The 121,896-nt window shown below is 39.2% G+C and overlaps 3 protein-coding genes across 4 annotated transcripts; 1 reads left to right on the top strand and 2 right to left on the bottom strand.

The window, feature by feature from the left end:
* Window positions 1-8,948: 8,948 nt before the first annotated feature.
* ACER2 (alkaline ceramidase 2) lies at window positions 8,949-33,790 on the bottom strand. Its single transcript, XM_084504911.1, has 6 exons — window positions 33,620-33,790; window positions 24,788-24,902; window positions 23,729-23,870; window positions 19,767-19,904; window positions 13,043-13,180; window positions 8,949-12,357 (listed from the first exon to the last, which is right to left on the bottom strand). The coding sequence occupies exons 1-6, from the start codon at window positions 33,725-33,727 to the stop codon at window positions 12,171-12,173; spliced, it is 828 nt and encodes a 275-aa protein (XP_084361037.1). The 5' UTR covers window positions 33,728-33,790; the 3' UTR covers window positions 8,949-12,170.
* Window positions 33,791-35,704: 1,914 nt separating this feature from the next.
* On the top strand, window positions 35,705-40,464 carry RPS6 (ribosomal protein S6). The gene is made up of 6 exons (XM_084504905.1): window positions 35,705-35,818; window positions 36,140-36,271; window positions 36,898-37,108; window positions 37,473-37,619; window positions 39,460-39,617; window positions 40,323-40,464. Exons 1-6 carry the CDS (start codon window positions 35,720-35,722, stop codon window positions 40,416-40,418), a joined length of 843 nt encoding a protein of 280 aa, XP_084361031.1. The 5' UTR covers window positions 35,705-35,719; the 3' UTR covers window positions 40,419-40,464.
* Window positions 40,465-47,531: 7,067 nt separating this feature from the next.
* Window positions 47,532-114,939, bottom strand: DENND4C (DENN domain containing 4C). 2 transcript variants are annotated; one of them, XM_084504904.1, is made up of 33 exons: window positions 114,791-114,939; window positions 93,981-94,308; window positions 87,653-87,905; window positions 86,642-86,711; window positions 85,240-85,409; window positions 83,439-83,680; window positions 82,432-82,498; window positions 81,718-81,776; window positions 80,272-80,416; window positions 79,731-79,906; window positions 76,514-76,614; window positions 74,845-75,063; window positions 73,693-73,838; window positions 72,485-72,520; window positions 72,105-72,235; window positions 71,150-71,282; window positions 70,481-70,687; window positions 69,684-69,812; window positions 68,799-68,943; window positions 68,312-68,458; window positions 65,997-66,122; window positions 65,062-65,202; window positions 62,551-63,702; window positions 61,235-61,411; window positions 59,934-60,043; window positions 58,121-58,296; window positions 57,188-57,370; window positions 55,670-55,859; window positions 54,450-54,695; window positions 53,011-53,128; window positions 51,216-51,369; window positions 50,020-50,084; window positions 47,532-49,317 (listed from the first exon to the last, which is right to left on the bottom strand). In XM_084504904.1, the coding sequence occupies exons 2-33, from the start codon at window positions 94,289-94,291 to the stop codon at window positions 49,181-49,183; spliced, it is 5,862 nt and encodes a 1,953-aa protein (XP_084361030.1). In that variant the 5' UTR covers window positions 94,292-94,308; window positions 114,791-114,939; the 3' UTR covers window positions 47,532-49,180. The 2 variants fall into 2 exon arrangements, with proteins under 2 accessions (XP_084361030.1, XP_084361029.1); XM_084504903.1 differs by lacking the exon at window positions 68,312-68,458 and having other exon boundaries at window positions 114,791-114,916.
* Window positions 114,940-121,896: the final 6,957 nt, after the last annotated feature.

Raw genomic sequence — 121,896 nt, 5'->3', positions numbered from 1 at the left:
TTCATCTTTTCTATCAGCTATCATGCATCCTTTGTACTGTGGTAAATCTAGAAAGCAATGTCTCATCCATTCATTTCTGCTTTGAACTTGTAAAACCTATTAGATCTTTCTGTTTTTAAAACAAGGTCAACCTTTTAAGAAGCCCATTTGTACCATGACAAATAATTCCATACATGCCTACGTTCACCACAGTTTTCTGCTGTGTGAGTCATCCTACTCCTATAACATTTGGAGTCAAAGAAGGGAGGAGCAATGGTAACAGAGTAAAACTTGCAGATTGTTTCAGATTTTTCAATTAAGATGTCAGTCCTTTCCAGATAATGTGGTTATTGCTAGGTACAGCTTAAGCATCAATCATGTATTCCATTATGCCACTTCTGCCTAAAATAAAAAGAACACAGAGACAGCTCTGCACAGGGAGAGCCTGATGCAGGCTCCCACTGAATACTTTACCTGGCATGGTGGTTAATTTCAGAGCAACTTCCACAGTCCAGGGATTTTTTCAGTATTATTTTTCACAGTATCATGATGGTATAACCCACCAATTCAAGGTAAATGATAACAAAAAGTGACAGTTCTTGTTGCATTTCTATCCCCTCCATTTTTTAATCCAGCTAAGGCACTAAATGGGCTGAAATTCCCAAGGTTGCAAATACTTCTGAAGCATGTGTGGGTCCAATAAATAACATAGCTAATGCAGCATGTGGGGCCTTTTCTGTGATACACACATTTGAACTGCCACAAATGCCAGTCAGAGATGCTAGGTGGAAGGGCTTCTGTGATCTTGCCCAGTCTGTCCTCCACTCTGTTACATTTGTCATTGCTGCCTATGCTATAGCTTAGATTACGGCAGTTACCAGTGAGTTACACAGACAATGAATTGCATTGCAAACACCATACCTAAGCTTAGAGAAAGAAATCAACAGATAGTACACATCTCTAGTGCTATATAAGCAAGAAACAAGCAGTGGTTAATTAAAATTGTAAGAATTATTTGTTTATCTAAATGCTCAGTTTTATTAGAAAAAAAGTAATTGAACACCATAGTAAAACCTAGTCCTTGCATCTAATTACTGACCAGCTAAAATATACATTTAAAAATTATGTTAATTACTCTCCTTTATTGTTGGTAATTATCAGCTATAAAGCAACATTTTATAGGGTCTGAGGACAGACAAATTTAGACTTATTACTGATTCCCTTCCCCCTCCCCGCCCCCCCAGTATAAAAATCAAAAGATTTAGCACTCAAAAAAAAAAGGGGGGTGGGGGGTGGGGAGCACCTTTCTCTTTCTGTTTAGGCCCAGGGTGATCATTCCTTGTTGAGAGGTTTTTACATTACAGCTTACAATATAATTTCTAGTGCTTTGTACACTCTGTGCAATGCTCAGGAATAGCCAGCGTGCGCCTCACCCTGCGCTGGGTCTCATTGCCCTGGGCTCTGCAGCACCTCTGTGCTTTACTGCTAATTGCAGTGCCCTGTCAGGCACAGCCCCAGCTCCACTGCAATCACAACTGGTTATTAGGCTATGTAGGTATTACCAGGCCTCTGAGCACTACAGCTACGAACTGCCACCAGTAACAACAGGTTAGAAAGTATCATGTGTATCCTGTCTGTATTAGTTTTCAGTTCCACAGTCACTGTAAAGCAGCCACTGGACACGCAGAGAATTGAAGACTGAATAGCTGCTGCCATAGATACTGCCTTAGAAGCCAGGCCATAGCCATTTTATTTGTGCAGAGAGAAAGAGAGATTGGAAAAGAGAAGTTCAAAGAAATGTTGGATTGGACAACCACATATCAGGGTAACAAGCAAAACAGAATGGCAAGATTGGAGGAAAAATCACTGAAGAGTGAGTCCAAAGGACAAAGCTGCTGGGTCCCACAGCCTCTGTAAATCACAATGAACACTCTCACCAACATCAATTACAATGCTGTCTTCTTTTTAGCTTCCTGTATGTTTTCCTCTGTACTGCTTTTCTCCCTTTGTGCAGACAAGCTAAAAAACATAACCATTCTACTCTGGCGTGCTGGGCTCTTCCACTCCCCGGACTAATTATACCTTTCCCTCAGTGGAAATACATAGTGCTGTCCATCACAATTTGGGAAATGACATGAAATAAACACAGAGCGTGAAGTAAGCACTGAGCATTTGTTTGACAGATGTAAAAGATGTAGCTGCCCCTTTCCTGGGTGCCTTGCTTCATGCCCTGTAAGGCATCGTTCCCTGTCATTATCTCTGTTCCTCTCACTTGTGCCTGTGGAGATGACTGCTGCTTTCCCAGTCTGCTGCTCATGAACTCATCTGAGTAAAGACACCCTGTGGTGGAAACCTGGTGCAGGTTTCCTTATCTCTAAACCTCTGATGTATGCACCTCATTTTGAGAAGGGCACATTCCTGCAGCTCTAAAAGAAGCATGCACTCTCTGGGAATTGATATCATGCTGTAATTTAGAACCAGGAGACAAGAGATGGAAAGGACTTAATTCTGAATAAGTGGAGGGACACTCAAACTCCCTGATGATCTGTCTGAGTTCTGTGCATGGATTGTGGGATCTGGATACATACAACTATCACATGAATATGATATACCAGCCCAGTCCCATTGGTCATTTGTTTTTCAAGGCACTGGAAGCCTCTGCTTCATGCCACCTTTCAAAAGTGGGACTGTACCTTAACATAGCCACACCAAAAAATAAAAATAAAAAAAAAAAATCAACAGCTCCATGAATGCCAGGAAAACCAAAAGTTATGGCATTTAGAGATGGAGAGCTCAGGATGCATTGTACTAGCATTGCAACTTACAAAGCTGAAGACTTCTGACAAAACTCAGAAGTATTAAAGAGCATATATTGAGGGGCAAGGAGTAGGCGAGTAGGCTAGGACAGATTATGGTCTTGTTCATGGGTTTAACATTTCGTTCTTCCAATGCCCCTGATGACTGCCAAGTGTTTACAGAAACCAAGATAAAACATCCTATTTTGTAAAACTGGAAAGGGCATGTTCCAGAAACAGATTGCTTCAGCCCAGGTGATGAAATAATCTATTGTTTGCATTGCTACCTCTTGCGTTGACTTTTTCCAAATACTATAATGAGACTTCAGAGATAGCTGCCATTGCATGCTCCCTTTTTCTGGGTCAGGTTTTATTTGGACAGAAGAAGTGGATTTAGTTAAACTCATGTTATCCCTGCAACTATTTGTTTCTACAGGATGATGTAATAGGCATCACATAATTTAGTGAGTACCTTTGGTGATGTTTTATTTCCTTTTTCTTTCCTCTATTATTATTTTTTATGGTTTAGTTTAGAAGATAAACCTAAGCTGGAATCTTCGCAGACTTTGCCAGACTCATGCCTTTTACTATAGTTTGCACAGGTGGAAAATTAGCTGGCACATTAACCAGGGTGCTTCAGCACTCTTAAAGCTCTGACACAGCCAGAAACGTGAGTGCAGGACCAGCAGAGAGGCCTTCCCCCACTGCAACCTTCTTATTTCTACAATATAAACGTGCTGATAGTGAGACACTTGCAGCCTGCTTGTCCAGTGGTCCTTCTGTTCTGATTGGAACCAAGAGCAGATGTGGGTACTTGGAGCACAGCAAGTTTTGAAGAACAAGCTAGACAGGTGTTTTCCTGGGATACTTTGAAGGGCTGACTCTGCTTTTGAGCTGCTGGTGGTTTAGGTGACTTATGAAGAACCCTCCCGGACCTATTTTCCTATAACTTCTTGAAAGCAGACTTCATACATTGCTGTCTCAGTCAACCATGCTCATTTTAGCAAGCAAGATCAGCAAAGATTTAGCAAAGCAATTAGCAGAGATAGCCCAGGCACCCCAGTCAGCAAGAGAGACTACACCACTCCTCTGCGGAGACACTGTGTGCAGCTGGGACAGTGTGACACTGAATCTGGTTATCTGTTTGCTCAGCACTCTGTGATCACTGCTCAGTGTGCTGCCAGGTAAGCCGACCACGTCCCTGTAGACAGACGCATAATGAGCACATCACTCCAACACACTCGTGTGGAGAATCACAGTGCAGTGCTGGATGGGTTTCTTCAATAAAATAGGTCATGTTCCTTCCCCACAGTCCTTACAATTCCCACTTCTCCTTTGAGTTTTTTCCTTTCACAGTCTGTCTCTAAGCAGCTGTCTGCTTACGACTTTTTCCCTTTTACCTACCAGTAAGGCTGCCATTCACGGCTTGCTTCCCATTTCTCTCATAAGCAGCTTAGTTTCTTATTGTCAGTGGAACAATTCCCTGAGCTCACAGTCATTTCCTCCACAGCCCTCTCTTTTTATTAAAATAATAATAATAATTGAAACTGAAATGTATTTAAATAAATTTATATTTTTTAAAAACTCACAGGGATGTCTTTCAGCTCCTTATGGGCTCTTTAAGGGCTAGGGAGGCTCCTTCTGGCACCCTGCAAAAGAGGCTGTGAAGTTTCTTCTTGCCTGGGCAGCATGCGGGAAGTCCTGAGACAGCCAGAGCTCACCCCACCACAGCTTATGCTACCAGCCATTTGGGACATCAGCATCTGGGAGCTTAGTGAAGAGGAAAACCAGCAGTTAACATGCAGAGTGTCTCCAAAGGCTCTCCCATAGAATAAGAAGACGTTGTGCCAGAACCCAGAACCCAGCTGCACTCAAGCTGGCTGCCCATGCCTCTGAGTCTCTCCTGCTTGTGTCCACTCCTCCTGCCCTTCAGACTGGTGCTTTTGTTTTCTGCACACAGTTTGTTCACAACTTGAACAAACCAGGTGGAAATGACCTCTTTCTATACCCTTGCTAGAAATAATGGAGATCTAGGATCACAGGGCAATTGCAGCATCTAGCAGAGGATGATACAGGACATGAAATTAAATAACAACTGGAGGCATAACAGAATGAGAATTCAATCGTTAGTTCAGCAAAACCATATAGGCAGGCCTTTTATTTTTTTTACAGTTCAGTAATAATCAGGCCAATCAGATACTGGGTAATGCCAGAGACACAAGGTAGGGAAGATAGGACAATGTCTGAAAAACCTGTGAGATGCTATGAGACTAAGCTTTAAACCTCATGTTTAATTACCTTATTGGGTATTACCCTATCCAATTGTCTTACACAGATCAAGATATCTTTATTAATAGTCATTGAAGTAATAAAACAGTTTTTGCACAGATGGCATTCCTCCAGCCTAGAACTTGTGCTTTCCAAATCTCTCAAGTCTGCTCTGTGAGGTTCATCTTTTTTTATAACCTATTCAGACAGAAAATACTGTCTCCCTATCTGCTTTTATCTTTTTATGTCAGTCTATTTTTTTTTCACACATTTGTTTTCATTTTGTACTTAAAACATTTACTGATAATGTATCTTTTATCACAAGAATTTGCCATGCCCTGTCTGCATTGCATTGTTTTATTCTTGACCAAAATGTTTTATGTTTTATCCAGTCCTGTTCAAGTAATTCAAAAAGCACTTCTAGACTTTGGATTCCTTGAATTCTCCAGGTTTCCTGCTCATATGAAGGTTATACAGAACATGAGCACTAAAACAACATTTTTAGAATTTTATTCTTGCTCTTGTGAGTTGCAGATATGTTCCTTCCTTTTTTTTTTTAGCGTGTATTAAGCTGGTTACTTTGTAAGCATAAGAATATGTATCTTATAATTTATGTGATAAACAAATAATACATTTTGCAGGATTAACTGAATTAACAAAATCCATGAAAAAAAAAAATAATAAGGGGACTATACTTTGGCATTGAGGGAGGAATCCTGACATAAACAAATATATTTGGGATAATGTGAAGAGAGACAGAACCATAGTACTTCTCAATATTTTGTGAGATGCTACAGAGAGGACTCAGAGTAACTCCTCTGGCAACTTTTCAAAGTTAATTGAGATTATTTAAGTAGACATTTTCAGACTCTGGTAGAAGTAGGCATAAAAATTAATGAACTCAAAGAATTCTAGTCAAACATATACACAAGAGACATGGTTAGCTACTAAGTTATGTAGGAAAATTGCAGATTTCAGATCTCATTTTAGAATTCTAAAGACAATGCAGAAAAGTAGGTTGTATACTTTAAAAAGGAGTCTGTTTTTTGACACTTTAAAAGCTGACACTGAGGACTTCAGAAAGACAAATGCTGTTGTGTCACAGACTGAACCAATTAACATATGTGATAATGTGACAGATACAATCTAGTTTCTAAGTTGGCAGTCAAGTGTGTCATGGTCAGCAAGAAGTTATGCCATACAGCATGTTTTCTCTCACTTAGTCACTTGGGGCACCCTCTTCCAAATTAAATTGTGATCCAGGGGGGAACACTTGAGACCCCTAAAATAATTACAATGATGAATGGAGGAGTGCATCAGGTCTCCTGCAGTATGGGAAAGTATGTGGACTAAGTTAGGAGAATTCACGCACACAGAGGTCTAGTAGCCATGGCTGTGCTTACAGGAAACGGGCAGAAGCACGGACAATTTACAAAGCCCAGTCTCTCTGGAGAACACATATGCTCTTATTTACAGTTAGTAAGTCTGATTGCCCTGGCAGAGACTAAGTCCTCATCTACATCTCTGTCCACAGCTCATTTTGTGTCCAGCCCGCGTGCATAAGCATAGAAATGAGTGGGAAAACATTTAGTTGTCTCATTCCCTGGGCTGCCACCAACCACCCCTGGGACACTTCTTGTCCCAGGGCAGGATCAGCAGCTATGCCTATGACCTACAAGACTGTTTCTCCAACTGCTCCTTAAACATCTATCTCCATCAAAAGAGAGAAGCTCTGAGCCTCCAGTCACTCTATCCCAATGCCTTCTTCACCTCATTTCTCCTCAGGCCCAGTCTGTACCTTTGCAAGCTCCCTTCTGCAGACTTACAACCCGTAAAGGCCCACCTCACACTGTCTTTTAAGGCTGACTGAGCCTATTTCTCCATATAGGCCAGGTTCCTCCAACTAATTCTCATTGCTATCCTTTTCCAGACACTCTTCAGCCATTTCCTGCTTCCTTTTGAAGTTTGGTGTCCGTGAGTAGTCCAGCTCCCCAGTCACATTGTAAAAAACTAACACCAGGCAGAGGGAAAGGATTTCTGACTGATTGACAGGTCTGATTTTCTCCCAGTGATGTTGTATTTTTTTCCTTTTTAATGCAGTGATGTCACATTGCATTATATTTGGCTTCTGATTTACTAATCCTTCAGTTTCTTGCAAGAACTGTTCCTTCCCTAGTTTTTCTGCAACCAGCATTGTTGATGATGCCTATATATAATCCTTCACTATTACTCAATTTTGATTTATTTTCTACAATCCAGCAAGCTGCATTTGGATTGCAGACCTATTTTTGATGGTGCTCATGGATCTTCCCAGACTTCAGTTTACCAATACCTTCCATGTGGCTATTACTGAACAACTAAAGGCAAGCTGACCAAAAGATCCTGCTGAATGTCACTTGACACCTTTTTCTGGCTTGATAATAGACCGCTGAGAACAGCCCAGAAGCAGCTATCGAAACGATTTCACACTAATCCACAGAATTTTCATCAAACCCAGATTTTCTAGCACTTTTATAATAACATCCTGTCAAACAATGCTAGAAATCTTATCAGTGTCAAAAATCTAACGTAATACCGTTTTCTTCCATAGTCACGGGGACTGCAAATACCCTTTTGCAGAAGAAAACAAAATTAGGCAGACACAATTTGCTCTTGACAAACTCCTACTCACCTCCTTGCTATATGCTGGGAGTTTGCAAACAACATTTTTTTTTTTTTTTCATTGTTCCTGAGTTTGCAGGCACAGAAGGCCTTTATACTTCTGTCTTGCTCAGCTGGCACTGTGTTTAACTGAAAGCCAGAAGGGTGTATGGTGATCTAAGACTTTCGATTGTCCCTTTTTGGGAAGCATCTGAAGATGCTTAAAGATCCTCTTAAGATTGGGGAAAACAGCAGGTTCCTGAATGTTACAAAGAAGTAGTTCTGCCATCTCTGGAACACAAGCCTGTGAAACTCCTTCCTACAGCTCTTTCCCATGTGTAACCAGTTAGGGATGCTGTAAACTGATATGAGCCGCAATTAAAGCCCATCCAGAACCTGAACATCAGTCTGGTTTCCTCCCTGGGTCGGTTTCTGGTTTTTAATAACAAGGTTCATGGGGCAGCTTGTCTCACAGGCCTGGCTTCTCTACCTATTTTTTTACACAGCCCATAGGAAATTATCTCTACAGCTCTTCTCTCTGTCAGATTTGGTCAAAATATGACAGGAGCTCTGAATTTGTCAGAAAAATGCAGTGTTCCCCTTCTTTCCACAAGAAACAACATCAATAGTTTCCAGACAGAGCAGGCTGAGTGACAGAACAATGTATGAGCCAATCCACCAGGTGTTTGTGACACCTTGCCAACTACAAACATCAACCAAGTGTGTAATGTTCTGGAATTACAGCTACACTTTCACAACAGTTTCAAACTCAACAGTCGCTTATGGGGATCCACAAATGTTTCAGAGAAGGTTTTTCTGTGGAGCTGGATGAACTTTGGTAACAGGGAAGCAAGAAGGGAGAAGTAGGTAGAAAGAGAATTGTTTCCCTAAGTTGAGAGCACTATCTTCGGTAATGAATGCTGGAGATTTGCACTTTGTTCTCTCAGACGTACTCATTCAGGCACACTTTTCCAGATTTGTGTTAATACGGTCCACTCATTTTTAGATGTTTCTTGCTACTCATCCCAGTTGCAAGTGCTTGCAAGTGAATCAAGTACTTGTTCTACTCAGTGATTACTTTGCTTGGCAAACCGATTTTTTTTTTATTTTTTATTTTGCCATCTAATGCAGAGTTTCTCCTCCTCTAAACTGTTCTTACCTTTGTGAAAGAGAAGTTACCCTCACTATCGACCATCCTGCTTCGAAGTATTATATTGGCAGCTACATTCCTCTCCACAAACATGATACATGAAAAGGCAAACAGCATTTGTTCTGAATACGATTTAATGTTGCAAAGTATTACATGCTTTCCACAAATATTCAGTATACAGACTTCAACTGAGATGGAAAACAAAACAAAATAAAACAACCCCTTATATACTATTTACTGTATTCTTAGTAACTGTGAATTGGGCAAGTGTTTGCCATTGCTTGAGAGCTAAACATCCTTTCTTAAATACTGTTAAAGCTTAACATTCAAGGAATGATGGATATCACACACCAATATACAGAACCTACATTATGCCCAACACATTACTGCATCCCACTAGTTAAACTAAAATACTAATTGAACCTTTCATCCAGGAACCCAATTGCTTCCCGCCAGCAATGGAAGAAAGAATTCCAGGATTTTAAAAGCTGAGGGTGCAGATACATCACTTCATACTCCAGTATAATATGGCTACTTGTGCACTTCTCTATTCATCTGTATGATCAGGGCAGTGCACAAACCCTTAGTGTGCCAATCACATACTTCTTTGGGTACTGATGTTATCCTGAATTGGAGCCTTAGTCCAAAATATAATCTCTAAAGCTGAGAATCTGGTAAAAACTGCGTGTTTTTTTCTTTTTGGAAATAAAGGTGGCTTTTGCCAGAACATTTAAGTTAATATTAACTTAAGGTAAAGTGCAATAACTGTATCTAAAAATGCTGGACTGCTGTTACAAAAGAAAAACTCCTAATCAGTTCTACAGTGGAGTTCTGCACAACAGATAGAGATGTTTGTTAACAGAATCTCTCTGAACAATATGAAGGTTAGAGATCAGTCAGTAAATATGCAGGAGATGATTCTTGGCCTGTACCTGCATACATTCACTTCTGCAGGAGCTGAATGCACTGCTGCCATTTTTTAAGTTATAAAATCACTTATTTGTGAGCAGTAAGACTCTAAAGGGCAGAAAACAGCAGTTGTTAGGAGGTGGATTAGAACCCTTTAAGTCAGTTTTCCTTCAGATAAAATATTAAGTAGGAAGGCTCCAGTCATTTTGAACAGTACATACATCTGCAGTTACTAATTCCCCAAACAATACTGAAAATAACTTATTTATTGTAACATAATAATTTAATAAACAATATTGCAGAAATCTTACTCAAAGTAGGGCCATGTCAGGCAACCTTAACTGGGTTCCAGCCAGTAAGCCTATCTGTATAAGGTTCTCATCATAAGATTAATACCTGAGAAGTGTTTGAAACTGAGCATTTCATATTTATGGAGAGAGGAAGAAAAAAGGAAAAAAGCAGCTGTCTTTCAATGAGTAGCAACCATTACTGTGTGAATTGTTACAAAGTTTGTTTCATACAAAAAGTGTTCAAAAAACACATTTCTCCCAGACAAATCTACTAGCAAGTGGTATAAATTTTCATTGTTCCAGTGAAGTAAACAGATTTGACTGCTTATGTGATCCATTAATCAATCTGAGAGTAGGCTACTTACCCGCTTTGAAGTTCTCAAGAAGTTATCTTTACTAACAACTTGGGTTTAAGTGTAATAGCATACACCTCAGAAAACATACACTTGTTTTCTGTGCATAAATTTGAATACAAAAGTTATCTGAAAGTTTTCACAATGCTTGAAAGGCTAATTAACCCCAAAGTTCTTGTTAAAAGCCATTTTCCTAAAGATGATACTGTATACAGTATGTTTTCACACTGAGGAAAAGTAAGTATAACATGAGACTTACTAGCAAAGCACAGAGGAAATATTATTTCCTGGTCTAGTACTCAAAAAAGAAATAGCACTTTACTAAAGATGTACATCCAAATCCTTAACCTGCTTACAGTTCTGGTATTTGGAGGAATGTAAGCAGACCCCATGTTCTCCAAGACTGCAGCTGTTACAGCTACAACTCCTAAGATTTAAAAAAAAAAAAAAACAAAACACACCTTCACTTTGCATCATTTTGTTATCAGACCTAGTGTTAATAGCTTGCAAGAACCATAGCAATTCCTGAACCTCAGTCTCAAAGTACAATATTAAAACTGGATCTAAACATCCCTTATCTTTACAAAACAAGCTGAAAACAAACAGAAAACCTGAATCTACTATTCCTTTGTAGGAATGCCAGACTGAATGTCACATTTCATCGATTATTCAAATCTAAATTTTATCTTTGTTTTTAAGAAGTTATCTACATGTCCTGGTTTCAGGAAATTAACTCTGTCCTAACTGAAACCAGGATACTACGTTATCTACTTTTCCCTAAATATAACTAGCAGAGCACTGGACTATTGTTCATGTCACTTTGCAAAACTTTGGTGAGAAGTTAACTCTCGAATTAGACATAGAGCTAGGCACGTAGGAATCTTAATAATTTAACCACACTGTCTGTCAGTCCTTGCTGACCTGTGCTCTGATGGAAGTTAATCCTCACACTTCCGTGTGAGTTTCAATGACAAACTGAAGACCAAATGTGTCTGCAGAGGTAGAAAGGGATTTCCATAACATTCCTGTAAGAAGAAAATATGCAGTATACAAATGTCCACAGATCAGTGGAAATACAGAAACTTTAAAACCCCCTGAATTCCTGTTTAGTTTTAGGGACTGAATCTTCTGTCAGCTATTTTCAGTTTTACACTGCCTAACTGCACTGATCCAGATGCCCAGTGATAATCACTTTGCACAGGTCTCCTGCTGTACTTGGGGAAACAACCACATGCTCTGTGATTCAAGCTGATGCACACACACCCAGCCTCCCCATATTACCCTCCTGGCTGGGAGGAACATGTGCTCTGAGCACACTCTTGTGGTCGTGTGCAAGTACATCCAAATGAGAGCTGAGAAGGACACAAAGATGGCATGTAGGCATCTTTGACAGACTTCTTTTACAAGGAAGGCCTCGAGCCAAGAGTTAACAAAAGTAAATCAAGCACCGGAAGTGACCTACTGCAGAAACATCATTTCTTGACCCTGATATTTGGAAATAACTTTCATCAAGTGAAATGCTACATTAAAAACAAAGTGCAAAATAGAGTCAACCAGAGAAGACCAGAAAGTTGTTACTTTAGTATTCAAGAGCCTCCACCTTCCTGCCGTCTCTCTCATCTCCAGAAAGAGGGGAAAGAACACACTTGCCATGTGTTTCTATGACACCTGGAAGTGCTACATATCTGAAAAAGAGGATAAAATACAACCCTATTCACTTATCATTATTTAGATACTGTCTGTGCTGGAATGTAAGTTGAAAATCCATCCCATTCTGTGGCTAACTTCATGTGATTTTCACAGCTGACTTCTTGTGCGCGCAGAGGAGGGTGACGTAGGGAACGCCGATGAATGCCCATCTCTCACTGGGCCAGAACTTTATGACAGGGCCCTGCTCAGGGATCTCAGAGGCAGCGTCAAAGTAAGCGAAACAGACACAGCCGAGGTACGCCGCAAGGCAAATCAAAATGTGCCTGAAAATAGACACCCCCCCCAGAAAAAAAAGAAAAGTTCAGTAACATGAACAAAACTTCAGTAAAGCTATCAAACACATCATTATTCTTTAAAATCAGTCTGTCCTTCACCTTCTTCCCCAAAACCCCCATAGGGCTGTTGCATACCCTCTGCCTGCAGGCAAAGAATACAGAGAATAAGGAAAACTACAAAACCCTAGCTTATCCTCAGTCTAAACCGTCTGCAGCTTTTTGGTCTCTTTCCACCTTACAGAGTTGGCCACAAATGCTGAGATTCAGCACTTTGGATAAGAGACCACAATTTGCTGGATGATAAAAGAGAAAAGGCATCAAAGCCATTCACTGCTCCCACTTCATACCCAGCTGCTAACAGTGGATGTTTGAGCTTTTATAGTCTCTGCTCCAGCTGAGCAGTGCTGTAGGATTTTTAGCAACCCATACGGCAAGGAATTCAGTTGCAATTAATCAAGTTAGTGCCTGTAGAATCTGATCAGGCCGAAGAGCCTCCTAAATCTGCCACCCTGGATAGCGTGAGACTTGCTCCTGGCTTACAATTTTACCAGTAAATCTGTTTAGCGCTAACCAGAAATAGCCACCAGCAGCCTACGCACTCAGCACAGAATGGTGCAGTGGTGAGGACCTGTCACGTATGAATCAAACTGTGGAGTTTATGTGCAACGCTTACCATACACAATGTAAATAGGGGAAGTTAAACGAGGACCAGATCTCACAAAAAACTTTGTCACTGATCCAGCAGAAAAGTGCTAGCATCCACCAAAGACCTGAAAACAGACCCAGTTTGTACACACGCAGGTTTTCGCACCTGAGGAGAAAAATGCAAAGAAACTGTTGTAAAACAAAACAAAGTTTGCTTCATGCTGTTTGGCTGTATGCATTTCAGAAATGGGATTTATAAAGCCTCACACTCCTTTAAATGGCTCCACTAAAAATGTCCTGAAGAGAGTCACTATATTTGCAATAAATATGACTCTGATACAAGGCACTGGTGAGGTCACAAAAGAAACATTTTAATCAGTAGCTGTGTTTTGGGTGTTGTCTTAAATACTGGGCAAGTGGTGGGCAAACACTGAAGCATTCCCATACTAAGGAGATAATGTAAGAGAACAAGAGATTAGTTACACATTCTGTCTGGTAACAATCAGCCACTCAGCACAGTGCTCAGGTTTGTTCACATTCTGTTTCCCATTGAATTTTTACTATAAAAGATTGGCATTATAAAGGAACTGGATGAACTGTTGTTTTGTTTTGTTGGTGGTGTTTTTTTTTAATTGGTTTGTTGAATTTCCCCCCCCTACTATGCAGCAGTTCCAGAGAACTATGGAATAGGAACCTCTTCCCAGAGGACCCAAACAAGCATGCTTCATCAGGTGGTGCCAGCACCCACAACTCACACAGAATTCCTCACAGTGCCTAAGATGCAGTGCTCTCCTTCCACAAGAAACCACACCCGTTCACACAGAGGTACACTACAGAGACAAAGAGCACGGTCACTTGCTGTGGTCACACACAGCATGGCCTGCCGTTGATCATCACTAAATAAAACAGATGCAAGGCTACCTGCACAGCAGTATCTGTGTGGCAGGTCTACTCAAAAGCTCAGTTTTATTCCCCGATAAGATGCTTTGTTCTTTCCCATGTCTTGGAACTATCCTAAGAAATGCACAGCTTTGCTCAAAGAGTAAAATCAAAGCAGAAGAAAAAAGGTTATAAATATAATCCAGTTCCAGAATGCTATTGAAGTCAATAGTCTGATCTCTACCTACACTTGCTATTTTGAGGTTAGGCCTCTTGGTGCCACTAGATGCAGTTCTGCTGTTACTGAGATATATAATGCAAAGCTAGACTGGGATGTGATGAGCACTATGTGCTCAGCTTCCCTACCTTCTGCAAGAGCAAAGCTATGCTTTGGGTTTTTTTCCCATGCTTTTTGTTTGTTTGGTTGGTTGGTTTTAGTTAATTGTTAAACTCCCAGTGATTTTCCCAGGGATCTGTGATCCTTCCAGTGCTACTAGACAACTCATGCTTCAATGAACTCATGTCAGTGATGTATACAGTAAGCACTCCCAAACCTACTAATCGGATGACAGAGTAATTTGTCTAAAGTTACTTGTCTGAGCTATATATCAAGAGTCAAGCCAATCGGCCAGGCAGAATGATAAGGAAAATTCACTGGGGGTTAGAAGCCCCTGCCTTGTTCTACATCCTAACAGGAAAATAAGTCAATGCCAAGTGCCCCACAATCCCAACCTCTGTCCCAAGGTCCTCAGGAGGGGCTCCTCTAATCTGCACCTGTCTTCTTACACCTCTCCCAAAAAGTTATTGAGAATGTTTCCATGTTCTTCTCCCATGCTGATTTACCTCACATGGGAGATGAGCGAAGCCTGGCAAATTGATCCTATAAAGGAACACCTCACCTTGTGACACTCAGAAGCAATCAAAATGTGTACCTCTGGAGCAGTGGGTAGGAATATGCAAGCACTTCTTTATCCTGTGCAATGCCATGCTATTTATGGTCCCTGATCATCATTATATGCAACTGTCCTTGACATATGAAAAATGCAGTCTTCTCATAGCACAGCACAGCACAAATCAAAATGCTCTTTGGTTCTTCTTTTTCCACACCAAATATTTGGCAGTCTGAAATCTGTTGTTCTAGTTTGATACATTCACAGAGTTTACAAGATTTTTCATTACATCCTTCCTCAGGTGTGAGATGCTCTCTTAATTACTTAGTATCAAGCAGCAACAAGGATACCGACAATGCCTCCTGCCTCTCTGTGGTGGAAAAGCAGAACTGCAACTGCTGCCATGGCTTTGCTAACAGAGTCTAGCTAGGCATTCAGATAAATCAGAAACACACACAAAGTACTCTGTCCAGGAACACTTTGCAGCCAGTGCAGCAGTCTACATGGCTACGATGTATTGCAAGCTAAAAAAATTCTGCAGCTTCTCCCACAAATCTACTGGAAATTTTTCACTCTTGAAATGCTGTTTCAGTTGACATTTTAACAGGCATTAGGGATTAAGAAACTCCCAAGGGTGAGTGGGAGGCTCCTTTTTAGGTAGCGGATTAATAACAAAAAAGCTACCTGCTACTTAGTGATGTTGACAAACTAATTTTCTCCAGAGTCCTTTGCACAAGCTGGCTTTAAGGTCTGGCATTATTTATAGATGGCTTAAGAAGGTAATGACACATTCAAAATTATCGCAGCTCTTTATTTATTAGGATAAAAAAAAAAAAAAAAAAAGCTTCAACTACTGTCTAAACTCTAATCTCCTCCAGAAATAGATATTACAATAGTTGTTTCCATGACAAAGACACCTACATGACTTCCACAAAAAAAAAAAAAAAAAAAAAAAAAAAAAAAAAAAAAGTATTTCACATAGCATATAAACCAAAGTGACTTCTTTCTTGGAACTGAATTTTGCTAACCATTTGACAAACAAAAAACACACCATTAGAGGAGACAGGGCTGGCCCACAATAGCTTCAAGATAGCTTGTGCTGTGTACTGTAAAAAAGGTATCTTTCTTCCTCCTCTGAAATAGTAGTTTTAATCTTTAAAGGCTATAAAGAGCAAGAAGAAAAGGATAAGGAGATTTTTGAGTTGCATATGAAGTTCCAGAGCACAGATACAAGAATTCTTCCTCTTATGAGGCAACCCAGTAAGAAATATACCCACAATCTGGCACAGTTTTATAAGTAAAATTATACTGGTTTACTAATCCTCCTGCCTTTCAAAAAGTAAAACTAGACTGCTACTCAGGGCAATTCTGCATTCTGACAGAGCAAAGGGTATGTGTACTGAGAAGCCTTTTGTGTGTATGTAGCCTTTCCTGGACTTGTCTGAAGGATATAAACAAACATATGCACTTGCATCCCATTTAAGATAAGAGGCTTGACCTCAAAGAGACAGCTCCTTTAGTCAGTGACCATGCCTGCTAACATCTAAGTAGTTTGAATACCAAGAAGAGAGAACAAGTACCCTGCATGGTTCAAAGAGTTCAAGGTTGCAAAGAAAAAATGAAAGCTTATTGAAAGAAACTTTCCTATCACAAGATCAGGTATAGAACTGGTATAGACTGTAATGACAGGTCAGTACCACCATCAGGAATTGCAGTTTATTTTTACAGCCTTAAAACACCAGCAGGGTGTGCTGCAAAACACTATTCTGAGGAAAAAAAAAAAAAAAAAAAAAAAAGTCAATAACAATTAGCTGAGCACAGATTGTTAATCTGTGCAATACTGCTGGGTTTTCTGTGATCACCCATCATAGAGTCTTCAGCTCCTGCTGTAATCATACTTATGTGCTGAGGAAATGCATGTTAACAAGAAAACTGCAAAGCTACATACCTGCCACTGTTTTTACCACAGTGAAGAGAGGCATTGCAAACACTACCTGGACACTGGCAAGACACAAACCAGTCACTTCCTTTACTTCTATATAGACACTGACAGTGATCATTGAAAGAAGCACTGAAATGGAAACTGTCAGCTAGGGGTCTAAAAGTGCTGCTCATCCTGCTGTGCATAGATCTGTGACATGCTCCTACCCTAGCTCAGTCTAGAAGAAGCTAGACCACAAAAGCCTACATTTTCGTTAGCCCCTTTCGCCTACGCAATGTGCGGTGTTCTCTGTTTTAACACAAACAGCTACTATTTAAATACCGGAGCCTCTTCAAACACTGGTGTACCCCAGGCATTTGCTATATGAGGGTCTGTGCTGGTGCACACTTCCAACAGCATTATCTTCCAAAGTCATGACATCCCCAACAAAACATACCAGCTCTTCTTCACACCAGTGCAGTTTCTGGATGTTAACAGCTTGATTTTGACACAGATATCTCCATTTACACCCTAATAAATGTTTTGAACTTTTAACTAATTTAACCTTCTAATTAAGGGAAAAAGATAACTTTGGGCAAGCTGTGACAATGAAGTAGGGTTCCTCCACACCTAGATATCTAGTAGGAGAATCAAATATGAGCAGACAGACTTCAAGGTAGGGTGAGCCTTCACTGCTCAAGATTCAGATGCCAGCTGAGCAACAACACCTTACTGTCTGCTCAGGGAGGTAGTTACACACCTGATGACGACCCACTAAATCACACTAATTTGATGATACTATGATCTCCGTTATTTGTTGGCTTGGACCTGCAAACAACAGGATCCACACCTGCTTTCTCCATGATCTCATCCCCTAAGAGAGCTCAATATTTTTCTATGAAACATATGAAGGGATTTTTTTTTGGACAGAAATAAGAATGAAGTGTTAGAATTTCCTTGGTTTTCAGGAGCAAGTGTGCATTTAACCACCTTTTGCTGTTTTGATCATCTCACATCCACAGTACTTTCAAGCAGGGTGTCAAACCTACTAGTTCTGCATTTAAGAGCACAATGCTCCATAGTTACAGCAGTCTCTCCTCACCAAGGATGAATGAGAGGCAGAAAATTCTCATTTGAAGACAAAGTGCTTTTGATTCACTGAAATTCTGTACCAGATTTACAACAGCCTAGAAAGATAACACCACAACAACATATTAGACCAAAACACCAACTTCAGCAATGAACAGAGGAAACTACTCTGAAGGTTCTTTTCCTTCTTTCCCAAAATAGCTTTCACAGACTAAGATCCACTGTAGTATGCCAGGATTCATATATGTAGCCCCCTACCATCTCTGGTAGTGGAGAATAGGAGAATCACAGGCATTTTACATAACTAATGTTATCTTTTTCTTCTGAGAAGGAGATGAGTCAATCCCTCTGGGTTTACAAGAATTTATCTCATTTAAATTTCTCAGAGAACAGCATGGCTGTTCTCAATCAAATGTATAATTATTTGCCTTTTACATTTAGAAATTCATCAAGAAACATCATAGGTATATTAAATCATCTCGATACACAATTGGCCATATGTCACTCTAGGTCCCTTTGGAATCATGAGTTCAGAAGGTTTCTTTGTGCCCATAATTCTCAAAAAAAAACAGGTAAACTCCACACATTTTAATGACCTTCCACAAGTTCAGTGAGTTTCAACAACAGAGTCTCAAAAAGCAAGTACATGTAGCCATATGAATTCCCAGATATGATATGATCCAATAGCATTTAAATTATAATACACTAACCATTTCTCCTCTCAAGTTACTCAGGAGCTCACGCCTCAAAACCTGGACTGTAGCGAGGTCACATAGATTGCTCACTGACACAATCAGATCTTCTACTGCTCTGTCAGTGGTTTCCTGCTGCTTTCATCAAAATGAGATGCCTCCACTAGCATCTACTGACTTTCTTCTCCACAGCTAACTTCTGTGCTGTTTCCAAAGTTTCTCTGACAACAAAAATAGCTGCTGCTTAGCAAGCCATCTAACAAGAAAAGACTCAAGAACACTTCAAAAAACACATTACTAGCAGAGGCTTCCACTCTATGGGGAAGTAGTGGTAGCACAGGGAAAGGTGGGAAACAGGAAAAATTCCCTGTTCTAACAAAAGCAGTTAGAATGTGGGCATTTTGTCCCACTCGTTTATTTCAATTAACATTTACAGATGCAGTGTGTAAGAGAATATCCCAAGTTGGAAGGGGCCTACAGGAATCATAAGGACCATCAAGTCCAACTCCTTGGTCCACACAGGACCACCCAAAAATCAGACCATATGTCTGAGCATCATCCAAATGCTTCATGAACTCCAACAGGCTCACCTGGAGACCTCCTCCGGGCCACCTTCCCGGAGAGCCTGACTAAGTGTCTGACCACCCTCTTTATGAGCAACCTTTTCCTAACACCCAGCCTGACCCTACCCTGTCCCAGCTCCATGCCATGTCCTCAGGTCTTAAGACCAATTTCAGGTTCTTCTCAATTTGCATCCTGGTTTCATAATGACAGGTAGCTATCCTCTGCAACCTAGTGATTATGTTTATCTTTGTTGGTCTGACACTACCATATCATCTGTGTTAGAAAACAAAGTAGTGAAGACTCACAATAAGCTTTGAGAGCTGGCACATCTTCCATGCATGCTTGAGCCTCAAACCCTGTTCCCTCCACTACCCAGACTGTGATTATCGCACCCCTATGCAGACTTTATGGCAGAAAAGCTGTCACTGAAACAAAACTCTTGCCATGATTCCACAATAAATAAACAAATTCTGGTTAGAACAGGTCGCAGGAAGAGATATGCTGCAAGAAGACAGACAATATCTGACCCAGTATATTCACCTACGGAAAAAAAAAAAAAACCTTGCCAAAAATGTCTGACCTGGCAGAGCAAGCTTATACCAGATCTCTGTGAGGGTGCTCTGCTCTCATAAGCACCGAAGCCAGATCTACTCTATAATCATGTGGTAGTCTAAGGACCTCTGAAGACAAAACTTTAGTCAGGAGAAAAATACTCACCTCTTCAGCTCAGCAATGAGCAAAGCTGTGCAGGGAACACCCAGAGTCATTAGTGAGATGTTGTTGATGGCAGGCTTAATGAAGGCAAGGCAGGTAGTAACTCCAGACAGGACACCCACAGCAGCTTTAAACCTGCTCCTGAAGAGTTTTGGTGGTTTTTTTGGGGGGAGGGTAGGGGTAGGGGAGAAAAAGTGTTTTTAATTCCAAGCTTTTAATTAGTAAAACTAGAAATCTTAGTATGACTCTAACAGTGTAACAAAACTTAAGTTTCTTTAGGCGTGTTCAGAAGGTGCAATGACTGTGCATACGGTGCACGTGGATCCTGCATTGGCTTGTGTACATACAGCGTTAATGATATAGATAAATCTTTTCCAGGCTAGTCTTCTGAAGCAGCCACGTACATGTATACACACACATGCACAAACAGAAACTCACATTAATCACTGGTTTCAAAACACTAAGGTCCCATTCCCATTTTCCTTCTCACGAAAGAAGACAAAAACAAGACAATTTCTGTACCAGCACTGTACTCAAAACAGTTTTGTGTTATCCTTCTTCATGCTTTCAACATTGATTTTTAGGATTGTTTTTTATTATTATTATTATTACTAATGTCCCAGCTTCTAGACCCAGGTTGCAGTCTGTTTGGTATATTCTTCGTATAAACAAAATCAGTTATGCCACGTATAGACAGCCTGACAACTTTGAAATTAAACATATATTAATTGTTTAAAATTCAAATTTGGAATTTAAACAACCCATTTCTAGACTGTGGCAGGACTATGGCAAGTAGAGGTTCATCATGCTGTCCCTGAACTACAGTCCCACAGCTGTATAAAACTAGTTGATGTTGAAGGATGGCTCTTCTCTTCTTAGGTCTAAGTTTCAAGTAGGGTCTCAGCATATTTGTGCAGCGCCATTCCCTGGTCACCAGTGTCATCACCCTCATGTTCACCAAGCTCATTACATGTACATTTGGCTTTAAAGATTTTATTTTTACTGGAAGGCAAAAAGTTACTTAAGTAGGAAGTTTTTATCTGGTGTAAGTGCCTTAATGACTGAGGACACCACAAATCAGTCATGGTAGATGGTAACACTTTCAACATTCAAAATCTGAGTGTGAAAAGGATGAAGAATGTAAAGACCACAACTGAGAACAAAGGGCAGGTATAATTCTACAAGAATGTTAGGCAAAGCAAAACATATAAAAATACATATCACAGAATCACAGAATTGTCTAGATTGGAAGAGACTTCCAAGATCACCTAGTCCAACCCATGACCCAACACTAACCAGTCCTCCACTAAACCATATCCCTAAGCTCTACATCTAAATGTCTTTCAAAGACCTCCAGGGATGGTGACTCCACCACTTCCCTGGGCAGCCCATTCCAATGCTTAACAGCCCTCTTGGTAAAAAAGATCTTCTTAATATCCAACCTAAAACACCCCTGGCACAATTTTAACCCATTCCCCCTCGTCCTGTCACCAGGCACGTGGGAGAACAGACCAACCCCCACCTCACTACAGCCTCCTTTAAGGTATCTGTAGAGTGTGATAAGGTCACCCTTGAGCCTCCTCTTCTCCAGGCTGAACAAGCCCAGCTCCCTCAGCCGCTCCTTGTAGGACTTGTTCTCCAGACCCCTCACCAGCTTCGTCGCCCTTCTCTGGACTCGCTCGAGCACCTCCATGTCCTTCCTGTAGCGAGGGGCCCAAAACTGAACACAGTACTCGAGGTGCAGCCTCACCAGAGCCGAGTACAGGGGGACAATCACTTCCCTAAACCTGCTGGCCACACTGCTTCTTATGTAAACCAGGATGCCGTTGGCCTTCTTGGCCACCTGAGCACACTGCTGGCTCATATTCAGCCGACTATCCACCATCACTCCCAGGTCCTTCTCTGCCTGGCAGCTCTCCAACCACTCATCTCCCAGCCTGTAGCTCTGCTTGGGGTTGTTGCGCCCCAGGTGCAGGACCCGGCACTTGGCCTTGTTGAACTTCATGCAGTTGACCTCAGCCCATCGGTGCAGCCTATCCAGATCCTCCTGCAGAGCTTTCCTACCCTCAAGCAGATCGACACACGCACCTAACTTGGTGTCATCTGCAAACTTACTGAGGGTGCACTCGATGCCTTCGTCCAGATCATCGATGAAGATATTAAAGAGGACCGGCCCCAGTACCAAGCCCTGGGGGATGCCACCAGTGACCGGCCTCCAGCTGGGTTTGATTCCATTCACCACGACTCTTTGGGCCCGGCTATCCAGCCAGTTTTTAACACAGCAAAGCGTACACCAGTCCAAGCCAAGAGCAGCCAGTTTCTTGAGGAGAACACTGTGGGGAACAGTGTCAAAGGCCTTACTGAACTCAAGGTACACCGCATCCACAGCCTTTCCCTCATCCACCCAGAGTATCACTTTGTCATAGAAGGGTCATTTTATCATAGAAGGAAATGCAGAGAAGGAAAATATATGTGCTTGTGTGTAAATCAGACCTGTTCTGGGTTAGGCTTTTTTGCCACCCAGTAAAATCCTTCCTCTGCACACTTCAGAAAGGAATCAAGACCTTAAAAAGTAACCTCCCCGACAGACTCTAGGGAGGAAGTATTCTGAGAAATTTAGGATGAGGGATATCCTTCACCTCATCTCAGTCTTTTTATGGATCTGTTATAACCTGGCAGATTATTATTTACAGTTTTACAACCAAGTTCAAAAGAAACAGGATTTCACCCTAGAAATGCTACTATTCCTTTTAAAAAGAATACAGCTTAACTTTGTGGGCAATTCTACAAATCTACTAAGTAAACTAGCAGAAGGTAGTGATAGATTACATACAAGAATTCCTTTAGGCTTTTGAGGAATAATTTACATGCAGTCTGAAAAAATATTCAAGAGACAGAACTGTCCTTTATTTGAAGTATTTGAAGTAAAAGATATTTTATCTATCTTATAACCCCAGTAAAACCCATTTACCTCTTAAGCTGCGGGGGTCCAGTAATAGCACTGTACACCATTAAAATAGCAATATGCAAAAGTGCTAAATTCACACTAACTTGACAAAAGCATTAGACCACAGTCTGTACACTGTAATTCAACATACACTTTTCTCAGTGCAAGTTATTTTAAAGAATAGTCAATACAGGCACCAACCTTCCCTACAGACCCCTGACCCCAGCAACTTCTAACTGGGTATATGTCAAGGAAAAAGAGAAGGGAAAGAAAAAAAAAAAAAAAAGAAAAAGACAACAATAGTATGAAAATGCTAGAGGTATAAGCCTTAGGCCTTAGCAGTTTTCAGAGAGCAAGAAATTGGTGATGTGATTCAAATGTCTCAGTTACCATTACCTCAATTACTTTATGCATAGAAAAGCAATAAATACAAAGGTTACAGCATACATTTTTGGGGGGAACAAATCTTAAGCAGATTCTTTAAACTGCCTATAAGGCTTTTTATTTTAACTCTGCAATAAAGAAAAATCCCCTTTGCAGCAACAAGAGACTTCTAAACAAACACCATGTGTAGCCTTTACTTAAAAACTACTTTTAATCACTGGCTTAAAACTTAAGATGAAAATTAAGCTGAATTCCATAGGTTTACTCATATGTACACTCTAGACTAGATAAAAGGAAGAGAGAAAGCAGGTTTCTGTTACCTTATTTTAGCTGCAACAAACTAATAGTATAACAAACTAATCATATAAATGTGTCTTTCAAGAATTAACAAGAACAGGCACTTCCAGAGGCACTGAACTCCAGAATCTGAAGGTATATGGCATAAAATACACCACGAAGACTTGTAGACTCAGGACTTCCAAAGAATAAAATGCAATGTAAGCAACTGGAGGAAAGTTGAGTGAGAAAGATAGTGGCAGCAGTGGTAATGTTGGATGATCACTCACTATCATTACACACAGGTTTATGTGAAATGTTTCAAGAGATAGGAATGTGTACCACATCACATGATTACCTGTCATTCCGAAAAACTCTTGGTAGGTATCTCCTAGGGAACCACATGGCAAGAGCACACATCAGCACCCAGAGAATAGCCAGCTCATCCAGCATCTGGCCCAGGAAACTGAGGGTGGCATGAAAGTAAACAGACCCAATTCCTGAAAAAGTCAGGCAAAAATTACAATCAATAGTTAGTGTTTCATTACATAGAATGAAAGCTCACGATCAGGACTGCATAGCAAATGGTTGATACCATTTGGTCAAGAAAAGGAAAAGAAAAGTCACCAGCTTTCCTAGAAAAGCAATCCAAATCATGAGCATCTCATATTAATTAAAAAACAAACACATTACAGAAACAGAAGCTAAAGATGTCATATCCTGCTAGAAAAGTAAATGCAAAAAAAAAAAAAAAAGGTAGTAAAGTTAGATGCAAAAAAAAAAAAAAAAAAAAAAAGAAAAATAATAAATTCAAATGCTTCTTCTGAATTTTCTCAATAGCACAAGAAAGGATAACACAAATGTGTAAAGCAGTATGTGATTATGTGATGACTTCTCTGTGATACAAGTTTACAGGTGGAAACTAGCTCACTTCCCCACAGGGCTTTGAGTATCCCTTTACAAGTTCCGAGTGTTTTTAGGATTGAAAAGGCCTAACAATTTCCCATCTACAAAATGGGTAAACCTTTGGGTCTACTATTAAAATCTCTTGATACACAGCAAAATCTCTTATCCTCTCCAGTTTTGCTGAGCACTCCCAGCAATCTTGTATTCAATAACATCAGAGGATGGAGGGTCAGTGCTGTTCTAGAGTAAGCCTGGATACAAGTAAAAGAAGTTGTTCAAAGGAAAGACCGGAAGGGAAAAGAACTAAGGTCAAAGAACCCTCCAACCTCAAACTGCAAGAAGTGTTTTCCTTTCAGAAACTACATGTGCTCTAACTTCAAGCAAGTACAAGCAAACTCCTCTGCAGACGTCAGTGCTTCTTTGTTTTGCAGCAACAATCATGCGCAAGCAGGAAAAACTAATTTCCTCTCAGTTCGTGCACACACAGACAAACAGAGACTAATCAACTTACCAACCACAACTAGCAGAGTCCATATTAAATATATTCCACTGTTGAAGCAGGTTGCATATTGACGGAATAAGCACATACATATGGGTGGTAAAACAAAAAACAACACGTTGCTTATCTGTGAAAATAAAAAGTACCACAAAGACAGAAAATTAGCAAACATTTAATATCTACAGACTAAGACATCCATAAAAATACCATCATCCAATGATGCCCCAACTCAACAAATTATGGCCCTCAGTTTCTGTCAAAGATTAAATGTTTTTTCAAAGCATCAATACACTTTGTTTAACTTTATTAAACTAATAATAGCATAAAAACCATAAGCAATGTCAAGTGTGGTTAGTCACATCTTTAAATCACCCTTACAGTCTATTTCCTGAGCAATTTTAGTGAGAATATACACATACTTGGACTGTTGTAATTCATGAAGCCTACAACAGCAAACAGGGAAATCTAGCAAGTGAACTCTCCACTCAACAGTTGTCAAATTCAGCATGGAAAAAAGGGGGTAGTCAAGCTTTGTTGAAGTCAAGTCACTGAAAAATAGCTATGGTCTGGCAGGTCTGAAATACAAAGTTAAGCTAACAGAGTTAGAACCATTATTTTGTAGGGTAAAGAAAGCCTGAAGTTGTAAATGTTTTTACACTTCATTTTTTCCTCTTGGTTCTCTATTACATAAACAATCAAATATGACTGAAAAGAAGTTATAGGAAGGCAAAAAGGTAATTCAGACCACTGCTAAGTGTTTTTAAATTTAATACATAAGACTGGAACAAAGACATATTTCCTCTTGCTTACCAACAATATAAAGCACCATTCTTTAGCTAGAAAATGCTTTACCTGTGATTACCAGGAGCTGTCACTGCAGTATTATCTAGTTCTCTCAGTAAGGCACTGCCTGTGCTGAGGGCCAGCTATGGCCCGAGTTTAACCAAGCAGCCATAGAAGACTGCACTGCTGCTTCTCAATGGAACAAGGACAAGGGTGAGCTCCCGGACATTTTCCAATTTTTCTGGACATTTTCCCAGACATTTTCCAATTCAATTTTCCAGACATCTGTTGGGTAAGCAACTTGGCCAGGCACGCGCAGTCCAAATGGTTCCTACAATGCACTGAAGATAATTTTCTGATGCAGGTGGTGGAGGAGCCAACGAGGAGGGGGGTGCTCCTGGACCTTGTCCTTACCAACAGGGATGGGCTTGTTAGGGATGTGAAGGTTGGGGGCAGCTTGGGATGCAGCGACCATGAGATGGTGGAGTTCAAGATAGAACTTGGTGGAAGAACTAAGGCTAAAAGCAGGATTGCTACCCTGGACTTCCGGAGAGCCAACTTCGACCTTTTCCAGGACCTGCTTGGGAGTATCTCATGGGATAGGTTGCTAGAAGGCAAGGGTGCTTGTGGGAGCTGGGCTACATTTAAACAGCATTTCTTCCAAGCTCAGGATCAGTGCATCCCTAAGAGTAGGAAATCGGGGAAGGGGGGCAGGAAACCTGCGTGGATGAGCAAGGAGCTCATCGATAAGATCAAAAGGAAGAGGAAGGTTTATCAAACGTGGAAAAAGGGCCTGTCCTCCCAAAAGGAGCATAGAAGTGTCAGGGCCTGCAGGGACACGACAAGGAAGGCTAAAGCCCACCTAGAGATGAGGCTTGCAAAAGAGATAAAAGATAGTAAGAAGGGTTTTTTTAAGTACGTAAACAGTAAAAGGAAGACTAGGGATAATGTGGGTCCCTTGCTGAATGAGGGGGGTGTCCTGGTAACAGGAGACGCTGAGAAGGCAGAGATACTGAATGCTTTCTTTGCTTCAGTCTTTGCTTCAAGGACTCCCCCCCAGGACTCCTTGACCCTGGAGGGAGGAGAAAGAGTCTGGGAAGTGGAGATCTCCCCCCTTGTTGACAAGAGAGTGGTCTGGGAGTGTCTGAGTGGGCTCAACGCACACAAATGCATGGGTCCTGATGGGATGCATCCACGTGTGCTAAGGGAGTTGGCAGAGGTGATTGTCAAACCACTCTCTATCATCTTTGAAAGGTCCTGGAGAAAAGGAGAGGTGCCTGAAGATTGTAAGATAGCCAATGTCACTCTGGTCTTCAAGAAGGGCAAGAAGGAGGATCCGGGAAACTACAGGCCAGTCAGTCTCACCTCTGTCCCTGGAAAGGTGTTGGAACTTGTTCTGGATGCCATCTCCAAGCAATTGGAAGAGAAGAAGGTTATGAGGAGCAGTCAGCATGGATTCACCAAGGGAAGCCGTGCTCAACCAACCTCGTTGCCTTCTATGATGGCATCACCAGCTGGGTAGATGAGGGGGGAGCAGTGGATGTCATCTACCTTGACTTTAGCAAGGCTTTCAATACTGTCTCTCATGACATCCTGATAGCAAAGCTGAGAAAGTGTGGGATAGAGGAGTGGACAGTAAGGTGGGTTGAGAACTGGCTGACTGGCCGAGCTCAGAGGGTGGTGATCGGCGGCGCAGAGTCCGGCTGGAGGCCTGTGACTAGCGGTGCTCCCCAGGGGTCAGTGCTGGGTCCAGTCTTGTTCAACATCTTCACTGATGACCTTGATGAGAGAATAGTGTGTGCCCTCAGCAAGTACGCCGATGACACAAAGCTGGGAGGAGTGGCTGACATGCCAGAAGGCTGTGCTGCCATTCAGCGAGACCTGGACCGGCTGGAGAGACGGGCAGGAAGAAACCAAATGAGGTTTAATAAGAGCAAGTGTAGAGTCCTGCACCTGGGAAGAAACAACCACATCTATCAGTACAGGCTGGGGGATGACCTGCTGGAGAGGAGCTCCAAGGAGAAGGACCTGGGGGTCCTGGTGGATGACAGATTGACCATGAGCCAGCACTATGCCCTCATGGCCAAGAGGGCGAATGGGATCCTGGCGTGCATTAAAAGGAGCGTGGCCAGCAGGTCAAGGGAGGTGATCCTCCCCTTCTACTCTGTCCTGGTCAGGCCTCATCTGAAGTACTGTGTCCAGTTCTGGGCTCCCCAGTACAAAAAAAAAAAAAAAAAAAAAAAAAAAAAGACAGGGATCTCCTGGAAAGAGTCCAGCAGAGGGCCACAAAGATGATATGGGCCCTGGAGCATCTTCCCTATGAGGAAAGGCTGAGAAACCTGAGTCTGTTCAGCCTGGAGAAGAGAAGACTGAGAGGGGATCTCATCAATGTGTATAAATACCTGAGGGGTGGGGGACAGAAGGATTTGGCCAACCTCTTTTCAGTGGTTTGCAGTGACAGGACAAGGAGTAATGGCCACAAAATGGAGCACAGGAAGTTCCACACCAACATGAGAAAGAACTTCTTCACGGTGACAGTGACAGAGCACTGGAACAGGCTGCCCAGGGAGGTTGTGGAGTCTCCTTCTCTGGAGATATTTAAGGCCTGTCTGGATGTCTACCTAGGCAGCCTGCTCTGAGGAACCTGCTTTGGCAGGGGGGTTGGACCCAATGATCTTTCGAAGTCCTTTACAACCCCTTCAATTCTGTGATTCCCCAGCCTTGGTTTCCTCACAGTCGCCATGCCTATCCCAGGCACAAGACAATTATTGCCAGCAATATTCCCCTAAAATGGACACGTAAAACAACTCTGGGATAACAGCGCTCCTTTGGGACAGATCCCCTTTTCTCAAACACTTACAGACTTTTACTGACATTTACAAAAATCTAATGGAAAAGCATTCATGAATGGCATACAAAGAAGGCATTTGTTCATTCAGCTACTGTCCACCACTCAACACAGTCTCAGCCAGTGTGAGAGTAGAGGCTGCAATGATTAAGACCAACACGTCTCATTTAACATTTGTGAGACTCATCACATCATACTCCTAGCTGGCACTCAAAATGACAATAACTACAGGAGCAGTTTCTCAGCACTGCCTACTTCATGCATCACACCTTCCCTCATACTAAAGACACCTCCTCACAGACAAGCTGCATTTCCTTCAAAATTCTTGGCTAGATTTCATTCAAGTGAAATATGAAATACTTAGAAACATCTATAGTGCTCAGTTTAGAGCTGAAATATCCTACATCTTCTCTATGTAAAATAAAGCTAGAGCAGCCACTAGATAAACAGCAGGGAGAAATTTTCCTGTCAACAGAAACCACCATCTTGTTCTCTTGACATTTTAGCAAGATCACATCCACAGCAGCGTGTGTCCTAATGCTGCATGAAGTGCACAGGTAATTCCACTGCTACAAGCACCTGGTTGCCTGGCAGCTGGTTGCGAGGGCAAGAGAAGGAAGAGGATGGACAGAAAGAGGACAGAAAGATCGTGGCTGCTTTTGTAGACAGCAGGCATGAGGCCTGCCACAAAGAGGAGAAGCCACCACGCTCTCTCCAGGTGGGCCACCAGTCAGCCTGGGAAAACTCCAGCAACCACTGGGCTGCCCTTCTAAACCAGTGAAGGGAAAGGTGAAATCCTTCTGCCAGTTACCATCTCCTACAGCTTGTTTTGTCAGACAGGTCTCCTCACAGACCCACATATTTTCACAAGGGGCATTCACGCTGCTCAGCTTCGGACACCTGGCTTACTCTGCCTGCCTCTCCGACTTCTTTAGCCTGTGGTAAAAGCTGCCCACTGCTGCAGAGAAGGCCAGAGCCCTACCAATTTCTTTCAAGCCCTTTCACAAACTGTCCTCTGATGAATACTCTCTCCTTTTCCGACAGCTGAAGAAGCAGGAAACCAGCCTCACAAACCAGATGGGAAAAAGCCATCGGGGCACGGACTGATGAGCAGCGCCACAGACTGATGAGCACCTCCCCAGCAGCAATAAGAGGACTCCTCTGATGGAAATCCTTCAGCCACCAAGGTGGCAATTTCTGCCTGCATAGTTCATACATTAAAGTGAACAAATTGACAGGTGGGAGGCACCTGGCAATGCCAGAGTGCAGGACACAGAATATCCCTGAGGAGACAAGGTGAAGAGCAAAGAGTTATTTATAGAGAAATGTTCTAAGGCAGATTTTAAGAGGCAGATGAATCTGCTTAAGTCACATAAAACCTACATGTTCAACTGATCAGGCTTAGTCAAAGCACCTTCTATTCGCATAAAAACTACCCGTCTTTGTGCAGCAGAGACCTACAGCAACATCTGGAATACAGTCATAGACCACAATTGTAGTGTTTTACCTGCTTTTACAAGCACGAAGTGGGAGGGCTCTCCTTACCCCCTAAAAAGTAGGAAACACGTACAATGACTGGTAGTAGGGACGATGTAACACGAGCAAGTCCTCTGGGGACCTCAGAGTGCTCTATACATTTTCTGTTTTTAGCCACAGTTAAGTCAATGAGAGGTATCAATGGGGTGAAAAGAATAAAATAAATAAATAGATAGTTACAAACTAAGGAGTGTGAAAGAAACACTTTTCGTTTCTACAGCTCAAACTGACCGGTGAAATAAATCAGATTAGGTAATCACAACATATAAAAGTTAGGCTCGAAAGTCCTTATTCTGCCTAGAAACAAGATAAAGGAAATATGACTACTTGCCACACCTGTAACAATGCAGGTTTATATCACTAAGTAGATAACAAAGGAATGCTTCTGCCCTGCAGCAATGCTCTTCTGGCAATGAACTCCTCCTGTTCATGCTAAAGTAGTGCCTGCAAATCCAAGACCCCGACAACCTGGAATTTGGCCATGATTTATACTCTTTACAGAGGCCACCACAAATATTTCCTATCATTGTAAAAGCCGAAATAATTCTGGAACTGAAATTCTTTCCTATTAAGTTTACAAAAAAAAAAAAAAAAAAAAAAGAAAACACATGATACTCATGTCTCTCTTTCATCCAATAGCTTAGTTCTGTTTCTTATATTCTATACATAGTAACTTCCTCAAGTTATATTCAAATCAGAGCTCTGGAACACTTCCAAAATACATAGCTTAAGTTTTCTTAGATGCAAGTTCAGAACCAAATAGGTCAACATCAGAACTGACCTGCTGGTTTTCATTCCCTGGTATCAGCTCAGCTCCCTACAAGAACCACAATCCTAGATATAATACAACCATTAACACCATCCTTCCCAAGCAAGTGAGGCACTTATCTCTGGTTTCAGAAAGTATTTTGCATATGAAATTTCTGACCTAACACATGATTGGCCTGTATGATTTGATAATCTAAAATAATTTGATTATTTGATAACCTAAGAACAGGAATACTCCAATTTCCTTTGGGATCTGCACAGGGCAGCAATTCAAAATTACAGTTCTGGAAAAAGGGCAAGTAGCCCATCAATAAAAGTCCATCCTCTGGCTTTACACAATTCTGGGCCTTTAGTTTTAATTTCCAGCTATCTACTTGTATGAAAGGAATATAGGACACAGGCCATAGACGGAACGCCAGAGCCCAGCTCAGATCTTGACCACATAACTTTGCTCACATCTGGCCACAGTCCTGACTCGTGATGTTTTCCGCAGTCCTACCAAAGATTAAGTATTATTTACTATTTGGTAAGACTCACAGCCAGCAGCCGCGTCATTCAGCCACTAAGGCAACGTGTAGCACAACCTCTCTGCGAGAAGGAAGCAAAAACAAAGCAACTCTGCAGTGAGATTAGAGGCTTCACATCTTCAGCTTCTCAAGAGCATGCCACTCACAAATGCTGGAAGGCTGCTGTAGTAAAAAAAATTCCTCCAGAACACAAGAATGCTCTTGCATTCCTAAGACAGTCCAGTATTTTTTTGAAAAAACATGTATCTCCTTTCTAGTAGGGAACAGAAGAGGAATAAAAACACTGGCAATTCTCTCTTAAAATGGAAATTTGGCAAGAAATGTGTATAAAATGCACAACTGAATGCAACAAACTGAACTGCAAAGTATGAGCTTCAGTGTTAACAGAATAATGTTACATTTTTCAGGTGTTTAAAAGTAAAACAATACCTTTTTTTTTTAATTTTTATTTTTTTGCAATACCCCCACAAGCAGTAAGTTCTTTTAAGCACATGGAGGCAGTTGTTCATGTTTTAGAGTAGGGTTACATTTCATCACGATTTTTTTTTTCCTAAAATTAATAAAAAGAAAAAGCTGGTCTTCCTATAACAACTCTTTTGCATTATGAAATATCTCATGGTCTCTTCACTTAGAGTGTGTAACATAAAATCCCATCACACTAATGTATGTTTTCAAAAATTGGTATGATCAATTTGTACAAAACCTCCGAACAGCTATTCTCCCACTGATTTAATCCTGGTGAGCACTTTAATTTGCTTTTTAACTACATCATGTTAAATTTATGCAAAATGTTAAGACTGGGACACAGAAGAATAATTAAAATGATCTTTCTAAATACATTTCAGATAAGCTGTTCCAGTCCTGTGCTTACTTGTATACTGTGTGAGACCACAACTACAACTCTGACCTTAGCTGTGCCAATTTAAAATGCAGATTAGCAAGGTTTTAATCTACAGCTTGAAGACACAGATACCAGATTCAGGTCTGCGGTGGAGTCCATCCTGAAACTTAAAAAGGTTTTGAATCAGAACTGAGGCATCTCAGAAGGAATAACATTCAGCCTCCCTTTTTTGGTGCCTGTCAGAGCAGGAGAAATCTTCCCTACTGCCCTGTCAGCATCTGTCTTTTTAGGATGCTGTCACACAAGCCCATCAATACACTATGAATCCAACAGCCTTAATGTTCAGAATCTGCAAAGACAGAAGTCACATGATAACTTCACTACTGAAGAAAGGTGAAATACATCTACCCTCAACACAGCCTCTCTTCCACACCCCTTTGGTGTACAGCAAGCTGGTTTGTACATAGCTGCTTCAATACCAGGGGCAAACTTTTCAGTATGTGTCTCAGTGCTAATCTGTCTGGAAGCTCACTTATTCACCTGGACGTGCCTGCAGCTCCTAGCATTTTGCAAGTTTCTTTGCCACAGCTAATCAGCTCCGCACAGTCAGAAGGATATCCATCCCCCTGCATAGCCGGCTCCGAAATGCGTCACTTTCTTCAAGAAACTTCTTGTTTACCCTGACCTTTTTCCTCCCTTTGTTTTTGGTTCTTGCATGGTGACATCAAGAAATAAAGAAAGCAGGCAGTTTCCCCCCACACCCTCCAACCCCTCCAGCAGCACAGACCAGACGCCATCGGTGACGGTGGCACCGAAGTATGAGAAGCAACAACAGGTTAGCGCTGTGCACCGTGGGCAGGGCAGTCACTTGCTCTGAACACACACACACACACACACACAGCACTCCCCATGAGCCGCACTCCAGGCATCTTTTTCTTTCCTTCGCTGTAGCGCAGCGCTACCATCTGATGCACGTGGCCAGGGAAACAGCTTGAAAGGGAAGGAGAGCTGAGACAAAGATGAGATTTGGAAAAAAAATAAAAAAAAATAAAATAAAATAAAATAAATCAAAGGCTGTTGTGATATAAAACACGGACAAAGCAGCTGCTGCCCCAGCTCTCTGTTTGTGCGCCCACCCGCCACCACAGCACAGCAACCCCGGAGCAGCCGTGCCGGGAGGTCACTCGCAGGGCTCCCTCCTGTTGATCGGCCCTTCACGGGCAGACAGGCTGCCAGAAAGCCGGGTGCATGATCTCACTGCCTGGCGGAGCCGCCTGCCAAACTCCCGGGTACACAAACAAGGCGCACCCCCCTCCAGGATGCTGGCCGCCGGGCAGCCCGGCTCTGCTGCGGCTGGCAGCTCCCGGGCTGGCAGGAGGGGGCTCGGGGGTGCACGGCGGCTCGTTAGAAGTAGCGCTAATTACCCCACCGCCCCCGACCCGCCACTGCCCAGCGACCCACACCCGTGCAAAGGCCGGCACCCGGGGTGTGTGACCGGGGTGTGAGGCGGTCCCGCACGCTGCCCCCCGGCCCCCTCGCACCGTGTTGTAGAACTCGGCGATGGCGGGCACGATGGTGTAGTTGTCCTCGCACCAGTCCACCTCCGAGCTGCCGGCCCGCAGCTGGTCCCACCACAGCAGCGTGCCCATGGCTCCCCGCCGCGGCACGGCACGGCACGGCGAGGCGGCTGCTGCTGCTCTTCCTGCTGCTGCTCTTCCTCCTGCTGCTGCTGCTGCTGCTGCTGCTGCTTTATCGCCTCCTCCTGCTGCTCTATCGCCGCCCCCTCCTGCTTTATCGCCGCCTCCTCCTCCTTCTCCTCTCGCCCCGCGGCCTTTTGGGGCCGGCGGCGCCCCGGGCTTGCGTGAGGCTTGGCCGGGGCCGTGCTGCCTGCCCCCGCAGCCGGCTCCTCTGTGCAGCCCGCCCGGCCGCCTTCCTGCCTGCCCTCACCCCTCCTTCCTTCGTCTGCACTGAAAATGGGTTCCAAAGCAGCTGGCAGCTCCTCGTCTTCCCCTGTGCTGTGTTCACTCTGCACGGGTACTGACTTTTACACGGTCTACAGACAGGTGTACTGGAGAGGCAGCCAGCTGGGTGCGCATTTCATCCTCCGTGAAACATAAAGGCTTAGATATAAAAGCTCAGATTATATTTTTACTTCACTAATTGCCTTCTTGAGAAAGGTCACTTCCAGGTAACCTGCCTTCTTTCCTTACGCAGGAGGTGAGACACCTCACACACACACACACACAGAGGTGGCTGATGGAGGCACGCTTCCAGCCAGCTGTCTGTCCGTCCCCCTGTTCACCCAGCAGTTTTGGACATAACAGCAGAAGAGATCAATCAAGCTTCTGCTACCAGCTGCTGCCATCGAAAGCCCGGAGTTCCACCATGCAAGAGCTCCCGGAACCAGGGCAACATTTACCAAGAGTTCTGCAAGGTTGTCATTCGAGGAAAGTTTACCTGATTGGAAGCTACTCGATTTGTAGAAACACAGAAACACCTGCTCTTCTCCTCCGGAGCTGTGAAACAACACAAGTGCAAACAGTAGTGCCACTTTGTGCTTCAACAATGTCAACTGTTGCCACGTTCAGTTCTAGCATGGATGTTGTGGTGGTTTAACCCGGCCGGCAGCTCAACACCACACAGCCGTTCACTCACCCTCCTTCTCTGGGATGGGGGAGAGAAATGGGAAAGTGAAGCCTGTGAGTTGAGATAAAGACAGTTTATTAAGACAGGAAAATAATAATAACAATAATAATAATGATGATGATAATAGTACTAAGAATAATAATGTGTACGAAACAAGTGATGCACAATGCAATTGCTCACCACCCATTGACTGATGCCCAGCCTATCCCTGAGCAGCTGGCCCTCCCACCCCGGCTAGCCACCCCTGTGTATTGTTCAGCATGACCCCAGATGGTATGGAATACCCCTTTGGCCAGTTTGGGTCAGCTGTGCTGGGTCTGTCCCCTCCCAGCTCGTGCTGCACCCCCAGCCTGCCCACTGGCAGGACAGAGCAAGAAGCTGAAACATCCTTGGCTTGGTGTAAGCACTGCTCTGCAACAATTAAAACATCGGGGTGTTATCAGCACTCTTCTCATCCTAAGCCAAACGTAGCATCCTACTAGGAGGAAAATTAACTCTGTCCTAACTGAAACCAGGACAGTTGTTTAGCCTGGAGTCTCTACAACTCCATTGTTTGTCTTTAAGTGAAAGAGGCATTTTTTTTTCTTCAAGTAAAACTGGAGGGAGCAGCCATACTAAAGAGTCAGCGCAGAGCTTTTGAGCAAGTTTGCGCAAAATTTAACCCCGAACCCCCCCCCTACGACACAGACACAGGCAGGGTTTTCCTCTGGCCATTTATTAGCACACTCGCACAGCGTGTGAGGGGAGCTGGGGGCCGGCCTCTCCTGGCAGGTAACTGGTGGTAAGGACTGGGGAATGGCCTCGGGCTGGGCCAGGGCAGGCTCAGGCTGGCAACGGGAGACTTTTCTGTCGCCCATATTGGCCCCGGCCCAGTACCACCGAGCGTGGGTCCGCCAAGAGGGACAGGCAGGGCCGGAAGCCATCTCCTCCGCTGCCAGCTCCTCTTTGCCCCGCCCCCTTGCGGGCAAACCGCCGCTCGCCATTGGCTCCCCGCCATGGCGCGCGGCGCTCTCGCGAGGCTTGGCGGGTTATGTGCGGGCGGCGGGCGGAAGTGCGGCCTTTTCTGTCGGCGTCGCGGCGAGGGCAGGATGAAGGCAAGGCCGCGCGGCGGGGCCGGGCGGGCCCGCGCGGGGCCCGCGCCGCAGACGGGCCCGGCGCCTGCTGGCGGGGCGCGGGCACCCCCCGGGGGGGCGCGGGGCGCTGCGGGGGGCTGCGGGGGGCCGGATGGCGGCGGATCCCCGGCAGGGCCGCCATGGGGACGGCCGCCGCCATGGGGGCAGGCTGGCGGCTAGGCCTGCGGCTGGGGGCCGGCAGGGAGCCGGGGGGGGGGGGAGCTTGTGTGAAGGGCTGAGCTTGTGTGCAACGCGCGTTGTGAGGGCTTGAAGCTGACCGGCGCTCGCTGTTTGTCCGGTTAGCTCAACATCTCCTTCCCAGCCACCGGCTGCCAGAAGCTGATCGAAGTGGACGATGAGCGCAAGCTGAGGACGTTCTATGAGAAGCGGATGGCCACCGAGGTCGCGGCTGATTCTCTTGGTGAGGAGTGGAAGGTAAGGATCCGAAGGGCGTGCCAGCCACAGCCAAGCTGCTTAAGGTACAAAGCCATTTCCAGGGTGTAGCTGCAGCATTTTAGGGTATTTGCATGGTGCTGGTTTGAAAGCTTCTCTTAAAGTACATACTGAATGCATTCTTCTTAATAAGTTAATTTCTGCTGGTGCTGTCTCCTCAGAAAAGAAAATAAAAGCTATTTTTCTCATTTTACATGTGTATTCATAACCCAGACTTTTATGTTGAATGCATATTTCTGGTTCGTGATGCTTATAGGCTTTGGTTAGGCTTAACGTTAAGGAGAAGAAAATACAAGGATGGATACCATTTAGTTTGATGGATCTTGCACAAAATTTGTAATGGTTAAGAATTTTATTTTTGGATATGCGTTTTTAAAGAAGTAGAGTAAATGTAGATCATATCTTTGCGTGCTGTGTTTCATGTCTGTGTTAAACAAAAATCTTGAACTGTTGGCGTGGTGTTGCTTCAAGAAGCTCTTCATGTCTGCAGTAGTAGTGACTTCTGAACCACTGGCACAGCAGCTGTTCCAGACAGTGTGTTGTGATCTCTCCATGTCTGGGAGTAATAGAGATACGAGCAACTAAAATGTGTGTTTCTGTTTTCTCAGGGCTATGTTGTCCGAATCAGCGGTGGCAATGACAAGCAAGGCTTCCCCATGAAGCAAGGTGTCCTCACTCATGGACGTGTCCGCCTTCTGCTCAGCAAGGGCCACTCCTGCTACCGCCCCAGGAGAACTGGAGAAAGAAAACGCAAATCTGTCCGGGGCTGCATTGTTGATGCCAACTTGAGCGTTCTGAACTTGGTCATTGTGAAAAAGGGTAAGAGCCTGGGTGAAGCAGTCAAAATGTAGAGATAGGCACCAGGGAAGAGCCTGTTTGCCAGAGTTCTGCAGAATGGGAACCTCACAGTCTTAGAGTGAAAATGTATCTTGAAATCCCTCTTGAGTGTTATATTGTAACTTGAAAACTGGTCACTGGTTTCTGAAATGTTTTCATTGCTGCCAGTGGTACCATTGCATTAAATCATCAAAGCGTAGTCAGGGTTGTCGATACTGGCAGGTGTACCCCAAGGATTACCTAGTATTTGTTTTTTATGTATTTTAAATTCAGGACTGTTGATGAATTGAACAGGTGGTTAATAGATGCAGGATTTTTTACCATGTTTAAACTCATTCTCTCAAAGGTGAAAAGGATATTCCTGGGCTGACAGACACAACTGTGCCTCGTCGTCTTGGTCCCAAGAGGGCTAGCAGAATCCGCAAGCTGTTCAATCTCTCTAAGGAGGATGATGTCCGCCAGTATGTTGTGAGGAAACCTCTGAACAAGGAGGGTAAGAACTGAGACTTCCTAACTTTTGCCTTGCTTTCAGGTACTTTTCAGCAGAGAGGTGTCAAGTTTTCTGCATTTGTGGATGAGAAGTTGACACTAATGTGTTTTCCACTTTTCCATCCTCCATTTCACTCTCAATCTCTTGGCACGATTTATTTTTAAATATTTTATATACTCTGATGTTATTGGTGGTTCTAAGAAAATTTGAAAAATAATTTTAATAGAGTGAGGATAAATCAGGGATAGAATGATAGAATGTTTTTGAAATGTTTCGTAGATTCATAGTACCATCAAGGTTGGAAAAGACCTCCAAGATCACCTGGTCCAACTATCCCCCTACCACCAGTATCACCCGTTAAACCATGCCCCTAAGCTCCACGTCCAGCCTTTCCTTGAACACCCCCAGGGACAGTGATGCCACCACCTCTCTGGTCAACCTGTTCCAATGCCTGACAGCTCCTTCTGAGAAGAAATGTCTCCTCATTTCCAACCTGAACCTCCTCTGGCACAACTTGAGGCCATTCCCTCTAGTCCTATCACTAGTTACTTGTGCGAAGAAGCTGAACCCTTGACTTCCTTTCAGGTAGTTGTAGGGAGGAATGAGGTCTCCCCTGAGCCTCCTGTTCTCCAGACTGAAAGATTCATATCAGGTGGACATAGAAAACAAAATATAGAGCAGGTATTGGTAACACTTTTCCCCCATGCTTTTATGACAGCCTGCAAAACGAGCTGTTCTTGGGAGGTCAGTGTTCTGCTGTCTATCTGTCTCTTCTTGCAGTGTTTAATGTCTGGTGCTGTTGCATTTGATCAAAACATGAATGGTGAGGATTTTTAGAAAGAAAGACTGCGGTGAAGTGCAGGCACTAAGGGAAGTTACTGGGTAAAAGGCTGCGAAGCGAATTTTTTTCCATCATAGGAACCATACTGTCTGCTAAAGAACGCAGTCCTGGTCGACTGGTGCAGACAGTTGCTTGTCACTTGAGTAGTGAAATTATACAGATGTTTGCATTCCTGTTTGATTGTTACAGAGTTGTGGATTTGTTTTCTGGGGATGAAACTTGAAAGTCTACGTAGAACTCTGAAGAGCTTTTTAAATCTGAAAATGCAGTAGCTTGGTCTGAAAGCTAAGTGATGGCTTTCCACATTCATTAAATATTTTAGGACTATGGGAAATGATTTAAGACAGACTTGCTGAGAAGCAAGGAATTTTCACAGAACTGGAGGGAGTTAAAAATGCATTGCAGTTGTGTAGCATTAACAAAACACAGTTTTAATGTCTGACAGTAACTGAATCACTTCTTGAAAAACCTGTTCCTGCTGAACCCTGTTTAAGTATGTAGTATGCTAAGTTAAGTTCCGCTTGCTGTTATGGTGATGTTCTCTTTCAAAGTAGTTAGGGGAGGAGGCTTAAGGTCTCTTTGGAAGAAATTTTGTCATTTCTGCCTTTCTACTGAAAGACCTCAGTGTGGCCTTTCAATATTTAAAGGGGGAATATAAAAAGGATGAGTAAATACTATTTTTATTTTTTTTTCAGACATATGGGGTAATGGTTTTGAACTAAAAGAGAGGGGAGATGTAGGCTAGATGGTAGGAGTAAATTCTTCATTGTGAGGGTGGTGAGGCACTGGCACAGGCTGCCCAGAGCAGCTGTGGATGCCCCATTCCTGGAGGTGAGGTGCTCAAGGCCAGGCTGGATGGGGCTTTGGGCAGCCTGGTCTGGTGGGAGGTGTCCCTGCAGGGGGGTGGAACTGGGTGGGCTTTGGGGTTCCATCCAACTGGATGATCTTTGGGTTCCAACCTGGGCCATTCTGTGATTCTACTGACTCATAAGTCTATTCTAGGCAAGAAACCCAGGACCAAGGCTCCTAAGATCCAGCGACTGGTGACTCCCCGAGTTCTGCAACATAAGCGCAGACGTATTGCGCTGAAGAAGCAGCGCACTCAGAAGAACAAGGAGGAAGCAGCAGAATACGCCAAGCTCTTGGCAAAGAGGATGAAGGTACGTGCACCCCTCGTAACATGGCTGTTCAGAGTATCTTGCACTCTAGAAACAAAGGGATTTGATAAACCTGACTGTACACCTAAAATGGTACTGTAGTTAGCTGATTCTGACTAGCAATACCTGAATGTGAGCGTTCATTTTTGCCAGTCCTGGAAGAGTTGAATTAATAGGTCTGGTCTGTTTGTGAGAGCTGATTTTGAAGAAAGTAATGGACAGTTACAGCCTGTGACAATGATAACATTTTTGTGGTAGCAATTTTAGTTTAATTCTAGGTTAACTAGGGTGTGCGAGCGTGTGAGTGATTGTGTAGAGGAATTGCATCCAGTAGCTGGCCTGGATGGAAGGTAACTGGAAGGTAACTTGGCAAGAAGTTGTCTTGAACCTAAAGCAGTAGTGACTGCAGAAGCAATACTGTTACAATGTTTAGCATGGTACTCCAATGTTTTGAGACTCGTGGACTGTAATGGAATGTAGACAGAACTCCAGTATGTTCTGAGCTTGCATCAGTATTTTTTTCACTGCAGTTTTGGACACTGATGATCTGGATTGGTTAGAGATGTGTGTCTCTGTGGGTTTGGGTACTGGTAGCATTTCTTTGGTCTGGGAAGAAGGGAAGCTGGATTCTGCTTTAATGAGTGAAGGACTAAGAGCTTGATAGCATCTGACACAAGATTGCTCATTTCATGCTCTTTTGCTTTTCAGGAGGCCAAGGAAAAGCGCCAGGAGCAGATTGCTAAGAGGCGCCGGCTTTCTTCATTGAGAGCTTCTACATCTAAGTCTGAGTCAAGTCAGAAGTAAAGATGTATGTGAAAGTAAAATAAACCCTTTTTGTGGTTGAATTTAACTGAGAGTCATGTGCGTGTTGTTCCCAGCTTTATCTTAGAAGGAAGAGCAGCCCAGACTAACTGCATCACCCAGACCTAAATGGATCCACAATCCTTGGTCTTGAATCTGTTCTCTTGAGAACTTGCAATGCATGTTCATGCTTTTTGTGAGAAGTTCCAGTTTGTAGTAACTGTACATACATCCTGATTCTTAGAAGCAGAATTTACCTGCAACAGCAAAATCTTGTATTGTGGTTATGTAGTGGTTTAATATTTTTTTGGTCTTAAGTACAGGACAGTGTTTCCAGATGAGGAAGGAACACACTTGGCTTGGTACTGAGCATGTGATGGTAAAAATCTAAAGTCTGGGGATTCATAGAGTTAAGTGCAAGTATTTTGCCATTGTGCTTTTGAAGTTAATACTGAATACAGAGAATGAGTAAGCGGTCTACTAAAATGTTTGCTGTAGCAGTTTCACTCAAGGATAAATGCTAATAACCTGCATGTATTTAGAACCCGTTTTGTGGAGATTTATTAGGCTGGTGGGAATTCTATGATTTAGGAATATATAAAGTATTGGCGATGGATTAAGCTGTGTCTAAATAGATTCTTAGGTGCTCTTAAAATAGTAATCAGGATACACCCCAGTTCTTTGTTCAGATAAGTTTGTGCTTCTATTGCCAATACAGAAGTTAAGAAACTTTAATTTTCTTGTGTGCGTAGCGAGGATATTTAAGCTAGGACTTCACCTGACTGGAAACAATTTTTGAATATCTTGAATGTGGAATCTGAACTCTGTGAAATGGGAGTTGCTGATCTTGGATGAGGGTAAAATTTGCAATGAAACAGGTGCATGTGGCTGAAGTCTCAGACGAAGAAAATTGCACAAAGCAGTTAATCCCAGCTGCCAGTCAAACTTCTATGACAGCTTGACTGCTCAGGTGGAAGAATTGTATGGACTATAATTGATTTGTAATTGGAAAAATGTAAGTAGAAAGTGCAAAGTAAATTGGGTTAACAATAGTATTTAAAGCACAAGTTAAATAAGAATGTTGGCTAGTTTCATAAAGTGAAGTATCTAGATTTTAGCATTTTACATAAAAACCAAGCTGATAATTACAGTGTGTGTTTTTTTTTATGGAGGCCATGTTGGAAGGGTCACTTACTTCTTGGTCTTCCAAACCAGAGCAGCTGGTGCCAAAGTTGTGTTAGTGGCTGAAAAAAGGTGGTGGGATGCTGGCTGTCTTTGTCAAACTGTCCTTGAGAACGCATAGCCCTGTCAGAGCCAGGAAATTCAATTCTTGTAATGCAGAAGCAGAGGCATTGTTATTTAGGCCATCAACAGCTCAGAGGTTAATGAGATACAGAACGCTGTCTGCGTGCACTTGACAGCTTTGCCACAGTAGGATCTGCACTAAAACTCTGCAAGGCCAGCTGCTGTGGGGGTCTTCTAACATCATAGTATGGAGGAGGGGATCCAGTGCACCCTCAGTAAGTTTGCAGACAACACCAAGCTAGGTGCGTGTGTCAATCTGCTCGAGGGTAGGAAGGCTCTGCAGGAGGATCTGGATAGGCTGCACCGATGGGCTGAGGTCAACTGCACAAAGTTCAACAAGGCCAAGTGCCGGGTCCTACACCTGGGGTGCAATAACCCCAAGCAGAGCTACAGGCTGGGAGAGGAATGGTTGGAGAGCTGCCAGGCAGAGAAGGACCTGGGAGTGATGGTGGATAGTCGGCTGAATATGAGCCAGCAGTGTGCTCAGGTGGCCAAGGCCAACGGCATCCTGGCTTGTATCAGAAACAGTGTGGCCAGCAGGGCTAGGGAAGTGATCATCCCCCTGTACTCAGCTCTGGTGAGGCCGCACCTCGAGTACTGTGTTCAGTTTTGGGCCCCTCGCTACAAGAAGGACATGGAGGTGCTCGAGAGAGTCCAGAGAAGGGCGACGAAGCTGGTGAGGGGCCTGGAGAACAAGTCCTACGAGGAGCGGCTGAGGGAGCTGGGCTTGTTCAGCCTGGAGAAGAGGAGGCTCAGGGGCGACCTTATCGCTCTCTATAGGTACCTTAAAGGAGGCTGTAGCAAGGTGGGGATTGGACTATTCTCCCACGTGCCTGGCAAAAGGATGAGGGGGAATGGGTTAAAGTTGCGCCAGGGGAGGTTTAGGTTGGATATTAAGAAGAGCTTCTTTACCAAGAGGGCTGTTAGGCATTGGAACAGGCTGCCCAGGGAAGTGGTGGAGTCACCATCCCTGGAAGTCTTCAAAAGACGTTTAGATGTAGAGCTTAGGGATATGGTTTAGTGGGGACTGTTAGTGTTAGGTCAGGGGTTGGACTAGGTGATCTTGGAGGTCTCTTCCAACCTAGAAATACTGTGATTTCCACAAGCCACTTCTGTTATACAGCTATTTCTTCAAACAGAAAGGTCTTTAGGGGTCTAGTATTATTTTTACTAGGAGATTAGTGAAGTAATTGCCATAGAGGAGGGAGTCTGAAAGATCCTCAATTGTGAAAGAAGGCCTGAAGCACTTGGCCAGTCAACTGGCAATTTCTACTGCTTAAATTTCATTTCCACCTGAAATGTATTTACTTTCATTTTGAACCTAACCCCACAACTATGATTTGAGGCAGGAGGTGCACCAGCATCTCTTGCAATCTGCAAGAGTCCATCACTGTGAAAGCACAACTCTACTTCCTCTACTGCAAAGTCACTGAAACAAAAACAGAATTCCCAGCAGGTTTTAAGCGACATACAGCTGCACACTTGCTCCCACCCACCTGGTCAGGGATGGATGCTTCTCCTGGCCAGCAGAGAGCAGCAGCTCTATCAATAGGAAGCCAGGATCCTTGACTTCCCTTCAGACAAGGTTTCTGCCTGTGGTGGTTTTACTGTGCTAGGCAGTTAAACACCACAACTGGTCTCTCACTCCTCGTCCTTAGATGAGGAGGGGAAGAAGTAAAAGTAAAGAATGACTCACTGGTTGAGATAAGGATAATTTAACTAAAGGGAAAATAATTACTGAAGAAAGATTATTATTAACTAAACAATTTAAAGGGGGAAAAAAAGGAAAGGGAAAAATAAACAAAACAAATGAAGGCTATGTGGAAGTGCAGAGGAAAGAAATTACTCTCTACTTCCCACAAATGAGCGATGATTGACCACGTCCTTGAAGCAAGGCCTCAACGCACGCAGCCGGTGTTCGAGAGGAGGACCGACGTCTTCTCAACGAGAGCCCACCCCTCCCCTCTTCTTCCTGTTTCCACCTTTTATTGCTGAGTGTGACACCACATGGTATGGAATATCCCTTTGGTTGGTTTAGGTCAGCTGCCCTGGTGATGTTTCTCTTCTCACTTTTTGCCCACCCCCTAGGAGGGTTAAAGAGAGTCCTGATGCTGTGCCAGCACTGCTCCGTGGCAGACACAACACTGGTGTGATAACACTGCTGTTCCAGCTACAAGTGCAGAGCACAGCACTGTGTGGACTGCTGCAGGGAAAGTTAACATCCCAGCCAAACCCAGTACGCTGCTTCCAGCAGCCCGTTTTTCATTTTTTTCTGCCTTTATTGGTCTTGCTATGTGTGTATGGCTCACTTGTTGTGCCTTGGAGCCATCCTCTCTCATGAATGAAATCTGCCCAGGACCGTCCTGTTTTTTGTCTTCCCTCTGCCCCGCCTCGACTGCTCCAGCTCTTTCCCACCATTACAAATTTACTGAGATACTCTGCAAAACAATTCAATGAGGCAGTTGAAAGTCTCTGGTTTTGCCCAACTACAAGCTGAATTTGCATTTAAGATTAAATTCTATCAAGCAGGTACGGTCCAATGGTAAAAGAAGCTGAACAAGTGAAATTTCACAAAGGATTTGTACATACTTTATTTTGTGAAATACAATAAAAAATGTTTATTCCTCTAGAATATCTATACAAAATTCAGAATATGCAGAGTGCCCTTTTAATCTCAAGCAACATTTGTCACATGTACAAAACATCATAGAAACACTCATTAATCAAAGCACAGTAAATGGATGCCATTTTTCAACAACTCAAAACAGCCTCTAAACCAGTGCAAATTTTATTGCATTATAGAAAATTCCCCAACTCCATAAATTCATAATTTATTCACACCACATCCTCTCATCCTCATGACAGTTTATTTTAAACTCCTCCTAGGAGTTTAAAATATGTGCTTCTATAAACATCAAACAATCCCTTTAATTTGCACCACTGATTGATGCAGACTGAAAAAAAGGTAAAACAATCCTTTTCTTTCACCATATGCACAATGATATACAGCAGAGTAGGAAACAGAACTACAGTCCAATTCAAAAGTTGAGTTTTAAGATTTAGAAGTTACAAGGGTGTTTCATTTATTTCTTTTAAAGGTCTATGAAGAAAAGCTGAAACATAGAAGGCACTGTGAAGTTTTTATTAGTTAAAAGAAGAAAAAAAAAGGTATAGTTCTGCAAGGTGTCCAGCTTACCATTTAATGAAATGAAGTTACCTGCACTGAAGTAACTTCGAAAAGAGAATGAGTGGATTCTTCAGTTACTTGTATTTAATAATTTGTTTAAAAAATATAATTTCTATGATCTAATTTGATATACACTTTGAAAATGTGCACCTATGTTGCAGTTATTCAAGGGAAGCAGTAAATTCAAAGGAAGGTGTATTATTCTAACTGCAGCAATACAAAAAGCCATTAATTCACAGTTACAGTGGAATAAAAGTACTCATTAACATAAGTGCAATGTAGCTTGAGCTTAACCGATGTGAAATTCCACTAGTACTAAGACAAAGTTGTTTGCAAAACAAACTGAGTTTAAAACACACATGCTGATTTCAATACTTTCTATCAAACTTCTGTTTTCTAAGCTTGAATTATATAGAATGTGAAGACAAGATATGACTATAAGTAACATACAGATGTTTCTATTAACATGTGAAAGCTGGTACCTTTTACTGTGCCAATACTGCAGCCATATCAGTCCTCTATGCACACCGGGGTTTCAAAGTTATTATAGGTTGGCAATGTGCCAGAATATATTCACAATAAAAAATCTTTCAGAATCCTGATTTTAAAACCTTAAAGACTCCTATTTCTTTGTTGTTTTAATTCTTAAAAAAAAAAAAAAAAAAAAACAGGCAGTTTGACACGCAAGTTGTATCTAGCTTTCATAGCTAGGGGAAAGGTGCAAGATAATATCTTCTCAGCACGACTAACAAATCGAATGTTCTTAGGGCAACAATTCAAGGAAGCTTCTCTGTGATATTAGTTATTCCAATACAAACTTTCTGACTTCTTGGGCTTACTTGAAAGTTCATTAAGAGTTTGCTCCCACATATGTACACAGTTTGGTTTGTACCCTTATTTTGTGCAAACATCACAGGTTTTGAATGGAATATTGATCTATGACCATTTTCTTCAAGTTTATAAAACATGTTCAAAAACCCAGCTTCTCCTTGAGCGCTAGCTGCTAAGTAGCTGTCAGACTATACAGAATATTTAGAGGCAAGGATGCTACTTTTTCTGCTTCAATTAAGAGGAAAACAGAATCAAGACCAAGTTTATCCACCTCCCTCCTCCCCAGTACCCTTGTCCAACTCATTTATGCATTATGGATTCGAATAACCAAGATTTGGATTACCAGGAACAGGAACATTTGTAGGCAACTAAATTATTCCTACAAAGCCCAAGTAGTTTATGCTGTTACTAACTGCAGATAACAATGTCTTAGGCCTTTACTGTCCCATGTTCAGAAAGACAGGTGTTTGAAATGAACTCATACGAAGCTTTTGGAGACTTTTCCCCTCTTTAGTTTTAAACAGATTCTAGAGTGTATGGGTATTGAGCCACGATAAGCACTTTTCTTCAGCACGATTGTAGTGCTTTTAGAATTTGAATTAGAGAAGTCTGCATCTCACAAATCTATCTAGGAACACCTGCAGCCTCCACCTGGTTGTAGGAGACCTAATAGTCAGACGGAGGAACAGGAACTGCCACCATGCACTTGCAAGGAGAGAAAGCAACTTAACAAGTAAACAGTTGATTCCCATTCCTTTCAAATTTTTGTGAACGTGTCTTGTTTGTGGTGTTTTGCTTTCTTAAAAAGAATCTCCTTATCATCTGAAAGGTAACTAAATATTTTCAGAATTCTCCTTTTTAATTTTAATTATGGATTTCACTTGAGAGCCAGCTGAGTAACAGGCTATTGAAAACTATGCATTAGCAATCAAAATTAAAAATATTAAGTGCTCACCTTTGCCTTTACGTCTATATTAAAAGAGTTAGTATCAGTAGGCATTTAATGATTTCAAATAATTCCATGCAGAACTTCTACCACTCTAAAACTGAGTTACATACAACAGGAATAGAAACTAATTTGTAGTGTTCAGAAACATCAATACACAGGAGTGTAAAGCAAGTTCAGCCATCTTCAAAGATGACCTGAAATCATGCAGGCATCCTTTTTCCTCAGGTAATATTGTTTTCTTTCCTAGTTTCCGTATGTATGTACTGTAAAGCCTGACATTTAGCACTAGATGTAGTAGACACACTCTACCCTGACTGTTTCTACTATACTATTTCCCAATTAATCAGTATTTTCATCACCAAGTAAGAAGGTTGTTTTAAAATTAAGCTTTATTACTATTATTTATTTCTGTATTACTTACCATGGTGTAAAAACAGTCTGAATATCACCAGTTATGTAGAACAGGACTTACTGGACATATTTTTCTTTTTAATGAGCTGGGAGAATTAAGGATCACTAAAACTTCATTCCTTGTAAGTTGAGTCACAATCATATGGTTGTTTATCCATTCAATACTCAAAATTATTCGTGTATGGCTGTACATTTAATGTCAGTATACAGTTTTAGAGTGAAATTTGCCCCTTTTTCTATGTAGAGGAATTAAATAGGAAGAATGCTTCAGAGAAACATTTTGTTTAAAAGGATGTAACTGTGCATGTAAATTATATAAAAGAAGAAAAAGATTAAGTATGAAGAATCAGGCTCAACTCTTCCATTGTGATATAGGTCTGATATCAGCAAGCAACTGTTCATAAACCCCAAAGAATAAAGAACAAAAAAAGAAGTCATTGTGTTCTTCACTTTTAATTGTTGAGACAGCACAATATTTTCATCAGGAAAGAATCTGTCCAGGCAATATCCCCAGTATTAACTTAGGATCAGCACTTTTAGACAAATGCAAGGAATCAGTCTATTATGCAAACATATTTTGTCACAAATAGTGCAAATCCTTTGTTTCATTGTTATAAAAAAATGCTTTTGATGTTTTAGCTGGAAGTGGTTTCAGACAGATTTTCATCCCTCATCATTTTCAAGAATAAAAATCTTTAAGAAAGGCTAGTATGAAGTAAATACATTCATACTCAGATGGGATTATAGTTTGAGCTATGCTCCTTTACCATGCTACCAATCTTTCTCTTCTTTCTCCAAGAATCATTCCATTAGAAAAGCCACTCAGTTAAATTTCAGCAAAAACAAAAAAATGGAATAAATCTTGTCATATTTCTCAAGTAACAGAAACATTTAAACTGTAGACCCATGTCCAGGCTCTTCTTGCCAAGGATACGATTACTGTTGTACACTAAATATGTGAGGTGAGAAAGCATCTAGTTTACAAGATGCAAGCTAACGATGGATTTATCATCTCTTCAGATCATTCATTCAAGCACTTCATTTGTGTGAAGTCACACCTTGACGACCACAATTATAAATACGTTTTAACTGAAATATTAAATTTGGACTAATCAGTGCAAAACAATTAACCCACAGGCTAGCATGAAATCATGGGGGAGGGCAATAAAGAGATCAAGGAAAATACATTTTCAAAGCATACATGCATACAGTATAGAGCATAATGTTTTCAGACAGCATCTGTTTGACAAACTTTCTCTGAATACTAATGTCTAAGTTTCCTGTGTAACTTGTAGAAAGCCATTCATTTCCAAGCAGCTAATTGGAGAAACCTATAATTCTCTTGCAGAAAACATCAGTATGTTCACAGGATCTTCAATTTGTCAGGATAGAGTATATAGGAAATATGAATGCAAGTTTCTAGATTTTATGACTATAGACATACATTACGAAAAAGTGAAGTCAAAGATCATTTTGAATACTGAGTGGGACAAGGATCAGGACAATGGTAGAAATTTTAGGTGCTGTGATCTGAAAAAGGCAACTTCATTGCAATTTCCAAAACAAGGACTCAAATATTTACATTCATACATATATACTGCACAACAATGCAAAAGGTCATTTTAAAGAAGTACTGAAGTACCGAAAGAACCTAAGCATTATGCAGCAGGAAAGGTCTTTCACATTAAAATACACAAATATTGAAGGCCCTTAAGAAAGTCACCAACTATAGGCTCCTGTTTAATTATTGCCTTTCTGAACAGCTTGAGATTCTGGGGAAAGATTTGAGGAAAGAAAAGAACAAATACATGCAGGAAAGAAATTGCAGATAAATCACTGAAACCAACTCACCCTATTAATATATTTTAAAAACATTTTAAAATCCTTTACACTCTCTCATGAGATGAAAGACAAGGTTATATGCTGTAGATCAATGAAATCACTGACAAATTGCTCAGTTATCACCTTCTAGGATTCAAAAGTATATGTGTATATATATATATATATATATATATCCCCATACTCCTGGTTTGTTCACCTACTTTTGTCTTGCAGAAGTTTAGTTCTGTGCTTTCCTCTTTTTTATATAAAAGGTGCTCCAAAGTACTTCCTACAATACTCAACTCTGCTGCTTGGTGGAGCATCTATTTTCTGCATCTTTTCAAGATCATCCTTTGGTAGATTTTTATGTGCAAGTCTGTATTCACTATCAAAGACCTCTGAAATAGAAAGAGCATTGTTGAAGTCATTTAAGAAACCATGTACAGAGAACAATACTGTTACTACTAAAATGCTTTTGGTCATTTTTATATAATAAAAAAATGATTATCTCAAGTTAACTGAACTAGGTACTCATTTGTTTTGCTTTTTTTCCCCCAAAAAATACCACCTCTCAGAAAACTCGAAAAGCATTTTCAGGCTGTAATGTCAAAAAGCATTGCAGTGGAGGCCCAAACTGCACTGTGTGGCTCCAGAATATTTCCTATCAGATGCCACAAGGGAAGGGAGTCTCCCTTGTTTGCATAGTGCTAAATAAATGCTAGAGTAGGGGTCAGCAGGAAACATTGGCAAGCAGGTGTCTAGAAGACACAGAACAACACTACAGGGTACGTGGGTCAGAGAAGATAGGCAAGAGTGGGAGCAAGTTTTCAGACATAAGGCAAAGCTTTAAGGTAATAACCTTTGTTTAAAGTAATTACTTATTTTATTCAAAGTGGAAATTAACATCCCCATCTGGACTAGATTTTCAGAAAAGGAACACCTATGACAGCAAGGACCTTTTCTCTAAAAATGCAGTAATTGAACAGTTACTCATCGATCAAATGCTGAATTTCTTCACTAGTTTTCATACAAAGTGTACACATATTTTGTACACATACCACATTATTATTGTTATTATTATTACTACTACTACTACTTACCGATGTCAATGTTCTCTCTTCCAAGAGACACCAGAGAGAGGAAAAGGATTTCTCTGTAAAAACTCCTAGGAAATATTGTGAAGGATAAATCAGTGGAAAAATAACTATTCACAGTTTAGAAAGTCACTGTTCAAGAAGTTAATCTTCCATTATGCTCTTTCTGTAACTGTACTGTTATCTTGCTTGTGGAGAAAGCAATTGATCTACATGATCAGTAGCTTAAAGTTTTTTCATGCCTGAATATTTTCCGTAACATGGGAAGTTATATTAACCACAACTCCCAGCAGTTACAATGCCTATAAAATCTCCCTGCCAAATACACCACAGAAAGCCTCCAGAAAAACAAGAAACGTAAAATACAGCACTAGTTATTTATTAACTAATTCCTGTCTGAGGATTAAGGACAGAGAACAGGCTTATTTCAGAGATCAGCCATACTTTGTTACTTGTTTCAGAAAGCCATGATCTATCTCAGAACTGGTACTACTAAATAAATGGATATTAAACCTTTCCTTGTGGAACTGATAAAGATTCTTCTTTACGCAGATTAGTTCTTTTGTTTGTTTGTTTTTAGTACTTACAAACCACAGGAGCAAAGATTAACTTTACATGATTGACTCTTGAACAAACCTTGCATCTACAGTAATTTACTCCAGACTACATGCTTTTGCATGAAAACCTTTTTGAATTACCGTGCAGATTGCAAGATGTACAGCATTATTTACAAATCCCAACTTTGCTTGTGGATCCACTTTTATTAGCTAGTACTCCAGATTGGTATAATTTCCATAGCTGTATTTAGGTTGTTTGGAGAACATTCCAGGTACTGCAACAGGATGCTGTGCACTTGGACTTAATCTTCTAGGTGTGGAAACAACACCCAAGTCTATGTAATCAGTACCCATGGTTTGTTTGTTTATTTGTTTTCTTTTTCTCTTTTTAATTAATTTTAAAATGCTCACTTTGATTAAATAATCATATTTATCCATTTGATTTGGATGAATTTTGCATCTGGCAACAGAATACATTTTTTTTGTAAACATGGGGAGTAACAAATATTTACAAATAAACACAGCATTTGGTAGACGCAGAAGATACTGAATATTCCTCAGAAATCCTTATGGAATTATCATTTTGAAGTGATTATGGTCTGATCTTACTTGAGTGGGAAGCAAGAAAAAAGATAGTCCCTTTACCTTTGTCGTTTCACATCTGGCTTAACATTCTGTAGAAGGAGGTGGATTGGTTTAACAACATTGTTGTGTTGAATGCTTAGTTTGATGTTCTCCAATAAGGTGTTCACTGCCTGCTGATCTTCTGCCACTGTGGACAGTCTCTTTTCAGAAGAATCTGGTAAACGTAGAATGGTAGATTTTCAAATTAGCAAGCACAAATTCACTTCAAAAATGAAATATATATAGAACCTCTATTCAATCTACAGAAATGTGTTACCTTTGTCTGCTTTCCTTCACTACAGAAGTGACAGAATGCATCAAGTATTCCCATATAACAGAGAAGTACAAGAGACTGAAGAGACTCTAGCTTTGGATGTTACCTGTCATAGTTATTAGCTCAAATAAAAAAAAAACTGTACTTAGCCTTCTTAGAATGAACTTTTTATTTATTTATATGCAAAGTAGAAAAGAAAAAGCAAACACTTGCTTTTCAAACATTTCTTATCAAAGCCTTTCCTGAAAGACACTTGCAAATTCATTGATGATAACTTTGGGTTACACATTGAAATAAAGTACAGTTGCACCAAATGAGAAAGAAAGTGATCAAGTCATTTACCATCATGATTTGTTGTTCGCATTCCTAGTTCTAGAATAATAGTATTATTTTTTACAAAATGGCTCATGAAGATATAAATTCCATTTACTGGCAAAAAAAAAAAGCTACAGATTAGGCAGTAAGCACATGATGCGTAAATGAAATGTAGACTTAGCCAGGAGCCTAACCATGTTGACTTGAGAGTTTCATAAAATTGTCATTCATTATGGTTTTCCAAATACTTTCTGTAGAGCTGCTCTGCAATACAACTGCAGTTTTTTTTTCCCCCAGCACAACATTTAAAACAGGCCTATGTATATAAATGCATGTATTTATGCATTTTCAAGTCTAAGTGCTTTGGGTCAGCTTTTCATATATTATACTCAAATTAATATGCTTCTATAGAAGTTGAGGAAAATACATCTTATTCTGTGCTCTTGAGTAATTTTCTGATCGGCCTGCTTAGTTTTAGGACACTTTGGACAACCTGTTTTTAATTCCTTAGAGCAAGAGCTAACTTTTAGCCTGGACTTTAAAAGTCAAAATGCAGACAGAGAAATTAGGTCAAAGGTTGTTTTTTTTGTTTTTTTTTTTTTTTTTTTTTTTTTTTCCCATTCGTGTGTTTTGTTTTGTTTTTGTTTTTGTTTTTGTTTTTTTTTTAACCGATAGAAGTAAAGGTATCTTAAAGTTCTCAGGAGTTCTCAGAACCAGTCTGCCACATGATGCTTTTTCATCCTTCCAAACCAAACTACACTAGGCAAAGGCTTTCTTGGATATTATTTTATGACAGCCAAGTAGGCTGTCAAATGTACTTATTAATTGGACTTGCAACCTTTCATTCATTTATAAAAGTACAAGGTACTCTTCTGTAGTACAGTCTTTTTCTTTCTGTCTGTACAGATACATTCAGGTATTGCAGTGAACAATCAAACTGAGTGAAGATTTTTTTTTAAACAACGAATCTAGAACAAATGCTTCCATCCTGTTTGTAAGCATATGGCATATAAAGAACAGGTTACGTATCTTTTCACACAGTTCGGGAAAATATCATAACAAATAATTGGACGTTGAAACAATGTTAAGTACCTAAGAGACTGTAGATGCTTCACACACTAAAAAGCTTTCCAGCTAGGTGGGTGGTATACCTTCAGACACTACAAAAAAGCAGTTTCTTTCTATAAGCTCTTTACTCTGTTTACTCATATCATTTATTTTACTTACTGAGATTTCTCCAAGATATATACAGAGGCTCCCCAGGCTCTTGGTGGAGGTTGATGTTGTCCCACAGAAGTTGTATGTATACTAGCTTGCTATCTTGAGCGAGAGATGTCAAAGGAAGCTAAAAACATGAGGAAAGACAAAAAGTTTTAAGAACATATGTGCACACTTATTGCTCAAAAAACTGTTCTTATGCTCATTTTGCAAACAAAAAAATAGATTTACTTCACTTATATGGAATAAAACAAATAAGAACAACTGATGTCTGCATTTTCAGGAGCAGAGTCACATACATTGCAACATTTAACAGCCTCTTCCAGTCTAGCTTGACATATGAAGATTGCTCAGTTTTCTATGTGTATCTGCAAAAAGTATTTGGTTATGTATCCTGAACTACTTTTTGTGAACTAAACATATTTCTCATTTTGTACTACTTATTACAGTCTTAGATTTGAGTGAGTCTTGATATGCGTAAATATGTGCTCATCTGTCCAGCAGTTAAAACAGAAACTGTATTTTCATACTAATATGAACCATTATTTCCATCATAAAACACCTGTCACTCAAAACAATAGCTCAATTTTTACAAAATATTAAAAAAAATATAAAATTAAGTGCCACTGGAATCACTAATACAATAAGAATCAGTGGACAAGTATAATAAGCCAGTAGTGTATGAATTTAAAGTAGTAATCACAATTTCATGTCCCATCTTGTGATTTTCTCTGCTAATGCATTTTATTTTTCCATATGCTTTAGATTTTATCAGTATTAGTGTTCAGCCACATTTCTTAGAAAATTCTATGGCACACTCCACAGTAGGTTTTTTTTTTAATACGTATTAGTTTTGTAAGTTTATAAGCAGACAGCAAATTATTTATCACGTGAGACAAATACAAATAGTCAAGGAATTTGGCATTTACATACACAATTCGTATAGGTATATGAAAAACATCTGTTCCTTAAAATAGGGAAGACAAAATATTGAAAAGATAGCATTAATTATTTTATTCTATTTATATAGCAGTGAAACTCACTGAAGTGTGAATAGCAGAAAAGAACAAAGAATCTTGCCCAAGAACTTGAAAATTTTATGTACCAAATTATGGCAGTCCACAACATGTATTACAATACGTTGTAATCTGTTAAATCTCCACAAACATATCTTGTTTCCTTCAATGAATCTACTCTGGCTTTTTTTTTTTTTTCTTTTTAAAAAAAGAATAGCTTGACTAGAATGAGTGATGTTTTCACTCTCTATCTTTCAAGATTCTTTTTGGAAAACAAGCTTATCTGCTAGTAATATATTAAAAAAGACAGTAACACATTATTTAATCCCAGCTACTCAGAAGGCACTTACCTATTTATTTATTTATTTTTAACTAAACCCTCAAATTTAGAAGTGAACATATTACAGTAAACTAACACAAAATGTCACTAACCTGCACTCCATCATTACAATGTTCAGATGTTAGAATGAGTCCAGGTAAGTTGCTAGGTAGGTCCAACCGTCGGAAATACCAAACTAGGTTCCAGAAAATTATGGGATGCTGATTAATGAATTTGGATGTATGGATTACTTGCTCTCCCTCATTTTCCAATAGTGATTCAAGCTCCTTACGCAGTACCAAAGGGCTCAAGTAGGGTACAGATACAGGGAGAGGGTTAGGTCTTTTTATTAAAGGATCCTAAAAAAAAATACATTGAATATTATGTAGTATTAATATATGATATATAATATATATAATATAAAATATAACATTAATCTATGGTACATGGTATTAATATATAATATTGAATAATTTCCAAAATCAAATAATTTTTCTTGAAAATGCCCCATTGCACTATCTGTTTGAAATTTGGAAGAAGCCTCTGGAAATACTGAATACACATTAATTTTAACAGCATCAGTAGCTTTGACTGCTGAGGTGTTTCTTAACTTTACAGAACAATCACTTAAGCTCACCTAACACTGTCTTAGGTGAAAAAGAGAAAAAGAAAATGCAACTTGTCCCTGACTACACAGTTTGAAGCTACCTAACCCTGTACTAAGCCAGTGGCAATAGATACAGCAAAAAAGCATCCAATTACATTATCTATGAACTGAATCACACATACATGATATATTGAGAGAGTCTCTTGCGAATAAAAAGCTCTACGAAAAACGAGGACCTCCGTTTTACTTGCACGAATAACACAATATTCTCAATATGTCCTCTTACTTTCTCCCATCCAACCCAGCAGGTAAACCTTTTAGAATATAGATGAGAACTAGAAGTAAACATGTGAAAAAGGAACAACCTTTCACTCATTGGACCAGTCTGTTGTCTGCACTATTTGGTGTTTAGCCTGCTGTAGAACTTGCGTTATTTTTAAAACAAACTTCCAATTTAGAAAAAGACAAAGAATAGCTCAGTTCTGCCACAGAGAATGCTTAAGATTAAGCAGCTATGTTTGTACCACGTACTAAAGAAGCAGACCTTGGAACTCTTTTAGACAAAAGTAAGCCAGAAGACACCAAGATTTCTTTGTTATAAGTATCTGAAAATTAGGCTTGACCATTTCTGTCCCCAGAATATTGGACAAAGCCAGTAGAAGAACTTTATTCATTGTAAGTTCATTGTATTCAATATTTTGCTGTCAACTGAGTGTACAAACTTACCACAACTTCTTGCAAACTATTTGGAAGACTAACTGTTGAAATGCCATGAGATGGTCTCTGGGAAAGATCAATGTTCTGCAGTGGACCTCCAACACTGTGGCTCCGAGTTAAAGACACTCCCCTTTTTGGTGGATTACTGGTAGATGTCTTCATTGTTCTGGGATCTTTGCTCTGTTCTTCAGCCACATCACTATTTGGATTTTAGAAAAGAATATGCTAATATGAAACTATTCAGCATTCCTTCAGCAACAGGAAGGAAGCAGACAATGGCTGCCAAATAACAACACCAAAGCAGGTTTCTCTATCAACAAGGAATAGTATTTGCTCAGTTAGCTCCACAGTTTAGGGAAAACAAAACAAAATGCCTTTCAGATCAACATGGCCCTCACACCAAAAAAAGCAGCTTAGTGTACTAAGGTTACTAAGACTTCCGTCTGAAAAATCTGCAGGAATATATATAGGCACCATTTCTCTGCTACAGCCTGTGCTTAGAAAAATACCTATGTAGATTTTGTTAACAGACAAATATCATCCTGTTTTGACTGTGTTTACTTCATTCTTTCCTTCATGTTTATTTTCTCTGAACGTTACTAACAGAGCAAAGATGCTATAGGGTCTCCTGGATTGCTTGAAGTTAGTCTGTTTTTTTGTTTAAAAATAAATAAATAGATAGATAGATATACAATATATATCTATATAAATATATCTATATATGACACCAGAGTTAAGATGTTAACATATGGCAAGTTTACCTTTCACTTAAGAGCATTAAAATTTAGAGCATTAAAATTAATTGAAGTTTTAATAGCCTAACAAAGGCCTTACCTAGAGATACTCAAGACTTCCACACTGAACAACGATGAAAAGAACCTATTCCAAGAAAATGTCAGCAAGTCCCAGCAAAAGCTTCACAATTCACGGCAGCAATATTTCAGTTCCTTTCCAACAAAACACCTTCTCCTCAATGCTTCTTTCCTTAAACTGTTCCAAAATACATGCTGTTTTTCTGAATTTTAGTTCTTTATCAATATTATTTGCCATAGAACTTGCACAATTCAAGTGTTGATCGCTCCAAAGGCTGTCTCTCAGAGACAAGTGTTGCAACAAATGTACTTATTTTCCCTATTATGCAGTGTCTTGTGTTAGATTCTAAACACAAAAGGAGGAGGAGTAATGCTGGAATTTCTGCATGTCTTTTAAAGGTGAAGGTGTTCTAACAGCACCGAGTAGAAGTTTTACCTATTAATAGCAGGCTGATACGAAAATTCAAGATCTTTATTTCTGCAGATAGTTCTATCCTTAAAATGTACTCACAGGAAATGTACTCAACTTACATGAAATTGATAATAGCATGACTACATGGGCAAAAAAATAAGCAAGGAAACAGACAATCATCAAGTTACAATTGGATTTCTCCAACATATTTAGTGCTTAAGCCAACCATCACTCTAGACTAGAGCAGAAGTATTAAAACTGTTGATACATTTCTGACAGAATTAACAATCCTGTTTTACCTACCTCTGCTCAGCTGCAGGGCTGGTTTCTTCAGCTATGGCATGGCTGGACTCTGGGTGATCAGAAAAACTGATCAAGTCAGCAACAGCTGGACTGGACAACAATTTCTGTTCCAGAGGATCCGTGGTTAATGGAGTATTACCACTCTGTAAACTATCTCCTGAGGTACTTTGCTTCAGGAAAAAGCTAAGTTACAACATGAATGGGAGAGGAGGGGAAATAGGTTAAGATGTAAGCATAGATCCAATTAAGTTAGTATTTTCCACAGTTACTTTCAAAAAGCAGAAAAAAAATAAAGAAACACAGCATTTAAAAGATTGAAAACAGAACACAAACTTCATCATATTCTCTCCATGACAACCTACGTAGGGACAGTAAATGAACACATACAGAGATTGGTTCCACAAAATAAGAATGCCTGCTTTGGAGGTATGTAGTTACAAGGGAACTTAGATTGTAATAGCTCCCATCAGTAACAATATATCAATATTAATATTGTAACATAGAGACTAAAAACTATTACTGACACAAAAACCAGGAACATAACTTGTTTTGCAAGTTTTTTGTTTGTTTGTTTTTACTTAAGTACACACACTACTGATGTTCTGTTTCAGCATTAAAGAAACAAAGAGAAAACAGACTTAATACCTTCTGTGCAGTAATGCTTAAAGAAAATACAAAAAGAGTGGTAAGAAAATGCAACCACTGTTGTCTTTTGGCTCTTTTATTATGAAACTCAACAGTTTACCTAATTTATAATTTCCTTCAGCGCAATCACAAGTGTTGCACAGTTACAATTTTAAGAACATCCAGACAAAAATACTGTGAGATATAGCTAAGAATACAGAAAAGACTGTACTGCTGTGAAATTGTTGAAAGAATACAACCATGTACAAATGCAAAGGTTGAGAAAGAAGATCTGTAAAACACACTAACCTTGCAGAGCCACGTAGGTCTTTAAATTCAACATTAAGTAAAGGTAGGAAGGTACTTTTACAAAAAGGACAGGTAGTGTTCAAGTTTGAATCATCTGGTGTCCATCCAGCCATGATTTCTTCATCATAAACCAAAGCACCACAAGCTCTACATTGAGAGCAGCTTGACATCAATACCTAAAAACAGCAAACAATGAATGCTATCAGTCTTGTTTTAGGATTCCTTTAAAACTGGCTTTATCGGCTTAATATCTACAGGAGTTTAAAAGGTTAAGTATCAGAATGCCAGTCTGGTGATGTGAATTTATCACTGCTTACTCATCATACTCAAGAGTTACCTTTTGCTCATAACTTTCACTGTGAAAGGCTAACACTAATCTTTTTTGGTTAGATGTTCTGAAAGCTGAAAGAAGTGTTACAGAAATTGTTTGAGTAAATAACTGTCTACTTTTCTGCAAAAGAAGTTAAAAAGAAAGCTTTATAGTGGAAAAGAGGGAAAGGTAGTTCTTACCTAGTAAAAGTCTCATCACTAAACTAGCTTAAGAACTAGAGAAATGGCACTCTGAAAAAATACTGTAGTAGCTGAGAAATGGTTTATTATCTATCTTTCAACTTTCTTTTACTTTATTGTTTCATTTCCATAGGAAAAAATAAAAAGCACCACAAAAACCACAATGACAATGTTTTAGACCAACAGCAACATTGCTTTTACAATCCAGTATCCCTTATGTAAGGTAGTGCAGAAGTTTGACAAGTCTAAATCTGACAATCAAACATAAAATAAAATGACATGGGACATAACAAAAATAACACTACTGAAAGTGATTAAAGCAAATTAAGTAACCATCCCCTATGTTTTGTTTGTTATTGTTTTTTTTTTTTGTTTTTTTTTTTCAAAGTTTGAAAGCATTTGCAAGCAACAACTGAAATAGAGTCATTATTCTAACACCGAGTACTGTGCTTGACTGCTTTTTCATAGCAGCCTTTATGGTACTGTTTTAGATTGGTGAGCAACACAATGTTTTTAATGCAACAACATTTTAGCTGTTGCTGACCAGTGCTCACACAACACCAAGGCCTTCCCCCCACCTTAACTCTGCCACCCCAGCAAGCAGGCTGGAGACGGGGAAGAGGTTGGGAGGGGACAGAGCAGAAGACTTTCCATCCTGTATAATGTCATGCTCACCAAAGAAAACTGGACGGGATGGGGTGGGTAGTTTTTCCAGGCAGCTGTAGCCTAGCGAGTGCTGGTCTGCTGGTGGTGAGTAACTGAGTTTGTATCACTTGCTTTTTGTTTTATTTTTCTTTTTTCCTCTCCTCTATTCATTTGAGAAATAATATTACTTATTAAATTATCTTCATCTTGACCCTCAAGCTTTTTTTCTTGCCTCTGCCCTTCCATTTCTCCCCTCTAGCCTGGTAAGGTGGAATGAGTGAATGACAGGGTGGGGAACTTATCTAGTATGTGGGGGTCAATCTACCAAGTTATCTAGTAACAATATATGATTTTCCAAAGGGGGAAAAAAAAACTTGAAAGGAGAAAAAACGTGTTTTCTCCTCAGCTTCTACTGCACTTTAAGTTTTAAGTTTTTCCTGAATTGGCTCATCTCTCTGAGACACATAAAAACATTTGAAATGCTCTTTTTCTTTACAGCTACTGTCACACCTTCAGATAAAAGTATCAAGCCTCTCTACAGCAGAAAAATGCAAAAATTTTATTATGGAAAATCAAACTACAGCCCAACTAAACATAGTTACTCCATGCAGACAAATCAAGTAATTATATCTTTCACTTATGAATTTATTAATCTTACCTCCATTGCATAGTTCTGGAAAATGCTGGATAAACTAGTATTATGAGAAGAGCTGAGCTCTGACTTCTCAGAATCTGGAACTTTCGTACTTCTTGGGAATGAAGCTTCACCTGTACAGAAAAGAGTAGTTTGAGTCTTCATTCAAGGAAAGAACATTCCAAAAGAAAAGCAAAATAGCAGATTTTTAATTTTTTTTTTTTTAAATCAAGACAAAGCAGTAACAGATCTCAAGAGACATATGTAGCTATTTAAATTCATTGATATTACATAATGTAAAGATATAATTTTTGTGATTAACATTCTAAATCTATTTTTGTCTAAAGAATGCAACAGACCGGTAAAAGTGAATAAAATCTGAAAACACAAAGAAAGAACAAAGAACAGCAAAGAGCAGTAAGATTGCTCAATATATATACACTCAAGAAAAGCTGTTCAATATTTCTTAAGTTATGTATCCATATGTACATAACAAACAAAAATAACACTGACAGAGACACACAGTACCACATACACCATTACTGTGATTAAGTATTCTCTGGCTTATGTTGACATAAAATAAACAACCTATCTTTGGTAAGTCTGGTATTAACGGTTATGAGTTTCACACAGGAGAAGGGGAAAAACAGTTTGAATACCAGAAGGAAATGGTTGGATTCTGTTTCAGGAAGCAAAACTATCAACATTACTTCTGACAATCACAGTTAAACTTTCATTTTCAAACTCACTGACAGAGTCCTCCTGTCATGAAGAAAGTTCTTTTGCTTCTTCATGATAGTTCTATCATTAGATTGCTACAAAGACAGTTAAACCAAACCGCAAGCTGTCCTGCAACACATTTTCCTCAAATTACGGATCAAATTTGACTGGAAATGATAGATCTGCTTCAACCAGTTTTAGTGCTGGGAACATAGATGGCGGTTTGGCATATATTCAGCATTTGTTTACCTTTATCAATTCAAATCAAGTATGCATCCAGTAACTCCTATTCCACATTAATGTGGATGTGCTGTTTTTGGAGTTTTGGTTCTACCTCCATTACTAGGCAACTATTTGCAGTTCTTGAACACAGAGGAAGTATTTTACAGTTCAATGCCTGTAGTTTTTATCAACTTTTTATACATTGAAAGAATGGATGCATTAGCTATTTGCTACTGCAAGAGAAAAGTACTTATAAAATACAAATAAAAATAAAGTAATTTCACATTATCACGCCTTCCACTGTATTAAATATATTTTTCAGACATAACAATTTTACCTGTTTGTTACATTATAAACTAAAAACAAAGGTAAAAAAATCTCACCTGCACTGTAATGCTGTCTTCCTGCATCTCCACTGCTGCTGCTGCTGCCAAGACTAGTAGTGCTTTGTGCAAGCTCATTCGCAATTAGTCCTGGGACTCCAGATCTTGATGACAGATTATCCCCTAAAATATTATCTTCAAAACCAGCAGGGAAGTTAAAGTCTGGTCGACTGTTTTCTTCCTTTAACACAAGAAGAAAAATAGCATTTTTTTTTGTTTAGTACTTCTAGATCTATTGTTTTACTTCCATCTTTACTCTAAAAATTAAATAATTAAAGTAGCAGACTAAGACAAAATCTTGATGTAAAGATTTTTTTTTTTAATTATTATTATTTTTTACATGTAAGATACATTTAGGCAATCGCCCCTGAAAGAGCAGATATTGGACAAAACAGAAGGATATTGGAAAAATATCCTTGACAGTTAGAATACTCAGCTGATGATCAAATTCAGAGACAAATATATTTTCTTCATGACAGGAGAAACAAGGGAATTATGCATAAATTGTGATATGGAAGACTGGCACTTCACAAAAGAAGAGGAATTATCAGGAAAAGAAAAAAGGTCTGAGTTCAATTCTGAGGAAAGATCTTAAGATAGAAATGAAATATACCAGTAGATCCAACAGTGACACAGTCACTAAGACACACAGGAAGCTATAAAATAAAACAATAAAGATATTAAAAAAACCAGGAAGTTGTGGATATGGGTAAGAAAGAAAAAATAAATAAATAAAAGTTAAAAATAAATTAAGGGGATTATGATGTGCCCTTAACAAAAATTCTAAGGAACAGATCAATATAACAAAGATACTCAGGAAAACCTAGCTCATGGGGAAAAAAAAAAAGTACACCAGTTGAGTTTTCATTGTCACAGGCCAAAAAAGTAAAGAAAAATCTTTTCTACATTTAATAGAAAAGATAGTAACATCAGTTACATCTGTTTAAAGTAGAAATAAAGCTGAACAGCTGTTTCCTCTCTTCTCATCTCTTATGGAGATAGGGAAAAGAGGAAGAATTTGAAAAAGGAAACAAGAAGCTGTCTAAACAGCCTGAAGAGAGAAGACAAATGCTTAGAGAGCAAAACACCAGATAAAGGGGTTTATCAGATCAAAACAGACACATCAGATTTAATCAGATTAAAACACACACACGCACACACCAAGCGCGCTTACATAGGAACTGCAACATTTTCTTTCCAAATACATGAAGACCAGATCCAGAACTCATGCTGTCCTTTACTTCTTTCAGCTTTAATACTATTTAGGAAGTAGCACTCTAACTTTGTCTACCTTAATTTTTCATACTGAAAAATACTTGCCTCATCATCTGAGTAGTTATACACCGAAGTTACAACTCCCCACATCTTACTGGCCACATTAGCAGCCTGTTTCATGCCTGATTTCAGAACATCCATTTTTGGTCCAGACAGTATATTGTCTAACTTCAGATTGGATAAAGTCGTTACAACTGATCCTAAGGAGCCATGTGGAGAAGAACGACCCAGTCCTGTCAAAGATGAAGAGCGCTCCTTTTGAACCCGTGGATGCATTTGTTGTTTTGGTCGCCCAGTAAATGTCTTGGATCTGGAGACAGAAGGACTTCTGCGATTTTCATAGGATTCAGACGATGGTGGTATGGAATCCAAAGGCAGGCTTGACCTCCGCTCCTGGGAGTGACCAGGTGTACCAGGGGCTTCTACTTCCCTAGCTGGCTTGTGCAGTTCCATGCTGGGAAACTTACTGCCTAGCGGGTTCTTGAGATTCATATAGCTTTCTATTTCATCTGCCAAATTGCGTGCTGCAACTGGTGACACCAGCTTTTCCTCTGGTTCAGGGAGTCTTGGTTGGATGCTGTCAGTAGCCAGCAAAGATAAAGGATCCAAGCCTACTTCAACATCTTCCCTTTCAACAGGCTTAACCACTCCATAAAAGCTATTCCTTTTAGGAGTTGCATCTTTGGATTCTGTTTTCTGTTTTTTGGACTCAGCTAACTGTTCAGTGTTCACTTCTTCCACACTGGATGCATTTTCATCTCTTCCGTTCTCAAAATGCTCCTGCCCTTCCCCAGGTTCTTCCAGCACTGGTGAAGTTCTGTGCTCTAATTCCCAATCACTATCAGTCACACGACTCCAAGAGCCACCTTTGCCAGACACCTGCTGGTCAACAGCACTATCAAAACTGTGGGATTTATTCATATGACAAGGTGAAGTTTTGGCTCCAGACAAAGCTGCTGTTAAAATCTTGGCATCTGCTCCCATCATTATCGCTATTTCTCTAGAATGCAAGTCCAAGCTCCCTTTTTTCAGCAGCATTCCTGCCCTGCTTTCACTGCTGAAACTGCAGCTTCTCTCTGAAAACAGCTTCTGCCTCTTCTGTCCTTTTTCACTTATTTTCTTTGTAGAAACATCACCAAAGACTACATCTTCAATTGAATCCTGAGTTATGAATAGCGGGCTTGAAGCAGTTTCTAGAAGAGAAAAGGCATTACATATGGTATACGTAGCCATCAAGACTGTTTCTTTCCTGAAGTTATGTGGCCTCCTTATCACTGAGAAGACTGGGGGTGCCACAAATCTCAAAGTATCAATTAAAAAGTTTAACACTGATACTATTAAGTTATTTTACTGGCTGCAAAGGCATTCAGCAGATGAAAAATCCTCTACTCTTTTTGACTCTCTGAATGAAAAGTTTTCTGGCTTCTACCTCCCTTCCACATGCCACCTCAGAGCAGAAAGTAGGTACTACATCCATGAATGAAGAGAAATTATAATTAAAGATATACTTTATTTTTTTCTCTCTCCCAGAGCTACGTTCACAGATGTATACATCAAACTTCATAGTTCATTCAGGTTCTGAATATAAGTACCCTGTGTGTGCACGACACAGAAGCATACTTTTGCTTATGACATATACATATGTGAAAGAACATAATATCTTACATATACTGAATTTAACTAATCCAGTAAATGTTCCCATTTACCCAGGGCAATATATGCCTAGAAAGCTGTGTTACCCAGGCAAAAAGGCTGACCTTAATTATCTCTGTAAGGAGGGTATTTCTATGAGGATGCCAACAGAGGACCAGATGCACCATATCCACTGCTTGAGAATGCTTGAATCTGATATTGATGCTGCTTCTTGACAACTCATTAGTTTTCATAATGGTCAGAAAGGTTCTGAGTAAGTTCTTGTCTGAGACTTACTGCTCTGCTATCAAACTACATGCCAACTGCCCTCTTAAAAGTCTCTGCTGTTTTGTCACTAATCACTGAAGCTGAACTACATTACCTTAGTTAAGGACAGGCACAAAGGTAGGGAAAAAAAAATATGTGCCCCAATATTTGGATCTCATATATCCTTGTCTTCCTCATCATAAAGATCCAGAGATGTAAATAAATTTTATATGTCACAAAGAAGATGTGTACTGTTCCCAGATTATACATTGGCAGCAAGCGCCACTGGATATATAATAGAATCATAGCCATACATGACTTGTCCAAGATCAGTGAGGTTTAGGTGACCAAAAGTCAAGAGTAGAGACCCTAATTCTCCTGTTTTTCTAGTATATTACCAAAATACACTCAGTATGGTACAAGAAAAATCTTGATTTCAATCTACTCAACCGTAATAATTTTCAACCTTAGAGTCCACAGGTACTTTTTAAGGCACCTAAAAACAATAATAGTGGGAAAAAAAGATAATGGTGGAAAGCAAATGTTTTGTAAGACATTTGCACCTCTTTTTTTTTTTCCATTAAATAGAATCTAAGAGGTTAAAAACATTAAGCTCAAGACTTCAAGAAGATCTTCTTCACCCAGTGACTCACCACCACTGTTTTTCCTTCCACTGCTATCAAAAATGCCAGATGGAACTTTGACGATGCTGTTACCCCAGGAAGGTGTGTCTGTTGGACTATGAGTCTCTATATTCAGCTGTTTATTTTCATCAGATTCCTGAATGCAAACCTCTAAAATTAAGAAAATGTGAACTTCAGTTAATTTAACTAAATAACTATATTTACACTGTTATTGAAAACAAATAATCAAGCACTGTTCCCTTACACAGTTACAATCTAAAGAATCAATCCTACCAGGTACCTCCAGCATTTCCTGGAAGTAGTATCTCGTGAGATGACAATAGGTGGTATTACAGAGAAAGCGTGTAGCTATTCACAAGGTTATGGCATGTGCCAGCTTCATCCTTTGGTATATTTTTAGCTAACCGAAGTAGAGCAGTGACAGCAATTCTCAGTTTTGTTTTGTTTTGTGCAGGGCTATTTGTTTAATGATAATATCAGAGGCCCTAATAACAAAGATATGAAATAGACTCAGTAATGAAAAACAAAATACAGAAGAACTAAGGACAAAATCTGAAAAGAAGACAGGAGATGATCATATTTCCTACAGTGGGGATGAGCTTGTAGGAGTAAGTAGTGCCTCTTATTAGGCTAACTGGTAGAGCTTTAAAAATGTTCATGTGTTTAAATATAAAAATTAGACAAATGGAATATAAAATACTGTATGTCCTAGCGCATCTCCAATTTTTTGATCTATATGAAGTTGGTCAAACAAAATACTATTTTTATGTAGATATATTCCACTGTTATTATCTAGTATACAGTAGAAGTCCATCAGATTCTATCATGCTGAATTTTGACCTTGACAACATTATGAATTCAATGCATTAGTTATTTATGGTAGTCTAATGGATGAAGTAAATTTATTTTACAAGTCTTCGTCAATATAAACATGAATACTTAACCTTCTATTAGCTCTTCAGCTTTAGAAGAAATGTCTGTCTCCATTTGTGTTTCAGTTGCAAGAAGACTATCTCCGTCATCCTTTAAAAGTTCATCCTTGGATCCATAGCCCTGGTCTGACTGACCACCTGTTCAAAAGGAATGCAAACACTTGCCTCCAACTTCCTTTCTAAATTTGTTGTTTTTCAGTAAGAAAGTAAGTTATTTGCACTGAAATTCATTCTTTCATTCTGTTTTGCCACAAAAGTTCAGGGTAAGAATCACCAAAATGTCTCATCTGTGTACAGATCTACTTGGTGATGTTGACAGCAGAGACAAATAGAGTTTTCAATGCATATTTTCTTTTAAAATTTACATTATATTATTGTGATATTACAAGTGTTATCCCCCCCGAATAGTACAGTGACTAACTAATTTTCCTGCAGTGTGTCTCCCTTCATTCCTTTCCCCTTTCAGTAACATCAAATATTTCATTGCTGTGCAAGGTAAATTCTAAAATGATCTACAAAAGTTACACATGTACAACAGTAATTAAGTCAGCTTCTAACAATGAATACATCCATGAAAACTATTCTGCTATAAATTGTGCTATGTCTTTGTGCCAAAGTACAAACTATAGAATGTAACAGAAAAAAAGCAAAAACATGTATTTTAAAAGAGGTGTTCCTCCATGACAGCATTTACACTTGATATCTATAACTCATTCTTTGAAAAAGTAAATTTTTTTTTTCAAAAAAATCTACTAAAGAAACAATCAAAAACCAATCTTTTTTGTTAACTTTTATCATAAGTGATGCTGTACATGCAAAAATACACAAATACTATACGGGACATATCCCACAGCAGCATGTTAAAACATGCCTCAGCTTACCTATTACAACACCTGACAGTATTTAAAAAGATCGAAGTATATGTTACTGAGTATTATATGAAAGGTATTAGAAGGCTCCATAAAACTTGAAAGACAGACGTTATTTATCTAAAGTACATATTATCACTTTTTTTTTTTTTTTTTTTTACCAATGCAGAGCAAACAGACTTTTTAATTTAATTTTTCTAAGTGGTCATCAATAAACAAATTTGTCTACTGTGTAAGATAACCTTTCATACACATAATTCACTCTGACATTCTTTGGTCCTTATTTTCTCCCTATCATCAATTCAGTGATGTTAGTCTCTGTGGTTTGCACTGAAGTGAAAATATCCTATCAATAAATGGGCAAATTACCTGCAGAAGTAATATTCAAGGGTAGAATTAAATCACACGTGCATCCAAGGCTTCACACCATATAAAGTCTGCACCCCACACCATGATAGTCAAGGACAAATGCAGCACCCGAGAGACAGCAAAGAACAAAAAGCAGAGCAACAAAGAGCAGAAAGAAGGAAAGTTCAGTAATCTAGGCAGGCATATCAGATGAAGAACAGGAATCAGACTCAAAGTTATCTTTAAAGGAGGACTTGAGATATTAAATATCATGAAGAATGTGCAAGAACCATTTGTACAGTAAGTATTGAGGTAAACAGAAAGGAAGCTTAGTTGAGACTGTGCATAGGTAATATGTAATCAGTACTAAGGCAGACACTAAGAACGATGAGTTTTGTATTGCCATCTCAAGTAGTTAACTTTCTGTGCACTCATTTCACTCCAGTTTGGCCTAGAAGAGTGCATGCCACATTCAGTTTTTCCCCAGCTTATCAACTGTCTTTCCATATGTACAGGGTGTCTTATGTGTGGTTCTGATCATTTTTGTATTCATTCTCAAATCAGGAAAACACTGGTGAGAAGCCTGAATATGGCTTTTAGAAGCACGGTTTACTATGACCAAACGTAACATACTAATTCTAGAAATGCAAATTAGACCACCCTGGATCAAAAGATGATCAACAAAGAGCAACATTTCAAAACATTACCTTCTAATCACCTCAGCAACTTTCACTCTTTTCCTTTAACACTGATGAAGATTTTACTCAGACTATTCATTTATACGAATAAATAATAATACGCAGAAATCAAAGACTTATGTCAGAGGCTTTATACCTTTTATAACAACTAGCACAAAAAGTAAAGTTCATGAGACCACAGCAAGACATTTAGCTTAAGAGTACTTCTGCTACTGTTCACTCTAAATTATAGAAGCCGCATGAACTGTGGTAAAGCAGAGACTGTATTTCTTCACATAGATCAACTCCATGCTTCATTCTCTACAGCCTCAGGAGGGGAACATGGTGGCAGTGGAGGGGAAATCAACAGGAAAACAGAAAATTTTTGCCTTTTGGGGGATTGTTAGTAGTGAAACCCAGCAGAATCTAGTACCTGTGCTAGAGTGATTATCATTGGAATCAAGCCTGACTAAGTCACTGACGAAGAGAGTGTGCTCCCCACTGTTAGCATCATTAGAACTATCCACGCTACCATGGCTCACCATGTCCCCATCACTTCCACCCGTGGTATTCCGCAGAGCTAAAGACATGAATGAGAGCTGGTTAGTAAGAGAGGATTTAAAATTTCAGGTTTTCAAATACATCTAGCCTCTTCAGACAACAGTAAATACTTTTGCTTGCACATATAAAATGAGAATATGGAATTATAGCAACAGAACTTAGACAACTCATTCTTCAGCGTAGGAAAAGACATTGTAAGACAAACAGTCTCAGCATCAAGCATCAAGTTGACTATTATCAATTTATATACATTTAAGAAGGGTTTTCTACTTGTAAAAGCCAGAATGTTAGGTGCAGTCCTTCAGAAAGCAAATCATGCTCTTGTTCAGCAGAAAAATTCATTTCACCTAACTTATTACCTGATATCACAGGTACTCGTGGGCTCTGCGTTGCTTTCTTTAGGCACTGCCTAAATTGTGCTGTGCCGCGAACTACATTTCGTACCTTTGTCCACAGAAATATGCCACTGCGGTTACTGCTAGGCCAAGGAGACTCTAAGACTGCCTACAGAGAGAGACATTGCAATAACAACAACACAGTAACAAATTTACACTAAGAAACACAGTACAGTGAGAAGCTTCTCTTTCCATACTCAAAGGACATTTCCTGCCAACACTGTGAAGTAGGACAAGTATTAGAGTTTTAGCTGTTCCCTTTTATCCTACAGCTGTGGATACACTGGCTGAGTGGCAACTGACTATGCATCAAGTTTTCCTTAATTAAACAAGATGGATCTTATTCATCTGATTAGTGTATGGTAGGAACAAAAGACCATAGTAGAGACTCTTCTCCAATTACTTTTCATACTTTACTATGAATTTCCATTAGAAAATTACAGAAACATGGAAGCAAGGAAAGCATGAGGCAGCTACTTCAACTAACCTAATCCCAACCTTCATCACTCATGGATGCTGCTACCTTAAAGGATACAACTAGGAAGAGATGGCTGTGACATGAAAGTAACTAGACAGGTTCCAAACCTTGGAAAGGAAACACTATAAATGTATTTCAACAGAATTGTCGGTTAGACAAACAGCACAGGAATGTAAAAGTAAAAAATGTAAAACCATACACTGTAGATCAAGTCAAGTGTAAACTTGTCTTAACTGCTGGCTTGCCCAACAGAAACAGCAAATTCAACTGAAGAGCTGTAACGAACAGTCTTCAAATCATGCTATAGAATAAAGGGAATAAAAAGGCAAGTGAGACATTGGTTCAGTATCTTTTGCCAAAATTTCTTTTACCTTATTGTAATAGCCGTAAGTGATAGCATTTGGCTGTATTCCAGCATTTTTCATTTCAAAGAGGACTCTCACGGCCTGAACAGGCTGACCCCACAGTCCACAGAGTTGCATCACAACTCTGTAGCACACCTGACAAGATACAAAAGTCCATAGATTAACAGATGACAAGGATTTTGAAACTGTTTAAGCTCTTCCCAAACTTCACACAAAAGGGAAAGCCATATGAAAGCAGCTACTCAACCAACAGCCAGAAGAGGGAGCAAAAATTCAACAGGAAACTACACAAGCTGAAATAACACCAGGAGTCACACACAAGTGCTTTTTTTTTTTCCCCACTTGGCTTTTCTGTTTGCGAAATAAAGGAGGGAAGGAAACACCCACGCAAAAAAGTGGGATAACTTGCTTCTTTGTGTTTGCGTATACTACTGCAAGAATGGAATGCTGCACACAAATCCATTATCCCTTCACTTCAGTATGACTGCAGAGCATTAATTCAAAGCACATTTTAAAAACAGAGATATTCAAGAACTGCCTTCTGGAAGAAGTCTGGGAGAAGATGAGCAACACTAAGCTGGATTACATGAGTAAGCTGATACTATGTCAATGATAAGAAAAAAAAAAAAAGAAATATTTCTAGTTTTCTTAGTTGGGCAGACTTTTGTAAGACCATTTTGATGTAGCTTTAAAACAGGTCAGACTGTGAGAATGCTTAACCTGCTGTTGGTGGTGAAACACACTATATTTGCACTTTGTCTTCTGCTCTGTGTTCACAGTAATGATATTTTATTCAGACTTGCCTCATCTAGTGGTTCCACGTCAGTTTTCCTCATTTTAATTAGAACATCATATGCCTGCTGCAGTGCTTTGACCTTGGGATGTGCAACTCTGATGTAGGCTGGCAGACAAATAAACCATAAGCTGTAACTGTGACTGTAGAGACATTTAGCCCACTGTGGGGGGCTTACATAATACTTCTTGGCTAACTTATGGGCTGTTTTTATTTCCTGTAAGGGTGAAAAAAAAACAAAGATGACAAAGGTGAACAACCAGAGCCTAGAAAACATTACTAACTCAGATACTAAGCTATTAAAAGTAGGCATTTAATAACAATGAACAAACACTAAACTGCCATTCTATTCTTAGCACCCTCTTTTGAAGGTTCTCCACAAACAAAAAATAGCACCTGAATTATGCCTTCCCCCCCATTTTAAGCATTCATTTTAATTTCATTTTGTTTTATACCATGGCCTGAAGTTTAATGACTAGTTTGACGGTAAACTTTTATCTCAGATGCTAATCTTTTGCTTTCCATTTCTTTTCCTGGCAAGTTTTGCTTCTCAATAGTTACACATAGACTTAGTTTCCAACAAAGTAATTTGTAGTATAAATATGCAGCAGTAATTTTTATCAAAGCAGCTTAATATCTTTCAGTATTCACATGGTGATTATGGTAAGACTTATCTGACCTGTTTTGTCCTCTTTGCCATGAGTGCTGGACTATTTGAAATGCTGCTTCCAGCTGGGTGTCTGCTGAAGGAGAGCTTCAGTTCCTGAGGCCTGTCAAACAGCTTGAAATCTAGTCGTGGAAAGTTTTTGTAGCTACATAGATATATATATATAAAAAAAAAAAAAGTAGGGAAAAGCTTTTTATGTATCTGCTGAAAGCCTTACAAAGACAACTTGCATGCAAATAACTGATAAACAGGAAAATAAAGGAACCAGGGGATTTATATGTATGTTTATAACATGATCCTTTTAGTCCTGTTCACAAAGATATCACAAAAAAGAAGCAGCCTTGGACATTAAATCCCAGTAGACCATGGATATAAGAACCAGACCACTATCCACACCACATAGGTCTGGGAAGCACTGATGATAATTACTAACAACAACAGCTGGAAACAGACTTCTTTGCCTCCAAGAAAGAGCAAGAAAAACATAACCACAGTGTGTGCAACTCCACACTTCCTGCATAGGGCTGAAAAACACTGAATGGAAGAAGTCTGAAAAGTGGAAAGGGTGTTTTTCTCTTTTGGTTCATGAGTTGCAAATCAATAGTACTGGGCAAATCCATTACCCACCCCCTGTCATTCCTACCCTGGAACAAAGACAGTTCCTACAAAATCCACATAAATGGCTCAAGGAAAGATAGACATTAAATACACGTAGCAAAGCATTACTACAAAGTTGGCAAGTAGTTACTAAAAACTACAACCAAAAGCTACTTGCCCTCAAACATGCCCACACAAAATACTTCCAGGCCTTCAGAAACTTACCGGAGTCCAGGCAGATCACATCTTTTTAAAGATGTCCTTACCATTTATTAAGGTGAGTCTTGTGCCAAGCTGAAATATCTGCCCCGCTCAACATCATAAGAGTTCTAATACTCCAGTTTCTCTACGTTAATTGATTGAACCGTACCTGTATTTTGGTGCTCGGTCTTGTCCATCATCAGGGGGAGGTTCTGGTGGCATTATAAACACTGTGTGTTCACTTTTTTGTGACTCATCAAGCTCAATCAACCGTGCATCTTCAAAAGAATCTGCGTCAACCTGAAAGGAGAGTTTGTAATCTGAGTCCTGAGTTTAGCTTTGGGATAAAATGTACATTTTAATATTAATTATATTAAAGTATATGTAAAAATACACTGTTTCTGTTCTTGATTTTATACATTATGTGTAAGCACAATATATAAAATGTATCATATTTGTTATCAATGCTCAAATATCAGTTCTACAGCCCTGTCTCTTCACTTTTATTACACAGTAAATTATCTCTGAACATACTGAGGGTCAAAATACCTTGTCTCCTTTTTCTGTTCCTTTATCTGGAAAGAGCTAGGAAAAGAGAAAAAAAATCAGAGTTTATTCTCAATGGAAAAAGATCCTAAATAATTCTATTACAGCCATGCGTTTTACTGAAATATTAAATGAGTAATACCAAGTATTCACACTACTCTGGAAGCACTTTCATTTTCAAATACCTTGCTGAAAGCAAGAAGTTATCAGAATGCTTTCAATCTGTTGACACTATGGACTAAATACAAAACCTTAAATCTATTAAAGAAGCTTTAACTTAGCTTAATTGAAATAAACTGTTTTTTGCATATATTTTCACTATGACAATTTAAGTATGCAACACATTAATAACTTGCAATTACTGTAAGTTATCAACATTACTAAACAGAGCATAGTCTAGACACATACTGTAGATGCACACCCCCTACTTGGCATAGAGAAAAATAAAGGCAAGGATACTTTGAAACTTTTTTTTTTTTTTTGCGATCTGCTTTAAGTGGTATTTTGATTGGAAACAATACTGAATCAACAAGTTATTTGCACAGCTTAGTGCAAAAATCAATGTTCTGTCCAGAAGGGATCATATATATGCACATAAAAAGTATATAAAAACCGCTAGCTCTGAAATTTTATCTTGTGAACCTGTCATTTTTAAGATGAAGTCATAAACCTAATAACCTATGTAGCCTAGAAACATGCTGAAGACTTGGCTTCAAAAAAAAACATGAATGGGTTACAGCAATCTTTCTCATATAAAATACATGCAATGAAATGAAGTCTTATCTTTGTAAATCAGTTTTGACCACAAGTCTGAGCACTAGGCATATTTTTATGTTTAAAGTTTATCATGTGAAGTTTGTCATGTGAAAAAGAACACCACAGATGGCAGTGGTAGATAAGTCTAAATTAGAGTGAGGCAGATTACTGTTTAAAAAGGAAGATATAAACGACATTGTGTTAAAGTGTCATGAACTGGTACTTTTCACATTCTCTTACAGCTTGACATCCTGCAGGGCTTTAATTACAGACTCCTGTATTAACACAGAAAACTATGACCATGCAAGAAGACAAAGGAAGAAAATAATTCAGCAATAATAACCAAAAATTCCAGTCTCTCACACTTGTTACAGAGGGTAGCTGCCTTTACAAGTAAAAGGCAGGACAATAAAAAAAAAAAAAAAGCATATAATTTAATTTAGTATGTTTTTCACCTTTTCTATGCAGTCATCAAAAAATGCCAAGCCAGTATCCTTGTCACTCACAAAACTGCACTCTTCAATAAAGCTGCTGAATATCTGCGTTTTGGTGAGATGCGTGTAGAACTTCGTATAGGCACGGTCTCTACTTTTTAAAAATCCTGGTTAGAAAAAGAAACACAGAAGTAAATAGTTAAAAGTTCCATAAGAAACTATGCTGTAAAAGTGTTAACATAAAACATTTACAGTGCTAATATATAAAACATTGGCTTTATTAGTAAAAACAACTACTTATCACTTGCATTCAGAAGATTAAAATAAACTTGTTTATGTAAGATTTCTTCCACATAGTTAACAATACATGGCATGCAATCATCCCCATGTTATCACAATCTGTTTGCTGATTTGTTGACTTATTATGGACAAAAAAGGAGAATGTGACCTCATTCATTAAATGCAGAAGCATTTACATTTTAGACAATAATAAAAAAAATCCCCTTCCACTATTCTAGAAGTAAACATTTATGATTTTTCAAGTGTTTAAATAAGAATCCCATCTCAAATCTCTCTTCTAGATAATTTAAAACAAAACAAGAAAAAAAACACAAAATACCCTCCCACACACACACATGCACAAAAAAAAAAAGAAAGAAAAAAGCAAACAAACAATCAAACAGACAAGACAAGCCACCAGTGACATTCTATCTGGCATTCAACTGATGAACAGATATGAAAAAGTCAAAGTGATATGGTAAGTGATAAAGTGAAAAAAAATAAGATGACCTTTACCAACTACTGTTTTGTTATGTTTCTGAACTCTGCCCAGTACTCTTTTATTTTCCCATTTATATCAAAAACATTATTTTGCTCTTCATCAATGGGCTTCTGCCATTTTTGCTCCATACAAATTGAGAAATATTCTTTAATTCCCAAGAAGTGCCCTTACAGAATGTGCCACGAGAAGAAGGCATCCCCCTACTGAAAGACAATTTTTCTAATATCAGAGTTGTTACAAAATGGGATTCTATTCGTGTGTATCAATATTCTAATCAACTTCAAACAGCTTGATTTTATATAACTGCAATTCCAAATATTGCCAAGAGTTGCACCAAAGGAAAATCTGGGTTAACTCCAATACGATCAGCAATTTATTTCTCTCAACCTCACCTTGATGATCAAACAACGAATCAGCAGCAGTTGCTTTATTTGAAGGTGCCTGAGTGATTGGTTTGAGGAACGTTCTGTAACCCTTTAAAATAGATGCCATGAAACGTAGAAAAGCTTCCTGGATCTCCATCTCAAGTTCTGTCATCTTCTTCTGCCAGGAGAAATCTGCCTCGATAGGAGTCATCTCCACTGCTGAGCCTTCTGGTGCTTTCTTGTGAACTAGCAAACAGCAATATACACAATCCTGTATTAAAATGCAGCATAGTTGAATAGACAACATTTGCAAGATATTGAATATGATTTTTTTTTCTTTTTTATTTCCCGTATTTAGAAATTACCAACACTGTAAATAAGTTCTCTTCTTGTCCTGTTATTACTTTCCAATTGATCTGGCCCATATAAAAAGTAGTTATTTCAGGAGTTGCTTATGTGTTTTTCTAACTTATCAAGGCTTCTGTTACCTGAGAAAACGAGCATTACCTTAATTTAGATTTTGCTATCACATTCCCAGCTAAACTCTGTCTTTCAGTAACAAGTCAACACAAAGGATTCTGTTTTCCCTGTTCTGCTGATTACTTAAGATTGCACATCGAGGAAAAAAATGTGCTTTAAATTATTTTTCCAGTGACAATTTTAACATTTTTGTATACCAAAGGATGGAAAGAAGCAGATCACATAAAGAGTTTATTCTTGGACTTAGAAAACAACAACAACAAAAAAACTAGCAGGTACTGCTTCACCTTTGAACACAGTTACAGATTTTTATTATAATATAAATGTAAATAGTAATATAAAATAATACTGTTGAAATGGGAATTCAGTCTGCAGCATTTACACATTAAGTAGAGTATCATGCCCTGCTGATAAAACCAAAAACAAAACAAAAGTTGAGGTTTTCTAACAGTAAAGGCAATCTGGAAAAAAAAAAAAAAAAAAAAAAAAGAGGAAAGAAAGAAAGGAAATTAAGGCAAGAAAGCCCAACTCCTAATTAATACATTTTCTGTTTTCATAGTTTACCAACTTTTTTTTTTAATATCTGTTGTATACCCATGAAGCTATCATTGTCTCCTTTATAAATACACAACTGAACATACTCTGAACAAGATTGTCTTAAAGATCCTGTCTACAGATAGATAGAAGATATACCTGCAGAATAATTTAGTTACAACTCTGTTCTTACCTTTCCAAGCCATTAGTATGATGGTCAGTTTTTCCTCTTCCTTTTGAAAAAAATACTTTCAACATTTTGCTACTGGATTTTTTTTGTAGGAAAGTCAGTACCTGAGATATTCAACTATATCTGCACAATACCTGGAGTATTGTGCAGTATCTTACTCAAACACTTATTTCCTTTATTATTTTTGATCAGAACAGTGAACATTGTTTATGCTGAGACCCAAATGTGTTTCTGTTGAATCTTTGTTTAAATATAACTTAATCATTACTAAAGGCTGAAAATTCCCCACTTTGAGGAAGTGACAACAAAGAAAAAAAGTCTAAAAAGATTTACACCACGTTACCAAGAAGTCCTTACATTTATACACTACTTATAAATTATAAGACCTGTAGATGTGTATCAGAAAATTTAGTAGTTTTCTTCTAATATTTACTTTCCCTGCTTTAGGCAGTTTCTGTTCTTATCCCTTCCCATTTATTTTAGATATTTCACCTGCTGCCAGCTGTGGGTGCAGTTTCTTTAAGGTGCTGAGCAGACTTTTACATGGCTTCTTAGGAAACTGCTTCCAGTTTGTGCTCTTCTTATCATCTGATCTAAAACACAGGGGAGGATAAAAGGATATATAAAATACAGACCATATAGAAAAGAATAGCTTCCATTGGCCTAAGTTAATTCATTTTCAGAAAAAGGAAATCATTTTGAAAAGAAACCTTGTCACTGTCCCTATTTGTCAGAAATAATAAATATAATAAAATGGAGTGACATTAACTCAGCACTTCATTTCCTCAGAAAAGAGCAGTATAAATTGACTTATGGGTAGTTTTCTCCATTCTGGAAGGAGGATCTATATTGAGATCTGATTTAGAGTTTTTGGTTGAAGTGTCACATTGCTGAGTTTCTTCTCAGAATCTATACCAGTCTCACTAATATAATCTGAACACATTAATCTGTATATGGTTATTAGTTTAGACTATTGTAAACTTGCTGTTCTGCTACTGACACAAATAAAGGCTGTTTGCCACTACCACATGAAGTTAAATTCCTGTAAAATGCTGGAAGACCAGTCAAGTAGCTCTATGCTCATAAGCTTTATAGTCACTGTCACATGTCTATGACAATTAAGTTCCCAATTTCAGCTTCAATCAAAGGCTGCCAGGAATTAGGAAGATTGGAAATTCAGTTTACAATTTGGAAATTATGTGGTTGATTAAATAATGGGATAAATTGGTCTGAAGGTATGCTCATCTTTGTCAGAGGAACAAGGGATACAATGCCAGACCCCATTTAACAGATGAATATAGAGACAGAAGGGAGAGTCACAAGAACTCCTAAGCTCGTCGTGGGAGAAAGAAAGTGGAACAGAATTTCCCTAATAAGGTGTAGAGCAAACTTTGATGCCACAAGACCTAACCAGTTATTACTATTTCCGCTGATGCTGTCACTGTGATATTGCACTTAGCATCAGTAGAACTGTTTGCTCAGTTGGCACAGACACATAGCTTCCTTAAGGAGGAAGTATACATTAAATGTATTAAAAATAAAATTAATTAATGAATTAAAAAATAAAAATAAAAATGCATGCTTGCAGATATCATCTCCTTTTTTTCCCACCACAAAAGCATGCCTACAAACAATATAAGCAGTACTGTTCCAAAAATGCAAGAAAAAAAAAAAACTATTAAGAAAAAAAAAAAAAAAAAACACCTCTCAAATTTGCACCCAAAAAGGCTACTTTCCTTAATGAGCTTTTGATGTTAGTTTCACAGAGATGGTTGAAAACATCCAAGAAAAGACTTTAAGGAAGATGCTGAATGAATAAAAGACATTCAGTAGTTTTCGCAGTAAATGAAATTTTAGTCTATCATAAGGAAGATACCAGCAAACTTGGCCTAGAAAGATGCCAGTCAGGCAGATTGATGTACTAGAAAACACTGATTTTTTCAGATGTTATTCTTCTACTATGCAGAAATATTTTACCTACATGCAGTTTACCTACATATCTCCAAAATGGAGAAATATCCTCATTTCCAGGTTAAAAAAAAAATACCTCCAAGTTTTATAATGCAGGTACCAACATCTCTCATTTACTTGAAGTCAAATGTTGAAGATGTTCAATTCCTCTTAAAGTCAAGTAAATAGCATAGATTAAATATGTCCAAAATGGACAGCAAAAGACAAAAAGATCAGTTAGCCACTGAAACAGAAAAGGACTTAAAAGATATTAAAGGAAAAGGTGCCAGAATCTTTTCAGTTGTAGACAGATAAGACATCAGCCACTGGTAGATTTTTAGTTCAGTAACTAGTAGCCAACTTTATCTTTCTATGACTCATTCCAACAGAATCTTTACTGTCTCCTTTCTCCGCTAAATCTACTGCCTTACTCCAATTCTTTTTTTTTTTTTTTTTTTCCAACCCAGACATCAATTTCCATTCTTCTTATTAAAAAAAAGACATTTTTCATTGCAAAAGGTATCTTCACATAAAGTTATCTTCCTTACATTTCTTTCACACATAATTATTCGTTTGATGGCACAACACTTTACATACAATGATGAAAATGTTTTTTGCGATGTTTTTATTGGGGACCCAGGAGAAGAAAAAAGGCAAATAAAAAATATGAATACAATCTACTCTGTTGTTTACTCTTTTCTTTGATGCTACTAATCACACAATACATTTCAATAACTTAAAGGAAGCATTTGATTCAGTAAGGCATCATAGGAAGGGTCCTTTTTACGCAATGAAAAGCATGAAAGCTTTCAAGTGACCCATAGATCAAATGACTAATTTTGATTCGAGTTAGTGAAAATGAAATCAAGAGTTAAAGTGACACGAGATGATTTAAGACTATATTTTCACACAGAAGAGACACGCATTATTCAGTGATGTTCACCCTCAGATAGCTTACATCCCTCTTTCTACTTTTGATCTAATTACTCTAAATGGAAAAGAATTTATAAATTTAATAAATCATTTTAAAATCAGGTATTTACAATCCCATTTAGATTTATCACAGAAGAAATTCATTCTAGATTAGCCTCTCCTATAGAAGTTGTAAAGAAACCCTTCATGCAACACTTTATTTAAGACAAGCATTCAAAACATAATTAAATGAAAATATTTTAAAACAAATATAGGCAATACAAAAAGTTTTGCTTGATTGATCTCACTGAGAAGTCAGCTCCTGTAACTTAATAAATTATTTTTATTTCATTACACTAACAAAAAATGTCCTGAATTCAAGACAGCTTCAAAAGCTTCATGAAGGGTCCTGAAACTCTCATGTTCAAACCCAATATTCAATGAACACAGGCAAATCAAATCCTCAAGTGGTGAAGCAAGGTGAAAATGCATAAAATGGTGGCACAATAAAAATAAACTGTTCTTCCTCTATTCTAGCTTGTGTCCCATTTCCTAAATAAGCAGTATGAGAAGTGAAGGAAAAAGAAAACAAACACACATTATCATTTCAAGCAACATCTGCAGCACATTATTTATTTTTTAATTTTATTGGCAACCCCCAAATGCTGACCCTTGACTTAGTGATTTTCAAGTCTCTATAAAGCATTAGAAGCGAGATAAAGAACAGAGGACAGGCAGAAACAAAACCATATTTGACAAAACAGTTTTTAAATAAAGTTTGCTCTCTCTCACGTAGTTCAGCAATTTCTCCATCTACAGATAGATATAAAAACCCCATAGAACTTACATGTACACCATGTTTGTGTCTAAGTCAATGCACACAATGTCCTGTGGTGGATCATACAGATCAAAATACCGTGAATCAACTCCAACAATAAATGGAACAGGTGCACTGAGTACGGTGGCCAGAGACAAAGGACATAGGGGGATATATGGACATTGCCACTGAAATGGAAATATCATCTGAAGGAAAAATGAAATGAAACCGATTCATTAAAACAGGACAACAGACCTTGTACAGCATAAAACAGGTAAGTTTGTTACATGCAGCAAGTTGAAATTAAATTGCTAGAAACCCTGTTACACTGTCAAAAAAGAGTCTTCAACTTTGATCACTTGTTTACAGGACATTTCTTACTTATCTATGCAAAAGCATTGATCACTTCAACAATTATAGTAATTAGACATGCTAGAGCGATTTAACTAAACGCAATTGCTAGGAAAAAAATGATCATTTAATGCAATCATTTTAACTTATAAAAGCCTCATAGTAATTATGGAGTTTCCAACATTTTCCCTTGCTGCTGTACAGAACACCTTGTACTTACAGCTACTACAGCTTCAGCAACTCCTGTCAATACAGCTGGTCTAAGAGAATGAAGGAGGATCTTGCCTTCTAACAATACAAAGAGTAGCAGGGTGGCACAGTTTTCTGGTCCAAGATTCATGAGTAGAGTACTGAAGTCTGCTCCACTAAGGGGTAAATGGAAAGGAGAGAGGGGGAAAGAATGTTACAGGATTTAAACATTAAAAGCGAGAGCGAGGCACTACTAAATTTCTAAGAGCTGTTTGGACCTACAAGTTGAATAATTCTTAGATATTTTATGTGTGGTAATAGTAGTATTTAATAGCTAGCACTTCAGTGTGAGACTTGTACTGCAACACAAAAACGTAAATTCAAAAGTACTGTTACAGAAACATATGCCTTAAAATGCTACTGTGTGGTTTATGGCTCTCTCACTTATGCACAAGCAGCTTGTCTTCCTAACAGTAACACAGACCTAACTAGTTATCACCTAATCCAAGCACAAAAAAAACACTACTAGTTTCATAGGATGTTACCTCAAGCAAGAATAATGAATTACAGTATCTATTTTATCTTAGTATCACTATTTTAAATTCTAGTACTAGTCAAGTAGAAAATAAATAAATAAATTCAGCATTCTCATAGCAACATGCATTTAGTTTCTACAGTTTAATCTCCATTTCATTTCTTTGGAAACCATACAGATATTTAGGAATTTTAATGACATCTGTAAAAGTAGAAGAGGGGTGTAAAATCTGTCCTTATAATGCTAATTACATGTTACTTTGCAGTTTGATGGCTAGCTGCAATTTTTCCCTTAAGTGGCTGAGCAACAGCTGAGATTTAAACATTGGATCCTTTTGCATATACAATATTATATATGATAACATTTAAGGGAAAACAATGTAAAGAAGGGTGATTTTTTTTTTTTTAATTAAAAGCAAAACCAAAGCAAACAAACAAAAAGTCATGTCATATTCATAAGGAACTCTAGCCTTGTAGGTGTTATCCAAAGAGACTGCATCAAGCCTCATTCACAAATATTTTAAGTTACAATTTTGGATTTTCAAAGTGTTTGTGCACTTGGGCATTTATTGATTTCACATAACTGCTTAACATAAATGTCTCCCTTGGAACCAAAAAGGGATAAACAGCTCAAGATAACAAGAAATCTATCTATGGTATTTTTAAAAAAGTCTTTACTGTTTATATTCTAAAGATGGAAGATACTTAAATACATGTATTATTTCCTTACAGCCTCCTTTCTTCAGGATAATCAGTAATACCATTCTTTCATAAGGGACAGGTCTATGTCATAAAAACAACACTGTCTAATATTTCAAATACATATTGTGCTGTTTATAAAATCTAATAATATTGAAATAGCGTTTGGCTTTCTTCTATGCTTCATTTCTATTTGTCTTGGGATGTCTCAATTACAATGCGTTTAAAACATTGATAATGATACCTTAGTGGTAGTGGTGTAGAAACTGGCTGAGACAATATTAACGCATCATGGGCAGAAAGCTGAAACACAAAATAATTCATGATTGGCAAGAACAATTCCAAAGTTAGTGAAGTAAAATATTCCGGTGTAACTACATATCCATAATATAATAAAATGCCTGGCAGACAGAGTCACAATGTCATGAAAGAAATGTGAATCAAAAAGGTTTGGAGCTTTTGTTCACTAAGTCAACAGAGCTTGTATTAGTCACCAAAATAATTCTCAGAAGTTACAAGAAACTGTTTATGACTCATTGTTGAACATGTAGCTACTGCTAGGTGATTAAGCAGAGATCACAAGAGACTGCCCCAGGGGACTAACATATGAACCACGGTAGTGGACAAGTGAAAGAACGGTAGAAAACAAACAACCCCCAGTGGCACAGAGCAAATGACGTCCATAAAATGAAAGACCAATATAAGGCAGAAATTTCAAAAATGCAAGTAGGATGCTGCTGCAGTCTGTACCACACAAAATCTAGAAATAGCTTCCTTTGCTAGGTTAACCCGGGTTTATATCCATGTAAGAGAAGGCTATTCCACACATCTCCTCCCATCTCCCTTCCAGCAGCTGGATATTCAAAGCTGAGTAAAAAAACTAATAGAAGAATCCAGGCTTTCAAAGGCAAAAAGGAGTATTATGATAACTAAAAACGAAAGTACATGTTTTGCCTACCTGCACAAGAATTCTTGGCCTTTGTGGTGAAGGGAAAGGTATATTGTGCATAAAATGGGATATGTGCCTGAACAGAAGATAAAATGTTAGAAAACCAGCACTGAGAACAAACAAGGACTGAAAACAAAGTCACATTTTGGAATTTGTACATCCCATATGTTACAGAAGTACAGTTACAATTTATTTACTGTTTTGATAAGTTTAGGAGCCTGTTTACACAAGCTGAAAGAAAGAAGCCTCACTCGCTCACATTTCATGAGTGAAAATTAATAGTGGCAGCTTCATATATGCATGGAAAAGGTAAGAACACACTGGCCATGTAGGCAAATCATGTAAAAATCTCTGGTAGACAATCTTCATGTTACACAATTTCTCATCAGGCTTAGCTAGGAGAAAGTATACTTAGCTACCAGAAGTCCAATGCAATTTTGAAGATAACAAGTTTTCAGTGAATGTTTATGTTTTTTTTTTGAATCTCTTACAATGAAAAGTATCCTCTATAAAGTTCATATTTTTATACATACATATATATGGGGCAGGGAAGCCAGGAAGGGAAAGGAGTGAGGAAGCAGAAGGTAGAAGAAGGTAGAGGGAGTGAAACAGAATTCATCTGCAGTTGTTGCAGTGCTTCAATATGGACACATATGCACTGCTAATGAAAAGAGTCCTTGTGCTTACATTTAATAATCTAAAACACAGGACTGCAAGCACTGGCATGTCTCTTACAGCTCAACCATTTTCTGTGTCTAACAAGTTTAAAAGGAAGTTACACAGGCTTGAAAAATTTTAACAGAAGAGCAATGGTAAAAATCTGCAAAAGCTACTCTTATTAAACAGAAGAAACTACAACTTCTCTCAGTGCAATCAGTAACGATATAAGCTGCACAGGGCAACCAAGATAATGGTGGAAATACAGTACTTATGGAAGTGTGACATATATATATCAGATGACCACTTGAGCTGATATAACCATCTTTACACATTAGCTTGAAAGATGTTTTACGTACTTTTCAATGGGAAGAGGATGAGGTCCAGAGACAGACAGTTTGTAGATGAACATCAGGAATTTTCGAAATGCTTCAAAGAAAGGCCAATGTGAGAGAAGGCAGATACATTTATTAGAATTGATGGACTTGGAAGTAACCACTTTCCTCTCTACAGCTGTCAAGAGACCCAGCTGCAATTGTTGCTTTTCTGTTAGCAGCTCCTGGGGATAAGGCTCATAAAACTGAATAGCAGCACCATAAACCTAAAAAATGAAGAAACACAACTGAGCAGACTTGGTATTTAACAGAAGTTTGGGTTACAGTTTTTGAACTATCCATAAGTCATTGGTGTTTGCACACATAGTACAGTGGTTTTCTTAGTAGCTTGTGAAAACTATTTTTCATTTATCTAACATACACTAAGCACCCTTATAAAGGAAATATTAAATATTTTGGACTCTTGTGCCTCTCTTCCTTTTTGTAATGGCACATTACTCAAAGTATTTGTACTCAGTAAAATGAAAGGGAACGAACCAAACTGCATTCCATAACAAAACCCTACCTATTAACTGTTACTGGTCAAAAAATCACCTCACAAGATGACTGTATGCCGTAACATTCTCTTATCTTTACCACATTAAACAATGAAAAATATTTTAGCTTTGACTCTATTTTAATCAAACTAAACAGGGACCAATCATTTCTAATATTCTTTTATTATTTGCACAAGTTTCCTAACTGACTGAATTATTCTAGCAAGTTCAGCAAAAGGTGAGCAGGGAGAGGTGGGTACCAGAGCATATGTTATTTCTGTGCAAAATACTGGCAGCTACTGTATTCACCCTTGTAAATGAAGTATTAGTACCTTGGAACAACACTTTTTCTTGTTTGGCCATAGAGAAGTATATAAACTTCTCTGATGGGGGACTGAGCCTGAGCAAAAGTTAAGCTGTCATCGTTAACGGGGCCAAACTATTGTTTATTAGTCACAGACAGCTAACCACATATTACAGTCACTTACTCCCTTTTGTAGTTCACATACTGTGCACAGTTGGCAAGTTGAATCAACAGCTGAGAGACCAACCTCCAAAAAGCACTCCCTTCTTTTACCAGGTAGTGCTAATCCCATAGTCTTTGTCTGCATATAGCAGACACTAACTTCTTACACGTGGGCTGAGTCATGCAGCACATTTTTGTTGCCTGTGGGTGCTGCTGGGCTCTGTACAGATTCCACAGACTTTTGGTGTTTTAAGTTTGTAAGTTTATGTGAATTCAGACAGCATCACTAGTTGCAGGAGATCACCAGTTCTTGACCACCTTTCACATACTGCCTCTCAGCTAGTAGTTTTCTGTTCTTCTGTTGTTTTCTGGTACCATCTTCCTGCTCATACACACAGATACCTGCATAGCCCATTCAAACAAACTCACATGGAACCAGCTTTTGATGTAATCATGGGAAAAGCACAACTACTACAACATTTCTAACACATGGTAAGTGAACATCACCTTCACATGTAGGCTACATTTCTGTTGCTGGGAAGTTTTCTTGAAAGAACAGAGGAAATCCATCCCTTGTGATTTTAGGTTTCCTAAGCATATAGTTCTGCATATATGGTTCTAAACAGCACAAACTCTTCCATCTATTTCCTGTTTTGGTTTACCTCTGTCTCATAAGAACGCTTAAGACATACAAATTTAGAAGTGAAATATTTAACAATTTCTTTAGTACTATTTGTCAAATACAGAAGAGATGTTGCCTATTTTATCTCCTTATCAGACATCTAAAGTAAAAGCAAAAAACAGTCACAATGTGCAGCCATACCTTTTCTGCAGAAGAACAGGTCAGTACAAATGTTGAGAACACTGGTAGTGGATATTTGGTTTGAGGGTCCCAGCATTCAATAGTAGCTCCCATAGGAAGGCAGAAGAGAGGTACAGATTCTGACAATGGGAATGACTCATAGTTCTCTTGAGGGTATCTGAAAATTAAGCCTTTGTTATGGGAGAAGGAAAAGTTAGTGAATTTGCTTCAGAAGCCCTAAATAATGTAAGCTATATATTTTCCACAATATAGAGATATATCTGTTGCTTATCTGGACTTAATAACTTAAGATTGCATCCACAGAAGAAGAAAGTCTCTCACTTAACAGTGAGACTAAATCATCCACATAACAATAATTTAGAAATTGTACGTGAATACTGAATACTGCCTTTCAATAACAGGTCAATTACAAGTACATAGTAAAAGCTTATTACTGAAGATTTTGACTTTAAATCAGTCAGGAATTACTTGTGGTATTTTAAATGTGCATTGAAACAGATTTTATTACAAAGAAATTCCTATGAAGAAAGAGCTAATTATCTATTGGGATAGTGGTACAAGTATCTCCACTGAAAATAGGATGAATTAGGTCTGTATTTTCTGCTGAGTTAATGTGTTCAGTCTTAACAAATTGTTACTCCATTTTCAGAAGTATATCTAAGTCTTGCTTGTAGAAAATGAGTCCACAAGCATCAGTTTACTTCTACTGTTCATCCAACTTTTTAAATGGTACACTGACTGTTATTCTATGTGTTTCACTTCTACTTAATAGCTTACTCTGTTGTGTTTAATGCTCAGCAGAAACTCTTTTGGAAGTTTTTCTTTATTTCCAGAGGAAAAAAAATCTGTGGCAATGCATTAAAAATATTTAAAACTACAGAAAATCTTTATTTTCCTTTAAGTCTCTCTCATTTATTGTTCAGAGTATTTTCACTCTCCCTTAGTAAGAAAGGAGTGAATAGGTTTGGAGCTGAACAAATTGAAATTTCCAATTAAAGATATTGCATTAACTGTGAGGCATGAAAGGAAATTATGAATAACGTTGATGGGAATTTTCAATTACTCTTCCTTCTTCACCACCAACACAAGACACAAACTATGAAATCATTTGTTACATCTGAAACACTTGCTAGACTTTTCATTTAAACTCCTAAGCCACCTATCCTGTCATGATACACACTGAGTTAATACAATGCAATGCTGTTTCTATTAAGCTTTTTTTTTTTTCCTGGAAAAAAGCGATGAGAGCAAATGAATTAGAGGAGTTGATTTCAATTGACATGCTCTAGGAAAAGAATTTTGACAGACTATGCTCAGCTTTTAAAATTTTTATTTTAATTCAAGGAGGTATCCGAATCTTTACGTTAACATGCTTAGACGGTTTGCTTCTAAAATTACTTACCAGCTTTATACGCTATGGAGTTAGAAGCTGGCACAGACTTCTTATAACAAAGGTATACACTGGAACCCCACTGAAAGACACAAATTTCATCTTGGAGCAAACAAAGACAACAGCAGGCACCACAGAAACCAAGTATAAGTATTTAAATATACTCCCACTTACAAATGGAGCAGAAATTTAAATAAAAAGTGTTACAGAATAAAATTACTGTTTGGCTGCTGAGTGTGTTTAACTCAAGGAATGTAGAAGTCACCCTTTCCACATTCTTAGAGATTATAGATTTACATAAAATAATCATACCACCACGCTATTCTTTGATTTATTTCCATATAAGTATAGAGAAAAGTGAAGCAGATTGTTTGCAGCTTTCACATACCACATTTTCTCGGTTATATAAAATCAGACACTTACAGGAACCTCATCATTGGTAGTGAAATTCTAAACACCTCCAGTGTTCAATTAATTAATTCATTCATTCACTGGAAGCCTTTAATATACTTTCATAAACTATTTGCATAGTTTTTGTGCAGTTTGCCTACCGTTTGAAAAAATCATATACTTCAGCCTGAGAAAACCAAACACAAACCAGACTAAATACAAGCAAACATTTAAAAAAAAAAAAGATAAGCAGTAATTATCATTCTTACAAATCTTTGTAACATGGTCTTAATAATAACAAAGAAAAATAAATTTTGTTTCATCCTATGAGTATTAGCATCACCAAACAAACAAAAATCCTAGAGAGTACCCAGACATGAATATGCAAACTGAAGTATTAATCTCTCCTTAAGAAAATTCCTAGTACAACAGGAAAAAAAAAAATCAGTGTAACACATAATACAAAACTGAAGTCACAAGGTATATAGAATGAAACAATTATGATGCAGCCAGAGAACACCATCTTAACAGTGCTAGGAAAAGTTCAAAGTGCTCCTCCTGTTTGTTTTCTTTTGTTGTTGTTTGTTTGTAATTTTTAAAAAAGGTAAAAATATTTAACATTTAAATACTCACCATGCCACAATTTAAATTCTTATCAACTTTGCAGAATGTATGAGGAGGGGTTTCTCCTTTGCTGGTAACAATAACACAGATATCTGTCACTGCCAATGAATTTTGAGGTCGTATTGGAGGAGCCCTTCGATATGTGATAAAGATCCTCTGAGAAGACGTTGAACTATTGTTAACATTAGCACAGCGACCATAAGGAGTAGCCTGAATCACCTCACAGCCTGAAATGATACGTTCCTTGCCTTCATACAGAACTCTGCAGACAGGAAGGAAGCAAAATATTACACACATTCAAGTACATATGAAATTAATTAAGCAAATGTACAGAAATAGTCCACTCAGTGGCAATTACCTAGCACAACAGATCTGAGTATTTCTTATAAATTATTTCCATCACTTCAAAAAAAATTAAAAAGGCAATAACAATAATAATAAAATTAAAAATTACAACAATATATGCAAGTCTGCTTCCCACATCAGTTTCTGGAGGGAAAAGGAAAACCAGTAAGGATTTATGTTCATAGTTTGGCTAACATTTCTTAGTCTACAACAAAAAATAAATAAATAAAAAACAGACACACAAAAATAACTTTTTGGACTACAGAAAAGGAAGAAATAACAACTACAGTTATTCCTGTATTCCTAGAAACCAGAATACATGATACATGCCCATACTGCAACATTTACATGTTATCTGGATTGTTTTGGCCAGAGCACTAGCTTAGATCTCTGTATTTGAGGGATGGGGCATCCACAGGTTCTCTGGGCAACCTGTGCTCACCACCCTCACAGTGAAGAATTTTTTCCTAACATCTAATTTAAATCTCCCCTCTTTTACTTTAAAGCCATTACCCCTTGTCCTATCATGTTTAAAAAAAACTTTTTTAGCTTATACAGATCCAGCAATTCCAGAATTTTCAAAGTAATATACCACAAAGCTTTTTGAAACCCCTTGAAGATTACTGACCATCTTTAAACTAGAATATAAATACATGATTCCACAGAACAAACATGTATCTTGATAAACAAAACAAAGAAAAAGAAACAAAGCCATGTGCAGCTGTCAGGCCTCCTTCATTCAGGTGTATGCATAGAGTCTACTATGTAATCTCTTCACATCACTGCCTCACACTAATGACAAGTGGAGACTGATCTGTTAATACCCCATGTCAGATTCAGTTAAAACACATTAAATCTAAATAAAACTGAATTAAAACCTCAATAATTTAAAGCTATTCCAGAACCATTTGTAAGCTGACAGCTTTTAAGAAGGAACATCATATTAATTAGACAATTCCAGCAGTTGAGTTTAAAAGGTTTACAAGTACTCTCAGAGAGATGTTTAAAGACTGTAGAGTTTCATTTGCGCAAATACTTCTAAAAGCTAAAGGGCTGACCGGTTTTAAAGGCCGCAACAGTTCAATCACCTCCTCTCAAAAGCAAGAAAAAAAAAAAAAAGCAGCCCTCATCGCTACACATACACCAACACAAGTATTAAAAATGTACCATTTCCCGACCTCACACATAGTAGGGAGTTTAAAAAAAAACACAAACAAACCCAATACCCATGGATCATTCAAAATAACCAATGTTTTTAATGATTCAGATCAAAACATTCAGACTGACACATGAAATACTTAACATGACACCCTATACGTACAAATCTTCAGTATGAGAATAAGTTTGCTTCTACTTGTTTCAGCTTCCCAGTGTCTGCCTTCAGATTAATTAGTACTGATCAGGATAAGGTTTGTTTCCTGCTTCAGCTTTTGTCCTCATCTTCAGTGCACCTTACTTACTACTTCTTTCTATCAACTTCTATTCTACAACATATTCTATCAGTAAAGTTCCAGTCCAAGCAAAATATCACCTACAGTTTCCTCTAGACGTTACGTCTTTAGGTCCTAAGCTGTCCCAAGTACCCTACTGCAGTTGCCATACTAGTGGGTTCTAAGGAGCAATGGAAGACGATGGCCATTGAGAACATCCTCCTTTTGCTCGTATGGTCTCTGAACCTCAAGTTCACTTTTTTTTCCTAAAATATATCTCTGAGCAAATGCTTTTTTTCACTAATCAATATTCCCATAAACACTTTCAGAAAGCAGTTACACAGAATGAGCTGCATCCATGGCACAGAACCACTAACTACCTAATAAAGAAATTTAGTATTTCTTAATTTGCACAGTGGAAGTAACCTAACTTTAAACTTACTCATTAAGGGAAGAACCTCTGCATTAGACAACAAATCTAAGACTCTCTCTTTAGTCTCTTCTATAGTAAGTGTCACAAATAGCAAAATTACTTAGACTTTTAAAGCATTTTTCTGTCAAATTTAAGAAACAAGTTCTGTAACTCCCTCCTATTCCTATCAACTGATACTCAATGCGGAGAGATCTTGTTGCAAAGTCCCACTGCACCTAAACTGAAGCAAATCTCAAATAGCATTTTTCCTGACATTCCAGAAGAGGCAACAACTATTTGGAAAGAAAGTAACAGAATGACTAGTAGCTGAATTATTTACAGGCATATAAGCTTAAAGTACTGAATTTTAGAGCTATACATATGAAAAGGATCTTAGGGATCATTATCCTAGGATCAAACCTTTATTCTCCCAACTAAAAAACAACCACAGCAAATGCAACATTCAGAGGAATGGCACACAGTTTAACTGTGTGCACGTGAGCAGCTGCAACAGGAATTCACTACCAGCTTACAGGTCCTTCAGCTTAAGAACCAGCAGAAGAATAGGAAGGTCTGGGGATAGGAGTGAAAGAGGGTAGAAGGCACAGAAACACAGAACACAAGAAAAATGACAGAATCAGTGGAGCACACTCTCATCTTCCCCCTTCCTCCAAACAGCATTTGTTTAACCTGTTTCCCTAAAAATAGCCCTGAAAAAAATATATATACATACATTTATCAATAATTATTTGAATACTTAAACTGCAAGATAACTCTGCTGTAAAGATACATATTAACCTATAAACACATTTATTTACAACTATGACTTGTATATTTTCTATGTAATACCATAAGTGTAGATTTAATGTAAGCACTTACATTTATATTCATATGTTATTTTATAAGTAGTTGTATTAAAGCAGTATATGTAACATTTACATAAAATTTGTTTGTATATATACATATATAGGCCAGTCAGTCTCACCTCTGTGCCTGGCAAGACAATGGAGCAGATCCTCCTGGAAACTCTGCAAAGGCACATGGAAAATAAGGAGGATTGATGACAGCCAACATGGCTTCACTAAGGTCCCTTCGAATCCAAACCATTCTATGATATATGTATACATATAAACAGCATCTAACTATGGATTTGACCCTTTTAAGGGATATAATCTTCCTCTACTTACTATATCCATTCAGCATGTCAGCTGACTTAATGGATACTTAAGGTTCAATGTTAAAACATCATTTCACACATTTTTTTTTAAATTAAAAAACAAGTATTAGAGAACAGAAGAAATTAGCTTTCAGACTGTACATTTGCCTTGCTTATACTAACTCTCTTGCCCAAACTCCACATTTATTTGAACATACTGAAGTTTACAAAAAAGTTTGCTCCAACTATCTCTTGAATGTAGTTGCAAAACAGCAGGAGCAGCATGGGAAAAACATTCATACGCATCATTGCTCAGAGAGAAAAGCCTGCCATTATTTGTTAGGTATAACACCCTAACTAGATCTGTGTAAAACAAAATATAGAATAAATGCTACTTGCCAAACACAACAGTTTTCCACCCATCATTTAAAACAGTGTATCTGCCCAGGAAGCTCATAGTCAGTCAACTATTTCCCTGTTTCGCTTATCAGATATTCCCTGTGAAACCAATTCCAGCATCCATTGTAAAGTTCAGGGGGACATGAAAACACACATGCACTAGCAGAGTCCCTTCCATAAAGGCATATGCTGGAGACTACTGGTTTAAGTATCACTTTTAGGAATTACCCCTCTACTAATTTTTCCTCATGTTAAAACCTTGAATTACATGACAAAGTTCATAATAGCTTGCTGAAACTACACGTTCAAATCTCATTATAACTGTTATCTTGCAGTTTCAGTCACACGCATGGAAAACAACTACTTTAAAATCACTGTTTCACTGAAGAGTATTAGAACACAGCTTAGACAGCCCAGATGAAATGAAATTGGAATATATGAGGTTAATTATACAACTCGAACCATGATCCTCAGATCACAGATCTCATCACATAACTTATTTCATCACTATGATTTCACTACTAGTTTTTTCCAGACTTGACTCTACTTGTCAGCTGGCATTCATATACTGGAGGTCAAAAGCAGAGCATGTAGGCGTTGTGCTTGACATGCTTAAACTTACAAATGAAATTAAGTAAACTTACAGGTTTGGTACAGGCATATTCTTTACTTTACTTTTCAGTGCTTATTTAATAAGGAAAACCACACACCTTTCATAGTTTACCATGATTGTAGAAGTCATGATCCCTCCCTCCCCCATCTTCTGTTTTCTTTTTATCCAGCAATTCTACATCATCCTCATCCAATCCAGAGAAGTAACGGTTCTATATAAGCAGGTCAAACAACACTGCAGTGCTTCATGAGTTGTTACAGATGGAGAATTACCTCAAGATGCTAGTATCACAAAGTATAATCTTCAGTGCCTCAAGATTTTGGGGGATTTTTTTGATCTTGCTCCTGAATACTTATATTTAACCCACTATTCTGTAAGTAATAAAATTAGTTCAGAGCTTCAAGGTCCTCCGTCATTTATTAGGCACTAAACTTCCAGTACTCTTAATGACCAACCACACCACTCAGTCACATCCGCTCTGCTTTTTTTAATTATTATTATTTTCTACAGCTTACCAGTCTAAATTCTCATTTTTCAATAAAGAAACTATACAGATATATTAATTTGATAAAGCCTCAGGTATATTCATCTGACTTCAACAAATGTCCAAGTTTATTAAGCTATATACCTCCAAAACTATTTACAGAGACACAGATGTTCCCAAAATTACTTTGCCAAAAGCAATTGCAGCAGCAACTTGCAGCCAAGCACACATGTAAGATAATATGGAAAATTGTTGACATCTCAAGAAAACAAGAGACAGAAAATTTATATTCAGATCAGCTCTACTGCTAGTACTGATTTCAGAGCTAAGAGTTACCAAATTCTATAGGAAAAAAAAAATATAGCTTTATAATGGAAAGACTAAATCTTTTTTTTTTTTTTTTTTTTTTTAAAAAAAAAGAGAGGAAAAAGTCTTCAGCTATTGCAAGTTGCAAAAAGCAGTCTCAGACACTCTAGAAATGGGCATAAAAGACTGCAATTTCAGAATTAAAGAAGTTTTGGAGATAAGTAACAAACAGATTTCTCCATTCTGAAAGTCCACACTGAAAGTTTACCAAATTAAACCACAAGTTCTGCTTTAGACTTCATGGAAAAAAATGGTCACATTTCTGGAGAAGGACAAAAAGGTTTTGATTTATTGGTTATGAGAGTATAATCATTAATAATTATTGCAGGTAATCACAAGAAAATGTTAAGTAATTTCATGGAATTTATAAATACCATGGACATGTTGTTGCAATACAGTAAAATATATTTCAGGTTTTCAAATACAGTATTAGTAACTCTTCAGAAACTTACGCATCAGACAAAAAAATGTGGTTTCTGGAATACACATCTGATTAGAGTTGTCAAGAGACTACATAATCAATCAAGCGTTTGCAGACAATCATGTCAGAACTTGTAAGCAACCTCAAAAATACTGCGATCTGATAGTAATGCAGGCTACAAGATCCTTGGTAAATGGATAATTTCTAGATCTTTATTTCAATGTTCTACAATTTTTAAGTGGCATCTATCAATCACCTTGAAGTGAATTTCACATGACAGTATTTTAGTTGCCTTCTCAAGTCATCGTTTCCAGATGAAACATTACAGTTTGGGGTTTGAACTATACCATTTCTATACATCAATTTTGTACTATTTTCTTACCTTTCATAAAACTGCAGCAGAGAACTTGATTTCTCATATTTGATTTTCTCCATAATATCTTTTTAAGCTAAAACAATACTGTATAATTTTAATCTAAAACACTAATTCCTTCTAAAAAGCAAGTTCACCAGAAGACTGACATGTTTTTTGAACTTATTTCAAAATGAAAATGCTACATGGACATAAACACAATAAACAGTATATATTCAAAATGCATATGCTTTCAGAAGCTTTCTGACATCTGTTTTCAGCATCATCTGTGAAGAATAAGATTTGATCATTACTGAAGGAGTAGTTACGTTATTGAAGTATAGTTACAAAAGTCTCACCCAATGTCAGTAAGAGGTGGTTTGTCACGGCCTCTCTTGTAGCAGAGAAAAAGTTCAGGACTCTTAAGACTTCCATAGTTTAGGTTGGCTTGAAGGGCTGTAGGGGTAGCTTCGACACAGGTATATCCCTCTGGGACAGTTTCACCAGCTGATTTAATGATCACAGCAATGTCAGTAATTGGAGCCTTTGGACCAGTTGACTTTGTTTCCTGGCGGCTTATTTCTTGGTCCAGGAGAGTTGCAGTATCTGTATCAGTGAGCCCTGCCACTACAAAATAGTCAGCCACTCGTGGACCTTTGTCTTCTATCATGGTTATGCCAGTACTTCCTGGAGAAAACAAAGAGAAAGAGATCAAATAGTCTGCTTTCAAGGTAAATCCCGTCCCTAAACAAGTATCAGAATTTGAAACATTTAAAGAAGGTTCAGCAAATCAAAAAATTCCATATAGGCTTTAGAGATTTCAAGAAAACTGTAGGGAAATCCAAAACAAACTTTACTTTATGCTGCTCAAAAAGATAACTTTGTAATTTATTAGATTCCAGTTGAAGTGCCATAACAGACACGTTTTGGCAAGAATAACATTAAGTTCCTAAGTTTCTTCCTTCGAAGTTCCTAACACAGCAGCTACACAGAAAATTGCTTGGCATTACCTATTAGACCATTCAAGCTCTTCACAGGCCTTAAATTAATTCACATACCCCCAACTAAAAGCATCTCTATTTTTCTGGCATTACTTTGCGAGTAATTTGACTACAGAATCTTGCCTTTTTTTCCCCTCCCCTTCAGAAGACAGAACAATTCAAAGTATATGCTTACTAGTTTATCATCTGCACATTTCATCCATTTTGTTTCATAATTTAGACCTAACAGCACAGTCTTGAGACATTCAGCTGTCAAGTATAACATCTGGAAATCATTTACAGAAATCACACATCCAAACCCACATTTCATCAGCAGATCAAGCTGTACACATCATTGCTCAGCTGCACATTCCAGATCTGGAAAGAGTTCTCCCAACACCCAGGGATGTTCACTAAGCATCTGATTTTAAAATAGGCAATAGAATTTTCTCTTAACAGCAGAAGTGGCTGACAGACTATATTTAAATTTCACAAATACAATTACAAGTATTGGATTTCATGAAATAAATATCCTTTTAAAAGCCGACTGAGAATTATTTAAATAACAGCTGCCAAGCAAAAACCTGAATAATGCCATACCCCTTCGGTGAGGCGGGGGACACCTTCTTTTAGATGCCCCAATTTCTGTCACCAGATTTCTGGGGATCCCATCTATACAGGTAAACAAGACCAGAAGTCTTGGCTTTCTTCTTTGAAAACAAGTCTGCCACAACTCCAAGGTCCTAGCTGCCAAGGAGTTGTGGTCCATGAATATTACTCATTAAGTGCATCAAAAATGAGAACTGTCTCATATTTAAAATATCCTTACTGCTCTGATAACTGCAGAAACACTAGCCTCCATTAGCAGAAAGGTGGTTTGAGGAAGAGAGTATAAACCTATTCTTTGCAACGTGCCTTCTCCTCCAGTTCCTACTCTGTTCTTGCTGAAGTCATATAGGAAAGGTATCTTTCCTCTTTGCAGTTTACAAGATTTCTAGAGCTTGTTATCAAAAGCATTGATTGGACAGCTGTAGAAAAAAAATTAAAAAAAAATGAGTTATTCATCCTGCATGTTTACTAAGAAATGTTAGCATAAGAATACACATATAAGGCACCAACCACTATATTGCAAGGTGCTGTAGAACAAGATGAAGGGGGGGATAAGACATTCATATTCATGCAAATTTAAAGTACATCTATACTGTGAGTAACTCAATTTTTGGCTAACGTTGAAATTACAACTTTTCAAATCCATCTAAAAGAATGAAGCCTACACACCTTATAAGACTTCTCTTCTGTAATATTTTCCCACAGTAATTCTCACATTGACTCAGTATTCTCTAAACACTTTGGTTAACAGCTTTTACAGGATAATCCATAAACACACATCCTGGGAAGAGACACAAAAGTGTTTGACCACCCTGAAAACGGGAAAGCCATGGTACAGCACTAACATGACTGAGTTCTCTGGTCAATAAATAAATAAATATATAGACACTTATCCATATAAATACATGGATGTGTAATCAACAGGAACAATGTGGTGTGTTCAATCTCACCAACTGTTCTCTGCCTGGGTCTCCTGAAGAACAATAAGATGACTCAAAAGCCATAACTCCTTGTTAAGCCTCTGAATGACTTTCAACTGCACAACTCAGAACAGTTTATCCTTCTTACCAACATAAACAACGTTAAATCAATGAAAAAGCTCTTTACAGGTAAGTAAATCATCATGAAATAGGGGGATTAATGGCTTCAGTTTAATCTCACGTAAATTAGTGCTTCCATTAAAAAAATCTCTCCTCATACTGCTACTGCTCACTCCCACCTTTACTTTCGACCAGAACCAGAGTTTGTGCAACCAAAAATGAACTGGAACAAGAACTACTCTGGCTGAACACTAACGAGGCAAAGACTGCTTAGGGTACAACCAGAGCAGCTCTCCAGTGACTCACCATGTCAGCACAAACAGCAGCGTAATGCCCCTTTCAGCAACAGCACGGACTTGCACTGGATTAATCATAAAACTGTGCAGTCTAAGATATTTCAGTTCACCTCTCAGATGCTTGGACTTGTTCATAGATTTATAAAAATAAATAAGGAAATAAACCAACCTCTCCCTGCTCCCCTTAAAAGAAGGGCAAGTGCCGTGCCAGAACATCTCATACTGTGGAAAGTACTGGTTGCACTTGACATAAGTGATACCAAATTACTGGAACATGATGCTAAAAATAGCAAAACGGTTGGCATCATCTAAAGGGTTTTACTAAAAACAAAATTGTTGTTAAAGTGATCCAGTCTTTTACTACCCACTCCAAGTTCACACACCTCAGTACGAATTTGTATTTTTCTCTTAGCCATAGTTATGTTTTAGTTCACAGAAACTCTCTGTAACATGTGGCAGGTAGACGTCAGTCACCAGACAATTCAGCTGAGAAAGAGAAGCCTCTTGTGTCAGCACAACACTGGGGGAGTTTTCCAAAATGTTCTGAGACGCTCACAGCAGTTCCTTTCCTTTTCCACGAGGATAAGTAAAGTTTCAAATAAGCACTACAACACAGCTCTTCCAGAACATATTATCCTATTTCAGAGAGATTTAAAGCAACAGGATCTCTCAAATGAGACCTTGAATATATAGCTCTTAATTAAGCCATGGCCATCTTCTTAAATGCAAGATTGTATAAATGTAAATACATGCTAAGCTACAAACTACCAGACAGCCACCAAAACAAACAGGAACAGATCTTCAGCAGGCTTCAGTTAGTCTGAGAATATTTTGCTTTCTGAACTGCAGGGAAAAAAAAGTATGACTTGTATGGCAGCAAGATGAATTCACTGCTGTTTTCCAGTATTTTTGTAATACTTCACACAAGAATTGGCAGGAACACTACTCTCAATTGACAAGGAAACAAACATACTTGCAAAGGACCCTTTATCATAAATATTGTAGAATCGTGACAACTTTTCCCCACTGAAATTTCAAAAGATGCTGTCCACTACCAGTACTGTGATGTACAGAAACTTACTCACGCAAGGCCAACAGGAAAACTTGTAACCCTAAATATCTAGCCATTTTTATTGACATCCCATTCCTCTGCAAAACAATACATAAATAAATAAATAAAAGATACCTTGGTAATATCTTGGTGTTGGATGGAAAACAATGGCAAAAACATGGAAAAACAAAGTGGTGTTAAAAGCCCCTTGTTTACTCTTTTCTGAGAACACTATTACCTCCCTAGAAAAATTACTATGTATAATAAACACAAACTGAATTTTAAATTTTCTTCCAAAGTTTATTTTGTACTCAGTAAAAAGCCTATGAAATTAAGTTGAACTCTGTTTTATAAAACTCTGTTTCAAAATTCAAAGCAGTTGTCCCCTAGGAATAAATGAAATCAGATTAGTAAGAGCCTAACATCTGAGAGAAAAGAGTTTTAGAGAAAAGGCACATGCAAATCTTCCAGCAACCGAAAAACTCAATTCACTGCTTACTAATGCATTGTACTTCTGTTAATTAACACATCTTTGAAAAAGCTGAAGACTTGTAAGATAGACCAAATCTTTCCCCAAACCTACCACCTTTCCCTTCATCACCCACATGAAGAGCCATAACTGCGATATTCTTGACCCTAAACAGCATGAAGCTGCATCAGGGGACATTCAGACGGGTGTTAGGGAAAGGTCCTTCACTGAGAGGGTGGTCGGGCCCTGGGACAGGCTCCCCAGGGCAGCGGTCAAGGCACTGAGCCTGCTGGGCTTCCAGAAGCGTTTGGACACTGCTCTGACACATGGTCTGATTTTTGGGTGGTCCTGTGTGAAGCCAGGAATTGGGCTCGAGGATCCCTGTGGATCCCTTCTGACTCAGCATATTCTACGATTCTAAATCACAAAAACAAAATGACAGCTTTTCAGCCTATTTTCAATATAATCAAAGTCCAGAAATGTCATTAAATGAAAATACTGATGAACCGATGGTCAAAGAATTGAAAGTTTAAAGATATTTCTGCAAGTGATAAATGACTAACGCAACTTTGCAATCTATTTACTTCTATCTTCTTTCAGACGCTACCAGTCTCCAAGAACCACAATGAGTGGAAACTGCTTACTATTTACAATTTACTCAATTGTAAATGACTGAAGAACTTATGAAAGATGGCATAGTTTCCTCAAAACAGAAAATATTTTTGTAACAAGACTGCAAAGGAAATAAGTTTCATTCCAGACTCTAGAATAACTTCAGCATTTTTTGTGGACTGTGGTTGAAAGACAGATTTTGAAGGCAATCAGCCTACACAATTAAGAGTTTTAAGCATAGATGTTAAACACAGCTCAGGACTTCTACACAAATGCTCTGTCGTGTAAACGAATTATACTTGGCTATTGGCAGTAAACAAGTTAGAAGAAAAATGCACGCACATTCTATCCTCTGGATTTGTTCCTAAAATGAGCTGGCTTAAAGATCAAGAAAGATCAGGATACTGAATTCACTAAACTAATTTAAAAGACAGAGACTCTAGTGGTTGGATACAAGGCAGCGTGTCAGGAGGTCATCTGCAACACTTGGAAAATTTGCTGGCTACAATCCAAGTACGAGAGAAAATTTAGTATGCTTTTTCAACCACTGCACTAGGCAAATCTTCATAGACCACACAAAGACTACCATAAACAACCAATTACCCGGTATAGAGCTTAAGCTATGTAACCAAGTCTTTATTCTTGTAACTTCTCCATTATTTCCAGTGTACTAATCAGTAGGGAGAAAAGATATGGGCAGTTTATTTACCTTTATGAACATTCAAAAAGAAATGCTCCTTGCTGTAGTACAGAAGGGGGAGAGATCTGGTTATTCTTCTTTACTCATACAGCGATTTCTTTTATCTTGTGCTGAGAGTAATTGCTACGGAACAGGAAGAACAATTTGTTTCCCATTTGTATAAAAGAATCTTCACTGATGCTTCTTAAATTTCAGCTTTATACTACAGCAACTAGTCCAGAATTTCTTTTAAAGAGTCACTTTGGTAATGTTCCTGATTCACATTAAAAGCCTTACACAGCAAACACACACATTAGGGAGTTTAAATATGTAATCAGCAAGACAACCACTCTTCTTGAAGTAAAGTGGCAACAGCTACTCTAGAACTGAAAATGGAAAAGAGGTACAGCTAGGATGCACTAACCCTTCAGCTTTCCCCTGCTCCTCCATTTCAAATGCCAAAATCTTTAAGTAATATTTCACAGCAGCTGTAAAGATAAAGGGTTGGCAATATTTGTGTGAAGAAGTTACTTTGGACAGGAGAAGTTAGAACCTTAGGGCCTGAACTTAGCAAGTTTGACCGCCAGCGAGGATTTGGACACCTAGGAGTTTTATCTCTACGGCCATTTATTAAAAAATAAAATTAAAAAAAAAAAAATAGCAATACAGTTGTGAAAGGACTGAAACTACCATTGCTTATAAAGTGTGTACTAATACTATAAATACAATTATTATTTTTTTTTTAGAACTTCACAGAGGTGTAATTGCATCAACAATATTGCATTGACAACACAATATTGCACCAACAGTACTGCTTTCTTCTGTTTTTTAAACTATTCCCTAGTTGTATTTCATAACCCCAGAAAGCATACAGTGAAGGCAGTTCTTATTGTTAACTGTATTCAAGAAAAGAGAATGATTGCTTTTGTTTTATGTGCCTCAGATTTAGTCTTTCTTTAACTGGATTTTAAGAGGCAGGAGCTAATAATCAAAGTCACTTGGAAAAGCAAACAGGAATGTAATCATGGACTATGCTTGGCAATCAAAACTTGTTTGGATTTTTATTTTTTTTTTTTAACACAAAATACAGATGTGATTTTAGCACACGGATGTACCCATGTAAGCCTTAAGTGTAAGCAACATATGCAAAGAGTCACCAATGCTGCAGTGTAAGACCCAGAACGTACTGGAGTATACACAAGTTCCGAAGAGCTTGCATTCCTGCTGTTTGTCCATCCCAACATATCTTCACTAATATCACTCACATCAGCATGCTAGTCCATACTTCGCCACTTCCAAGCAAGCCCATTTCACAGAATCACAGAATTTTCTAGGTTGGAAGAGACCTGAAGGTCATCGAGTCCAACCTCTGACCTAACGCTAACAGTCCCCACTAAACCATTTCCCTATACAACTCCAGCCCATACATTCAAGTTTGGTACAAGTTTGACAACATAAATCAGGCCTTACACGTGCATCACAGATGATGGTTTAATACTACTACAAAGCAAAACTGGAATATTAAACAATGTTGAACTAGTTCATCCTGAATGATGCAGTGTTATCAAACACTTAAATGTCATTAGCAACACATAGGGAAATCGTACAGACATGTCTCTATCAGTTCTTTGAAGCACACTTTACTATACGTTAAGGACACACCACGTCTATTAACAACAAAAGGTAAAGTAACACAGCATACCATTAATACCGACCAGGACTAAAACAGAAAAAAAAAATGTAGTCCACTGCTTATTAGCTGCATACAATCTGCAACAGAAGAAAAATACTTCCTAGATGTGCATTTAAAGACTCTTTTTTTGGAATGCATAACACATTGTCATAAATCATGAAATGTAACAGCAGTTGCAGTCTCTTGATTAAATCGCAAGATCGTTTAAAAATCTAGAGTTGCAAAAATAACTCTGTAGACATGCAATGCCCCACTTCTACCTGTCTTAACAGAACCAGCTGTGGAACAAGAATGGTTGCATGTCACCCGAGACTGGGTCTGAACATGCACATATGCAAATAGCGGGCCATTCCTTCATAACAGTTTTCAAGTAAACATTTGAGAATGTAATGGTTGCACAACTGAAGGACCTTACAAGCTACAAGCTGATTATCTCATAGAAGTCTATGTTAAAATGAAAAGCAAATTTAAGGACAAGGTGAAAGACAAAAGGCATGTCCATTTAATGAACTATTCTTATGGCATGGCCTTTTATCAGGTAATTGAACTTCACCCAGAAAACAAGTTGGGTCCAGGTCTGGTACCGCAAGTAATAAACAATGGCTTTTTATGCTAGATTGCTGGAAGTTTGAACATATTCAAAGGAGAACAAAAGTTAACTTCATACTAGCTGTTTGTGTACCCGATTGTTTTCCATGTATAAAATTCAGGCATAAAACAAATGCAATCAACTTGACAGGAAAGTCTTCTAATGCCTTCAAAGTAGATTAGGGCATTACACTATGAAGATAACAGAAAAATCACATCAAACCACCTCTTGTAAAAAAAAAAATCCTATGGAAACAAAGGCACCAAGCCTAGAAACAATTAGATCAAACCTGTCTTCTCTCCCCACCCTCACTTCTAGAAATAAGTTAAGCAACATAGTTCTGCAAACTGGATGTTTGAAAACAAAACCCCTTTTGTGTGAAGCTTCTGAAATACTAGAAAATAAACTGCACTTTACAACTTGATGAAACACAAAAACCCAGCACCAAATTAGCAGACATTCTTAAAACCCAAAGACCAAAGGTTAAAACACCACAGGTGGGGAAAATATATATATATTTTTTCCACACTTTTAGTTTTCATAACATTTAAGATGGCTATAGACATCAACAATTCTTTAAAACTTCACTGGGGCAGGCATTTGGTATCTCTGGCTATTACTGACATTTTCATGAGCACCACTAGCAGAAAATACTCCACTTGTATAATGGGAAACAGGTGCCTCTACTCTTGCAATGTAGTTTTTCTTTTTCAGTTTCAAGCTTGGCTTGAAATGAGAGAACAGCGTGCATCATATGAAGAAGGGATGGTGAGGAAATGAACTTAGTTTTGTAAATCCACTAGTGTAATAAGTGATAATTACCTAACTCGCTAGTTTTGTGAGGCATATATATTCTGCCACTGAAGCATCAATTTTATTATTGAGAAGTCTAATAGCTTTTCTGGCCTGTTTTAGGACTAAATAGAAACCATTTAAAATAATTTTACCCTTGAACAAAATATATTATTGTTCTTAATTACCTTGAATTTTCCTTGGATTTTTATTTTCCTGTCCTACGTGCAATTCCTTGGATTGCTTTAACAAAAATAATCAAGAGAGGGAGCTAGTCACAAATTTTCAACTTTAATAAATTGGAATTACTCTGTCGAGACAAAAATAAACTACTGAAAACATTATATTTGAAATAAAAACATCACATTTTTTTAACTGTGTTTTTAGTCAGATTTTTTTTTTTGAGATTGCCAGCAAAACCAGTTACTGTTGCTGCAAAACTGTGAGCCAATGATATTATGATATATAAGCTTGTGTCAAACACAGCAATGCTTTCAAAGTGAAGTTGTGCAGTAACAGCTTGAACAGCTATTTATGAATTACAACTGACTGAAAATGACACTCAGTTAACAGATCCTGTGACCCAGGACGGTCACAAGCGTGAAAATGCCACTCAGAAACATCTTACTTTGACGGGGAGGATTGGGGCAGTAAGAAACAAAACCTACACCAGTCTCTCTCTGCCATACTCTATAGTTCATTTTTTCTATTGCACAGTAATTCCAAGTTGTCCAGTGGTATAAAAATTGGAGTGGTTACAGACTGCGAGGCCAAAACACAAATTCTGAAGTGACCTACAGGGACTGGAAGAGAAACAGCTGGAATCAATGAAAGCAAGTTTGGTACCAGTAAATGAAGATCTATTGCCAAGGACAGAAAGCAGAAATGGAAAAGATGTGAGAAGGGAAGAATGATAATCAGCAAGCAGTTCAGCTATACTCATTTAATAAACCAGTCTCATCTTGTTTTATCAGTGTTGTATCCAAACTGTTCTTTAATGTAGCAGAAAATAACTACTCCAGACACTGGGCAGAAAGAGTCCAAAAGAAAAAATTATTAATAAAAATATTATAAGAAGATTAATAAGAAAGATAACAATGCTAGTTCTCAGAGCAAGAAAAGTACATTATAAAATGTACTTACTGCCCAGTTGCAAGCTTTAAAGGTTAGCCATGCTCAGTTTTATGTAATGACTGAAACATCTGCAGCCCTGGAAACATTCTTTGTTAGAGAAGGCTTTCTGTAATTGGAAACTCTGCTGGAGCAAAGCCAAATATAGTAGCCTGAAACAAAAATAAAACAGTAAAGAAAAAGTCAAGAGACAATAGTCCAGTGGTTAAGTGCCCTCTGGGAGCCCAAAATCTCCTAGACTGTTTTTCTGGTAGCTTCTTGGGCCTTTTTTTTTTTTTTTTTTCCTCTGAGCGGGCAGGGCTGGACTGCATTTTGTTTTTGAGAACTCGAAAGGAGAGAGGAAAAGATGTTCTGTTTCAAAAGCATCTCAGAGGTCACCCACAAGTTCTGTTTACCAGGCACTTGAAAGTTAAGTATTAGCATTGGAACTATTTTGCCAGAATCATCCTTCAATTTCATTTCTGCTAATGGTCCACAACACAATCAACCAAATGCTTCTTGAAATCTCCATAAACAGGGCTCCACAGACCTAGCGTGTCTCTTTCACTGGCTTTGAAGGAACACTGGTTTCCTCGTTTTTATCTTTTGGGGAAAAAATGCTGCAGGAGGCTGTAGACTGTCATTCTTCTCTCTCGATCTCTCCTCTGACATCTTTATCGCGTCAAACACAAGCTCCTTCGTCCACACTTTCAGAGCTTCAGAGCCTATCCCCACCCCACTAAACACCCCCAGTTATCAAGAGGATGACTCACATTTCTATTTGGCCTTTGACGGCAGCCTCAAATCACTCAGTTTCACGTCAGCATTTTCATTCTTTCTCTGCTGCTTTTCAAGCTTGGCAGGAGTTTATTAACACTTCAGAAAGTCTGTCTTTTAATCCTCTTGCCAATTCCTCATTAAGAAACACTCTTTTGCCAAGATGGCTTGAAAAGGCCCAAACCACATGCTTGATAGAAGTTAGAATATTCATGTCTTTTGTTTTATGCTTCAGCAGTAAGGAGCCCAGTGGAGGAAGTGTCTTTCTGTTCTTCATGCAGCACCAGCCATATCATAATCTTGATCTGCAGCATGGTTTTGCAGTGAGGGTTTGCACCAGCACATCTGCAGCAAGCGCGGAAGGAGTATGAGCTAGGCCTCAGAGCGACTCCTCTGCAAGGTGACCTGTGAAGTGGCTGAGGTAATGAACTTACTACAAACACACAGCGTGAAAAGCTTAGGCAGGCGTGTAATGCCTGAAATCGTGTGCCTTCAGTTTTCAGAACTGCTTCCTGCATTGTCAAACGTTGTATCAAAACCTCCTGAAGATAAGCCCTTCGTTTAATATTTAACATATTCCTAGATAAATGATAGTAAAAAAAAACCGATCACGGCAACCTCAGGAAGTACAGTAACAGGCAACAGTTGCCTCTCATGCTTTTTCTAACTTATTTTGAAGGATATTCACGAGAAGATCCATGCAGCCGCACTCCAAAACTCCAAAGGCCAGATGAAAGGGACCAAAGCCACCCAGCAGATATGAAAGGGATCTCAATATTAAAAGTATGGAAATGGAAAAACGTTTACAAATAAAAGTCATCAAGTAAAATGCGTACCTTCAAAGCATACATTAGAAGTGACTCAAACTCTTCATTACGACTGTAACTCATTCTCCAGAATAAACATGAAAATATTACCAAAGTTCATTCTGACAAAAGTAATTTTTATTCACAGTCAAGAAAGTTATTCTATGGAAAATCCGATGCATATTTTCTCATTTCTTTTATGCTAAAATGATCAGTCACTTGTGAGGCAACAAAAACATCTAATTTCTACCACAAAACCAAAAAAATCTTTTCCCCCTTTCTGAATTCTGCAATATATTTTAATAAATGTAGACTTCCATCTCTTGAAAGCCCTTAGTTACTAATCCTTGTTTCTTGTTGTGCTCAGTTATATTCCTGAGCATATACTCAAGAAAACAGAGTATTTGAATCCTTTAAAGCCTGAGCATGTCGCAAATGCAAGATTATTAGAGTTTTGAAATGATGCTGTTTATTATACAAACTCCTGAAGAAAACAGTTGTGAAAGATTATGTATTAGAAAGATGCTACTACTTGCACAGATGAATGTATCAGTAAATATTTCCCTCAAGCAATTAAAAAAAAAAAAAAAGCTGTTGAAGAACAGCAAACTGAGATTCTTTCTGTCATTAAATCCTATCATTCAAACAACGGCAAGTAAATGTGTAGGTTGATTACACATATTTTGACTTTCCTTGTAATATTATTATCTAACAATCAAAATACCTATGCTGTATTACTCAGTGGTAGAGTTCTCAGGCAAGACATCTACAGGAAAGTGATTTTATACAGACTTTAAAAAAGTAAGATTGCTTAAGTTGGATCTTACAAAGAATATACCAACACACACAAAGATCAGGGAAGAAAAGATAACTTTAAAATAAATCAGCCAACATTACAAGCAGTATCCAACGTATCTGTCTAAAAATCTGGAAAATATCCATTCAGAGAACCTAGAAGTTACATATGATAGGATTCTGAAAGCAAAGTTGGTTATTAAGTCATACTCTATTGTGCACAGCGTGGATTTACTGTTTAATCCTGTTGTGCCCCTCATACTATTGTTATTACCCTATTTGAAATAGCTATTTCTGTCAAAGTTTAAATTATGAACTTGTCTTTAAAGTGCTTATGTTAACATATGCACTCCTATTTAGAATGCTGTTCGTGCATGTTTTTATGTAGTAAGTGGTTTAGTAACACATTAAGAAGAAAGGAAGCATGTCCCCTTAGAAAGAAAAAAATCTGTTTTGTTTCCTAAAGAAGGCTACGGCAATTGTGGATGTAATTTACTATTGCCAGCATTTGTATTTCTAATTAAATCATCTTGGAAAGGTCAAATTCAATTTAGAGAACCAATCTCTTTCTTGTTTTTCTCAAGGCTGATAAAAAATTCAAACAGACAACCTTTCCCAAGATTTATTTCCCCGCACAACTCACACAACAGCACAGACCCATCACTAAAGCCAATGCCTGGTTACAGTGGCATACACACAGGCATGAGGCTACATTCAGGGTGGACTGAAATTCAGAATTTCTCACTTTGCAAAATCCACCATGCAGTTATTTAACGTATTACTGTCTGCAGTAAGACACAGGTTGGCCAACAGTTACATAGTGAGAGCATTTCAGTCCCCGCTCAAAAGAAAGGAAATCACACAGACCTCAGTAACACTGTTTTAATGCTTTCAATTCTGAGATTTTTTTTTTTTTTTTCTTCTCGCTCTGTCATTTTTTGACAGGGTGCAGGCAGCACCAACACTGAGCACTGACAAAAAAGGAACACAGATAGAGTCATCTGCAGTAACTTTGAACTTAACAACCTGAACAACTCAAAAGCAAAGTATTTTAATGCAGATGTTCAATCCAGTCGTCTTCCCTTAGAGGAAAGTCAACACATAGAACAGAGGTGTGAAAACTCCTCAAGGATTAAAAAAAGCTGGGTAGGATGACTAAATGTTCACAGCAAAACCTGAAAAATGTTTTCTTCTGCAACTCAGAGATTTCTGTTCAAGACAAAGTCAATAACCACTGAACAAAATACACTGCCGAATAACACCATAGTTTTTTGTTTGTTTGTTTGTTTTTTAAGTGAAGGGGAAAATAAATAAATATACAGATAGATAGATCACCAGCAGTATGATCCATCAAGTTTGTCTCAAGTATTGTAGGCCACTTTTCAAGCTTTGGGGCCTTTACAGCACAGGTAAAATACCTCCAATGCCAACAAAGAATTTTCACTTCTGTCAAGCAAGCATACCAGTTCAGGATGAGATTTTTTAAAAGGTTCAAGAGACAAAAGGCATTTGAGGCTCAAAGTATAATTTTCTTTCTCAGATTTGTTCATCATCTGGTTCTACAGCTAGAAAAGCAGTCTAAAGTTAGAGGAACAACTTATTTATAGATTTTTTTTCCCTCCAAACAGAATCACTTAGTTCAGAGAGATTAAGAAGCAAAGGTTTTGAGGTTAACAGTGCAAACAACATACGTGTACTGTGAATCTCACAGAAGAAAGGATAAAAACTATAAAAATGACTATGCGCAGCATTTCTTCTGTTTTCTTTAAATTAAACTGAAATGTCACATTAGTCATTACATTCATGGTGAATGAGTCATCATAATCCAAAGGAACTTAAGGCCTTCACATGTAATTATCTTACAAGATGACATCTACAGCAAAAGTATATATACCACGGTTTGAAAAAGACACTGCCTTTTTAAAGAAAGCATGAGGCACACACTAGGTGTTTTTTGAAAACAGAAACTCTTTGGATTACCTATTCCTGCACAACTTTCTCCTTCGTTTATTAAGCCTAATGCTAATGGCTTAGTTTTTCCCTAGAAGAGTTGTACCAGCGTAGCCAGAAGTGAAAAAAAAAAAAAAAAAAAATTATTTTCAGAGACATACAGGTATTATAGTATAAGCCCCAGAGCAGGTACACCACCGTCAGCAAAACCAATTTTTTGTTTGCAAAGCTTGTTTCTACTTATGACTTGTGATTTTCTTGTACCAGTAAGGCTTCGAGTTTGCTTATGTAGTTTATTAGTATAGAAGACATTAATGATGCTCTTCTCCTATTTTATCCAGAGAACAAACAAACAACAACAACAAAAAAAGATAGTGAGAATGACTACTTCAAGCCTAAGGTAAAACCAAGAGAAATAAAAAAATAAAAATAAAAAGTTCAGTAAGAATGCATCCCCAAGATTATGCATAATTTTAAGGTCAGAAAAAAGTCTAGTCTTTCACTGATGAGTTTAACTGCGAGGATCAACTTCAAGAGTCAAATTAACGTTGTATGGGTGACTGGTAGACTTGCTTTATCTGGTTTAATCAGAACTCTGAGAAAACAGTCACATACTTATGCAGTTAGGAAGTTCTCCCTTTTATGTCCTGCTTACCCTCTAATATTCAGAACTGCAAACAAACCTGGATGAGGCATAATGCGCCAGTAAAACATTTTAAAATTCTACTCAGTTCATTAACAAACCACATCTATACATCACAGTGGATCATGATTTAGAAAGCTTTCAAGCAAGTGACTTTATTCTTCCTCCTCCTGCTATATCCAAATTTTAATTTGTAGATGTTTCTGGGACCTGTTCAGAAAAGAAAACCTGACCTCAAATGGTTAGCTTTCCTAAGTTCCTTCTACAGGACCTGGAAAGAGAAGCTTCAAAGGATAATTCAGAGCAGCTACAGTGAAGCTTATACTAGAAATTGTTCCCTAAGAAGTAAGCTGTGAACAGCAGAGGAAGAAAGGAGACAAGAAAGATGGGTCTCCCTAACCTAAAATATACTTCTTTAAATATTCCTCTCTTTAGTCACATCCTCAGTGTCTTCAAAAACTTAACAGTTGTAAGATACATCCTTTACGTGCATGAAACATTTCTCAGGCTACCCATACCCTTGTAGGGATTTCATCTGGTAAACATACAGCATACTTTCAATCACTTTAGGAATCTTGGAAAAGATATCATCTGTGCTTTCAAAAAGAAAACAAAACACACACACAAAACTCAGTATAGCTGGGTTCACACTACCTTCAAGCACAACAATTTTCTGCCACTTACATGCAGATATCCGTCAGTTTATATTCTCATTAGGGTCATTCACTACTCAAATTCATTACGGCCAGTTACACTCAAAATGTAATTGGAAGAACTCAAAACGTAAAGAAAACGAAGACATTGGTCTAAATTTTTCCCTGATCTAGTCAAGCTGCTGCAGTTACTTCCAAGGATGGCTGGTCGATCAACTATCGAAAAAACTGGCCACACCTGTTTGCAGATTTTGCAATAGCCCCATTCAATGATTAGAGTAACTGACTGAACTACCTGTTGCTGTGACTCAGCAGTTTGCCTTATGTTTCCTTTCTGTAAGTCTCTATGAGATGAAGACAGACATCCTGCAGAAATTTCAAGGCTTAAACATCTAGATATAGTTTGCCTCGATTTCTTGATTTTCCTGAAACATTAAGTGCTTGAATGTCTTTTTCATCACATGCTGCTCCTAACTGCTCTCTAGTTGTTGTACTCTTCCCTACATTCAACCACATTTTTACATCTTCTTATAGCAGAAAGAGTTTCCACATTATAGAGACAAGACAGGAAGACACCTTACTTGCAAGATTGAAACCTACATCAGGTTTCTTATCTGGGTGAGAATCTAGTTTCTTCCCCAAAGAACAACAAAGAAGGCTAGAGCCATGCTATGTGACACCAGGAATAGCACCGCTGGGTTAGGAGGGAAGTTTTGCTTTCACCAGTAACACAATGCCCCAACGCGAAGGACTCGCAAAGGGGAAGAGGAGCACTGAAGAATGCATCAGTGACTGGACTTCAGCTTAAGCGTTACTGATCAAAGACTGTAATTAATTAGAAAGGCAAAAGCTATCACTGAAATGAGTAAGTCTGGGGAGAAAGAAAAAAACATGGGGTTCTTTGCCTTGCTAGTGAAAAACAGCTATTTTTTGTAGTAGAGCTGCAATTCGTTCAGAACTGGAAAACACTTTCATTTCAAGAGGAAGAAAGCTTCAACTACTTTGGAGACTTGTAATTGTAAACTCAGCTTTTGCTGCCAGAGTTGAACAGCTTAATTTGCAAGTCAATCCCTGATTTACACTATTTGTAACATCTTTTAAACAGAAAAGCACAGGCTTTTGGTTGATGTTTGAAAAGCATCAAGTCTCTTTAGAGACGTTTTTGAGAGCAAAGGAAAGGAACTGTAATGTCGCAAAATGAAGACAGGCCAAAGAAGAGTCCGGCAGAATTGCCTCAATGTATTTAACTGAAACAAAGTAAAAGGAATGTTTCATGAGATGCAAGCCAATCTTATTCATCAAACTGTAGGTATATTTTTCTTGTTCTCTGTACCAACAACCCTGAGATTGTTACTCTTTACTATTCAAAAAAGAGTCACATGCATAAGCAAAGAATAGCATTATAATCTTTGGTACTCTAAAAAACATCTTTAAGTTTCCTGTATGCCAAAGCCGACGGTAAACATCAGGACCCCAGATACACCCTTGAAGAACATTTAAGAGAAACACAGGAGTACAGCAAGATATTAACCAAGCCTCAGCCTTCTGCTCTATCCCACTTTGGAACGTATGCCCCAGTGTATTCCTAAAACCTGAGAATATGTTCGCATGCACATATTTTATGACAGAGGTAGTCACAAGAATAACTAAACAACAAGCAGTCCCACTCCACCAGAACCTATTTCACAGCCCAGAAACTGTCTTGAACTCACCTTTTCAGGCTCTAACAACTGTTTGCACAGAAGCCAATGTCAGCCTTCAGCTCCACGACTTTGCAAAAACAAAGCATGGTCATTCTCATCACACAAATGGATTTTTTCCAGCAACAGTAATTCTTTACCACACAGGAAAAAAGCAGCATCACATTTTTATATAACCAAGGACAAGAATTTTGCATATCAGAGTTTGTGAGGGGGATGATTTTTGTAGCAAGACGGAAGCTAAGAAGTAGATCAAAGTCCAAAGACTTCAGTTTGCAGTCTCACATAAGCACTATATGAGGAAAGCAGGTCTTGTGCTGCAGTGTAGCAAAGTGATTCTCATTTTACAAATATGATTAAGCAGTAATGGACAACTACGTGGCAATTCGCATAGGAGGCAACTTAATAACATGACTGTGAACCCCATTTTTAGAGCTTGTCCACACCAAGATGTTGAGTATCTTGAATATCATTCAAGACAGTGACATGCTTCAGGTTGACAAGCAAACACAAGAAAAAAAAAAGTTCCACCAGCCAAATTTCTACAGCACAAATTACCTCTGAACAAAAAAGAAGCCAAGTTAGAGGTTACAGATGCTTTTTGCTGCCTTTTTCCACTCAGAACTGACTGCAACAGGAAAGGAGGCCCTGCAATGTGAGAACAATATATAGACTACCAACGACATTAAAGTTTACACACATACTGAATGCTCTATGCTTGTAGCTGCCACTGAAATTTATCTGTAAACTCTACGAATAAGAGAGGCTATCTTTTACATGACAGTCAAAAGACTACCTTAACTTCCTCTTGAATGTTTGGCAATTATACCTTTCCCACCTCATTCTGCTAAGACTTTATTCCTTCTTTATATTTAAACAAACACAGATCTGCACATCAAAGCTACCTTTGGAACTTACTTGTCCTTAAAGCATACCAAGGCTGAACTCCAAACACACTTCTCCAGTGGTCAAAGACAGACCAAAGAAAGACCACATTTATACAGATTCTGTTCCAAGCACTGTATTTCAACAATACGTGCCACTGCTACTCGCTATGAAAATTCATACATGTTGAATGAGAGGGATGCTATCCATATTGTTACTTGTATATCCCAATTTTGATCAAGTTAGATGGTTAGCACAGAAGGAAACATCTTCACTCATAAGAGATTACAAGAGTTAATCAGAAAGAAATCCAATACACAACCTTTGATTATTCAAACACTCAAGCAAGAAAACAAATGTGCATGGCCCAAGATCTCATTACAGTTACTTTAACCAACCTTAACCTAAGAAGAAACAGTCGAATGTAATGTTATCCTTATCCATTTATATTTAAGAAAATGTCCATCTTAATTTAGAAGCCAATTAAAAGAAAATGCAATTCTTGTTATTTTTACAGCTATTACTGCTATGCGTGCTAGTAACCATTTTAACATAGATATCTGAAGTATCGTATATTGGTTTCCCTCCTGGATTCTTCCATTGTACTACTGTCCTGGTTTCAGTTAGGATACAGTTAATTTTCCTCCTACTAGCTGCTAGGGTGCTATGTTTTGGCTTAGGATGAGAAGAGTGCTGATAACACCCCGATGTTTTAATTGTTGTAGAGCAGTGCTTACACCAAGCCAAGGATGTTTCAGCTTCTTGCTCTGTCCTGCCAGTGGGCAGGCTGGGGGTGCAGCACGAGCTGGGAGGGGACAGACCCAGCACAGCTGACCCAAACTGGCCAAAGGGGTATTCCATACCATCTGGGGTCATGCTGAACAATACACAGGGGTGGCTAGCCGGGGTGGGAGGGCCAGCTGCTCAGGGATAGGCTGGGCATCAGTCAATGGGTGGTGAGCAATTGCATTGTGCATCACTTGTTTGTACACATTATTATTCTTAGTACTATCATCACTATTGTTATTATTATTTTCCTGTCTTATTAAACTGTCTTTATCTCAACTCACGGGCTTCACTTTCCCATTTCTCTCCCCCATCCCAGAGAAGGAGGGTGAGTGAACGGCTGTGTGGTGTTGAGCTGCCGGCCGGGTTAAACCACTACAACGACTCAAGACAGAATGCATTACCAGCATATCAGATTTTTACCACTGGAATGGTAAAAAGCAGCCAGCCAGCCCATTATTGAAGAACTTATTAAAAAGACTTACAGTCATCATACATAATAAAAGTATATGCTATCTAACAGGATTTTGTGTGTGCGCGTGTGTGTGTGTTTTGTGTTCTTTGAGACAAGCATTTGAAATATATGCGCTAGTCTCGTTAGTCACTTAAGTTTGGTTATAATGGCCTTCAGAAAAAGTACAAATTGTCATTTTCCAAACACATATGAGGTAATTTGCATTCCATCATTATTTTTTCCCCTAAAGCACAGAGAATGTTTACTCCCTTAACTTCTGGCATACTACATTTAAAAGAGGGATGCAGAAACTTTCACTAACCTTGAATTTGGTAAACACAAGAAAAGAGCTATCAGAGGTAATTAAAAGCAAATAGCTTTCTTTTTAGCAACATCTGCAGGCTCAGATTTAGCTTGATGAGCTATAAGTCACAATAAGCCCAGAAAATACTACAAATAGAGGGGAATACTAGTCCCTCAGAAGTCACACGGATGCAGCTGAGAGGGGAAAAAAGCAGAGAGGCGGTCAAATCGAACACGCTGTTTGTTTACAAGCTAAGCCCTGGTGTGGCAGGGCTAAAAGCTTAGCCACGGGCGTTAAGTTTGGAGCCAGCGCAACAGCCCGCGTTCGGATACGCTTGACCACAGCGGATCCCCGGAGCAGCAGATCCCCGCAGCCCAGGCATTTGATCTCGGAGCGGCCTGGCTTGGCAGGGCCCTCGAAGATCGCCTCGCGCCAACGCCCGGTGTGCGCTCCCCTACTTCTGCCCGGGTTCTGAGCCCCTTCTGCGGCAGACGCATCAACGACACGTGAAGCGGTGCTTGAACCTTTGGGAAGGGGACGCTTGGCGCTGACAGGCGCCTGGCTCAGGCTGCGAGCCGCGGACAGCCCCGCGGGCGGCCTGTCCCCGCTGCCCCCGGCCGGCGCTGAGGCAGCGCCAAGCCGCGGGGCCCCCCCGGCCGCGCCGCTCCCGCCATGACGCGGTGCCCGCCTGCCAGCCATGGCGCCGCCCGCCTCCATGTCGGCGCAGGGCAGCGGGCAGCCCCCACGCCGCTGCGCTGCCCTCCTTACAGCTCGGCCCCGCGCACAGAGCCGGGGGGTGCCCGGGGAAGGGGGGAAAAAAAAAAAAAAAAATGGGGCAAAGGAAGGGCGGGAGGTGCCCGCGGGGCGCTCACCTGCGCCGCCGGCCACCTGCGCCCTCCCCGCGGCGCCGCCGCCCCGCCGGGGCGAGGGCCGGGCACGGTCCCGAGGGACGGGCGGCCGGCCGAGGGGGAACACGGGAATCGGGGATAAGAGCGAGGGTTTTAACAGGAGAAAAAAATAATAATAATAAAAAAATAATAATAATAATAAAAAAAAAAAGAGCCGAGAACACGCCCCCGCCCTCCCCGCCCTGCGCGGTGCAATGTCTGGCCGCGGCGCAGAAGCGCTGCCGGGGCAGGAGGAGGGAGCCGAGCCCTCGCCGGGGCTGGGGGAAGGCTCCGCGCCTCCTGCCCTGCCCTGCCCTGCCCTGCCCGGCCCTTCCCTTCCCTTCCCCTCCGCCGAGGAGGAAAACCCCGGAGCGAGGGGCGAGGGAAGGGGCTGTGGGGCCGGGCCGGGCCGGGCAGGGCGCTCCCCGCTGCGCGGCCGGTGCAAGGCGGGCACGGCGCCGGCTCCGCTCCGCTTCGCTCCGTCCCGCCGCCTGTCAGGCCCCCTGCCCCCCGCCTGCCCTCCTCCTGCCCCGCTGCCCGGCCCGGCCCGGCCCGGCCCGGCCCGGCCCGGCCCGGCCCTGCCTCCCCTCTCCCCCCGCGGCCGCTCACCTGCCCGCAGCCGCCCCGAGGGTCGCGGAGCCTCGCCCCGCTCCTGCCGCCTCAGGAGCAGCCGGAGCCGCCGCCGCCGCTCCCGCCCGCGGAGGAAGCGGCCACCATCTTCCCTTCTCCCCCGCAAACGCCTACAGGCGGCTCCAGGGCCCGCCCCGAAAGGAGGCGGTGGCGGCGGCGGCGGCGGCCGGGACGGGGGAGCGGGCACGGGGCTCGCCCGGAGCCGCTGCTGCGGACAGGGGGCGCCCGAGCCCGGAGCCCCGAGCCCCGTGCCCCTGCGCCCGGTCGCCGCCCGCACGGGCCCCGCAGGGCGAGGGGCGCGGGGCCCCCTCGCAGCCGGCGGCCAGGTCAACCGGCCGGGCGCGGGGAGCTTGCGAGGGGGGTGCACACGCCAGGGTCTCCCAGCCCGCAGCCGGCTTTCCTGACAGGATAAATCAGAATTGTCTCCCCTCAGATAGCAAGCCAAGGGCTGTGCTGTACGTAAAAGACGAGTCTTGTAAAGGCAGACTCCAGAGCATACCTGTGTTGGAAGTGTTTGGGCTATATTTGAGCAAAGATGCAGCCTGCTAACTCTGATTTAAAGATGCAGAATAAAGATTTATATTCACATCCACCACAAAGGAGGGTAAATCACACAAGCTACAAAATCATGAATATTTCAGTAAGTTTTCTTGATTTCCTATTTACGAAACCTTGCAGGGTAGGAAGGCTCTTGAAGATTAGGACAAGCCTTAAAGTATGCAACAACATACCTGAACAGGCTTTGCATTCATTATACTGTTATCCATGCTGTTATTTCCCAACAGATACTAAAAATCTAAGAAAATACACAAACTAGAGCATTGTTGCTTGAATATTGGTGCTGAATACCGCAGATGTGCACTGACTACTTACACGCAGTGCACTTTTCTAGCTTTAACAGTTTTTTTGTGCTGACATTTCAATTATATTCTAAATAGTCCAAGAGGAGTAGTACTAGAGTTTAAAAGCATTCATTTCAGTTTTCTGTCTAAGGTTGTGTCTTTTGAGTTAAGGGCTAAGCCTTGTCTTGTAATGATTACTTTGCAACATTGCAGTGCCAGATTTACTGCAAAATCCACTATGCTGAAGGAGGAGCAGGGATGTAATACTGTAAGACTTGCTCATCCATACAGTCTTGAAGAGACTTCAATCACTCTAAATGTGGAGTAATTTCACATCAGTAGTGTGGAAATAGAAATGTTGTTTTTGTAGAGTTACATTGTTTAGAGGAAAGGAATGTGGTATTGAGATACGCTTACAGTGATAAGAAAGCTCAGCAGGCGACCTTGTAAAATGCAGGCAACCAGATTTCTTAGAGCAGTTAGGTGAAAATCAAGGTGTTAAACCAAGTCAGATGAGTGAAGAAACATTACCACTTCAAGCAGTGAAAATGTCAAAATAAATTTGAAATTTAACAGGCCGGCGACTGAAGGCCATGCATTGTTTGTGAAGCATCAGATAGATTGTGAACCTGGATTACCCACTCAGTGGGGAAACAGGGGAGGGTCCTGTCATCAAAAGGTATATAAACTGTGTTTTGGAACTAGTAGGTGCGCTCTCCTGCTTGTGGGGCGCCTGCCATTGAAATTGTAAATAAATTACTGCTTCACTGAGATCTTCACCTGAGCCTAAGTTATTGGCTATGGAGTGTTTCTCACAATTTGGGGGCTCGTCCGGGAGCCAGTTACCTACCGGGGAGCCCCACCCGCAGCAGCAGGAAGGCATGCCATGCTGATTTCAGCAGTCCTGTGCATCGACGGTGGCGGTTCTGTGGAGAGCTGACGGAGGGCCCGAGACTGGTTAAAGAGGCAGGATCTGTGAAGTAGTAGGAAAAGGAAGAAGGTAGGCACTCCGGGTTTTGAAAATTGATCCGGTAACTCTGTGCACAGACCAAGGTAAGAAATATTAAGTATTGCCTTGGAGGGTCGGGTGAGACTCTGTGTGATGTGTGATTGAGATGCACTTTTGTACGAAGCGAGTGTGGAGCCCTGATCTGTGGTTCTGTAGCTGCGCGAGGGGCACGGGTGGAGACGGACAAAGTGTGAGATAAGGGAGAGAAAAGAAGAGTCTCGGGAAATTTGGTGTACGGTAAGCCCTTGCATGGGGAAGTGCTTGGCAGTACACCCCCATTTTCCATAATTGGAACGTTAGTTCCCTTCCTGCAGGAGGGAAATTTCTGTAGCAGCACACTGACAAGGGCTAGGAAAAATGGGACATATGAGTTCCAGGGGACAGGGAGATATCCCTGGGGGAGTGCCTACCGACAGTCCCTCCTGAAGAATGATAAGAAATGGGAAAAATAATCTCAAAATTAGAGGAGATGATAAAATTAAAAAAAAAAAAAAAAAAAAAAAAAAAAGAAAAGAAAAGTTAAATATTGTGTATCAGTCCAGACAAAAGAACCAATTAAGAAAACAGCAGCATTTTGGCCAAAATACTTCCCCCCCCTCCCTACCACCAGAGAGGTTAGGAGTTTTAAGGAGATGAAGTCTTTAACTGAGGACCCCATCAGGCTAGCTGAACTATCCTAGGGCCTAACTTATACTCTTGGGGGGAAATGATGTCTATACTAAGCATGTTGTTTACAGGGAAAGAAATGGGAATGATCAGGAGGAGAGCTGCTGTACAAAAATGGGAAAGAGCTCATCCTCCAGGGTCATACCAGCAGGGCAGAAATACCCACTTGCTGATCCTGGCTGGAATAATAATAGTCTGCAACACAGAAATCATATGAGAGACTTGGGGTCAGAATGAGAAAATAGTCGGGGATGAATCCTAAGGACCCAGTATCCCAAGGGCTCTTGAAAGTTCATTTTGTGATTAAAGCCTGGCAAGATACACAGAAAATGCTCCAGAAGGTGGGGGGATGTAGTGAACAGTCACTGGGAGCCCTCCTGCAGGAGGCCCTGAAGCTGTGTGTCAGGAGGGGAGATGAGAAGAAAAAACAGAGAGCGAAACTAATGGTATTGACAATGTAGCAGGTAGTGAGACAGAGAGTTGGAGAAAAATCTTCAGGGGGAATCAGAGCCAGGATGGAAAGCAGAGGAAGAGAGATGAAGGAATGGCAGGCAAGGAAGGCTGCCTGCGTTGCGGCCTGAATCCTAGCAGGGACAGGCTTTGAGAAGATGTTTTAAGTGTGGCCAGGCTGGCCACTTAAATAGGACTATCTGGAGTGGAAGAAGGAGGAAAGAAGGAAAATGGGATGAAATATGGTATAGTGATATGTTGTTTCAGCATCCTGGAGGGAGAAAGGTGTGGAATTAAGTTGGCCAATGACTGAGCCTTTGGTGAAAGTACAGGCTGGAGAAAGACAGAAAGAAGTGTTAAAAAGGGTTACTGAAGGTGTTAAAGGTGTGTTATGTAGTGTTTGAAGTTGAATGAGCAGGGAAAGAGAATGTAGGCATTATCTAAGTAACAGTCTAGAAGTTTTGCTATATTTGCTGTGGTGTTTGGTCAGTTTCCCAAGTATTGGGAAGGTGGGGGGGGACAGCCTGCTCCACCAGGGGCCTCTCCACAGGCCACAGGGGGGCTTCAGCTCCAGCGCCTGGAGCGCCTCCTCCCCTTCCTTCTGCGCTGACCTTGGGGTCTGCGGGGAGGTTTCTCTCCGAGCTGCTGTTGAGCAGCAGGTTTATGTTTGTTTGTTTGTGTGTCTTCGTGGATGTGCTCTCACAGAGGCCTCACAGAGGCTCGGACTGTGTTGCTCTGGGCAGCAGTGGACCCCTTTGGGACTGGATGAAATTGTCCCTTACCTGCCACGGGGAGGCTTCTGGATTTTTCTCGTGGGGGATGCCACTGCAGCCACCCCAGAACCTTGCCACCGAACCCAATACACTGGGGCAGCTAGGTCATTACTGGCCTGTAAAGTATCAGGGATTAAATTAACTAATGAAACCCTAAAAGTGATGGGGGTTTAAGGGGCTGGGATAACAGTGCCACTTTTGGGGGATACCAAGATGAGGCTAGGGGATAAAATGATCACTGGGCAATTATTGTACGTACCCAAGGCAGGGACTAACTTGTTGGGAAGGGATTTGATGATGAAATTGGGCATTCAAATAGTAAATTGTTAGACTGGAATAACGCTATTATTACTGGGGTGTTCTCGAGCCCTGAGAGCAAACATTTATTCACCTCCGACTGTAAAGACCCTGAAATGGGGGTGGAAGCAACAATACAGATGGACAGTTTTACCTCAGGGGTTTACAGGGCCACGGATTTATTTGGGCAAGTTCTAGAACAGATTTTGGAGCAATCCCAACCTCCCAAGGAGGCGTTATTGTTACAAATACGTAGAAGATCTTTTATTGTCAGGACAGGAGAAAAGAGTTGTGAAGGAAGCTACTAACAAGCTATTCAACCTTCTGGGAAAGCAGGGCTTGGGAGTATTGAAAAATAAATTACAATATGTAGAAAGAGAAGTCAGGTATTTAAGGCATCTAATGTTTGAGGGAAAATGAAGAATAAATCCAGAGAGGATTCAGGGAATTGTTGACAACTAAGAAAGAACTAAAAAGTTTTAAGAGAAATATTTTTTTAAGGAATCAGGAGTCACAAAGTCTGAAGGAAAATGGATACTCCCTGATGGGGAGTATAAACTGTGGGAGAGAAACTGTATTTTGGAACTAGTAGGTGTGCTCTCCTGCTTGTGGGGCACCTGCCATTGCACTTGTGAATAAATTACTAGTTTACATCTCAGTGAATAACCTTGCCTGAGCACAAGTTATTAGCTACAGAGTGTTTCTCACAGTAGCATTACTTGTCTCTGAAAAAATAGGTGGGAACTGGTTGAAGTACACAGCTCACACTGGTGAGTTTCCCTTAAAAAACTATCCACCTTTGATGAGTGTCTCAACATTTGAGAGTTTGTGGGAATTACGAGAGACATAAGGATCCCTTTATCCCTTCTGGCTGCACATTTCCACGACCTCACACCAGCTCTGACAGTCACCAGAACTTGCAGTAAGCCGGTTCAATTCACTGACAGAATAGGAAACTCAAAAGGCTTTTTTGCTGGGTTAATGGGTTGAATGTGGTCCCCAAACAAGTCACTGATCAGCAGAACCAGCATGAAGAATAAGATGAGCATCCTTTTGGTAGCAGTGAGCCACTGTATTGTTCGAGTCATTGTTAAATTCCACCCACTCAAAGGAGAGAATGAGGCCAAGACAGAGGTAGCTAATTTATGTCTTTTTATGCCTCTTTGGCCCAGACAGGTAAGCTCTGCTCCTTGTAGCTAAAAGAATTTTTCCAGAATATTATGAGTTTCTTGATTCATCATTACTATCCTTTAGCAGGATTTAGCACATAATCTAAGAATCAATGGTCTTTTTGTTCAAGAAATAATACCTAGTAGCATGCATGTGCCAGACAGCTGCTGACTTATGCTGAAAGCCTGTAATTTAAGAATCTTCCTTTATTGCAAATGATTCATATTCATTTTCAAGTAGCACAAAATTCCCAGTTCAATGAAGGTCTAGATAATTTTCAAGTCATTTCAATGAAATTACTTTAATCTGCCACCAATTGTCAAATCTACATCTCCAGAAAGACCTGATTTTTTAGACTTATTGGAGCAAATAATACAGTTACTCTATCTGCCTCTGACATGCATAGATAGGGGTTTAAGCAGATTGAGACTATGATATGCTTACTCAGAGACCTTGGAAATAAAAATACCTTCTCTTTACATATTCCTGACTAAGCACTTGATAATTTCTTCATTTCATACCTGGTGGATGTTTTCATTCTTTAATCCTGTAGTTGCCTCTACAGTCTTATGAACTATGTCAATGACATCAGTGAACACTTGATCTCTGGCCTTTGCAACTGTCCTGTGGAGTAGAAGTTTTGTCCAGAAAATGGATAAGGAAAATGAAACAAATGTCCCAAGCAGTTGTGCTAGCTGAGATCTGTTCAAAGAATGCTTGAAGCAATGCTGTCACTGTAGTATGTGGAAGATACTAATCATTGTTTAATTTTTGAAGAGCTGTTTAAAACAGAAAACTATGAGTCCAAGTGTTTCATCTTATTGTACAGCTGGTTATGGTTTCACAATATATTGCTAAGATTGTGTGGTAGGGGGTAGAAGCTGAAGATTCACATGCTCTTTCTGGCTTTAATCATTTAATCAGTGACATACAGAGACAGGACGAACATACAAATATTATCACACATAGCTCCAGCTTAAAACATGTATCTGATTCACGGCAATTAAAAATGTAACTGTAATTGAGAATTCCATTTCAGCAACTCCATCTGTCTGAAAGCCACCATGTTGTAGGAAAATGTCAGAATTTTTCTAGTTGTCACTCTGTTGCAAGGTCAAAAACCTAGTTAGACAGGATTGTCTTGTTAGAGAGGTCTTCATAAATACCAGCAGTGGAGCTGACAGATCCCTTTCTTTATATGGTCTTCTTTGAAGAAATAACAGATGCCGCTTAAAATACTAGTCTAAATTCAGGAATACTTTAAAACTGTACATTTACAAAATCAAGTTATCTTGATCTTTTCTGCATAAAATGTAGCAGGATTTCTTGATTTTATTTTATTTATTTTTTTTTGTCTACCTAAGTCTTTCTATGTTTATTTATTTATTTATTTATTTATTTTGAAATACATGGAATTTTGAAATTCCTTTCAAAGCTTTCAGTTACTGTGTCTCTTCGTCCAGCCTAGAAGATAATGGGTCTTAAACTTGTGTTCAAAATGCACGTGATTCCATTTTATTATTTCTAATAATGGGTACTCAGTAACTGAAAAATAGAGATTAGTCCTGTTAAGAAGTATTGAGGATAGAACCTCTTGGTTTTGGCAACCCATGGGAAAGAGGGTTTAAAATAAGCATGAGATTCTTCTCATGTCTGTTTCTAGGAATCTCCATTATCTGGTCTTCACTGTTACCTTTTTTTTTTTTTTTTTTTTTTTTAGCATACTCCTGGATAAGCTGTTACACTGCAGTCACTTCTCTCTACTCAGCTGAATGATCCATCTGGTGCTCAATGCTGAGCCTAACCATTCAGACTCAGGTAGTGAAAATGCACTGTTTTTGTAAGTACACTTAGATTTATGATTACATTACTTTTAAT

The sequence above is a fragment of the Aythya ferina genome (assembly GCF_964211825.1).
Source record: "Aythya ferina genome assembly, chromosome: Z".
Lineage (NCBI taxonomy): Eukaryota > Metazoa > Chordata > Aves > Anseriformes > Anatidae > Aythya > Aythya ferina.
The sequence above is the reverse complement of the archived record's forward strand: the minus strand, read 5'-3'. Positions and strand labels throughout refer to the sequence as shown.

Bases quoted from the DNA above. Each gene is read 5' to 3' on its own strand.
- ACER2 (XM_084504911.1), bottom strand. From the start codon at position 33,727: ATGGGCACGCTGCTGTGGTGGGACCAGCTGCGGGCCGGCAGCTCGGAG. The intron at 23,871-24,787 runs GTAAGTTGATTA...TGACTTTTTCAG, and splicing joins GACTCTGCTAGTTGTGGTTG to GAATTGGGTCTGTTTACTTT. The intron at 13,181-19,766 runs GTGAGTATTTTT...TTTTCTCCTCAG, and splicing joins CTCATTGCTGAGCTGAAGAG to GTGCGAAAACCTGCGTGTGT.
- RPS6 (XM_084504905.1), top strand. From the start codon at position 35,720: ATGGCGCGCGGCGCTCTCGCGAGGCTTGGCGGGTTATGTGCGGGCGGC. The intron at 35,819-36,139 runs GCAAGGCCGCGC...TTGTCCGGTTAG, and splicing joins GCGGCGAGGGCAGGATGAAG to CTCAACATCTCCTTCCCAGC. The intron at 39,618-40,322 runs GTACGTGCACCC...TTTGCTTTTCAG, and splicing joins TCTTGGCAAAGAGGATGAAG to GAGGCCAAGGAAAAGCGCCA.
- DENND4C (XM_084504904.1), bottom strand. From the start codon at position 94,291: ATGATAGAAGACAAAGGTCCACGAGTGGCTGACTATTTTGTAGTGGCA. The intron at 61,412-62,550 runs GTATTTTTCAGT...TGTTAAAGGAAG, and splicing joins CTACTCAGATGATGAGGCAA to AAAACAGTCGACCAGACTTT. The intron at 51,370-53,010 runs GTAAGTAAAATA...TACGTTTACCAG, and splicing joins TATATCTTGGAGAAATCTCA to ATTCTTCTGAAAAGAGACTG.